The sequence below is a fragment of the Zophobas morio genome, unplaced genomic scaffold (assembly GCF_036711695.1).
Source record: "Zophobas morio isolate AGI-343-1 ecotype UQ-CSIRO unplaced genomic scaffold, CSIRO_AGI_Zmor_V1 ptg000012l, whole genome shotgun sequence".
Lineage (NCBI taxonomy): Eukaryota > Metazoa > Arthropoda > Insecta > Coleoptera > Tenebrionidae > Zophobas > Zophobas morio.
Window position 1 is genome coordinate 4,307,088 of NW_026972117.1, and position 144,179 is coordinate 4,451,266.

Consider the following 144,179-nt stretch of genomic DNA (forward strand, 5'->3'; position numbering starts at 1 on the left):
AAATCTTGCAGATGTTTTAAGGTCATAAAGAGCATAATAAATGTTTAGTCAAAATATATTTGCTTATCCCCTCCAAAAACTTGATGACGTCAGCTCGAAAGTTTGCCGAATAAATCATATCTAAAATGTACAAAATATGATGAGCCTGTACTTGTGATTTATCATTCCATTCATATTTTTGGATTTGCATATGCAGGGTGACTCAAAAAAATTAATGAAGGCGTGAATTTATTTTATCGATTTAATCAGGAATTACAAAACCGAATGCTTTGAAATCTTGGGAATATTTTAAAGTTATTATAAGCATGGTAAACTTTTGTTCAAAACGTATTTGTTCATCCCTCCTAAAAAAATTGATGACGTCACCCTTAAATTTTGCTGAGTAAATCCTATCTAAAATGCAAAAAATATGATGAGTTTGTACTTGTGATTTATCTATCATTCCATTCATATTTTTTAGATTTTCTTAAGAGGTGGTTCAAAAGAATTAATGAAGTCAATTTATTTTATTGATTAAATTAAAGGCAACACTTATTATTAGTATTACACCCCAACCAACCCAATTTGGTAGACACAAAATTTGTTAAAGGAAAAACTCGGTTGAAACATAAGGGTAGCACGCTTATTTACATCGACTTTAACATTACAGACCTGCATTTGTTTTATGCGTTCACTTGATTCCGCGAATGTGAAATAGACATGTTTATAATCAACCAATTGTGAATTTCACCGTCAAGAATTAAAATAAAACCCAATGTTTTATATAATAAGCGGAAGTCGAAGCAATAAAACCGACGGTCGTTTTGTTTACAGTTTCTGTGTTTGGCTCTCACGTATGCTGTTACGCCTGTCATCTTAAATTAACAATGTTTATACATATACGATTTTCAGTTGCCTCTGATACGTAGGTATACGTGAGTAAATTGTTTCGTTATTTTATTGATTATTACAAATCAATATTCAAACGACCCAATTCATTTTCCCGAAAATTTGAGAATATAATACAGTAGACGCCGCTTAATATGATCACGGTTAATGTTATCAACCGCTTAGTGTGATCAAAATGGCTTGGAACGGTCCCACGCAATACTAATGCATTACAGTTTTTCCGTTTATTGTGATCAATATTTCGCTTATTGTGATCAGTCTCGCAATTCTTATACAAACGGGAATTGCTTTTTTGGAGAAGTGAGACGACTGAAACTGGTATTATTGTGTTCTAATGAATATTCATTGCTTTAAAAAGTACATTCGCTTATACTGATCACTTTGTACAACCACAATCAGTGACAGTTTTACGTAAATTGGGCGTTTTCGTCTTTTGAACGACCGAATTTTTTTTGTTTTAAATTAGAGTACCTACTTATGTAAAAATGAGCACTTTGAAATGACTAGATCTCAGCTTATTATCGGTGTGATTAAACACTTTGCATATTATCAAAGCAGTTGGAGATCTGAAGACAGTATGATCGCTCCCATCATGGATGAATCAGCGGTAACCTTAAAAATTTCTCAGCCAAAGGAAATCGAGTGTTCCTTTCTCAGAATGGTAACCAAAATTTAAAATAAATTCTAACGTTTATGTACCTTCATCCACAGCATAATAAACACTACTTGTTCACGATTTTATTTTGTTTCGAGGTTTTACTGTCTCTGCTGGAGGTTTTCGCTTATTATTATCAGCCGGTTAGTGTGATCAATTTGTCTGAGTCCCAAAGTGATCACATTAAGCGGCGTCCACTGTAATTTTATTCTTAGTATTACACTACATCTATGCCAACTGATATACGTGTCCTTGCAAAAATGTTGATGACGTCATCGCAATTTTTTTTTAAATTCCCACTACAAAAATGTAATGAGAAAAAAAACACAATAGGCATGCAGTCGTCAAGTTTCCGACAGCGAGGGAAGTACTGTCTAAACTCTTTAGACCAATTTTTTTTGCTTTACTTCTTGAAATCGATTCAATTGGAATTCGTAAAAAGTATACCTTAATTTCCTTAAGAGTGTAAAGTACTAACTAAGGTCATGTTATAATGTTGTGGAATCTTGATTTGAAATTTAAATTCGAAAAATCGAGAACGTGAGAAATCAAAAAAATGAAAGATCGAAAAACTTCAGAATGGAAAAAAATTAACATTCGAGAAATCTAAAAGTAGAAAAATCGTAAAGCCTAAAAACTGAAGAGTGTAAAAATTTAAAAATCGAAAGTTCTAAACATCAAATATCAAAAGTTGAAAAGTATAAAAATTGGAAATTCGAGTAGCGAAAATCAAAAACTGGAGAAATGAAAATATCCAAAAGTAAAAAAGCTGAAAGTTCGAAAAACAGAAGAATGAATTGAAAAATTGAAAATCGAAATGTGAAAAAAAAGAAATATCTAGCAACTGAAGAATGTAAAAATTGAAAAAATTAATTGAGAAGTCGATTAATTAAATGTTCGAAAAAACGAACATCCGAAAAATTGGAAAACCGAAAATCTAAAAATCGAAAAACCGAAAAGTCAAAAATTCGAAAATCAAAATATAAAAAAAACGACTTAGGGAAAGTAAAAATGTATCGAAAATTCTAAAATGGGCAAATCGAGAAATCGAAATTAAATAAACTGAAAATTCCAATATCGAAAAATCGAAACTTGAAAAACCCAAAAGTAAAAAAATTGAAAAATCGAAAAACTGAAGAATGGAAATTGAAAATCGAAAAACTGAAATATGGCTAAATTGAAAATTCGAAAAACTGAAAAGTAAAATAAACTGAAAGTTCTAAAAACATAAGAATGGAAAAATTGAAAAATCCAGAAATCGAAAAGGAAACATTGAAAATTCGAATACCGAAAAATTGGAAAAATGTTCGAATAAACGAAAAACCGAAAAATTGGAAAACAAAATTCGAAAATCTAAAAATCGAAAACCCGAAAAATAAAAAATTCGAAAATCGAGGTTTCGAAAAATCCAAAAATAGAAATACAGAAAAAACAATGTATCAAAAGTCGAAAAATCGAGAAATCGACGAATCGAAAATTGTAAAATTGACAAATTAAAAAATTGGTAAAGCGGAAAGTAAAAAATTTAAAACTCACATTTTGAAAAATGAACAAATCGAAAATCCGAAAATCAAAAAAATTGAAAATTCTAAAAATCGAAAAAAAACGAGGAATCGAGTGATCTAAAATTTAAAAAGTTGAAATATCGAAAACCGAAAATCGAAAATTCGGAAACAAAAAAATTCGAAATAACGGGAAAACAGAAAATGCGAAAATCGAAAAACCGAAAAATAAAAATTCCAAAATTCGAAATGCAGAAAAAACCAAGAATTGAAATGCAGAAAAAACGAAACATCGAAAGCCGAAAAATCGAAATTAAAAAAATGGACAATTCAAAATTTATTTCAAAAACTCAAAAATTGGATGAATCGTAACATTCGAGAAATTGGAAAGTCGAAAAAGTGAAAAATCGAAAAAAAGGGAAAAACGAAAAGTAAAGAATTGAAAATTCGAATTTCGAAAAACGAACAAATAAAAAAACCGAAATTCAAAAAAACGAAAATTCCAAAAATCGAAATATAAACTCCAAGAATCGAAAATCGAGTGGTCTAAAATTCGAAAAGTTGAAATATCGAAATTCGAAAATTGGATTAATTAAATGTTGGAAAAAACAAAAATCGAGATTTCGAAAAATTCAAGAACTGAAATGCAGAAAAAACGAAACAACGAAAGCCGAAAAATCGGGAAATCGAGATTAAAAAAATTGAAAATTCGAAGTATCAAAAAATCGAAAGTCGAAAAATCGAAAATTAAAGCGAAAATCAGAAAAATTTGGAAAGCCGAAAAAGTGAAAAATTCAGAAATTGGAAAAGCGAAAAATAAAGAATTGATAATCCGAATTTCGAAAAATCAGTAGATCGAAAAACCGAAAATAAAAAAAATAAAATTCCAAAGATCGAAAAAAACGTCGACGAATCGAAAATCCAGTGGTCTAAAATTCGAAAAGTTGAAATATCGAAAACCGAAAATCGAAAATTCGATTAATAAAATGTTCGAAAAAACGAAAATCCGAAAAATAACAAAATCGAAAATCGAGATTTCGAAAAATCCAAGAAACGAAATACAGAAAAAACGAAATATCGATGGTAGAAAAATTGAGAAATCGAAATTAAAAAAATAAAAATTTCGAAATATGTAGGTATCGGAAAATCGAAAGTCGAAAAATCAAAAATTGAAAAAAGTCGGAAAAGTGAAAAATCGAGAAACTGGAAAAGCGAAAAGTAAAAAATTGAAAATTCACATTTCTAAAAATGAACAAATCGAAAAACTGAAAATCAAAAAAAACTTGAATCCAAAATCGAGTGAATTAAAATTCGAAAAGTTGAAATATCGAAAACCTAAAATTGAAAATTGGATTAATTAAATGTTCGAAAAAACGAAAATTCGAAAAATCGGTAAACGGAAAATTCGAAAATCTAAAAACCGAAAATCGAAAACCGGAAAAATAAAAATTCGAAAATTGAGATTTCGAAAAACCCAAGGTTCGAAATACAGAAAAAACGAAATATCGAAATTCGAAAAATCGAGAAATCGAAATAAAAAAATCGAAAATTCGATGAATTGAAAATTGAAAAAGCGGAAATTTGAAAGTCGAAAAACTGAAAAATGAAAAAAATTGAAAAGCGAAAAGTAAATAATTGAAAATCCGAATTCACAAGAATGAACAAATCGAAAAAACGAAAATCAAAATCGACGAAAATTCCAAAAATCGAAAAAAAATTCTAGGAATCGAAAATCTAGTGGTCTAAAATTCGAAAAGTTGAAATATCGAAAATCGAAATTTCGATTAATTAAATTTTCGAAAAAACGAAAATCCGTAAAATCAGGAAACAGAAAATTCGAAAATCGAAAAGCCGAAAAATAAAAAATTCGAAATCAAATTTTAGAATTGAAATATAGAAAAAACGAAATACTGAAAGTCGAAAAATAGCGAAATCGAAATTAAAAAAATTGAAAATTTTATATATGTATTGAAAAATTGAAAGTTCGATGATTCGAAAATTGAAAAAGGGAAAATTCGAAAAATCGGAAAGTCGAAAAATGTAACAATCGGAAAAGTGAAAAGTACAAAATTGAAAATTCAAATTTCAAAAAATGAACAAATCGATAAACCGAAAATCAAAAAAATCCAAAATTCCAAAAATCGAGGAATCGAAAATCGGGTGATCTAAAATTCGAAAAGTTGAATATCGAAAACCGAAAATCAAAAATTCGATTAAGTAAATGTTCGAAAAAACGAAATTACGAAAAATCGGAAAACAGAAAATTCGAAAATCTAAAAAGCAAAAAACCGAAAAATAAAAAATTCTAAAATTGGGATTTCCAAAAATCCAAGAATTGAAATAAAGAAAAAACGATATATCGAAGGTCGAAAAATCGAGAAATCGAAATTAAAAAATTAAAAATTCGAAATATGTATCAGAAAATGGAAAATTCGATGAAACAAAAATTGAAAAAACGAAAATTCAAAAAATCGGAAAGTCGAAAAATTTAAAAATTGGAAAAGTGAAAAGTACAAACTTGAAAATTCAAATTTCTAAAAATAAACAAATCGAAAAACCGAAAATGAAAAAATCCAAAATTCCTAAAATTGGAGAAAAAACCTCGAGGAATCGCAAATTGAGTGGTCTAAAATTCGAAAAGTTGAAATATTGAAAACCGAAAATCAAAAATTGGGTTAATTAATGTTCAAAAAAACGAAAATCCGGAAAAGCGGAAAACAGAAAATTCGAAAATCAAAAAATCGGGATTTCGAAAAATCCAAAAATCGAAATACAGAAAACACGAAAAATCGAAAGTCGAAAAATCGGAAAGTTAAAAAATTGAAAAACTGAGAAATTGGAAAAGCGAAAAGTAAAAATTGAAAACTCAAATTTCGAAAAAAGAACAAATCGAAAATTCGAAAAATCGAAAAAAAACACAGAAATCGAAGAATCGAGTGATCTAAAATTCGAAAAGTTGAAATATGGAAAACCGAAAATCGAAAATTCGATAAATTAAATGTTCGAAAAATCGAAAATTGAAAAATTCTTCCTATAACTCTAATATAAAGCGTTGATAATTTCAGAGTACTAGATTTAGCAACTTCAAAGTTAAATTGTAAAATGTTATACAATTTTGATTTTTTACCAAAAATCTGGACGTCTAGGGTAAAAACTCAAAATAGATTCATGAATTACACATGAAGGAGCACGTAATTCTGTAAAATTTAGGGAACATTTACTAGTTATTAATAGGCAAAATTGTAAAATAATAAAATTCAAGTATGCTCGGATATGTTTAAATGGTTGCCTATTCACCACGAAATTCCAATGACACCTATACAGCCAACCTAAGCACTCAAAACCGACTGCGTTTCGCCTCGTCAGGTTGGCACCGATGACAGGTCGGTGACGTTGGCCTACGTGTCTTGACGTTCGCCCCCCTCGCGTCAAAACCATCCGACAAGAGAAAATAGTTCACGTGTCGCAACAGACACGAACAGTTCGACACATATACAACCAAGATGGTAAGTTTCTGACTGAAATCCAGATCGAAAATGACGTTTATCAACCCTTCAGCCAGCTCCAGCCAGTTCGACCACCGTGGGGTCCGTGGGCAGGTCCCCTTCGAAAGCCGTAGCGCCGCGGTCCAACGCCGGCAGCACCGTTAGACAGAGGAAGGCGACGACGACGACGGTGGCCCCCAGGAACAGGAACACGGGAGCGGGATCTGGGGGAATGTGGAGGTTCTACACTGATGATTCCCCAGGAATTAAAGTGTAAGTGGGTTTTTAGGGGTTTTTGGGTTTTTTATAATGTGAGTTTTGCAGAGGGCCTGTGCCTGTGCTCGTAATGTCTCTGTTGTTCATCGCGTCCGTCTTCATGTTACACATATGGGGAAAGTACACTAGGTCATAGGTTGTCACCATTCCTTCTTCCGTTATTAATTTAATGCATTTTCACGTATTCTATTTTTTATTGTTACATTCGGGATTGTAGGAATAAATGTTTTATAAGGAAGCTTTCTCTTTTTGTTCATTTTTGTTAGATTAATGTTAATGTTTCTTTATACTTTATATAATTGTTTTAAGTAACACAAAACTTTTTTGTGAATTTATAAATCTTTTTTTGTTGTTTGATTATAAAAATATGAAACGTATTTATTGTCTTAAGGTATTTAAATGATAATGGTTTATCAAATCGTTATCTTCTCAATTTTATTAAAAAAAAAAATGAGTGTTTCAAAAGATAATTTGAATCGTCAAAATGAATGACAAATTTTGGGATTTTTAAAAGTTCGGTTTTGAAATCGTCACCCACACTTTTAATAAATTTATAAAAAAGCATTTTTATTGAAAGTACATCCTACTTAGACTGATGATAAGAAAATTGCGATGTATAGTTATTTCATGTCCAACTGACATGGTCTCAAGAAAACCAAAAAAAAAAAAATAGATTTAACTTCATTTCTTTTATAACAAATGATTCTAATATAAATAATTGGATGGAGTATCCTATCTAAAAAAAAAAAAATCCACTCTTGGGAGTAGAAAGTTTCCAGGAATCGAGTGCTTCAAACCGCAATTTGGAATCTCGTATCATTTTGAAGTTTGGTCACGGTAAGTTCAAAAAAAGACTTTTTTTAGTCAAGGATAACATGATCCTATATTTTGATTCTTTCGAAAATGCTGCACCGTCATTATCAACAGTCTATATTTTTGGAATCAGCATGTCGAGATCTACGTCCCCGAATTTTTTCATAATTTTTAGACAACTTTTTAAAAAGTCAAAATTTTTCCAATGGTCCCCCCTTCTTCAAATTTCGGTGAAATTTTGACATTTTCGAAACTTAACTAAACACATTTTCTTGTAGATTTCGAGCTCTAGAACTCACTTCCGGCTTCGTTTCTTTGATAACTGCAACCGTTTTTCCGGAATCGACCGTTGAAATATCGAGATTTTTAGAAATCTTCAAAAATTCGCATTTCGTACCGATTCTTTCGAAACTGCTGCTCCGTCACCATCAACAGTCTATATTTTTGGAATCAGCATTTCGAGATCTACGTCCCTGAATTTTTTCATAATTTTTAGGATAACTTTTTAAAAAGTCGAAATTTTTCCAATGGTCCCCCCTTCTTCAAATTTCGGTGAAATTTTGACATTTTCGAAACTTAACTAAACACATTTTCTTGTAGATTTCGAGCTCTAGAACTCACTTCCGGCCTCGTTTCTTTGATAACTACGTTTTTCCGGAATCGACCGTTGAAATATCGAGATTTTTAGAAATCTTCAAAAATTCGCATTTCGTACCGATTCTTTCGAAACTGCTGCTCCGTCACCATCAACAGTCTATATTTTTGGAATCAGCATGTCGGGATCTACGCCCCTGATTTTTTCCATAATTTTTAGACAACTTTTTAAAAAGTCAAAATTTTTCCAATGGTCCCCCCTTCTTCAAATTTCGGTGAAATTTTGACATTTTCGAAACTTAACTAAACACATTTTCTTGTTGATTTCGAGCTCTAGAACTCACTTCCGGCCTCGTTTCTTTGATAACTGCAACCGTTTTTCCGGAATCGACCGTTGAAATATCGAGATTATTAGAAATTTTCAAAAATTGGCATTTCGTACCGATTCTTTTGAAAATTCTGCTCCGTCACCATCAACAGTCTACATTTTTGGAATCAGCATGACGAGATCTACGCCCCTGATTTTTGCCATAATTTTTAGACAACTTTTTAAAAAGTCAAAATTTTTCCAATGGTCCCCCCTTCTTCAAATTTCGGTGAAATTTTGACATTTTTGAAACTTAACTAAACACATTTTCTTGTAGATTTCGAGCTCTAGAACTCACTTCCGGCCTCGTTTCTTTGATAACTCGAACCGTTTTTCCGGAATCGACCGTTGAAATATCGAGATTTTTAGAAATCTTCAAAAATTCGCATTTCGTATCGATTCTTTCGAAACTGCTGCTCCGTCACCATCAACAGTCTATATTTTTGGAAACAGCATGTCGAGATCTACGTCCCCGAATTTTTTCATAATTTTTAGACAACTTTTTAAAAAGTCAAAATTTTTCCAATGGTCCCCCTTTCTTCAAATTTCGATGAAATTTTGACACTTTCGTAACTTAACTAAATACATTTTCTTGTAGATTTCGAGCTCTAGAACTCACTTCCGGCTTCGTTTCTTTGATAACTGCAACCGTTTTTCCGGAATCGACCGTTGAAATATTGAGATTTTTAGAAATCTTCAAAAATTCGCATGTCGTATCGATTCTTTCGAAAATACTACTCCGTCACCATCAACAGTCTATATTTTTGGAATCAGAATCTCGAGATCTACGTCCCTGATTTTTTCCATAATTTTTAGATAACTTTTTAATAAGTCAAAATTTTTCCAATGGTCCCCCCTTCTTCAAATTTCGGTGAAATTTTGACATTTTCGAAGCTTAACCAAGCACATTTTCTTGTAGATTTCGAGCTCTAGAACTCACTTCCGGCCTCGTTTCTTTGATAACTTGAACCGTTTTTCCGGAATCGATCGTTGAAATATCGAGATTTTTAGAAATCTTCAAAAATTCGCATTTCGTGCCGATTCTTTCGAAAATGCTGCACCATTACTATCAACAGTCTATATTTTTGGAATCAGCATGTCGAGATCTACGTCCCTGAATTTTTTCATAATTTTTAGACAACTTTTTAAAAAGTTATAATTTTTCCCTTCTTCAAATTTCGGTGAAATTTTGACATTTTCGAAACTTAACCAAACACATTTTCTTGTAGATTTCGAGCTCTAGAACTCACTTCCGGCCTCGTTTCTTTGATAACTTGAACCGTTTTTCCGAAATCGACCGTTGAAATATCGAGATTTTTAGAAATCTTCAAAAAGACTGATGACTACGTATTTTAAGAAAAAAGAGTCAAAATATAAGCCCCACCCACCCGCCCGGTCTCAATTGTGATGATTTTTTTTATTGGTCGTGAGCCAAGAGGGCGGAGCTTGATTGCAAAACCCTTATTTCGCTACAAGAAATTACCATGTAAAACATCACCAGGTCTTTCTAATTCTAAGAAATAATTTTATTAATATTTGGATTTGATAAGATAATACTTTTGGCATTTTTAACACTTTGGACCATTTTTCAACTACATATATCTGAAAATTAGTTGAAGACATTTTCGCTTTCGTTTCTTCGGAAATTTCTACCGTTTTTCGAAAATCATTAATTGAAATACAGCAATTTTTAGAGTTTCGCCAAAATAGCTCTCTATAAAAATTTTGTGGATTAAAAAAATTATTATTTTTAATTTTATTTCATTATTCTATTATTCGTTTCCACTCCCATTTGAGAGAAGAACAAAATTAGCCCCGCCCACCCACCCTGTCTACTTTTCAGTGATGAATGACTGCACAGAAACAAAATTAGTTGTTAGAATGAGAGGAGGGTGGGTGAGCCGGGCTAATACTTGCTAAGATAAGACTGATTTTGGCAAATCACTTACCTTCCAAGACAATAGAGGGTGGGTGGGCGGGGCTAGTACTCGCTAAGATAATAAAGATTTTGGCAAATGACATATTTTCCAACAAAATTGAGGGCGGGGGGGCGGGGCTAGTACTTACCAAGATAAGACTGATTTTAACAAAAAAAGTTACGATTAGAGCTTTTTTTTACTTTTTCACATCCTAGATTCTATAATTAGGTTACATTCCCACTCAACAGAAGAACCTAATTCGCCCCGCCCACCCACTCGTCTCCTTTTCAGTAATATGTACAGTAATTTTTAGAGTTTCGTCAAAATAGTTCTCTATAAAAATTTTTGGACTGAAAATAGAAATTATTATTAATTTTTGTTCCATTATTATATTATTAGTTTCCACTCCCACTCGACAGAAGAACATAATTAGCCCCGCCCACCCACCCTGTCTCCTTTTCAGTGATTGAATGAAATGAATGATCTTATACTAAACAGAAACAAAATTGGTATTTAGAATGAGAAGAAGGTGGGTGGGCGGTGCTAGTACCTGCTAAGAAAGACTGATTTTGGCAGATGACATACCTTCCAAGAAAATAGAGGGTGGGTGGGCGGGCTAAGTATTTGCTAAGATAATAATGATTTCGGCAGATGACATATTTTCCAAGAAAACGCAGGATGGGTGGGCGGGGCTAGTATTTGATAAGATAAGACTGATTTTAAGAAAAAAGTTACAATTAGCGCTTTTTTACATTTCCACTTACAAGAACATAATTCGCCCCATCCACCTAGCCTGTCTCCTTTTCAGTAAAATGTACAGTAATATTTAGAGTTTTCGTCAAAATATCTGTCTATAAAAATTTTGTGAATGAAAAAAGAAATTATTATCAATTTCTGTTCCATTATTACATTATTGTTTTCCACTCCCACTAGACAGAAGAACATAATTTTTCCATAATTTTTAGACAACTTTTTCAAAAAGTGAAATTTTTCCAATGGTCCCCCCTTCTTCAAATTTCGGTGAAATTTTGACATTTTCGAAACTTAACTAAACACATTTTTTTGTAGATTTCGAGCTCTAGAACTCACTTCCGGCCTCGTTTCTTTGATAACTCAAACCGTTTTTCCGGAATCGATCGTTGAAATATCGAGATTTTTAGAAATCTTCAAAAATTCGCATTTCGTACCGATTCTTTCGAAAATGCTGCACCGTCACAATCGACAGTCTACATTTTTTGAATCAGCATCCCGAGATCCACGTCCCTGAATTTTTTCATAATTTTTAAACAACTTTTTAAAAAGTGAATTTTTTCCAATGGTTCCCCCTTCTTTAAATTTCGGTGAAATTTTGACATTTTCGAAACTTAGCTAAACACATTTTCTTGTAGATTACGACCTCTACAACTCACTTCCGGTCTCAGTTTTATACCGTTTCGAAATTAGATGTCGTTAAGGGGGAACGCTAAATGAGAGACAAGTTTGAATTGGGCGCCATTTGTTGCCTTAAACGCAACCAGCAATTCTTTAAATCTACCTGACGCGCTGGGATAGACACTACCGGGCGTGGGCCATAACAGCGTCCTAAGCCGATAATGCAGAATAATGATAATTTATGACAGGCGGCCCACAACATACCTTCAGCGCAGAAAATCATTTCTCGTAATCTTTTGACATATTAATTTTAATATTCGAGATAATTATTATATTATTCAAACACAATTTAGACACTGTAGAGCAAACAAGTCTTACCAAGCCCGTCTATTAGTTTATTCGCCTAAATGTATTATTAATACCGTTTTCAAATTACACCAAAATTGAAAAATCGAAAACTTAATAATTGAAAAATTGAAACATTTTAAATGAAAAAAATCGGTAAACCGAAAAATTAAAAAATCTATAAATCGAGAAATTGAACAATCTATAAATTAAACAATTTAAAAATCGAAGAATTGGAAAACCAAAAAATCTAAACCGAGAACTTGAAAAATCGAATAATCGAGAAATCAAAACATCAAGGAAAACAATAAAATTAACGGAAAATCTAGAACTTAAAAATTGAAAAATTAAAATACCTATCGAAAAATAGAAAAACCGAGAAATCGAAACATCAAAAATTGGAAAAATTGAATAACCGAAAATTGCAAAATCTCAGAACCGAAATACTGAAAAACTGAAAAAAGGAAGGAAAGTTGAAAAATCGAAAAAGTGAAATAATTCAAAACTGAAATCTTGAAAAACTGAAAAATGGAAAGAAAATTGAAGAATCGGAAAAGTGAAAAAATCCAAAACTGAAACATTGAAAAATCCAGAAATCGAAAAATTAAAAAATCACAATTGAAGAAAGAATTGAAAAATCAAGAAATAGAGAAATGGGAAAATCAAAAAATCAGTTAATCGAAAAATTTAAAAATCGTAAAACTGAAATATCGTAAAGTTAATAAATTGAAAAACTGAAAATTTTTGAAAAAAAAATCGTATCAAAAACTAAAAATTCAAAAAATCGAGAAATTGAACAATCAAAAAATCAAAACATTGAAATCCCAGTAAGTTGATAAATAGGAAAATTTAAAAAACAAAAATTTTAAAAATCCAAGAATTGAACAACAAAAAAAAAATGTAAGCCTGAAAACTCAGAAAATTGAATGGTCGAGAACAAAAAATCTAAAATTTAAAAATTCGATAAATTGAAAAATCATGGAACTGAAAAATCGAAAAGTCGAGATAGTGAGAAATCTAAAAACCTAAAACTTTAAAAACTGAAAAATTAAAATATCGAAAAATTTAAAAACCGAGAAAACACAATAAAAAAAAATTTGAAAAATTGAAGAGACGAAATATTGCAAAAATTCCAAAGCTGAAATATTGAAAAACCTAAAAATGGAAGGAAAATTAAAGAATCGAAACAGTGAAAAAATCCCAAACTGAAACATTGAAAAATTGAGAAATGGGAAAATCAAAAAAATTGGTCTAAAGAGTTTAGACAGTGCTTTTTTTTTCACATTAATTTTCAAAGCATTCGGTTTTGTAGTTCCTGATTAAATAAATAAAATAAATTTACGCATTCATTAATTTTTGGGGTCATCCTGTATATGCAAATCCAAAAAACATGAATGGAATGATAAATCACAAGAAGAGACTCATCATATTTTATACAATTTAGATAGGATTTATTCAGCAAAATTTTGAGGTGACGTCATCAATTTTTTAGAGGGGATAAGTAAATATATTGTGATTAAAACGGTCTTGGTTTAATAACAAAAAAATATTGTTGGCCTCTAAAACAAGCTCGTCTTAGACAAAGTATTCGTAAAAAAATATGTCGTAAAAAAATTTACGTATGCTGGTTCCGACTGCGATTATGGTTTAAATATTTTTTTGAAAATCCTGTCATGGATGTAGAAACATTTTTGACAGCCAAAGAGGTTTTTTTGAGAAAATTATCTTTGAATTTAGACCAAATTGAAATAGACAGTAGGCAACAGGCACATTTGGGCAAAAGAAAGAGAAATTAGAGTTACGGCTTCAAATTTTGGACGAATTTACAAACTTAAACCGACTACAGCAATAGCTAAAACTGTGGAGTCTCTGTTGTACAGTACATTTAGAGGTAATAGTCATACATACTATGGACAGCAAAGTGCGGAAAAAGCTGTCAAGTGTTTTGAAATAAATAAAAATATAAAAACTGAACGGTGTGGCTTGTTTATTTCAAAACAATTTCCTTACTTGGCTGCTAGTCCAGACAGGGTTCTAGAGGATAGGAGTGCATTAGTCGAAATTAAATGTCCTCCAAAATCGCAAGATTTGTCTCCCGAAGAAGCGGTTAGAAAAAAAAAATCTAATTTTGTACATTTACAGACAGAGAATTGAAACTAAAAAAAGAATCATGATTACTACTTTCAAGTCCAGGGACAAATGCTTGTTACGGGTATTTCACAAGTTTATTTTGTTGTATGGACACCCAAAGGAATAAATATAGAAAAAAATTATAAAGACGAAGAAATATATGTAAAAAGATGGCAGATAAACTTGGCAGATTTTACTTTGGCGCATTATTGCCCGAAATAATTGATTCAAGAAGAAAGAGGAACCTGCCTTTGCGAGAAATTTTTTTAAAATAAATAAAATTTGTTTCTATTTTTTTATGTACTTTAATAATTTATTAGGAGTACATTTTTCATCACCAAGACTTGCATACATATTTTTATTATAAATATATTTTGAAAATGATCTCTCGGCAAATGAAAACATTTACGAGCACTTTTTTCGAGTAAATAATGAAGGGAGAAGTTACTGGGCGTAGGGCTTTTTTAAAACACCTCCTTTCTGGGATAAATAGTAGATACACTTAGCTACTTATACGTGTTAAACAAAAGCTGTATTTTATATATTTTTTAATATTATTATAAATATGTTTATTAGTTTTATTAATTAAGAAAGCAAAATATATATTAACAATAATATTACAATGATTTTTTAGTAATCATGTGTATTGAATTCAGGATCCTGAGTGGAGTAAAAATATTATAGTTCCCCAGTTTTAATTCGGTTTTATGATAGTACCTCATTGCGTAAAAGTTATTTTCCTTAACAATAGATTACTACGGCCGGTCCTGGCGGCTTGTTATAAAACTGAGTTCCTTGCCATAAATTAGAAAAATCAGCCGAGAACTCTAACAATCAGCTTATGGTAAAGCGGGCGATAAGGGTTTTACCTGGAAAGTCGTTTCCGTAAATTTTAGTGGCGCTCCTATCGGCAAAGTACTGAATTAACTGCTCAAATTCTGTCGAATTGATACCCATTTTTTTCAATAATTGTTAGTTTTTGTTAAAAACTCTGCTAACCAATAGATCATTAATTTTCCTCTGATATTCCTGTTAAAATTATTCGACGTATTTTGCATTAATTTGTGGTATATTTTGATTTTAATAAACACATTATTATTTCAACAAATTGTACCACTACCAAACATTTAATGACTCTGCGCCCTGTAAAAAGTGATGTTTCATCAATGTGCGAATTTTCAAGCGATTCTATGATGGTTATGACTCAAAAAACTTGAAAAGAAAACATACAATGGTGCTTTTTTTACGATATTTCTGAGCCATATTTTTTTAGTTGATTGAACTGGTCTCTGCGCTCTAGAATATGAAAAAAGTTGCAGTTTGATGTAGATACATCTATATTAATATCATTTTTTCATACAAAAAATCAAAAAAATTTTATACCTCGTCTAGCGAGTCTCCTTAAGTTTGAGAGAGACACTAGCACTCTATGAATGGGGTGGAAAGGGCTAAAGATGACGTCCTGGAATTAGATGCTGGTACGTACTACCAATTAGGACCTCAGTGCCAGACTGTTTTTCAATTTAATTTCCCGAAATGATTTATATATGTACTTAATTTTGAACAATTTATTTTAGATTTAGTTTAAGCATAGGCAATCAGTAATACACACATGTCTCAAACTCCTTTCCAACTTTTTTTGGATATTTTTGTATTATGAAACGACACACCATCGTTGGAAGAATTTGAATCGGTAGAATTATATCGGACCTATTTATTGTGGACCAAAAAAGAAAGACTAAGAGTTTAGAAATTAAAGAATAAATGACGCCGATCTCCACAATTTTAATTTACGATTGATTTGTATTAATGAAAGTGGTACATCCGCATTTCGAAAACCTGAATTTCTAAAAACTATTAGAGCCTAGAAATGTCGAAATTTGAAAATTCCATACAAAGGTGTCAAAAATAATGGATTCTAAGAAAACGTGGTTCAGTAAAAATTAAACATAATTTTCATTTGTGTTGTATAATCTTACAGTTTTGTGTTTTACGAGATATCAGTTCAAGCGTCACGGGTTGACTCACACCCGTGAATGATTCTCAGAATAGTCATTTTCCAGAACGTACTCGACATTTCTCGTTCAATTTTCGCGCCACAAGTCTCCAGGTGTGGCAACCCCTCGGCACACGCCTGCCACTCCGTGCGCACGCGCAGTACTCAAGGACTTTTAATATGATTCCCGTTTTCGCCGTTTAATTAATTTCCTTTTTGTGTTTTATTTATTTTCGAAACTGCTTGAAACGAAAAATGTGCTTGTGAGAGCTCCCCGGCCGCCCGACCGCGACAACCCGTGCCTACGTCCCGCCTCTCGCCCGCCAGGAACTTATCAACGAACCAAAAAACTCCCTCGGATGACATTCATTTGATACCTCTCAAGCTGTAAGGTTAGTTTTAATTGTGTCAATTTTTTCCGCCGTGCCATAAATTCGTCAGTGAATCCGCTCTCGAAATCTATTTTTGCGCGCAATGGGAGCCCGATCGTGCGTATTTTTGGCGCTGGTCCGATAAGCGCACCCAGCTCGACCCGTCACAATGGTACGATGGTTTTCACTTTCGTCACGCAGATTTTAGTTAGCATGTGTCATGACGAATTTATTTTTAAAATTGAGGTTGTAAATAATTAATGATTGCGTACGAATGACGCCGGCTTGGCGCGCTCGGACGCTTTGTCAGAAACGTCTTCGAAGTGATTGCTTGTTGTGATTGCAGTGCTCGAAGATGGCAGTGAAGCAGAAAGTGGTCGAATGCGTCGCCCAGAGCGCGGAAGCCAGGCTCCAGCTCATCCTGCGGACCCTTCAGGACCTCACAGCGCAAGGACTCCAGGATAAAATGTGCGCGAATATCGTGATCAGTTTGGGGACGATCCACGTACCTACGGACCCCAGCAACTACAAGCAGTTCATTTCTAGTATAAAGAGCGTCCAGGAGATCCTCACGAAGGAATGTATGAAGTATGACATGATTTACGTGACGCTGAGGTCGCTCTATCACGAGATCTCCACCTCAGAGAAGCCTTTGTCTCCCGCCATGTCGATAGTTCTGCAGCTGATCGAGGTCAAGTACATTCCCACGGCCGTGGATTGGATCCTCCAAGCCGGCTACCCCGTCGAGAATTTAAAGCGTGCCCTCCAGACCCTCTGCAACTGGTTGACGAAATGGACGTGGACCGAGAACCTCGGCCCTCTCGTCCTCACCTTCATGCAAGGCCTGGAAGCCCAGCAGAACTACGACATCCTCTCCGACGTGACCGTCGCCACGATCGAGCCCTTCTTCAAGCTCCTCATCTTGGCCGAGCACCGCAAGAGCGTGGGCCCCATCGTCCTCTACATGCTCTCCTCGATGCTGACACCAACCCAGAACAACCCCGAGGCCTTCCACAAAATAATCCCCCACATCTCTAGTGTAGTAACCCACTTGTATAAAGAAAAATCCGAATCTAGTCTAACGTACTTACGGGATATAGTAAACGTGAGTGTTTTCCTCATGGAACATTTCTCCGAGTGTTCAAACCTCTACGTCTCGGTAAAAAAGGACCTCGAGCCGTACCTGCCCACCTCTAACTACAAGCAAGCTTTAAGTGAGCGAGCGTGGCTCGAGGGGAGCCAGGCCCTCACCACGATCTACGCCTCTTCAGGGAAAGTCGGTTTGAATAATCTAGGCAACACGTGTTACATGAATAGTGTTCTACAAGCGCTGTTCATGACGAAGCCGTTTAGGAACGAGATTCTCCTGCACAATAAGGACATGACGCCGCTGTTGTTGAAGTTGCAGACGTTGTTTGCGTTGTTGCAGCATTCGAAAAGGTCTTCCATGTCTCCGACGGATATTTCGAATCTGGCGAGACCGCCGGGTTTTCTGCCGGGGCATCAGCATGACAGTTCGGAGTTTTTGGGTTATTTGTTGGACGTTTTGCACGAACAGGAAAAGACTGCTAGTTGTGGTGACGAAGCTAAATCAGGTAAGGGCGGGATTTTCCGCATTTTGGGGCGGGCACGGGTCCAAAAATTCCTCGTCACTGTTTAATATTGCATTGTTTGCGCGAATTTAATTGCCAACTTTGCGGCAAGACGAAATGGAAATACCAGGAAGTGTCTTATCTTTATATTGATTTATGTGTTTACGTTATTTGGGTTACTAATTTTTTTTTGACTAATAAACACCTGCTCTGTATTTTCAAATTATGTTTCCGCTTTAAAAATTTAATATTCGCGCAATAAAGGAGATAATGACCTTTAAAATTGAAAGATTTTTAGGCGGGCATGAATTTTAAATGAAAGGACCTATCACTGTCAGGAACACAATACATTTTATCTAGTGGAAGGCCGCATTATTAACTCCGACCATTGGTCGGGTTTTGGACGAAAAGTGGGTTAAAGATGTTGTGGTTTTTGACTTTTCCAACCCTCATTTGTGAACAAAGAGCGTCTTAAACTAATACCGCTAGAGATAAGCCGGTCCTGTTTAGACGAAGCGTGCCAACTAAATACAAAAAGGAGCCGCTATTTAAGTTGGGTGGTGTCATAAATTCGTACCTAATAAGCTTCATTGTTCGTTGACAAGGGTAGTGAAGGTGTCAAAGTCGTAAAACTACTATTAACATCTTGTGACTATACAATATGAATAAACAAGATCTCTGATTTGTTAAGAAAAGTATGAAAAACTCCTCTAGTAGGCCGTGAAATTTATTTTTAAAATGATGATGTTGGCAGCATCCACGCGTTCCTTGGTCAGTTTGACAGTTACGGTCAAATAACTGTCAAATATTCATTATTTTAAAAATCACTTACTAGGTTTCCTCCCCTAAATCTAAAATTTTTCGAATTTTTAAATTTAAAATGTTTGACTTTTTGTTGTTTCGATTTCTCAATCTTTCAATATCAAATTTTCAATGTCTAAGTTTTGGGATTTTTCAATAAATGTATTTCGATTTTTAAATCTTTTTCCTTAATTTTTTGATTTTTCAACTTTTGACGTTTCTAAATTATTCGATTTTTCGATTCCTCAATTAATCGATTTTTTAATTTTTCGACTTTTCGATTTTTCATTAATCGGATTTCTCGATTTCTCAATTTTTCGATTAATCAAATTTTCAATGTCAAAGTTTTGGAATTTTTCAGTATGTATTTCGATTTTTAGATTTTTCGACTTTTATTATTCGATTTTTCAAAATATCGCGACTTTTTAAATCTTACATTTTTCAGTTTTTTTATTTCTTGTTGTTGCGATTTCCCAATTTCTCAATTTTTTGCTTTGTTGTTTTTCGATTTTTCAATTTTCGCTTTATCTGATTTTTTAAGTTTAAATTTTTTAATTTTGAATTTTCCCATTTTTCGATCTTTAGCTATTTCGTTTCGATCTTTAGCTATTTCGATATCTCAATTTTTCGATTTCCATTTGTCGATTTCTCACTTTTTCGGTTATTCGTCTTTTCGATTATTCGAATTTCCAATTTTCTAGTTGTTTTTTTTTCAAATTCGATTTCCTTAATTTTTTGATTTGGATTTTTTTTTGTTCCTTCAAATTTATAGAACTGTTCGAGTTTTAATTGTTAATTTTTGCAATTTTTCGATTTGGAAATTTTTCTTTTTTATTTTTTTTTTCTTTCTTCCACTGTTAAATTTTGCAATTTTTCAATTTAAAATTTTAAAATTGAAAGAACAAAATTTTATAAAATCTGAAAAATTGTAAGAATAAAGAAAATGAAAAACCGAAACGAAAAATTGCAGATCGAAAATCACAGACGAAAAATTAAACAATCGACGAATTGAAAAATCAAAGAATGAAAGTTTGAAGAATTGAACAAAAGAAAAATGAAAAATTGCGATATAGAATCGACAAAATGAAAATTAAAAAATGGGGCCAATAAAAAATAAAAACCAAGACCTTGAAATTTTGAAAAACCTAAAAATTAAAAACTGAGAAAAATAAAAAATTGTAGTACCGAAAAATTTCAAATGCAGGAATGAAAAGTGAAAAAATTAGTTGCACAAACAAAAAATTATGAAATCGAAATTAAAAAATGGAAACATTGAAAAAATTAAACGTAATGAAAAAACGAAATATTGTGATATCAAATTTTTCAATTTTGAATTTTCCCATTTTTCGATTTTTAGCCACTTTCATTTCTCAATTTTTCGATTTTTCGACTTTTCGATCTTTTGAAGTTTCGATTTGGCGATTTTTCAATTTTCAACTTTTGGCGTATCTAAATTTTTGGATTTTTGGATTTCTCAATTAATCGATTTTTTATTTTTTCGACATTTAGATTTTTCATGTTTCGGATTTCTCGATTTCTCAATTTTTCAAATATTCGATTTTTTAGTATTTAGAATTTATATTTTCCTTTTTTCAATTTTTCGATTTGGAAATTTTTCTTTTAATTTTTTTTTGTTTCTTCCACTGTTAAATTTTGCAATTTTTCAATTTAAAATTTTTCGAATTTTCAATTTTTAATTTTAAAATTGAAAAAATCGATATTGAAAAAACAAAACTTACTAAAATCTGAAAAATTGTAAGAATAAAGGAAATGAAAAACCGAAACGAAAAATTGCAGATCGAAAATCACAGACGAAAAATGAAAGAATCGACGAATTTAAAAATCAAAGACTGAAAGTTTGAAGAATTGAACAAAAGAAGAACGAAAAACGGGGCAAATGAAAAATAAAAATCGAAGACCTTGAAAATTTGAAAAACCGAAAAATAAAAAATTGTAGTACCGAAAAATTGAAACATTCGGAAGTGGGGGAATTGAAAATTGAAATAATTAAAGTTGCAAAAACAAAAAATTATGAAACCGAAATATTAAAAAATTAAACGTAATGAAAAAACGAATTATTGTGATATCAAAATATTCTTAAAAAAATTTTCAATTTTGAATTTTCACATTTTTCGATTGTTAGCCACTTCCATTTCCCAATTTTTCGATTTTTCGAGTTCTCGATTTTTTGATGTTTCTATTTCACGATTTTTAAATTTTTCGATTTCGATTTCTCAATATTTCAATAATTCATCTTTTCGATTTTTCAATTTTCAACTTTTGACGTTTCCAAATTTTTGGTTTTTTCGATTTCTCAATTAATCGATTTTTTATATTTTTCGATTTTTCAGTTTTTTGATTGCTCGATTATAAAATTTTTAATTTTTCGAATTCTTAAATTTTAGATTTTTCACTTTTTGTTGTTTCAATTTCTCAATCTTTCAATTTTTTGCCTCCTCGTTTTTGGATTTTTCGATTTTTCAATTTTCGATTTAATGGTTTTCTTTCGATTTTGCGCCTTCTCGTTTTTAGATTTTCCGGTTTTTCAATCTTTCGGAATTAATTTTTCAGTTTTTCGACATTTCGGTTTTTCACTTTTTCGTTTTATCGTTTTTTTTTGAGTCCAAATTGTTCAATTTTGAAGTTTCCCATTTTTCGATTTTTAGCCACTTCTATTTCCCAATTTTTCGATTTTTCGAGTTCTCGATTTTTTGATTTCGATTTCTCAATATTTCAATAATTCATCTTTTCGATTTTTCGATTTTCCAATTTTTCGACGTTTCAGTTTTGGGATTTATTTATTTAAATTTTTCGATTTTCCAATTTTCAACTTTTGGCGTTTCTAAATTTTTGGATTTTTCGATTTCTCATTTAATCGATTTTTTATATTTTTCGATTTTTCAGTTTTTTGATTTTTCGATTTGTTGATGTTTTGATTGCTCGATTTTTCAAATAAGTCCAAACTTTTCAATTTTGAATTTTCCCATTTTTCGATTTTTAGCCACTTCCATTTCCCAATTTTTCGATTTTTCGAGTTCTCGATTTTTTGATGTTTCTATTTCACGATTTTTAAATTTTTCGATTTCGATTTCTCAATATTTCAATAATTCATCTTTTCGATTTTTCAATTTTCAACTTTTGACGTTTCCAAATTTTTGGTTTTTTCGATTTCTCAATTAATCGATTTTTTATATTTTTCGATTTTTCAGTTTTTTGATTGCTCGATTATAAAATTTTTAATTTTTCGAATTCTTAAATTTTAGATTTTTCACTTTTTGTTGTTTCAATTTCTCAATCTTTCAATTTTTTGCCTCCTCGTTTTTGGATTTTTCGATTTTTCAATTTTCGATTTAATGGTTTTCTTTCGATTTTGCGCCTTCTCGTTTTTAGATTTTCCGGTTTTTCAATCTTTCGGAATTAATTTTTCAGTTTTTCGACATTTCGGTTTTTCACTTTTTCGTTTTATCGTTTTTTTTTGAGTCCAAATTGTTCAATTTTGAAGTTTCCCATTTTTCGATTTTTAGCCACTTCTATTTCCCAATTTTTCGATTTTTCGAGTTCTCGATTTTTTGATTTCGATTTCTCAATATTTCAATAATTCATCTTTTCGATTTTTCGATTTTCCAATTTTTCGACGTTTCAGTTTTGGGATTTATTTATTTAAATTTTTCGATTTTCCAATTTTCAACTTTTGGCGTTTCTAAATTTTTGGATTTTTCGATTTCTCATTTAATCGATTTTTTATATTTTTCGATTTTTCAGTTTTTTGATTTTTCGATTTGTTGATGTTTTGATTGCTCGATTTTTCAAATAAGTCCAAATTTTTCAATTTTGAATTTTCCCATTTTTCGATTTTTAGCCACTTCCATTTCTCAATTTTTCGATTTGTTTTTCTCGATCTTTTGATGTTTCGATTTAGCGATTTTTCAATTTTTCGATTTCCCGATTTCTCAGTTTTTCGATAATTTGTCTTTCCGATTTTTCGATTTTCCAATTTTTCAACGTCTCAGTTTTGGGATTTATTTATTTAAATTTTTCGATTTTTCAGTTTTTTGATTTTTCGATTTGCTGATGTCATGTTTGCTCGATTTTTTAAATTTTTAATTTTTTGAATTCTCAAATTTACATTTTTCACTTTTTGTTGTTTCGATTTCTCAATCTTTCAATTTTTTACCTTCTCGTTTTTGGATTTTTCGATTTTTCAATTTTCGATTTAACGGTTTTCTTTCGATTTTAGATTTTTCCGGTTTTTCAATCTGTCGGAATTAATTTTTCAGTTTTTCGATATTTCGATTTTTCACTTTTTCGTTTAATTGCGTTTTTTTAAATCCAAATTATTCTATTTTGAATTTTCCCATTTTCGACTTTTAGCCACTTCCATTCATCAATTTTTCGATTTGTTGACTTCTCCATCTTTTGATGGTTCGATTTAGCGATTTTTCAATTTTTCGATTTCCTGATTTCTCAGTTTTTCGATAAGTCATCTTTCCGATTTTTCGATTTTCCAATTTTTCAACATCTCACTTTTGGGATTTTTTATTTATTTAAATTTTTCGATTTTTCAGTTTTCAACTTTTGGCGTTTCTAAATTTTTGGAGATTTTTCGATTTCTCAATTAATCGATTTTTTAATTTTTCGACTTTTGATTTTTCATCTTTTCGATTTCTCGATTTCTCAATTTTTCGATTTATCAAATTTTCAATGTCTAAGTTTTGGGATTCTTTAATATGTATTTCGATTTTTAAATTTTTAGATTTTTCAACTTTTTTTTTTTGTAATTCGATTTATCAAAATATTGCCACTTTTTAAATCATACATTTTTCAGTTTTTTGATTTTTCGATTTTTTGCCGTTTTGGAGTGCCCAATTTTTAAAATTTTCAATTTTTCGAAATTTGTTTCGATTTCCGAATCTTTCGATTTTTTGCTTTCTCGTTTTTCGATTTTTCAATTTTCGATTTATCGGATTTTTTGAGTTTAAATTTTTCACTTTTAAATTTTCCCATTTTTCGATCTTTAGCTATTTCGATATCTCAATTTTTCGATTTTTCGACTTCTCGACTTATCGATCGTTTGATGTTTCGATTTCGCGGTTTTTCAATTTTTCGATTTCTCAGTTTTTCGATTATTCGCGTTTCCAATTTTATAGTTTTGTTTTTTCAATTTCGATTTCCTTAATTTTTCGATTTGGATGTTTTTTGTTCCTTCAAATTTATAAAACTCTTGGAGTTTTAATTATTAAATTTTTCGATTTTTCATTTTGCAATTTTTTGTTTCCGTTTATTTTCTTTATTTTTCCAATTTTAATTTTTTGAAGTTTATTTCTCCTATTTTTCGATTTGGAAAATTTTCAGTTTTTAATTTTTTTTGTTTCTTCCACTGTTAAATTTTGCAATTTTTCAATTAAAATTTCTGGAGTTTTCAATTTTTAATTTTAAAATTGAACAAACAAAACTTTATAAAATCCACACATCAAAAACTCGAAAAATTGTAAGAATAAAGAAAATGAAAAACCGAAACGAAAAGTTGCAGATCGAAAATTAGAGACGAAAAATTAAAGAATCGACGAATTGAAAAATCAAAGAACGAAAGTTTGAAGAATTGAACATAAAAAAACGAAAAATTGCGAATAAAATCGAGAAAATGAAAATTAAAAAATGGGACAAATGAAAAATAAAAATTTGAAAAACTGAAAAATTAAAAATTGAGAAAAATAAAAAATTGTAGTACCGAAAAATTGCAAAATTGAAAAACTGCAAATCGAACAACTGAAGAAACGAAAAATTGAAAAATTCGGAAGTGCAGGAATTGAAAATTGAAAAAATTAAAATTGCAAAAACAAAAAATTATGAAACCGAAATATTAAAAAAAGGAAAAATTGAAAAAATTAAACGTAATGAAACAACGAAATATTGTGATATCAAAAAATTCTAAAAAATTTTTTCAATTTTGCCTTTCCCATTTTTCGACTTCTCGCTTTTTTTGATGTTTCGAATTCTTGATTTCTCGGTATTTGAATAATTCATCTTTCGATTTTTCGATTTTCAAATTTTTCAAAGTCTCAGTTTTGGGTTTTATGTATTTAAATTTTTTGATTTTTCAACTTTTGGCGTTTCTAAATTTTTCGATTTTTGGATTTCTCAATTAATCGATTTTTTAATTTTTCGACTTTTCGATTTTTTATCTTTCGAATTTCTCGACTTCAATGTCTAAGTTTTGGGATTTTTCAAAAAATCTATTTCGATGTTCAAATCTTTTTCCTTAATTTTTTGATTTGGATTTTTTTTGTTCCTTCAAATTTATAGAACTCCTCGAGTTTTAATTATTAAATTTTTCAATTTTTCATTTTACAATTTTTCGTTTCCGTTTGTTTTCTTTATTTTTCCAATTTTAATTTTTGAATTTCTCATTTCTCCAATTTTTCAATTTGTAAAATTTTCAATTTTTTTTTTTGTTTCTTTCACTGTTATATTTTGCAATTTCTCAATTTAAAATTTCTCGAGTTTTAAATTTTTAATTTTGAAATTGAACAAACAAAACTTTATAAAATCAGCACATCAAAAACTCGAAAAATTGTAAGACCAAAGAAAATGAAAAACCGAAACGAAAAACTGTAGATCGAAAGTTTGAAGAATTGAACAAAAGAAAAACGAAAAATTGCGATATAAAATTGAGAAAATGAAAATTAAAAAATGGAGCAAATGAAAAATGAAAAATTGAGAAAAATAAAAAAAAAGTTGTATTACCGAAAAATTGCAAAATTGAAAAACTGCAAATCGAACTACTGAAGGAACGAAAATTTGAAAAATTAGGAGTGCAGGAATTGAAAATTGAAAAAACTAAAATTGCAAAAACAAAAAATTATGAAACCGAAATATTAAAAAATGGAAAAATTAAAAAAATGAAACGTAATGAAAAAACGAAATATTGTGACATCAAAAAATTCTAAAAAAAATTTTCAATTTTGAAGTTTCCCATTTTTCGATTTTTCGACTTCTCGATTTTTTGATGTTTCGATTTCTTGATTTCTCAGTATTTGAATAATTCATCTTTTCGATTATTCAATTTTCCACTTTTTCAAAGTCTCAGTTTTGAGTTTTATGTATTTAAATTTTTCGATTTTTCAACTTTTCGATTTATCAAATTTTCAATGTCTAAATAAGTTTTGGGATTTTTCAAAAAATCCATTTCGATTTTCAAATATTTTTCCTTGAACAAAAGAAACACGAAAAATTGCGATATAAAATCGCGAAAATGGAAATTAAAAATGGGGAAAATGAAAAATAAAAGTCGAAGACCTTGAAAATTTGAAAAACCGAAAAATTAAAAATTGAGGAAAATAAAAATAAAAAGTTGCAAATCGAACAACTGGAGAAACGAAAAATTAGGAGTGCGGGAATTGAATATTGAAAAAATTAAAGTTGCAAAAACAAAAAATTATGAAACCGAAATATCAAAGAATGGAAAAATTGAAAAAGTTAAACGTAATGAAAAACGAAATGTTGTGAATTTTTCGATTTAGATTTCTCAGTATTTCAATAATTCATCTTTTCGATTTTCCAGTTTTTCAATTTTTGGCTTTCTAAAGTTTTGGATTTTTGATTTCTCAATTAATCGGTTTTTTAATTTTTCGACTTTTCGATTTTTCATCATTCGGATTTCTCGATTTATCAAATTTTCAATGTCAAAGTTTTGGGATTTTTTAATAAATGTGTTTTGATTTTTAAATTTTTAGATTTTTCGACTTTCTGTTTATTTTTACTTATTCGATTTTTAAAGATTTTGCGACTTTTTAAATCTTATATTTTTCGATTTTTTAGTTTTTTGATTTTTCCATTTGTTGACGTTTTGATTGCTCGATTTTTAAAATTTTCAATTTTTCGAAATTGTAAATTTTAGGTTTTTCACTTTTTTGTTGTTTCGATTTCCCAATCTTTCGATTTTTTGCTTTCTCGTTTTTAGACTTTTCGATTTTTCAATTTTCGGCGTTTTTAAATTTTTGGATTTTTCGTTTTCCCCATTTCTCAATTAATAGATTTCTTAATTTTTCAATTTTTCGATTTCTCTTGTGTAAGTTGTGGGATTTTTCAAGATTTCAATTTTTAAATTTTTGATTTTTTGACTTTGTTTTTTTTTTTTTATTTTTTACTTACTCGATTTTTCAAAATTTTTTGGGAGTTTCTCTCGGCAGGTTTAAGTTTTACTCGTCAATTATTTCGTTTTCGAAAAAAGGCGTTTCCAAAGTAAAAAAAAAAAAATAAAAATCGAAAAACAGATGTCAAGAAATCGAAACAAAAAAAAATCGTCAAAAAATGTATATGTATTTTAAAAAATCGAAACATTGAAAAATAGAAATATCGAATTTATATTAATATATGTTTCGAATTTTTGATTTCTCGCTTTTTCGATTTTTCGGCTTTTCAATTATTAAATTTTTTGATTTTTGAGTTCTTATTTTTCGATTTTTGAGTTCTTTATTTTCGATTTCCCAATATGTGTATTCTAGGGGCTATAGTAAGCACTAGGGGAAAGTGAATGTTCACTATTTGCCATACTGTATCCTACAAAAATGATGTGAAATTATAGATTTTGGTTTTGGTGTGAATATGTTACTAATTCATTAATCAAAATTTATCTCTCCTTGCCACCCAAAAATCCAAATTTTTCGAAATTTGTAGAAAACTTGTTCAGAAGCGTTTGGTTTCTTAATACAAAGATATTAATGAATTAAGATCAGGTCAGGTCAAGCCAGGTCAGGACAGGTCTCCCAATTATTGTCAAATTTTACAATATTTAAACATGTTTTTAATTTCTTCTAGAAAAATAAGGGTTTTGCAATTAAGCTCCGCCCCCTTGGCTCACGACGAATAAAAAATCATCACAATTGAGATAGGGCGGGTGGGCGGGGTTTATATTTTCCTTTGTTTTCTCGTAATATACATAGCCATCTTTTAACAACACAAGAAACTTAGAACATGGTTAAAATTAATTTTGAAATGTTGCTATACAATTTTGATAAAATGAACACCCTGTATATAAATAATGGAACTCCGACGTGCTGATTTGAAAAGTATAGGGTGACCAACATTTTTGAAATTTTGGTATGAACGTCAAATTAAAAAAAAAAGTTAAATTTCCCACATTTCAATCGGCGATTTTGGAAAAGTGCCTTTGGCCGATGTTTGAAGGTGGTCGAAAAATGAGACGACGTCATCAAATTTTTGGCGGGATAAATCAGTGGTTTCAGAGTAATAAAGCGCCGAGAACAGATGGACGAAACGCGAGAACTACTTTTTCATGTTCTAGGATTTACGAAACGTCGAGAAAACATCATGTCGTTCGTGCAAAGAAAAATGACGGTTAATTATCTCACAGGTTGTATGAATTCTTGCAAATTTTGGTATTACAGAAACTGATGGCGTCATCTCTTGAAATTACGAAAGGACAGTTCAGTTATGAAATTTTGTTTGCAGTACTAATTTGAACATGGTCATCTTCATTAAATAGAAAAAATAGTAAACACTTGCAGAATTTAAAATTAATTCCAAACTTCACTACAAGCTAAAAACGTTTCCGAGTAAAATCCGAGTTCAATGACTAATTGTTGCCACCTTGGCGACATTGTAAGCCGTGCCAGGTGTATCTTTTGGCTACTGCCGCCTCATTATTTTGAACTTTACCTTTAACTATTAATACTTTGCACGACCCTGACATTTATAAAATACATTTTAAGTGCCACTAGTGGAAGTTTTACGAAGTTTTGAGTAAACAATGCAACCAGTGGAAGATTTCGTTTACCACAAATCTGTCAGATAAAAATATACGGCGCGAATCAACGGTGTTGCACGAGGTCGGATGCATGGATCTGCGTTATTTTCGCCTTGTGATAATGATTTATCGAAGCGATGATGACTGTTGCAGGAAGGAATAGTGGGTGACGTAGGTTTGGTGTGATGATTAGACTTGGCTACCGAATAAACAGTACTTGCCAGCTTTAAAGTTATATTTAAATTATGTTCCGCTTTAAGTCTTTTTCTCTTTATAAAAATAATTAAATGCCGACAATCTTACACACGCAAGTACAGTCATAAGTGAAACGGCAGGTGGAAGTTGTGACAGTTTACGATCCAGAACTCGTGGATGATTTTTTAGTGTGATAATTAACAAGCCAAGGGAGTTATTTTCGGCTTATTATTTTCAACATGGTTTTGAGCAGATTGAACTATTTCTATTTCTTTGTACTGTAGTAGACGGAGTCATTAGATTTAGTATTTATTATTGTCCGGTCGAGTCAGGTCAGCTGATTTGGTTATTTATGGTGATTGTAAATTTTGTTTTTTTCCAAATGTGATCTCAGTTAACCGAATATTAAATAAATAGGATCCCCTTTTCATCCGAGAACACATTCCGAGGTTGCACTCCACAACGCCACACGTGTCCTCTATTCTGATGACGTCACACCCCATGGTTTGTATTATTTGTACGAATTTTTGAGCTGAAGCAGGAAAATTTGAAACTCTTGCAAATATTTATTTTCTTCAATGTACGATGTTGCATATTATCCGTCAAGTTGGCTTTGAAATTTTGAGCATTTGCCGCCTCGTTCTGATAATGATATATAACATAACTAGTGTTGCTAGATGATTAAATGAGCAAAACACAAAAGATGTTAAAAAATTACAAAACAAATTTAAGTAGCGTTTAATAAAATGGTGATAAAAATAAGCAACAGCAAATAATATTTAATTAATTTAATTTCATTTGAAAAAATAATCATCAAGTCGGCGTTGATATTTTGTAAATATTATGAAGTATGTCTGCAATAAACTTAAAATTTATTGGATGACAACCCGGAATGGTACAACCTAACCTCATTTTCTCTTATAATAAAATTAACGCTTTTCTACAATTTTATCAAATGCCATTTATACACAGTAGTATGTTTTTCGCAACGCTTTCTTCTATCAATGTTCACTATTTGGTGGATTCAACTTTAGAATAAAATGTTATAACAATTTTGCCATTTACACTTTGCATAATAAATAAGTTTTTCCTTGATGATGGGAAAATTTCCTCAATTTTGTTGATATTGTAACGGTTGTACAATAAAAAATATATTTGGAGCAGGCTTTGGAATTATTATTTGGCGTTTATTTATGACAGGGTAATTATTGGCGGAGACTAATTAGGCAACCGAATATACTTTCGAGTATGGAGGGTTTCATCATTACTACCTTAAATATAGTCGGGTTGACAGATAATTGACATTTGACTTTTAATATGCGTCAGTTTTTAACGTGACTTTGCACTCAAAAAAATTGGTCAAAGGTTATTTCGATAGAACTTCCCTCGCCTCTGAAGTGAAACCAGTTGCGTAAAAAATACTCGTCTAGAAAATACGGGGAAAAATGCTTTTCGAAAAATCGGATCATCAAAAAATCTAAAGATTAAAATATGGAAAAATGGTCTGGAAATTGAAAAATTCCCAAAATTGAAAAATCGAGAAATTTAAAAATCGAAATGTCGAAAAATTTTTAAAATCGAAAAACTGAGGTGGCACGAAATCGAAACATCAGAAAATCGTCAAATTTAAAAATATCGAAGAACTGAAAAATCGAAAAATCGGAACATTAAAAACTGGAAAAATTGACAAAAAATCGGAAAATTAAATATCGAAAAACTGAAAAATCGAGACATTAAAAATTTCCAAAACTGATATGACGAAAAATTGGGAATCGCAAAATCGAAAAATTCAAAAATCGAAACATCGAAAACTTCAAAGACTGAAACGTCGAAACATCAAAAGATCGAGAAATCGGGAAATCGAAAAGCCGAGAAGTCGAAAAATTGAGAAATCGAAATAGGCCAAAATCGAAAAATTAAAAATTGAAAAAAAAAAAATTTTGAAAAATTGGAAAACCGGGAAATGGAAAAATTGGAAAATCGAAAAACTGAAATAGAGAAGTCGAAAAATCTAAAGATCGAGATATTGGAACATCTAAAAACCGAAAATTTAAAAATTCGAAAAATTGGAAGATAGAATATCGAAGAAGTGAAAAATTAAAATATCATAAAATTAAGTCGAAAAACCGAGAAATCAAGAAATAGAAACATCAAAAAATTCAAAAACTGAAACGTCGAAAATTAAAAAAATGGAAAAATTGAAAATAAGAATATCGAAGAACTGAAAAAGTGAGAAATCGAAAAATCTAAAATTTAAAATTGAAAAATATCAGAAAATTAAAGAAACGAAAAATTGAAAAATCGAGAAGCCGGAAGAGTAAAAAATCGAAAAATTCAATAATCCAAAATTTAAAATTTGAAAAATCGGAAAATTGAATATCGAAAAAGTGAAAAATAGAGAAATCGAAAAATTAGAAAATTGAAAATCCGAGAAATCTAAAAACTGAAAAATTGAATCATTGAAAAATTCAAAAACTGATACTTCGAAACATTAAAAGATCAAGAAATGGGGAAATCGAAAAGTCGAGAAGTCGAAAGATTGAGAAACCGAAATAGGCCAAAATCGAAAATTTAAAAATTGAAAAAAAAGAGAAAATTGAAAAATCGGAAAATGGAAAAATTGGAAAATCGAAAAACTGAAATAGAGAAGTCGAAAAATCTAAAGATCGAGATATTGAAACATCTAAAAACCGAAAAATCGAAAATTTAAAAAAATTTAAAAATGAAAAACTAAAAAATTAAAATATCGAAGAACTGAAAAATCTAAAAATCGAAAAATCGGAAAATTGAATATCGAAAAACTGAAAAATTGAGAAATTGAAAAATTACAAAACTGATATGACGAAAAATTGGGAAATCGAAAAATTAGAAAATTGAAAAGCCGAAAAATCTAAAAACTGGAAAATTGAAACATCGACAAATTCAAAAACTGAAACGTCGAAACATCAGAAGATAGCGAAACCAGGAAATCGAAAAGTCCAGAAGTGGAAAAACTGAGAAATCGAAATAGGCCAAAATCGAAAATTTAAAAATTGAAAAACTGAAATAGAGAAGTCGAAAAATCTAAAGATAGAGATATTGAAACATCTAAAAACCGAAAAATCGAAAATTTAAAAATTCGAAAAACTGGAAGACAATATCCAAGAACTGAAAGATTGAAAAATTAAAACAACAGAAAATTAAGTCGAAAAACCGAGAAATCAAAAAATAGACACATCGAAAAATTCAAAAACTGAAACGTCGAAAATTAAAAAATTTGAAAAATTGAAAATAACAATATCGAAGAACTGAAAAAGTGAGAAATCGGAAAATCCATAAATTTAAAATTGAAAAATATCAGAAAATTAAAGAAATGAAAAATCGGAAAATTAAATATCGAAAAACTGAAAAATAGGGAAATTGAAAAATTTCAAACCTGAAATGACAAAAAATTGGAAAATCGAAATATAGAAAAATTCAAAAACTGAAACATCGAGAAGTCGAAAAATCGAAAGTTGAGAAATCGAAATGACCAAAATCGAAAATTTTGAAACTGTTAAATTGAAAAATTTTAAATCAAAAAATCGAAATCTCGATAAATCGAAAAACCGAAAAATCTAAAAGCGAGAAGTCCAGAAATCTAAAGATCCAGATCATCAAAAAAATGAAAAAGTGCAATTTTAAAACTTCGAAAAATCTAAAATTTAAAAATCGAAGAAATAAAAAAAATCGAGAAATCGAAAAGTCGAAAAATTGAAGAAAAAAATCCCAAAGAATCCCAACACTGAAACTGAAACATCGAAAAATTAAAAAATCAGAAAATTGAAGAATTGAATAACTGAAACTAGAATCATCGAAAAGTCGAAAAATCGAAATAGTAAAAAATCGAAAAATTCAAAAATCAAAAATTTAAAATTTGAAAACTCAGAGAATTGGAAAATCGAAAAGCCGAAAGCTCAAAAACGGAGAAATTGAAATATCGAAGAATTCAACAACTGAAATATCGAGAAATCGAAACATCAAACCATCGAAAAATCTGAGTTTCGAGAAGTCGAAAAATCTAAAAATTAAGAAATAGAAATAGGCCAAAATCGAACATTTAAAAATTGAAAATTTTGAAAAAAAAAACAAAATTGAAAAATCGGAAAATCGGTAAATGGAAAAATTGGAAAATCGAAAAACTGAAATACCGAAAAATCTAAAACCGAGAACTCAAAAAATCTAAAGATCGAGAAATCGAAACATCAAAAAACCGAAAAATCGAAAATTTACATATCCGAAAAATTGAAAGACTATCGAAGAACTAAAAAATTGAAAAATCGAAAAATCGGGAAATCGAAAAGTCGAGAAATTGAAAAATTGAGAAATCGCAAATTTAAAAATTAAAGAAAATAGAAAACTGAAAGGCCGAAAAATCTAACACCAAGAAGTCGTAAATCTAAAGATCGAGAAATCGAAACATCAAAAACTAAAAAATCGAAAATTTAAAAATTTGAAAAATTAAAAAATAGAATATCGAAGAACTGAAAAATTAAGAAATCGGAAAATTGAACGATGAAAAACTGAAAAATTTCAAAGCTGAAGTGAGGAAAAATTGGGAAAAAATCGAAAAGTTGGGTAATCGAAATGGCTAAAATCGAAAAATCGAAAACTTAAAAATTGAAAAATTTAAAACAAAAAAATCTAAAATTTAAAAATCGAAGAAGCAAAAAATCGAAATGTCGAAAAATTGGAAAAAAATCCCAAAATTTGAACATCGAAAATCGAGAATTTGAAAAGTCGAAAACCTGAAAAATCGAAAAATTTAGAAATCGAAAAATTGAACAATTGAATAACTAAAAACTCGAAACATTGAAAAGTCAGGGAATCGGAGCAGTAAAAAATCGAAAAATTCAAAAATCCAAAATTTTAAAATTGAAAAAATTGAACATTGAAAAACTGAAAAATCGATGAAACTGGAAAATTCAAAAACTGGAACATCCACAAATCGGAAAATCGAGAAGTTGAAAAATCGAAATGGCCAAGATAGAAAAATCTAGAATTATAAAATTTTAAAAATTTAAAATAAAAAAAAGGAAAAATCGAAACATCGAAATCTCGATAAATCGTAAAATTGAATAATCGAAAAACTGGAAAACCGAAAAATCGAAAATTTAAAAATTCGAAAAATCTAAAATTCCATTAAAAAAAACACAACTTAAACATCGAAAAATTGAAAAGTGGAGAAATCAAAAAATGGAAAAATCAAAAATCGATTATTTGAGAAGTCGAAAATTTGAAGAATCGAATAATTGAAAAACTTCAACACCGACATCGAAAAATTGAGTAATTGAAAATAGAAACTCGGCAAATTGAAAAATCGAAAAATTGAAGAAAAAACAAACTGAAAAATTCCAAGACTAAAATATCGAAAAATTGAGAAATCGGAAGTTGAAGAATCGAGAAATCGAAAAATTGTTGTCTACAATTTCTGTTTTTTCCAAAAATCTCGATGTATAGGATAAAAATTCAACAAGGCTTCATAAACCACAAGTTCAGGACTGTTACTTAAAATTTAACACGGATTCATAAACCAAAATGGGGGAGTACGTACGTTTACTGCATAATTTGGAGATGACAAAAATTTGATGATAATTTCGGAAATTATCTGTCTTGTAAGAATCCGGACAGACTTGTAGACAGACAGACAAACAGACGGACGGACGGAAGGACGGGCGGACGTACTATAGCGTAAACAGTTGAATTTTCACCGCTTGTTCCAAGTATATTTTTTATTGTACACCTCTTATTTTTTAAACGGATGTTGTAGCCATTTCCAGAAATATTTGAAAATAGGGTTCATCACTTTGTGAGTGTCATCACTCATTAGTCTTTGATAAGCCCCATTGTTCATAAAAGTACCTGAATATCTGCTCTTTCGGGGTTCGCTACCAGGACCGTGCCTACATAGTTTATAAACAATTGTAGAGTGGTCTTAGAAATATTTGAAAATAGAGTTCATTTCTTTTATTGTTCTCACAGTGGGACATGATTTATTCCCATTGTGAGAACAATAAAAGAAATTAACTTTATTTTCAAATATTTGTAGAACCACTGTACTTTGTATTTGTTTTATGTTTATGTCATTTTGTATATCGGTGTTCGAAAAATGATGGATAAGCTCGATGGTTCTTTAATTTTGAAGTTTAATAGTTTCAAGAATTTTTTTTTCCGACTTCTTTTTACTTTTTTAGTGGAGGGTAGAATTTGGACTGCAAAAGCAATAAAAGTTTTCAAATATTTCTAGAAACATTTATTAAATTTGTATAAGTAAACCCGCTTTGTTTTTAGATCAATCCTACAACACCATCGTCCAGACGGCCTTCGGCGGGCGCACCGTGTCCGCCTCCCGGTGCGGCGAGTGCGACACCAAGAGCGAACGCGTGGACAACTTCTGGGAGCTGCAGCTCTCCTTCCCGAACAACTCGGCCAACCAGTCCGTGCAGACCCTCCTCGACTACTACCTCCAGCCCGAGAAGCTCAGCGGCGACAACCAGTACCACTGCGAGGTGTGCGACTGTCTCACCGACGGCGAGCGCGTCACCTGCATCGAGGAGGCGCCGCCTCGGCTCATCCTCACCCTGAAGCACTTCCGGTACGACCAGGCCTCCCAGCAGCGCACGAAGCTGCTCCAGAGCGTCAAACTCGACAATCACGTGCGGCTCGACTCCGGCGAGTACGAGCTGTACGCCGCGGTGGTGCACTGCGGCTCCAGCGTGGACTCGGGCCACTACTACACCTTCGCGAGGGACGGCGACGAGTGGTTCAAGTTCAACGATTGCTCGGTCATGCGGACTATGTCGGAGGAGCTCTGCAGCCTGAAGCCGCCCGAGACGCCCTACATCCTGTTCTACAGCCGGCAGGACTGCTCGGACCCCGAGGCGCTGCCGCGGACGCTGCTGGCGCCGCGCCTCCAGGTGGTCATCAACAACGACCACTCGGAGTTCGAGCTGGAGAAGCGGCGGCGGCCGGCGAAGGCGTACGGGGGCAAGCAGAACAGGGACGACGGGCCGCCGCCGCCGGGCTGCGGCGGGGCGGGCTTCTCGAGCAATTCGACTAATATGTATGTATGCTAAATGTTCAAATATATATTGGATTTGGGTTATCATAGTTAAATTTTTATGTCTATCGTAATGTTACTTGTAAGATAATGATGCACATCGAACTGAATTTATTTATTGACGGCGGAGTAGCGGAGTTTGAGGTTTAGGAGATTGTGATAAATTTGTGTGGAGGGTTTTAGGATATCACGAATTCTTACGTATGGCAGTGGACGGGCACTGGCGTATGTAACGAGCCTTTATCGGTGATCCTCTAATTACATGTGTATTACACGTCTTACGATTATTGTAAATACCCAAGTTGCAAACAGAAAGTAACGCCTGTTTGAAAATATGCATTGGCAGAGTATTGTTGTGTTATTGTTGTTTTTGTTTTATACTAGTGTTCTCTGGAGATAACAAGAACTGTATTTGTTACTTTTTCTACTTTCAAATATTACCGGTGTCTCCTCTTTTTACATTGTATTCATAGTGCATATTTCCAAGCTTTACGAGGCCAGTGAATTTGATAACTCTACTTTTTGTCAATCTTGTAGATACAAAATTCATTTACTGCAGGTATACTATATACCGTCTGTCTGTACACAAATTCTACGCTTGTAAATTTATAATATAAATTTGTTTTTTTTTCTATGTCTTATTTGAAAATATATTCACCCACTCCCTGTCGTGGCCAATTTTTGGTCACATACTTCTAGTTTTTTTTAAGTAGCAGAAGATCAACGTTGTATGGGTTCTTGAGTTAAGAAGCGCCGTAACCACTCGGTCGTTGTCGGTTACAGTCGTATCCGATCTTTATATAGTAAAATAGGCTTTGATATTTTTTTTTGGTTTTTTGTATGAAAAAAATGATATTAATATAGATGTATCATACATCAAACTGCAGCTTTTTTCATAGTCTAGAGCGCAGAGACCAGTTCAATCAACTAAAAAAATATGGCTGAGAAATATCGTAAAAAAGCACCATTGTATGTTTTCTTTTCAAGTTTTTTGAGTCATAACCATCATAGAATCGCTTGAAAATTCGCACATGGATAAAACATCACTTTTTACAGGGCGCAGACTCATTAAATGTTTGTTAGTGGTACAATTTGTTTAAATAATAATGTGTTTATTAAAATCAAAATATACCACAAATTAATGCAAAATACGTCGAATAATTTTAACAGGAATATCAGAGGAAAATTAATGATCTATTGGTTAGCAGAGTTTTTAACAAAAACTAACAATTATTGAAAAAAAATGGGTATCAATTCGACAGAATTTGAGCAGTTAGTTCAGTACTTTGCCGACAGGAGGGCCACTAAAATTTACGGAAACGACTTTCCAGGTAAAACCCTTATCGCCTGCTTTACCATAAGCTGATTGTTAGAGTTCTCGGCTGATTTTTCTAATTTATGGCAAGGAACTCAGTTTTATAACAAGCCGCCAGGACTGGCCGCAGTAATCTATTGTTAAGGAAAATAACTTTTACGCAATGAGGTATTATCATAAAACCGAATTAAAACTGGGAACTATAATATTTTTACTCCACTCAGGATCCTGAATTCAATACACATGATTACTAAAAATTCATTGTAATATTATTGTTAATATATATTTTGCTTTGTTAATTAATAAAACTAATAAACATATTTATAATAATAATAAAAAATATATAAAATACAGCTTTTGTTTAACACGTATAAGTATAGCTAAGTGTATCTACTACTTATCCCAGAAAAGAGGTATTTTAAAAAAGCCCTACGCCCAGTAACTTCTCCCTTCATTGTTTACCTGAAAACAGTGTTCGTATATGTTTTCATTTGCCGAAATATCATTTTCAAAATATATTTATAATAAAAATATGCAAGTCTTGGTGATGAAAAATGTACTCGTAATAAATTATTAAAGTGCATAAAAAAATAGAAACAAATTTTATTTATTTTTAAAAAATCTCGTGCAAAGGCAGGTTCCTCTTTCTTTTTGAATCAATTATTTCGGGCAATAATGCGCCAAAGTAAAATCTGCCAAGTTTATCTGCCATCTTTTTACATATATTTCTTCGTCTTTATACATTTTTTCTATATTTATTCCTTTGGGTGTCCATACAACAAAATAAACTTGTGAAATACCCGTAACAAGCATTTGTCCCTGGACTTGAAAGTAGTAATCATGATTTTTTTTTTAGTTTCAATTCTGTCTGTCAATGTACAAAATTTGATTATTTTTTTTCTAACCGCTTCTTTGGGAGACAAATCTTGCGATTTTGAAGGGCATTTAATTTCGACTAATGCACTCCTATCCTCTAGATTCTAGAACCCTATCTGGACTAGCAGCCAAGTAAGGAAATTGTTTTGAAATAAACAAGCCACACCGTTCAGTTTTTATATTTTTATTTCTTTCAAAACACTTGACAGCTTTTTCCTCACTTTGTTTTCCATAGTATGTATGATTTTACCTCTAAATGTACTGTACAACAGAGACTCCACAGTTTTAGCTATTGCTGTAGTCGGTCTAAGTTTGTAAATACGTCCAAAATTTGAAGCCGTAACCCTAATTTCTCTTTCTTTTGCCCAAATGTGCCTGTTGCCTAGTGTCTATTTCAATTTGGTCTAAATTCAAAGATAATTTTCTCAAAAAAACCTCTTTGGCTGTCACAAATGTTTCTACATCCATGACAGGATTTTCTAAAAAATATTTAAACCATAATCGCAGTCGGGACCAGCATACGTAATTTTTTTTACGACGTTGTTTTATAGACGAACAATATTTTTTTATTATTAAACCAGGACCGTTTTAATCACAATATATTTACTTATCCCCTCTAAAAAATTGATGACGTCACCTCAAAATTTTGCTGAAGTCTCTTCTTGTGATTTATCATTCCATTCATATTTTTTGGATTCGGATATACAGGGTGACTCAAAAAATTTAATGAATGCGCAAATTTATTTTATTGATTTAATCAGGAACTACAAAAGCGAATGCTGTGAAAAAAAAACATAATAGGCATGCAGTCGTCACGTTTCCGATAGCGAGGGAAGTACTCTCTAAACTCTTTAGACCACTTTTTTTGATTTTCCCATTTTTCCATTTCTCAATTTTTCAATGTTTCAGTTTGGGATTTTTTCACTGTTTCGATTCTTTAATTTTCCTTCCATTTTTAGGTTTTTCAATATTTCAGCTTTGGAATTTTGCAATATTTCGTTTCTTCAATTTTTCAAATTTTTGAGATTGTGTTTTCTCGGTTTTTAAATTTTTCGATATTTTAATTTTAAAGTTTTAGGTTTTTAGATTTCTCACTATCTCGACTTTTCGATTTTTCAGTTCCATGATTTTTCAATTTGTCGAATATTTAAATTTTAGGTTTTTTGATCTCGATCATTCAATTTTCTGAGTTTTCAGGCTTGGATTTTTTTTATTGTTCAATTCTTGGATTTTTAAAATTTTTGTTTTTAAATTTTCCTATTTATCAACTTACTGGGCTTTCAATGGTTTGATTTTTTGATTGTTCAATTTCTCGATTTTTTGAATTTTTAGTTTTTGATACTTTTTTTTTTCAAAAATTTTCAGTTTTTCAATTTATTAACTTTACGATATTTCAATTTTACGATTTTTAATTTTTTTTATTTTTCAGTTTTCAATTTTTGAGGTTTCTAAATTTTTCGATTTTGCAATTTTTCGATTAACTGATTTTTTGATTTTCCCATTTCTCTATTTCTTGATTTTTCAATTCTTTCTTCAATTGTGATTTTTCAATTTTTCGATTTCTGGATTTTTTAATGTTTCAGTTTTGGATTTTTTCACTTTTTCGATTTTTCAATTTTCCTTCCATTTATCAGTTTTTCAGTATTTCAGTTCTGAGATTTTGCAATGTTTCGGTTCTTCAATTTTTCCATTTTTTGAAGTTTCGATTTCTCGGTTTTTCAATTTTTCGATAGGTATTTCAATTTTTAAGTTCTAAATTTTCCGTTAATTTTTTTGTTTTCCTTGATGTTTTGATTTCTCGATTATTTGATTTTTCAAGTTCTCGGTTTAGATTTTTTGGGTTTCCAATTCTTCGATTTTTAAATTGTTTCATTTTTAGATCGTTCAATTTCTCGATTTATAGATTTTTCAATTTTTCGGTTTACCGATTTTTTTCATTTAAAATGTTTCAATTTTTCAATTATTAAGTTTTCGATTTGTATTAATAATACATTTAGGCGAAGAAACTAATAGAACGGGCTTGATAAGCCTTGTTTGCTCTACAGTGTCTACATTGTGTTTGAATAATATAATAATTATCTCGAATATTAAAAGTAATATGTCAAAAGAATACGAGAAATGATTATTCTGTGCTGAAGGTATGTTGTGGGCCGCCTGTCATAAATTATCATTATTCTGCATTATCGGCTTACGATGCTTTTATGACTCACGTCCGGTAGTCCTCTATCCCAGCGCGTCAGGTAGATTTAAAGAAGAATGGCTGGTTGCGTTTAAGGCGCCCAATTCAAACTTGTCTCTCGTCTAGCGTTCCCCCTTAAGTTGGATAAACTGATTTGATGATTTAGTTTTTTGTCTGTCAGTAGTTTGATTGACATTTGCTTTGAGCTGGATTGCAACTTTTCTACTTCATTTATTAGATCAGAATTATTAAACGCAATTTTTTAATCAAGCAAACAAATGTTTTAATTTTGTCAGCATAGATAATTTGTCATTTTGATGGAAATAGGCTGTTCACAAAGGTCGAAATTTCCATTTCTAAGAAGAGTGGGCGAGCACAACGAACTGATGATTGAGAATTAAAGATGAGATGCTAAATGTGGCATGCGACAATCGTCGTATGTGGAACCCCCATTCATATGGAAACAATGTTTAAGTGAAACATATGAAATAAACACTTACAAAAAGCCGAATAACTGTTTTAAATAGCGTAAAGTTTTATGCTTCTGGCATATTTTTTAACCTTTAATTTAATAAAACATAACCTAACGAAAAAAGTCCAGGGAATTATTATTCTTCTGCATCGAATACCAACAAACGCACTAGATTTTCATGGCCAAACCCTACTATATAAAGATCGTGAACGGATAATAGCAGTCAGTGTTGGGGACAGAACTTTTAAAATTATCTAGATACAGATTTTTTTCATTTTTTCGAAATGTATCTAGATAATCGATACAAAAAAACAACTTTTCTTGTATCGAACAAGTTTTATTAATAATATTTCAAATGTGTTGTCCCCTAAATAATTTTTCGTGGTGTAAGAAGTTCGCTTCCGCTGCTAAACACCCACTCTACAGGTACACAAGAAGGAACTATTTTGCTAAATTAAAAAAAAAACGCATTTTACAGCAGTATTCATTAAAAAAAAATTAATCATTATGTAACACGCAATTATTTTTTTTATAAATAAATATACCTTTAAAGAATTTTTTACAATAAAAAGTTACTCTTATTTAATAACACAAATAAATGAAAAATCACTCAGAGTAGATAACCAAATATTTACTACATACTTTATTTAGATACAAATATTTAGATAATGCCAAACAATGCAACTGAATTAAAAAAAAATAATGGTCCTTTTGTACTAAAATGTTTTAAAATTATAAAAGATATAAAGACATTGTAGTTTCGCAACAATTACTTCCTCTGTCCCAAAATAGAGTACTTAAAAAATTATTCAAAAGAGTGTCGAAACTAATATATCAATATATATTCCTGTCTGTCTTTCTGACTGCCGCTCGGTTATGAAACAGCAATAACAGTTGCTGTCTTTATCTAATTTCACTAAATAGTTCCAAATAAGTCAAAATAAATTTGTAGGTACAAAAACAATGAACTGAATTATCAAAATTATACAGACATAAAGCTCACTTGTACACTTTTACTGCTTCGATAATACGAACTGCTTTTTCAAGTTTCTACTCAAATTTTTTGTTTCACTTTTTCTAAATATGTATGCCCTAATTCTACTATTTTGCCCTTTTTCTTAACAGGTAGTCGTCATTTTTTGTTTAAACTTTGTTTTTTTATAGAGTTTTGTTTCAATAACAATATTACAGTTAACATGTTTTCAGTTTCTTGTTGGGAAAAAAAGATTTCGTATTTTAAGAAAAAACGGACAAAATATAGGCCCCACCCACCCATCCCTTCTCAATTGTGATGAATTTCTTATGCATCGTGAACTCATTCCTAGAAATTACGAGATGAAATATGTTTTTAAAAGGGTAGAATTTTCTAGAAAAATTTTGATGTTGCAATTAAACTCTGCCCCTCGGTCTGATTAGGAATGAAAAAATCACCAGAATAGAGATAGGGTGGGTGAGTGGTTTAATCTTTGTTTTTTTTAATGTAGAGGTTTATTTCAATAATAGGATGATAGTTAACATGTTTTCCGTTTCTTTTTGAAAAAAAAAGACTTCGTATATTAAGAAAAAATGGGCAAAATATAAGCCCCACCCACCCACCCCTTCTCAATTGTGATGAATTTTTTATTCATCGTGGACTTATTTCTAGAAATTACGATATGAAATATGTTTTAAAAGGATACAATTTTCTAGAAAAATTTTGATTTTACAATTAAACTTCGCCCCTCGGTCTGATTAGGAATGAAAAAATCATCACAATTGAGATAGGGCGGGTGGGCGGGCCTTATATTTTGCCCTTTTTCTTAGTATAGGTAGTCGTTTTTTCTTGTTTAAACTTTATTTTTTTTAATATAGAGTTTTATTTCAATAACAGGATGATAGTTAACATGTTTTCAGTTTCTTGTTGAAAAAAAAAAGACTTCGTGTATTATGAAAAAATGGGTAAAATATAAGCCCCACCCACCCACCCCTTCTCAATTGTGATGAATTTCTTATTCATCGTGGACTCATTTCTAGAAATTACTATATGAAATATGTTTTTAAAAGGGTGCAATTTTCTAGAAAAATTTTAATTTTACAATTAAACTTCGCCCCTCGGTCTGATTAGGAATGAAAAAATCATCACAATTGAGATAGGGCGGGTGGGCGGGCCTTATATTTTGCCCTTTTTCTTAGTATAGGTAGTCGTTTTTTCTTGTTTAAACTTTATTTTTTTTAATATAGAGTTTTATTTCAATAACAGGATGATAGTTAACATGTTTTCAGTTTCTTGTTGAAAAAAAAAAGACTTCGTGTATTATGAAAAAACGGACAAAATATAGGCCCCACCCACCCACCCCTTCTCAATTGTGATGAATTTCTTATTCATCGTGGACTCATTTCTAGAAATTACTATATGAAATATGTTTTTAAAAGGGTGCAATTTTCTAGAAAAATTTTAATTTTACAATTAAACTTCGCCCCTCGGTCTGATTAGGAATGAAAAAATCATCACAATTGAGATAGGGCGGGTGGGCGGGCCTTATATTTTGCCCTTTTTCTTAGTATAGGTAGTCGTTTTTTTTTTTGTTTAAACTTAATTTTTTTTAATATAGAGTTTTATTTCAATAACAGGATGATAGTTAACATGTTTTCATTTTCTTCTTGAAAAAAAAGACTTCGTGTATTAAGAAAAAATGGGCAAAATATAAGCCCCACCCACCCACCCCTTCTCAATTGTGATGAATTTCTTATTCATCGTGGGCGCATTTCTAGAAATTACGATATGAAATATGTTTTTAAAAGGATACAATTTTCTAGAAAAATTTTGATTTTACAATTAAACTTCGCTCCTCGGTCTGATTAGGAATGAAAAAATCATCACAATTGAGATAGGGCGGGTGGGCGGGCCTTATATTTTGCCCCTTGTCTTACGTAATACTTTGTTTGTACTTTGTCGTTTTTTTCGAAAAACTGAAAAATGAAAAAATTGAAAACTCGAGCAACTCAATTCGAAAAATTGTGTCAATTTTCCTGTTATAATCAACGCAAAAAGATAACAAAAATGTTACAAAAAAATGCGACACAAAAAAAGCCACAAAGAAATTCCTTCTTATTTTGGCGTCTTTTTTATACATAGATAATATTTGTTGTTTTTGGAATTTTTTTGGTCTCCTCTTTGTTTTTTTTTTTTTGTCTATTATCAAATATCTAACAAGTCTGGCACTATCATTACAATTACCAACCTTGTATAAGCAAAACATTGATTATATTGTGTTTTACACTATTATTATAACATGACGAAGGAAAATAAAGTTTGCTTGCATTAGGATAATTTAATACACAATATTTGCAAAGTTTTAGAAAGTCAAAATTTTGGGTAAATGTTTACATAAATTTAGAAAGTTTTCTTTCTATTAACCTAGTAAGTTTTATAAAAGGTATAATTAACATGCCGGTTAATAGAAATTTCAAACATCTAGCACATTTTAATTTTCTTTTAAGTTTTTCAAAATATATCCTGCTGAATTATATAAACAATTCTATTGTACATTGTTTAATTCGGGGAACATCTTGTTCCAGCCAATAGGCAGTTGATCCATATTTTTTGGATTGGATTTTCCAAAGGTTTGCAACCGTTTTGATCTGAACAACTAGTTTCCGACATTTTAGTATCCAAAAACTGAAAAACACATATATTTTTTAAATTCTTTTGAAAGTTATACCAGTTTTAATAAAAATAGTTAAAACTTAAAGACTCGACACGGATTCATGAACCACAAATGCAGAAATAATGCTATTGTAAATTTTGGAGATGACGTCATCCCAGTGGTGGTGGGGACGATGAGCCAAATTTTAGTTAGCGTTTTAATATTTACATGATATTCCTAATGTACGTACAAAGTTTGACAACAATCGGTCTAGACAGACAGACAGACAGACGGAAACGGGCCACCTATTGCTTCGTACTCTGGCGTCAGGAAAGGTCGAAAAAACGTAAAAGAAATCGGACACTTGTTATTTTGGAATAAAACTGATTTCCAAATCAGACACTTAATTTGGGACAGAGGGAGCTTATGAAATCAGTTTCATCCTGGACAAAAAAAGTAACTAATTTTGACTTGCTTCAGACATAAACTATGTTCCAATTTTGTCACTTAATGGTAGCCAAAGACACAAATCCAATACATACCTAGACATTGAACAAGCAAATTTTGCTTCAGGATATTTATTTTTCATTTTTCAGATTCGGCCCAAACAAATCCCTTTAAAAATACTAAACAATAAATAGTTCTAAACTTACCACAATAAACATTGTTATGGAGCAATTTTTAATAAATAATCTCCTTAAACTTAGATTTAGTAAAATGTAAACGGACTTTAAATTTTGTTGTTATAATAAAAATTGCATTTTTTGTTTCTATTATTATTTTATATATTTTCAGACGGCTGAGTTTTTTGTAAATAACTATTGTCACTTTTGTAACATTTTTTGAATTTTTCTAAAATATTACTTAATACGGTCCTCCTTCGTCACGTGGACACACGATTCCTCAACGGTCCATGCATGATCTCCCGCGAAAACAATTAATCGCGGCGGCTGTGTCTTGTGTTACCTCGGGGCAACATGGCGTCGGTTTTTGGTTTTTTGTTAAAATTGCAAATTTGGGTGGATTTTTGTGTCAATTATTAAAAATTTTTAACGCTCGGTATAATCTAATTGCTATAGTGTTGTTTGTTTGTGTTGTAGCAGAGATTTTCGGAGAAATCAAGTGGATGATTGAAGATGCATCAGAAAGGGTAAGTAAGACGAAGCGTCCTTTTCTTCTCGTTGATTTTAACGCTAATTTTGCGTAAATGTACCAACATGGGTTGGAATAATGTTCCTGGGTGTTGTTAGTAAATCGGGAACGAGAAAATTTTGGAGAAAAGTCGAGATTTGTTCGAAATTTGGGTTTGCAGAATTGTGTGACGTCACTGGTGCTCAAACCAGAGTGTTTCCGTAGCCGCCTTGAACGGTGAATTGTAGTCAGTGTACAAAAACGGGAAAAATTGGCGATAATAAATTTCCTATTTGTGAGTTAGGGCCACTTTTGTGTGTTTTTGTGATAGTATTGGCGGTATTTCTCGCCATAGTTGCAAGGTTGTTGTAATGGTGGAACCATGATGGCGCCTCCACCAATTTTTAACATTTTCGTTCAAAATAAAAAGTTAAAGTTCTCTAAGCCAAACTTCGTCAATGTTTTATAGTGTTTTAGTGTAAAATTGATTATTAAGTGCCTTAAAATAGTAAATATTGTTGGTATTTTTAATTTTCGAAGATAGGCAACCCACATTAAACGGAAACGAACCTGTGTATTTTACCACAGTTTCTCGTTTTTTTTTTGTTATAAACGGAGTTACAGTTTATTACAAAGACTAAAAAACACGCTTTCGTAACAATGTGGACTAAAAAATGATATTTAAATTAAATAAAAAAATCATTATGTAAAAAAGCGTGGGGTGCATATCAGTTGTGGAGAACACCCCACGCTTTTTATATTAAAGTTATTTTTTTTAAGTTTAGTCGATATTGCTACAAAAGTGTGTTTTTTTAGTTTTTTAAACTTATAATTGAATGAAATTGTGTTGTGTATTATTGGTTGCATACTTTCAGTACATTGATGTGTGTTTTTATTTAAACTAGTAAGAATGCATGATCAAAACAATGAAATTATTGAAATAAAACTATGTTATATATTTGCGATAATTTCCAGATTACAAAAATTATATCGACTCTCGCTGGGCAGTAATTTTACCAATTTTTTTACCAATAAAGCACATGGTCGTACAGTACATATTTTATGGTCTTTCATGTTTTTGAAATTAAAAATATATGAAACATAAATAAAAATTGTTAAATATGTATTTTATATCTAGTAGATAGGCAACCAACATTGCATGCATACAAAAAGGAGTACATGTATTTCCTTTTGGGAAATTTTTGGATTTCTGTTTCTAAAAAATGTCAAAGCCGTGAAATAATATTGAGTTCGTATTATTTAAAGTTTGTGCCTTAAAATTTTATTTTTATTGTGCATAAAATGTTTTTTAATAGGAAATTCTTGATGAACCTTTTTCCTCTTTACAACTGACACAAAATTTATTTAGTGTAACCTGTTTTACAGATTGTAAATAAATGCAGAATTAAATTAAAAAAAAATAACAATAAAAGTGTGTGTGTAATTCAAAAATCAATCTGGCCCTTGTAAAACTTAAGGGTTCCCAGTCGTCGCCCACAAAATCGGTTTCAGTGAGAAGAATTATTTTTTGTAACGATCCACGGCTGGTAGCGACCCAAGAGAGGAGAGATTATGGTCACTGTAGGGAGTCCGTCATAAAATGCAAATCGGTAAACAACACCAGATAAGCTTATTTATTTTCAAATGAAGGGTACAGGGAAATAACCATCGAAATCCATTTGTATGTATTTTGAAAGAAATTGAGTTGAAAGTTTAAAATGCTGCGGAAAATAGATTGAGAAACCCACAAGGTTCAGTCTAACACAACTTTTTATTTTCTTTATAATGTTTTAAAAATATATAAAATAAACTGTTTGTGTTCAAATATAACAGCAAAAAATTGGTGGAAAGTTTTTTCGACAGAACTTCCCTCGCACCTAAAATACAATGAAACATATCCAACATTTACGTGTTAAATTTTTACTTTAGGTACACAATTTTGTGATGAAATCATCAACATTTTGCAAGGACACGTAAATCAATGTGGATTAGACTCAAAATAACAGTATTCCAAAAATTTCTGGGAAAATGCAGTGAGTCGAGACTGATTTAATCAATAGAATAAATTGACTCATTCATTAATTTTTTTGAACCACCTAGGTAAATAAGCAAACCAAAAAAAATATAAAAAAAAATATGAATGCAATGATAAATTACAAGTAAAAACTCATCATATTTTGCACATTTTTAGTAGAATTAATTCAGCAAAATTTTGAGATGACGTTATCAATTTTTACTTCCCGAGCGTAAGCAAAGGAAGTATTGTAATCGAGTCCGTCGGCCGACTCTCTACTTTTACGTTTTCTCGATCTTTCATGACCCCTAGAAGACGAAGAAATATGTCTCCCATTTCCGTCTGTCTGTCCGTCTGTCCGTCTGCCGTCCCGGATTTTTATTAGACAGATAATCTCCGAAAGTGCTCGACCGATTGTTGTGAAATTTTGTACTTATATTAAGAATTTCATGTAGATGGTAAAACGCTAACCAAATTTTGTCTAATCATCCCCACCACTAATGCGATGACGTCACTTCAAAATTGTACATAGTAAATGGGTTTTCAATTGTATTAAATAGCATAGTCCTACATATGTAGTTTACAACTCTGAATCGACTTTTCACCCGAAACGTCCAGATTTTTGGAAAAAAAATCAAAATTATAAAACAACATTTTGAAATTTAATTTTTAATCTGCTAACCAGAATGCTTTGAAATGTTGCAGATATTTTAAGGCTATAAAGAGCATCATAAATTTTTAGTCAAAAAATATTTGCTTATCCCCTCCAAAAACTTGATGACGTCAGCTCAAAAGTTTGTGGAATAAATCATATCTAAAATGTACAAAATATGATGAGTCTGTACTTGTGATCTATCACTCCATTAATATTTTTTGGATTTGCATATACAGGGTGACTCAAAAAAATTAATGAATGCGTAAATTTATTTTACTGATTTACTCAGAAACTACAAAACCGAATGCTTTGAAATCTTGCAGATGTTTTAAGGTCATAAAGAGCATAATAAATGTTTAGTCAAAATATATTTGCTTGTCCCCTCCAAAAAATTGATGACGTCAGCTCGAAAGTTTGCCGAATAAATCATATCTAAAATGTACAAAATATGATGAGTCTGTACTTGTCATTTATCACTCCATTCATATTTTTTGGATTTGCATATAAAGAGTGACTCAAAAAAATTAATGAATGCGTAAATATATTTTATTGATTTAATCAGGAACTACAAAACGGAATGCTCTGACATCTTGCAGATGTTTTAAGGTTATAAAGAGCATAATAAATGTTTAGTCAAAATATATTTGCTTATCCCCTCCAAAAACTTGATGACGTCAGCTCGAAAATTTGCCGAATAAATCATATCTAAAATGTACAAAATATGATCAGTCTGTACTTGTGATCTATCACTCCATTCATATTTTTTGGATTTGCATATACAGGGTGATTCAAGAAAATAAGTGAAAGCGTAAATTTATTTTACTGATTTACTCAGGAACTACAAAACCGAATGCTTCGAAATCTTGAAGATATTTTAAAATTATCATAAGCATGGTAAATGTTTGATCAAAATGTATTTGGTCGTCCCCCCTAAAAAATTTAAGACGTCACCACAAAATTTTGCTGAATAAATTCTATCTAAAATGTACAAAATATGGTGAGTCTCTTCTTGTGATTTATCATTCCATTCAAATTTTTTCGATTTGCATATACAGGTGACTCAAAAAAATTAATGAATGCGTAAATTTATTTTATTGATTTAATCAGGAACTACAAAACCGAATGCTTTGAAATCTTGCAGATGTTTTAAGGTTATAAAGAGCATAATAAATTTTTAGTCAAAATATATTTGGTTATCTTCTACAAAAAACTGATGACGTCAGCTCAAAAGTTTGCCGAAAAAATCGTATCTAAAATGTACAAAATATGATGGGTCTGTACTTGTGATTTATCATTCCATTCATATTTTTGGATTTGCATATGCAGGGTGACTCAAAAAAATTAATGAAGGCGTGAATTTATTTTATCGATTTAATCAGGAATTACAAAACCGAATGCTTTGAAATCTTGGGAATATTTTAAAGTTATTATAAGCATGGTAAACTTTTGTCCAAAATGTATTTGTTCATCCCTCCTAAAAAAATTGATGACGTCACCCTTAAATGTTGCTGAATAAATACTATCTAAAATGCAAAAAATATGATGAGTTTGTACTTGTGATTTATCATTCCATTCATATTTTTTAGATTTTCTTAAGAGGTGCTTCAAAAAAATTAATGAAGTCAATTTATTTTATTGATTAAATTAAAGGCAACACTTATTATTATTAGTATTACACCCCAACTAACCCAATTTGGTAGACACAAAATTTGTTAAAGGAAAAACTCGGTTGAAACATAAGGGTAGCACGCTTATTTACATCGACTTTAATATTACAGACCTGCATTTGTTTTATGCGCTCACTTGGTTCCGCGAATGTGAAATAGACATGTTTATAATCAACCAATTGTGAATTTCACCGTCAAGAATTAAAATAAGACCCAATGTTTTATATAATAAGCGGAAGTCGAAGCAATAAAACCGATGGTCGTTTTGTTTACAGTTTCACTGTTTGACTCTCACGTATGCTGTTACGCTTGTCATCTTAAATTAAGAATGTTTATACATAAACGATTTTCAGTTGCCTTTCATATTACTAGACAGCGGATTTTTGTCGGGCTACGTCACGATTATAGGTGGGGACGCGCTGGATCGCCGGGACTCAGTAGCGGGTGATAGATAATCACTGAATTTAATCAGTACTAATTCCGTAAATATAATTAACGATTTATTAATCAAACGGCTAAGTAAATGAGAACGGGAATTAACAGCAGAGTGCAACGAAACAGCGTTATTCTAATCTCAAATAAACGAAGTGCAGTCCGCAACCGCAATGAATTCGCATCCCGTACGAGCCGTACCGAGTTTGGCCTTGCCTAGCCCGACAGAAATCCGCTCTCTACATATTACACACCGGCGCCGTATACGTGAGTAAATTGTTTCGTTATTTTATTGATTATAAGAAATCAATATTCAAAACGACCCAATTCATTTTCCCGAAAATTTGGGAATACAATAATTTTATTCTTAGTATTACACCACATCTCTCCCAACTGATATACGTGTCCTTGCAAAAATGTTGATGACGTCATCACAATTTTTTTTTAAATTCCCACTACAAAAATGTAATGAGAAAAAAAAACACAATAGGCATGCAGTCGTCAAGTTTCCGACAGCGAGAGAAGTACTGTCTAAACTCTTTAGACCAATTTTTTAGTAGAATAATCCTGAACTTGTAACTTTTCAGTATTTTAATTTTTGACATTTTCAATTTTTCTTCTTCAAATTTTCGATTTCTCAATTTTTTTTATTTTTCGATTTTTCAATTGTCCGATGTTTCACTGATACGATTTCGCAATTTTTCAACTTTTCGATATTTTAATTTTTCAATTTTTAAAATTCTAGATTTTTCGATTTCTCGAGTTTTCAGTTCTTCTATGCATATTTCAGTTTTTCAATTTTCGGAATTCATTAAATTTCTGATTTTCCATTTTTTTTTTATTTTTCGATTTTCCAGTTTTTCGATGTTTCGATTTTTCAATTATACGATTCAATTTCTCGATTTCTAAATTTTAGATTTTCCAATTTTAATTTTTTTAAATTTTTTCATGTTTGGACTATTTATTATTGCTAAAAATAAAAGTAAAAAATAACTACCAAAATTGTGACTAAAAATATGTAAAAATTAATAGAAAATAGAACACATTGCTGCTAAAACATAAAAATAACTGTACTTTCCCAAAAAAATCTATTGCATGATTACTGTTCCACTAGTATTGCTAATTTAGGACGTTAGTATCAAACGCAGTGAAAGTTTTAATTCTTAGTTAAACAAAAAAATAGTTGAGTGTCAAAATCGAGTAAAACATGTGAGACGTGTGTAAACAAAAGCATCTAAATAATAACTATTTCCCGCAGAATTTCTGGAGGCTTCTAGAGTCGACATTGGCCTGAACGCGCTCCGGTCTGTGGATCATACAAGTTCCCGGGCTACGATGCAGTTGAAATACCTGATATGTCACAGCGCAGAAAGTATCTCTCAAAAAACTTTTAAACGTTGATGTCTTTTTAATCGAACACAATTGGCGAATGCAATAATCCAGAATGGTGCGCAGAAAAATCCTTTAGACTAACAGAACGTTATTTTGGCAAAATTTGCAAAATGAGAGAACAAGTAACACGGCTAATCCTACTCTACTGTGAAAAACATTTTACATCCCTAAAAATCTAGTTCAGCATGTACTCTCCCAAAATCTTTGCATAGAAAATGAAGCCAGGGCAACTGAAGCATTTTGTAGTAACACCAAACTGACAATAAGACAATGCGGTTTGTACATTTTTAGCGGCATCGCCAGACGGCTTAATAAACAAAAACGCTATCGTAGAAATATATAAAATGTCCAATTTAAATAATGCTTAATTCAATGAAATGATAAATTTTGGGAAAATAATATGATAGAGCCCTAGAAAAATTGTAATTATATGCCTTACTTCCGGAGAGAGTAGATTCTCGTTATTATACAAGTCAACTCATTAGACAAATTGTAAAAAAAAAATTGTACAATTAAAAATTTTTATTTGCATTTGCGTCATGTGTAGTTCATATAAATCTTTTGCCCTTCTAGTATAAACACACACAGGAATAAATAGTAATATTGGAATAGGTTTACTGGAGATATCACGTAAAAACGTGCCTATAATACTCTACCTCATAGGTGGTGCGGAAAAGAGTATCAAAAAATTAAATTTAAATAAATATGATTGTTCAAGTAAATAAGTGGTTAGTGAAGTGATGAGAATCTAAATCTTGTCAGTTTTGTGTATTGATTAATATATAATATGACAGATTAATAAAAAATATTTGAATAATTTTTTCAAAGAAAATATTTTAGTAGAATATATAAAATTATAAAAATTTGCATACTTTTAAATCAAATTATGTCAGCAATGAAAGAAGTCGACTTGTAAAAGAGTTTCAACAATGTTGGTCAGCTAAGAGTATTTATGAGTTTTATGACTTAAAGTACCTGGACTGATTACCTGAAAGGGTCGGTCGGCAAGGCCCCCTGCTGTGTAAAACTCAGCCATTTATTGAAACGGAAAACTTTGTAAATAGGGTTGCCTGGTTTCACTTTATTTTAGTCAGTATTTTTTTAAAAAGCAAATATTTTGATAAATATAAATTTTAAACAAAAATGACCGGGTCTTCCCCATAGAGCTCAATGTTGTCTTTGCACTGATATAAAAGTTGAAGCGAAAAATGCTCTCTCCTCGTCTAAAAATGCAATTTCCTTCGAAGAATAAACGATTAATTAAACACTAAACAATCACTTATTTTGAAAAATATTGTGTCTTCCCCAGAGATTTAGACGTAATCTATCAATTGAAATGTCGATCTTTTTTTCAAAGTTGAAATTACGCTGGTAAAATGAAAATCTATTTAGCTCATTTTTCGGTCTGCTACTGGGCACCCTTAAGTCTGTAAAGGTGGAATCATCGCTACCACGAATTTTAAACTTTGGTTTAAAAAAAAGTAAACTTTTCTGAGGTGAATTCCGTAAAATCTTTTATGTTTTACTGTAAAATTGCCAAAGTGCCGTACAATGTACAAATATTGTTAAATATTTTAGTTTAGTAGATAGACAACCAACATTACACGCACATACAATTAAAACAATTGTAAAATAAAAAGTTTAAATATTAGTATGTTTCCTTTAATTAAATAAATTAATATAATGGGCCATATGAATAAAAAATTAAGTAAAAGCTTTTACTACAGAAGTAAAAGGAAATGCTTCATATCAGAGCTTTTATTTTCTATGAAAGCGTTTGATATGAATAAACCCGACCATTTACTTCATAATGGGAGTATTTACTTCAAAAATCATGCATCTGGTTGGGATAAGCTTCGACGTGAAAGTAAAAACTTGTCAGTCAAATCAAAATGGCAGAAGTAATTGTCGTTCGTCAAGAAAAATGTTATACACCACGCAATTCTCCATATACACGTGATTTTAAAAGTTTGTATCGTTTTGTTATCACAAAAGAAATTAATTAACCAAAGCTGGCTTTTAATTTAGACCAATTTTTATTATTTGCTGGCAATATAAATCTATTTCTTTCTAATTTAGTTGCAAAATTTCAACAAAATTTTGCTGTTTTTATCACTAGTAAAAAAAGTTTCCGCATCCTTCAGTTAATATGCATCTGATTGTGATATTTTCCTCGTAACCTCAAATAGCACATCCTTTCTGAAATTAGTTTAAATTCTCTAAAAGCACCTTTGAATTCATCGTTAATAACACTAGTTTACAAATTTAAACTTTTTTTCATATCCAAAAATAAAAAAAATGTTTTCTAATTCTAAATTACTGATAACAAATCCAAAAACGGATAATCCCTATCACGTCAGGTTTTTTCATAAATCCAAAATAATGAACTTTGCTTTTACCTTCATGTTAGTTTTAAACTGATTCATGTTAATGCACCATTGTCGCATAAAAAATGTCTTCGAGATCGTGCAAAGTAAGTGCAAATCAGTTTTGTTACGTTTGTGGTAAAATTATAGTACCTAAAGCGGGAAAACCTGTTCAAATATGCTTAAAAAGAAAGTATCAAGGTTTTTGGGACGAAAATGTGTTACTGTTGGTCTATTATAAGGGAAACTGACAGTACTGCCAATAAAAGAAACGCTAGTGTTAATCATTTTTAATTTTCAGTCATAATGTTTATAATATATACTGGGTGTTGCTTTTATTTGATACAACCCCTGTAACTTCCTTATTCTTAAAGATAAACCTGTATTTCTTTGAGCATATTAGTATCATTTTAAAAGATCTTTGTGAGGCCAACCTCACATTTTTATTATCACTTCCCGTAGAGAAATCAAAAGCAACCAATTATTCTAAAATCAATACTTGAAAATTTTTAAATAAAACATTGATGACAATCTAGTAGCTTGAAAAATTGACTCATGTTATTTATTTACGTAAATGATTTTTTAAAATGATACAAATTTGCTCAAAGAATTATATATGTTCATGTATATTTAAAAATTAAAAAATTACAAGAGTTGTATAAAAGAAAAGAAATACGGGGTATGTTTATACAAATATCTCAAAAACCTGACGTGATGGATTTTTTCTGCTTTCAGATTTGAATTTCCCGAACCCAAATCCTTTAGATTCAACTATTTTTCTCTTTGGATATAAAACCTTGTAAACTAGTGTAATTTATGTTCTCTTGACGTTCAAAAATTTGATGAAAATCTTCTTTAGTAAACCCCATTTAAATTTGTTAAAAAATTGGTCGACCGTTATTATGACAGAAATTCCCTCATTCTTGAAGTAGCATAAAACGTATCAAGCTTTTTCGAAAAATTAGAAAATTTGAATTTCGGAATTTAATTTTTTTGAGAACCCCTATAACTTTACATAAAGATAATATATGTAATGTTAAACTAAATGTAAAAACGCGTGCTACACGTATGTTTCCAATGAGTTTTTCTTTATAAAATTTTGTGATGACGTCATCAACATTTTTTCAAAAACACGTATATCAATTTGAATATGTGCAGTATAATACTAATAAGTAGTAACAATGTTGCATTCCAAAATTTTCTGAAAAATACCGGATGTCTGGAAAATGACGGATTAACTCCTCGCTACGCTCTTAACAATGAACTGGGAAGTCTGGGAAAAATATTAAAACAATTTCTTGTCATATTTTGATGGAGTTACAATGATTTCAAAATTGGTTCTTTTGCTACGTTTAACAACTATAGAACACATTCATTATCATATTAATTAGTAATCAAATTTTTAGTTAATATTTCTCTCGCCCATGACCATTAACATTTCAGTTAGAATGTACAAAGACTAGCCCCCCGGCCGCCCTCTATTTTCTTAGACAATATGTCATTTGCCAAAATCAGTCTTGTCTTAGCAGGTACTAGCCCCGCCCACCCACCCTCTCTTTTCTTACAAGATATCTCATTTGCCAAAATCAGTTTTTTCTTAGTAGACACTGGTGTTTGCGATTTACTTAGAATTTCTGAGTATTTCGTTTGAATCTTTATTATCATCACCATTATTAGTTGATTCTTCCTCACCTGACATTTTAACCACAATAATTGACAATAAAGACTAATCGAAGTAAGTGCTTTTATTTCGACCTTTTACTCATAAGCATTATTCATACGGCCCATTGGTTACATTATCATTTTTATCGCATATAAAAAGTTTTTTAGTTGGAAACTATTACTTAATCATTTTCTCCTCTGCTACTGTCACAAAATTTATTTATTGTAACGTGTTTTACAATTTGTAAGTAAATAAGGAATAAAATTTTAAAAAACTAAAAAAAAAGTTCAGCTGCAGTTTTGTAAAAATGTATAAAAAAAACCTTATGATGTTATTTAATTGGTATGTTTTTCTTTGTTTTGGTGGAGATCTGGGACAAACCTAAGTGGATAATCGATGATTATGTCAGTGAGGGTAAGTAAGATAAAATCCCCCTTTCCCTCTCGTTTGTTGGGTAAATTTGCATAAATATACAAATATAAACCAGACCTACTTATCCATGATCTCAAGTCAAATGGATGACTGAAGCTTTAGTGGTAGCGTGCTTACCGCAATTTTTAAATATATAATTATACTGAGTATAAAAAAGCTGGGGAAAATGCTTATAAGCAATTTGTAAGAGATCACGTAGAGCAAATATTGCAGATATGTTTTCCATTTTCCGTCACTGATGCTGTTGACAACGCAGCGTTATAAAAGTGGAAGTTTTTAAATTCTGGTTTAAACAAGACAATTGTGACAAAGTTCTAGAACCAACGAAAATGTCGTATTATGCCTTATTTTTAAAATAGTTTTGTTATTAAATATTAGATAGGCAACCAATTTTACAAGTTGTTACGAAGGCTTTGAAGAATTCGAAAAAAATGGTTAAAAAATTCCCTGTATCAAAATTTGGAAATGAAAAGATGAAGAATTAAATTCGTAATTTTGATTTGTTTTAATGAACTGCTTGTCTAATAGACAGTTACATGATTAGTTATTACTAATAATAATTTAAAAATAATCTAAAATACGATCCACAACGTCATCTTTTATTGTGAGAGATGCCATATTTTGACAATTTTTATCGGAATTTTAGACTGTCAATTAAATTACGAAGTTAATTCTTCGACTTTGAAGTTTAATATTTTGAAAAATTTGGTTAAGGTATGTTTATAAACATATTTTTCGAGTTCTTCATAGCCTTATGAACAACGTGCCATCAAACTTTTTCGTCATTTTTGGATAAAGTAAAAAATCCCAACTTTTGTATTTCTTTATATTTTCTACAACTTGAAGATTAGAAAAATTAGTAGCAGTCTTGATCTAATAAACTAAATCTAATAAACTTAAATTATAAGTATTTTTTCATTAAATCGTTCAAAAAAAAAAACATTATTTTGCTTTTGTTAGCCATTTTTAACCCGTTATTTACTTTTTTCCACATGTGCAGGTGTAATTCCAATCTGATTTTGTGAATTTATTCTAGGGATGGGATGGAACACACAAGCCGATTAACGTAATAATAAATTTTATAATTGTTGAGTACAAAACAAAAAACAAATAAACATGTTATGTACAATAAATTAATTATAACAAAAATTTTACGAGTATTGTCACTTACACCTTGGATCTTGTCCGTGAATAAATTAATGTAAAGTCCAAAATGTACCTGATGAGAGGTCTCGTAAAACTTTCATTTTCCGTCGTAGAAACACATCTAAAACGCATTTACAGTGTGTTTTTAAAATTGGGCTCTAAAGTAAAACTATTTTAATATTAAGTCACGCCACCTAAGTACTTTCGAACTATACATTTTAGAAATAACAACACATAACACAACGAAATTCGAACACACAACGTGGACACCGGAAAAGTACTTACGTGGACACTTTTCTATTAAAATCGCTTTTGGTATTTAAAAACACCCTGTGAACATGTGTGATTTATAACAACAACAAATGGATGCAAGTCTTGAGATGATTGTTTTACTTACTAGACTAGATAAAAATTTTAGAAATCGTTATATAGAAAATTTTCTGTAGGAAGAGACACTTTACACTTAACACAAAATATCGTTATTTTTTGCTATTTATATAGATACATATTTACAAATTCGACTGGAGGATGGTGTCAGTATTAGTTTCTATCAAAGGCGCTGTATCAGCACCCCTCGATACCAGCATAGGCGATTTAACGTCGATAGTCCAGGGCTCCAGGAGCTGGGGCCCGTTGTGGTTAGGAGTGGAATGATCTGGAAACTTTACAGATTTCCTTGGTCCTCTGTTGAAGATGTTGGGTGAATTTTCTTCCGTTCCGAGGGACGTATGGGGCGCTGTTCCTGTGGGACTCTGCGTTGGCGTTGGTCTCGTCTCGTGGTAGGTTACTGGTCTTCTTGTACTTAGGTAACTAGTGGCTGTGGGTTGGGAGCTGTAGTGGATGTTCGGGACCTGAAAAAAGGGAAGTGGTAAAGTGGGGAAGCACGAAGGGTGATACTGAACAACACATTTGTAATTATCAAATTTGTTTTGAAAATTGTGTTAACTACGTTTTCTGGTACATTTACCCACTTTTTGGTTAAAATTGGCATGCACTTAATAACAGAGGGGTATCTATGGTACCCTGCTTTACCCTACTGTGTAGAAGTCCTGTAGTGGGTAATTCGTCTCCTTCACGAAGGTTTTCCTATAGACAGATAGAAGATAGAGAGTATAAGGTTTGTCCAAGAAAGTTTGCGTGTGGTTGTCTGACCAAATTGTGTGGAAAGTGTCATAGAAGTGAGTGATTAAAAGGAAGCATACAAATTTTTGTGGTTTTCAAGTTTTTGATTACGTTTTTTGTTACATTTTGTAATTTGTGGTATGTTTAAGGATAGAGGTGGTACTTACCTGATCTTTCAGTTAGATTTTTAGAATCAGAGAAACCAAAAATAAACGTGTTTTTTTAATTTGAAAATTAGTTATTCATTCATCATAAATTCTCTTGTTACCTTTGTGAAAAACTTGAATTCAAATATTCCTATTTTTGAAACTGCTATATGTGCTTTATACTCCGTAATCTTTGGATAAATTGAATTTAAATTGCTCGACAATACTTTTTGTACTGTTTCTCTTTGCCTTTTTGAATCCAGAATTAGTTTTTCGAACGAACGGAAATCCTTTCACGATTCTCTCGACTTCTAAAGACGTCTTTGCTTTGATCGCGCTTTGAATGCCGTTTTTCGCGTTTCAATGAAACATCACATTGAAATTTCCTCGAGTTAATCATTTTAGTTAAGTACATAACTATCACCGCAAGCTCTTATGTATAACCTGTCATATTCAGTTCCCCTCTCAAATTACCTAGTTCGTAATTGTGACTTCTCAACCCATCATAGCACCCACATTCCCTCGTTTCCATGTGGGTGAAACATTAAGTATCGTGACCGAGGGTTCGATTATTGTATTACAGGATGTAATTTTATTAACGTTTTGTGACAAGGGGAAATGGTCTTACCCTGTTGTTTTGATCGTCTTGGGCCCTACCTCGACCCGCTTTTAATTCTTGATATTGAGATATCACACATAGTAAGGCATACACCTGAAATACGTACTAGTTATAACTTAAATTTTTGAAAATTCGTTACTTACATTTAAAGATGTAATAAAAAAGTCTATCGTTATCAAAATGGCTATGCTCGGATTGAACTTTAGCTGTAAAATAAACATTGATGCCGTGTTCAAACGTTGATTCGACACTCACCGCATGTTCGATAAATTGATGACAAATGTAGGCTAGATCCTGAAGAATAAATAAAATTAGATTTATGATCCACGGTATTAACAAAAGTTTGCAGTCCTGCGAACAAGAGTTATTATTTTCTTAATGCGATTAACCATAATTCTCACCTTATAAAGTCCGTAAAGCAGTAGGCAGGAAGTGGGTATCCCACAGGACGATACCGACAAAGTAAGCAGGGTAAATGTGACAGAAGCTGAAAAAATCCAATTTCTCTGTGTCATTAGGAAGATAATTGGAAATGAGGAAATTTGGATGGGCCTCTGTAGTAAAATTATTAATAACAAGTTTTCGTGTTTACATTACCGCCAGAACCCGAACCCACCGGAGGGGTTTGTTCACTTTTGAAAGGTTTCGTTAAATTTTACAGAGTTCCATGTTGGGTAAAGTGGTTGTTAAAAAAATACGTACACGGCGATGTTGTGTCGGGATCGAGGTTTGTCGCGTGCTTCATGTCTGTACAATTACTACTATTCGTTTTCAAGGAACAATTTTTGAGGTATTCCAGTTCTTCGTGGAGAACCATGGAAGAGTGGGCTGCCGTGATGGTGTAGTAGAACTGGAAAAAAATAATTTCATGTATATGTGCAGACGAGGTGAGGTTAGTATGAATTTAGAATCAAGTGTAATGAAATCATTAAGCATCCAATTCATGGGTTTGAAAATCATGAATTGCGGCTTAATCCATGTTAGCCCCTTTCTAAGTTCCGTAAATTTAAATTACAAGGTAGTAATATTTAATTTTTTGCTTTCTCCTGTCGTAGTTTGTCATGAAAAATGTATGTTAATATTTAGAATAAATAAATTCCGGTGTTGGATCTTGATGTAACCATTGTGTATATTTTTAGTGCTTCCATGTAAGTATTTATTGATTATTTAAATTATTTTCTTGTCATCGTCGGGGCATTAAGTCACGGCCTTCAGGTGTTAATTTTTTCTTCAAGAACATGACTTGAACTTTAACATAATTTGAAGGGCGTCTATTGTAACGTTTCTGAACAACGTTTTACTACTTTTTTAAGCTCGTAGGTCTTGGTTCTATAGGTAGGTTTCGCAGTGTCTAACAAGGGAAAAAATCGATGTTCCCTCTGTCATATTTGCTTGTTTAGGTAGAAATCACCCCCAAAACTTTTTCTATATTTCGCTTGATTTATATTCTTTGTGTTTTGCTTGCAACTCGGCATGAATTTTAATTTGAAAATATTTTCTTACGCAAAAAGAAACAAAAGTCTTGTTGGTCTTGTTTATCGCATAATTTACATCAACATGTATTTCTCAACTTGGTAGAATCTAAGCGGTCGATAGCTGTCTGCTTGTTTTGGTATTGTACCGCTTGAAACTTTTGTTTTATTAACACCCTATCCCGCATCCAGAGTGGTGTGTGAGAACCGAATTATGTAGAGTGGATTTTGAACAAACTCATCAAATTTTTAAACTTTCAATTAACGCACTAAAGACCGGTTCGGAACAAGAAAAAAAGAGATAATCGTGGCGGCTCCTAGTTAAACTGATGCCATAACAACTTTAGTCGTTCTAATAAGTTTTAATAGCGTTAATAAAATGGAAATCCTGTTAAATATTTATGCTCTCAACTCTCTTTTGTGTACTTTCAAACATTAAGTAATTAATTAAGGTACTTTTTCGATCTTTAAAATTGCATATTCATAGGGGTTGCGATGGAAACTTTTCCATTAGAAGTTTCATTTAGTTTTGTTAGTTTTATCACAAAAGCAGTGTTTGGATGAGGGTTTTTTTTGTTTTATTGATTATTTGACGGTATGTTGTACCGACAAACTGGCATCCATTACCGACAAAATTGTGTTTACTTATGAAGGGGCATTTATTTACTTGAAAAACTCCAGTAGCGGAAGAAAAACAACTTCAGTTCGATTAAAAACACACAATATGGGACATGTTTTTTGTAATTATCTAATTGATTCATAAATACACGATGACCACACAATATAGAACTTGTTTGACGTTAATTCACAGGTTAAATGCTGCTTTTTTAAACGTATATTATAAAAAAGAAAAACTAAGAAGAGAAATTAGGGCTATTATTAGGAAAATATTTAATGTGACCATTTAAAATTTCTAAAGCGTCAAACCCTGTTGCTGAGTTCTTGATGGAATTTATTTCGCATTTTGAGGAAGCGCTGTATAAAGATTTAAAGATAAAAAAGACGGCAATTGCAACTGATATAAATTTAGAGTACTTAAATTGATTCAATAAATCCAACTAGTGTTCAGATAGATTTTATACGCTCAAACTATCATCGATTCTCTCCCATTTTATCGGGTGCCACAGTCTAGCACTTAATCCTTCAGCACAAAGGAAATTTCTCTAAAAACGTCCGATAATACACTAAGATGTCCACGGTCTTGTGATCATGTAGGTCAGTATTGCATGGCCGAAATAATTTATTACGTTCTCTAACAAAGAGATGAACGCTGCAGGGTTTAGCTTTCGTTGTTTTGTTGAAATTTCATCTCGAGCTTGATTAGATCCTTAAAATTTATCAAAGGCCGGTTTGCTGCAGGAAATCGTTGCATGGATAAGAGGGAAGATCGTTGAAAGTCTTATTTGCGAAGTAATTGTTGGGAGATTAGTATTTGTTTTCTTGAAAAGGCGAACTGTTACGAAACATCTCAATCAAGATAGCTGCAGTGTAGATGAAGTTCTATTTAATTACTGTACTAGGACTTGGACACAAGTGTTTTCATAGTTGCAACAAAATTCCGTTTTAATTATGACATGATTGTGTGTCTGTCAGTTCGTTGCAACTTTTCGCCGGGGAAAATCTAACCAACAAATCACTTTCGTTTTTTCCGCAAATAAATTATCCTCGAGCTTAGCGCATTGATACTGTCCAAACACTCATCACACCAAATTAAACATTCCGAATCGTTCCAAACACACACGGAAAGAAAAAAAAATATTTTGAAATATCCGTTTCGGTAATCCTCGGTCTCGTGATGGATGGATCAGCAGGAGTTAAACATGCTTCCTGTTTCTATGACAACCCGAGGCGGATTACAAGATCCACCGGACATGAATATACCATACCCAGGCTCGCGCCAGTTTAAAATTAACCCTTGTGCCTTAATGCGTTTGTTCCAGACTTTAATCACGATATGACTTTGGGCCTCAGGTGTTCTGATGAATCTATTCATATGACGACAATAATCCAGTTTTAATAAATGGCCTTGTTAACTGAAATGCTTTGCATTTAGGTAGTTTACATAATTCTAAGAGAGATGAATAAATTGCTGAGCAAAAGCTGCCGCAATAATTATGGGAAGCTTGTCGAATCGATATTTGGCGACCGTCGTTCGTGTAAGTAATATTAAGGTAATATGTAATGAGTAGGTTATGTATTGGTTATTGATTAGCGAGATTATTGTATTAAACTATTTAACCTATTTGTGTATCGACTTATACGCATAGGGGTTTAAATTGAAAAAGGGAAAAATCAGTTTTTCATAAACGTCGAATCCTGGAATCTTGCCATTGAAAGGGCAAAGGTGAGATCAGTTACAATAGCTACATTTGTCGGCATTTGTGCAAAAATTTCAAATCAACGTCGTAACAAGTTGTTGTATATGAAAATCCAGGCTGTTATAGATTCAGTTTTTGGGGTAAGACGACGAAAACGACAGATGTTGAACTGTACATCACTAATACCACGTTTATTAAAACAGTCTTCACATGCAAGCCGAGCGTTTTCAAGCGATTAAAAAGTGAATTCGCCATTTTCTCGGAAAGAAGAAACTCAGCACAAATCATCCTACTCCAGAATCTTATCAAGTAGTAGAAAGGGTGTTTGAATTAAATAGGGTAAAGGTCAAATCGTACGGTTACATTTGTTCGGGATAAGATTCGATCTCGTCTTGAATTAAACGAAGCGGTTTAGCAGATTAGCTCAGCCGCTTTTCTAACAATAATTATCGTCAAATGGAATTATCGCTGGGTTGAGACGTGTTTTCTCGACTGAGGTTTTGATATTTGAAGAAATCAATTCTTGCGTTTGTACGTACCCACTTCGACGACTTCAAAGGGAAAGCAAATCCGCCGTAAACCGTAAAACAGCAAGAAGAGTTGAAACCTGTCACGTCAAATTCTATCAGAAACTTTATAGAAACACGATGATTTTCTGTTTGCATAATTTTATAAAAGAATACTCGATTTGTATAAGTAGGCCCGGACAGGTACATTTTTATGCAAAAAAAGTGAAAAAGTAATTTAAAGTTTAATTAAGCTGAACCTCATGCATATTTGAATTTTAAAATAAAATTAATTGTAAGAGAGATAATGTTCGTAAATTATGGAATACCAGATATAGAGGCACTTTTTTAATTTAATAGAAAATAACAGTCGCGAACGCATTAGGAGAATCCGAGAAGCGAAATATGCAAACAATATTAAAATTAATGCCTGTTTACATTTCCATTATTAACATGTTCTCGTGTTATGGACATAATTAAAACCAGTAAAATTTATCGTTTTATAGCGGCTTTTAGAAGTCTTTGTCAGTTGAAATGACATATTTTCCAGTCCCTTCGGTTCAAGGACCCATTCGTAGTCAACAATTCTCCAACTATCATTTATAACTGTCGTCTTCCCTTTGAAGTCGAGTTAAAAACTTTTTATCACCATTAATTGTCCTTGAGCGTCTTCCAAGAACTTGAAATTTGTCGTCTACTTATCGATAATCATTTAACGAGTTTCATTTTTATTCTTCGCAGCTACACACATTCTTTATAGTTGGTATCTTGATGGTAATTTATTTAGCTCGGCTTTCCAGAACTCCTTTTTCGTAATTACTTCGCCTTCGTAGTTTATTTAGAGCATAAGGGAGAGCAAATGAGGAACTTTACGGTTAGCTAATGGTATTTGGTGGTAATTTTGTGATGAACTATTTCGACCCCAAAAGTGCTTTTCTTTTAATTAGAACGTTATTCTTCGAGGTTTTTATTTGGCGCTTGATTTTAACCCGGCGCATCCACCATTACGATAGTCGGATGTGCGCTTAATTTTTATGTCCCGTCCTTTTAATTCTTTTTAATCCTCGTCTCAAATAATAGGTCTACTATTCCACTGATCTAAATCTTATTCTGTTTAATTTAAAATTATGTTTTATATTTTAGTCTTCTACATTTCTATATTATAGAATGATTATTATCTCAGGTGGCTTTATATACATTGTAAACATTTGTCGGAAGCGAGTTCTCGCAAACTTTAATGTTGTATCAGATTTACTCCAAAATTTCCTCTTCGTGTTTTCTTTTTTTTTTCATCCTCTTTGTGGCAAGAAATTCCTCGTGAAATAAAACTCTGTTCCTAATTTTGTATATTTATTTCTGTGATTTTGAACGCGTATTAATATTTGAGACAGACGATGGCTCTACTAATAATAAATGACTTCCGTCGAAAAATGTTTTTCTCGTAAGCAGAAGTTTGCAAGTCGTACCAATATTTTATCAATCAAAGTCGTCGTAAAATTAAAGAAAGCTTTGTTTATGAGATACCCACTTAATAAAATTGTTTCGTCTGAGAGTTGTAAAAAAATGAGTAGCGATTACATGGGATTCTTTCTTCGGCGAACAAATATTTATGCAGCACTCGCTCGAAATTGCCATCAAAACAAACAAATCGATATGTTACAAACATAGAGTACGCAATTATTGCCGGAAAAATTTAATTTACGAATTAATTGTCTATATTATCTGTTTCATGTCCCGTTAGACTTTTATGCCAACTATAAAATAGACGAATAAAATACATTTTATTGCCCGAAGGACCTTATTTGCTGGAGTATAATCGTATTGTGTGTTAAGTGGACGGTTTCAGATAACCACCGTCATATATTTTTTCTTATTCCCAAAAGGTTTTATGTCGTGTCTCCTGACTCCTATAAAAATCCTAAATATGTTTTTCAGGCAATAAACTCGATATAATTTGGTGATGTAGATGTCATGTATGGGGGAGGTAGATATTAAATTTTCCTAAGTGGGGATCGGAGAATTTTTGATGGAAAACGTAATGGGGAAAACAATTAACAACACATTTCCGAACTCAGCATGTGGAGCATTAAAGTCGGTTTTCGGTCGTCAGTTAGTTGTGAGTGAAGGAGGCAAAGTTAACGAATTTTTTATGCAAGAGCTAAATTAAGTTTGGAAGTGACATGGAAGAAATTTAAAGTTGAGGCAATTATTTTTTGTTAAGCTGTGTTCATCGAATAAAAACAGAGGAATTTTAAGCGAGAATTTGCATAGCAACACGTTTGTAAGGGGGGTTAATTAGAAGTAAGAATAATAATGTATACAATTGTCTACACAAATGGAGGTTTTTTTTAAGGTAACTCTAGTGTCTAGAAAGTGTCTTTTTTTTATAATTTCATTGTTTATAAATAACTTTTGAACCCCATGCATGACGCTAATTCCCTAGTGTTCGAAAAGTTTTGAATTAATTTTGAATTTGCGTGCTTTCATAACGATGGGTATTTTTTATCACGGAAAACTTCCTCATTGCCGAAAGTTTGTTCAATAAATAAAAATAAATTCCACACCAATAAACCCCAAGCGCATAAATTCCCCAAAAAGAAAAACTAAAGCGAATCGACGCGTTTCTAGCTTTCCTATAATCTATTAGAAAAAGCTTTTAGGAAATTATATAAGGCTTGAATCCAACTTTTGCTCGCATGAAAGAAGTTATTGCACCTTTCGTTCAGCGAACGAGATTTCGACTGTTTGTGAACTATCAGTCTGAGAAAAACGATTTTATTACTTTTGTCGCAAATTGCCGATGAACTTTACATTTATATCCTGATAACTGGTAAAGACACGAATCGCTTTCAAGATTTTATTCGCTTTGCATTTTTGCTAGTTGGAAAGTTATAAATTTAATTAAGTGTTCCGAGTTAGTAGGCAGTAAAATAAAATTAAGGATATAGTGTATAGAAGAAAAGAGCTAAGGGAGATACGATGAAGTCAACATTTATCTAGCTTTGCATCAAACTCTAACTTCCTTGAAATACATTACGCTACATTATCTCCGATACGAAACTCCCTAAAGACGTATACTATCCTGTCACGTCTTAGGGGTACACTAAAATGCTCGGCAAAATTAATTCCTGCACATCATAATGTTTGAAAGCACCCGAATCTAAATGAGTCTAATTTGAGCGGTTAAGCATCTCCGAAAAAGGATTATGAATGTACTCGAGCAGAAAACGAAATAAATTATTGTTCTGTGACGCCGAGAGTGAGTTAAATGAAAAAATTCTCACACTTTTGTTTGGATTCGCGCGCCCGAAAAAGTAACAAGGGGTGAATTTCGAGATGGAAATGGGCAATTAAGTCGACTATGCTGAAATAGAAGCGCCTAATTACTTCGAACGAAATTTAAACCTCTCCTACTATAAATTTAACCAACTAGTCGAACTTTCAGGGATCAATTGTACTTGTTCTGATGGTGGAGTGTGAGTCAGTAATGGACCACACATACAAATACTAACCCGAAACAGAAATTTGTCCTTTGTCGCTGGTACAAATTACGTATTCGATTGTTGTACGGGGGATACATAATTCGAATTTCAATGATGCCCGAACCTAACTAGATTTAGGGTTAGACTATTGCAACAGTATCGGTTTGATGTTTAACAGTAAGTTTAGTATGTGTTGGGAGTGTTTAAATTATTGATTATTATAGTATATTTTGCGTTGTACGTGCCATTGTTATTTTTAATTTTAAAATTCGATTTTATCAACTATCAAGCAATAAGATGGCAATAGCAGAGAAAAGTCGATTAGATTTTGTCACATTCGTTGCAATGTTGTTATAATTACATGGTTAACGTCAAAATATGAAATGATTAATTACTATGAGACACATAATCGATAAATATTTAAAATTTAAATTTCATTTTTTTGTGCTTTCTAAAGAAGGTAAGTGAAGTTGACAGATTTTTTTCTATGTTTAGAGGTTGAAGTAATTGTCACATGTATGTTTGTTAATACTGTATATAAGACCACTTTTGAGTTACGTTTTAAACCCAATAAAAACCTCATTGCACTAAAGCGTAAATAAAAGTAGCGTTTAATACTGCAAGGATTGCCTCGAAAAGGAGTTTATTAAGTGTTTTATGTCGATTTCATTTATTCGCCGCGAGTACGCGTCCCACTGTGTTTGTATGGCACTTTCAAAAATAAAAGTCTCACGACGACGCCCGAGCATTTAGGTCTTTCATAAAAATAAGTCACTTCGTTTGTCGCCGAGTGCAATATTGCGTATACAAAGTACCGCTTTTGAGTGGTTTCGAAAGACGATATTTTACAAACAATACTGCCAGTGCAATATCTGATCACAAACACATTGCGAGTTCACATCTCGTTTAGTCGTTTCGTGTTGTGTTGGATTCTTTTTAAAATTAAATTATATCAGAAGCAACCCTTTTCGTGGAAATAAACTTTATGAAAGGTAATATTTTTAAGGGGGATTTTACATATCCCACTTCCTTTGAGACTTAAAGGGAATTAGAGCCGGTATAAAATTCATAAGTTTTATATTCGTTTTAACCCTTTGCATTTTTTCCAGCCATAATTTTATTTAATTTTCCTGGGAATCCCTTTCATGTGTTAATTTCGGGTTGGTCTGATCGGGCCTTAAAAACGGAGGCCGATAATGAATCATCTCGGTGTGTTCCCAACGGTGCGATAAAATAAAAATATGCCTCTGCGGATGATATATTTTCGGCAGGATGGATTGGAATTTTTATATAAATATCGTGACAGTTAGGAAATTGTCTCCTGGAAAGTAGCCGTTTTGAAAATTTATAGCGTTCAAGTTCCATCTTGGTGACAAGGAGAACTACTTCCATATATACTCAATTAAGTTAAGCGACGCTTTCTACAATTTATAGGATCCAGCTCGATGGTAATTGAAATAGTGGAAGGAATATAGGTTCTGACGAGCTTGTAAATGTTGAGACCGTTACCAGATTGAAGCCAGATTCTTTTCGTAATAGAATCGTGCAACCGTGTTTTAATGTATGCGTCGTAGTTCGAGTCCATGTTGCAAAACAAATGTTGACATATGTATCAGCAAAATGAATAATAGAGCTCGAATGTGGTTTAATTTAGGGAAAGGTTTATGGTTACCGACACCGTCAATATTTGTAGTAGAATAGTTTATTTTGTAGATTTCCAGCCACTGGTTATTTTGTATGAGGGGTAATTTAATTTTCTCCAGAATGTTGTTCTGCGCACCACACGTGTAAACACAGTTCAGACTTCTGTAATCAATTATGTAGTTTACAATTCACGAAAAAAATGTATGTGGGGTTTGTTTTAGATAATACATAACGGTCTTCTCCAAATAGGACACGTCAAAGAAGATTTAACAACAACGTTGATTACAATAATGGGTATTGTCATATTTTGTGTGCACATTATCAGTTATTCAGGTGAAAGTCGCACTCTATCAATGTTTATTTGTCGTCTAAATCACATTTATCTTACTAAATATACTCTGGAATTATTTTATTGTTGTTATTGTTCACTTTATTTTTACGAGTTGTTATTCTTTGTTTTTGTGACAAGCATGTGACCAAAAAAAATCAATAAAATCATAACAACAAATTCAGCGTAATCTATTTTGAGTAATATTTTGCATTTTTGGAGAGATGTTATTTCATTGCTGCAACAGCTTCATCCAGCACCTTATCAAAATATCTGTCAAATTTTGTTACTGATATATCTAAAGATAAATCTTTATGGATGAAGCCGTAATTTTAAATCAGACGTTTTTATTGCACTTTAAGACTTCTCTTTCACGTGGTTCTATTGATCTTCGAAAACGTAAATATGCAAAAAATAATTTTGATCTACTAATTTATTGTTTTGTCTCTTTTTGGCGAGATAATTCCATTATTAAATGAGTGCAATGCACTTTTAATTAAGTAAGCTTATTTGTGATAAACCGACGCACATAAATGTTTATTACGTACTCGTGGAAAATGTGTTGTCTTGAATATTGAGCGAATCCCCCGCTATTATTTATATTAAATCCACCTCCACACATGAAAATTATAGGTAAGTTTATGATGCAAACCGCCGTAACAAACACGCTGATAACAAAATAACGACGCATAAAATACGTTATTATTCGATTATATCGCATTCGATTGTCCTGATTTCCAGTCAAGATACATAGTATAAAGTTTATATGCAATCACATTCGACGATAATTGTTCGGAACCGATTTAGATTATCATCCACTGGGCACAATTCCAATTTTACTCCGCTTTAATACATTTTGTAACATGTCGGTTATTTATGGTTTCAGTAAAAAACTACTCCAAACTCTGTCGGCTTTGATAAATGAAATATGTCAATTTAGATGCTCAGAGTAAAAAATCTGGAGCTTTATCTTGTACGGGTCGCCCACAGTGTCCAGATTTATTGTCACCGTCGCGGTTAAGAACAATAAATAATTTTTAAATAATATTGTCGCGGTAATTTATGGGTTGCGTGATGGTAATTTATGAGGGAAAAAAGTTTGGACAGTGAAATTTCCTTAATTAAACACGGATTATCCGCAGAAATGATAAATGTGTATTAATCTATCTCTGTTCCGACGCGATTATTTATCAGCAGCCACGAAATCATTTATTTAGCAAGTTAATAATGTGATGGTATAAATCTGTTCCTTGCGGTACCATTACTGTAATATTGACGTTCATCTGTTTAATTGGTGCAACGCTAAGACTAATGGACAGTCTGAAGATGCTGCTGGATAAATAGTTAATATAGCAAATCTCCAACGTTTAAAGTGTGCCACTTCGTGATCTTACGTTGTCCCGCTTTGCATAGAAAGTACCTAAATAAATTATTTAATTAAACAATAATCAAATTAATGTTCGCTATAAGCAAGTGCTCCACGAGGTGGCAAAATTCATTTGACAAAGTGCAAGAGAATTAGCATTTTAGTGGCTTCCAGTACTAAACACCAAAATAAAGTGTCTTTTATAGACCATTTTCCTTAAAAGCGTGCGTTTTAGCTGTAAAATGTCTTTAGCTCCCTTCGGCACTTTAATCAAAGTTTAAATATTAGTTGCTTATTTCAGTTTGTTGACTCTGTTGCTCCTTCGTGAATATAAATGAATTTTTAATGCGAGAGTGTATGGAGAAACTGCAAATAGATCAATAACCGGTATACCGTAAAAAATGGATTTGCTTTTTTGATAGTACGTACGGGAATTTTATCCCTCGAAGCAAAAACTGAGCACTTGTACACGATTACGGTTATAACAACGACACAGAGCTGAAGCAGATGTTAAAATTTTATTCTTTTGCAGTGGAAAGAGAACACCGTGCTGTACGTTACGTGTTTTCACGTCGTATCAAAAATATTGTTTTATCAGGGTGCTGTCTGAATAACAAGGGTTGTTGTTTTACGTTTTTGTGACTGTATTATGAGTGCGTACACATTCAAAGCGAAAGACGTTACGATCATGAGCATATTATTATGTTGTGTTAATAAACAAGAAAAAATGGTTGCTTGTTTTTATATGACTGTCGGCTTCGGTAGATGTTTGTGTTTAAACTTTACAATAACAAAAAACATGTAAGCGTTTACAGTTTTAAAGCTTCAGTTTTTCACCTTAGCAGATAATCGTTTAGGATAACGTTAAAAAGAATGATTATTTTTTCAGTATTTTTAGAAGTTGTGGTATGCATAATTTAAAACACATACTTTAAGGTTATAAAAGATAGTCCAGGGACGTAAATTACGTTTCTCAGACATATTTCATAATTTTTCTCTTATGTATTGTTATATCCATCATTCCTTTTATCATGTGTAAAGATCATTACTCGTTCATCCGAAATCATCAGAATATAGATCCATCTGATCCATTTACAAACATCAACATTTTGTTTTCCGTGAGAACTGTAAACATTTTTCATCATTAACAAAAGCCAGCCACCATATTAAAGATATCCCATCCCACCGCTGTCACCAGATGTTGTGGGCCCGAACGGGATAAAACTGTTGTCTTTTAAATTACTAGCTTTAATTCTTCTTGACGAAAATACAAGATTTGGAGCAGATTGTTAAAATAGATAATAATTTACCGTGACCACTATAAATAGTAAATAATAAAACATGTGTTTGAAGGAACAGCTCCGAATTCAGCATTCTGTATTTTCGGGTATTAGAGAACTGAACGCAGTGATAAACTGCAAGGACAGCATTTCCGTAATCCTCATACAAATGCTTCAAAAGCAGACCGTACACAGCTTTTAATCTTGTATAAAAGCACATTATTCAAAATATTGACAGATCCGCCTGCTCTCTTGTATTTTTTGATCTTGGCGTGCTCTACATAGCGTTTCTTTTAAAAGCAGACGTCGACAACCCAAAACCTGAATTCGATACAGAAATGTAGACTACATTAATAACAAATGGAGCAACGACACATTTGAAAACGGACGCGATATTTCACCTCACCAAACAAAGGCAGAAGCCATTTATCTTGTGGTGATGTATTTCACTATATTCTTAGAAAACTAGCTCAAATTTCATTTGCATTTAGTGCCAGATTTGACGATCATTACGCAGGATGGAAACAACCCAAATGACCCTATAAAAAGGCATCGCCCATAAAGCAGACTTGATTCGATTAAAAGTGATTGACAGGTAGGAAAACAATTTGTGAGTTATTTCAGACCTTCAGCAAATTAGATAGAGCACATTTTAAATACTTCGAGTAGTGTTACGGGCAAAATAAACATTCAACTAAACGAGAGAAAAACTAATTGGTGTTGTTATTGGCCGGCGGTCAACATTCAAGTGATATTGAGAACGTGTGCTAGACTTCAATAGAATAATGGTGCACGTGTGGACTCTGAAATAACGTTCCTTCTGATCGATCAAAGCGCGAAGAACATGTCCGGAGTTACAAATGTAATAACAAGAGCGTAGATTTTTGTGGGGAAGACTGACCACACTTTTTCATTAAAGAATAAAGCCGCCGGAATCACGGAAAAGTGGATTTGTTCGGTGTAATTTCGTCTGGTTAGTCTGGCACGACGTATCCTATTAGTCCGAGATTATGAATTTATGCCTTTGCGACGCTAACGAGTTAAATATTTGTAAGAAAATAACACGAGATGTTTTACCAAAGAGAATACCGTGGATTCGTGCGACTCATATAACTTTGATGGTCGACATTATGACATTGCCAGACTTCCCAAATCCCGCAGAAAAGCGTAACCAAGAACGTGCAAAAATAGATAAATATTTTATCAGATTCATAAATCTTTTAGTTGGAATCCTCGCGATTTGTTGAAGTCGTTTGCTAAGTTACTAGAACCTTTTTTACTATTTCTCCCGCAGCATTTTATGACAAATTAAGGCCCATAAATTTTTGATGTTAGCGCAAAAATTCGTAAACGAATACTATAAATGATATATGAGAGAATTTGAGTAAGTCAGATTAATCGGGCGAACAGAGCGTAACCAATAAGTCGAATAATATCGAACACTATTTACTTGCCTCTGCGATGTTGAAAAATGATATCCATGTTTTTGTTTATTTTTCGACGTGGAGTAATTTTTTACAAAGAAAGCAGATCTCTGAGAATAACGAAAACATTTTTCTTATAAATAGCAATTCTATAGGACAAAGTCGAGTCAACATAATCCAAATATTTGTGTGTTCTTTTGTAGTGATGTGTTTTGGAACTGTTAAATTAGGTAAGGTTTATTTGGTCTTTATCCAATGCAGTTGTGGTTTTCTGAACATCTGTTTCGAAACTGATTGCTCTGATTACCGCTTTGGCACTCAACTAAACATGTTTTTTTTGTTCATATATACGTTTTCGTTTCAAAAATAAATTATCGATTATTGTATTTTTATTTCGCTCAATTAATGTTTCTTTTGTTCCGTCGTACTTAAGAATAAATTCTGTAGATTATGTTCGAAGTTATTTTACAATGAATTGAATATTGATGAGCCTGTTCTTAAAATATTTATTTCCCTGTCTTTCGGAAACATAACTTATTCGTTCGCACGAAGTATCAACGACTTTGTGCATCAGTAATTATAAAGAAAAAGGGCTAAACTCATTGTTCATACAGTGTATTATTTATAATTTTTATTCCAGTGAAAATTCTAATTAACGTCTAGAATTACAGACTCGCAGGACGTAGTATAATGTTAAATAAAAAATGAACCAGCAAATAACAATAAGCCTAATTTGGAAGAACTCATCAACCTGAATATTGTTTCGCTTAATTATCTGCAAGTCCCGGAATTATTCAGTTTATTATTTGAGTTTTTGACGGAATAACTTAAACTCCTCTTTTTCTGTTAACAATCTATAAGCAACTGAATAGCATCAACTAGGGTATGTAAAAAAAATAAAGGTTGTTATGTATCCTTTGTGAAATTCGAATTTTTCTTTCCATATATATTTATGATTTATACTTCGTTGTTTGAAAAATGTTTCCAGGTGACCTAGATACCTTTCACCAAGACTAATATTCGGATTTTGTTCAATCGGTTCAAAAGTCATATTTACTGCTTTCGAACGTCTTGTCGATCGAAATCTTTCTGTGACATGATATATTACGGCCATAAATTTAAAATTGCTTTTATCGGTCAAGCTTTTTCTATCCTGAGTTAATAATTATAGCATTTCGCAAAGTGATTGCTTGTTTATTTAGTTCATTTTTAGAAATGAAATAAAAAATGAACTTATTTAACTAATGTCAAGTTGAAAACAATGTATTGATTTAGTTACAAGCTAAGCTTGTTGTAGAAAGGGTAAAATTCTTTATTCTAAAAGCTGAACTAACATTTATTTTTAGAACTGGAGGTAAATTTAGAAACATGGTACGTCAGTTTATAAAAGATAACTGTTTTTGATTTAAAATATATTCTGGGGTACTTTCCTACTCTCGCTAATAAGTAACAGCTTACTCACTATTCTATTAATAACTACCCCAATTTTTTAAATATTTTACCTTATGGTTTGGATTACACGTACAGTTTTTTCGTAGTTATTAGTTCAGTGCTTACTTATCTTTAACTTTGCTTTATAAAAAAGATGTTTCTAATATGGCTACATTTTGAACATCCGTATGTTGACTTTCAGTTTCGCTTTTCTTTAATGGGTTTGTAAATGATTATTATTTTAATCTTAAATGCATGTTGCCATCTGTAGATTTTTTTTAGAAACTGAAAATACATATGCTACGGGAAAATAAAATATAAATAGTGCCCAAAATGTACACCTGATGTAGATGAAACTCAAATGAAACACAATAAATGTGTTATTGTAGTATTGGGCATAATATATTTTCTTTGTCTCGCTTAAATATTTATCAAAAATAAATCGCACAATAAATGTTTTTATTGACTGCTGAAAAAGTTCTCCCAACCACCCTATAAAACTTCAAGTTTGGGTAAATCTGCCCCTTGAGTATAATAAAATAAAGTAAAGCCCACTTATTTATGCAGTTTGTCATCGCTAAACTTTTTCAAAAAATACTTTCTCCATGGAGGAGTATATTTTAATAACAGTCTCCTTGTTTTTGCGGTGCCGTTTCTGCTAATCATTTCAAGTAAATATCACGCAAACCTATTTCCAGTTTGGTGAATTTACTGCAACAGACACGATAAATTATGATCACGCATCTTGGCAATGTAATTCCTGGTAAAGCCACGATAAAACCCCCAGTGTTAATGTCGTTGCTTCATTCAACCACATATTGTTGCTGAATTTTCGAACGGTAATAATTATCCGTTGGCTAAAACATAATTATAGAAATGAATTGATTGCCTGTTATTTGTGAAAATAACTCGCCAGCACGGATCCTTGAAATCGAAACTTTTAATTGCATGTTTGATCATAAATACTGCCGTAATTAATTAATAAAGCTTCAGAGTCGTCGACGCAAAAAAGTTGTAATCATTAAACTGCCTTTTACCTCAAATTTGGCCACATTTTTTTGCATCACTCGGACCCGTTACTTAATCGGATCCCTCGATCTAGATTACAAAAACTCTAATGTCTTGTGTGGAAACAAAAAATAAAGTTTTGCGCTCGAACAAAAAGAAACGCTGGTTCAAGGATAGTTGTTCACTGGAGCTTTGATGAAAAGCTCCTATTATGACGGCGTTTTATAATGTTGAGGAAATGTCTACATTAATAACCAAAGCAAGCTTTCAGTAAAGGCACTGCGTATAATTTTAGGTTTTGATGTGCTTAATGCACTCTACATAATTGCGTTTTCGTTTCGATTCGTAAATATTTAGACTTTTTCTTCAAATCGTTCTATTTCAAGTGAGACGTTACAAAGGAAGTTGTTAAGATGCTTTTAACCTAAAAACCAGTGCATAAATAACAAGGAGTGATGGATGCCACAAAAGTATGTTTTTTGTGTATACGAACAGTGTGCATTTTATGGCAAAAAATATCGCTGGTGTGATGTTTTCCAGTTGTTAATTAAATTTTATGGCGACTGAGTTGATTTAATGAGGAGCTGATACGAAATTCACCGAAACACAAGTATTTTGTTCGCTCCTATTATGTTGGAAATCTGAATAGAGTGAAATTTAATAAACTAACCCTTGCACGTCTCAATATGCCATCAAGTGGATGCGAAATTGAACAATTAAGATAGTTCAGTAATTGATTGGTTGGGAAACTGTCGCCGCATGCTTCACACGAAATATTTACCTAAGCTTCATAGTTGAGGTTAACAAATATGTAGTTTGTGTGTCAAGTACGCGTAACCTTGTTGAGGATACCAATTTACCGCCACTTGTGTTAATTTGTAGTCAAAAGATTAATTTTTCATGAAATTCAATTCGCTGTTTACTTAGTTCTTGAATAAAATAAGCTGCTGCGTTTTGTTAGATATTTAATTAAAACAAAACATTACGCAAACGCTTTGAAGCGTTTGAAAAACAAAATCCGTCTTTCTAAAGCTTGGATTTACGTCGAATTTGTACTGAGAGATACTAAAATGGCAGTCTTTTCTTTTATGGTTTTTTAAGATCAAAATCCTGTACGATTTTTTGTCAAGAGTGAAGTTGAACGGTTTTCGTATTGCATTTATTAAATTAGCTGCATTTATTATAGTTTAAAGCGCAATCAAGTCTGGATTTATATCAACGTAACCAGCGGGGGAATCGATTAGAGTTTATCCGAATTTTATACATTTTTATGAGACCAAATCTCTATAAACATACACATTTAGTTACGTCGAACTGAGTTTTTCCAACCGGACTGTTTACTGTGAAAATTGTAAAATTTATTTTAAAAATTATTTTTCAAAACGTATATTTTGTAATAGCGTAATGTTTTGTCGTTCGATTAGCTATTGTCGCTATACCTAGTTTAAACAATAAATAATAAATCAAATTTCACAGTCGAAGTATTTTGTTTAATGTCAACATTGTGTTCCATTGTTATAAGCGGCGGTTTTCCAATTTGTGCCACATTCATTCTTACTTACAAATAATTCAAACTGGCATAGTGATGTAAAATTTTAAATGTAATTTAAGTTGTTATTATTATGATATATGATTGTTTTTGTCCAAAATACGTGAAATAAATTTAGTAAACCGCAATATAATTTTGAAAATAATTAGATAAACCCTTTTGTTGGTATGGAAATTCTGAGCTCTATTCAAACCTACTGGTTCCCAAAATTGGCAAATTAATGTTATTATTATTTTTTTTAATATTTTTTATTAAATTAGAAACGCCATTCCAATTTTTTTTGTTCGCTCCCGCGTTGATTGATCTCTAAACCCTTTGTTGGAAACTTCAACTTTGTCAGGAATGTATTTGAGCTGCTTTATTTATAACGAAAAGATACAAAGCGAATGGTTTCTATTCAAACGCATTGTTAGAATAAGTGGAACTTATAAGAATTTTAACAAAAGTTAACTATAAGGGTATTTTAGAAACACGCTTTCAACCAAATCAAGGAAACGAGTTTAATAACACCATTATGTAGTGACAAACTAAAGAAATATTTCTTTGCGGTACATTATATCGTAACAAAGACAGAATAATTATGCTTGGGGCTTGTTTGGCACGAAGGGTCTATTTACAAACTTGGTTTGTGTACTAATCATTATTTCCGTATCGATTAAGGTTTCGTAGCAATTTTGGAGGTGAACCAAAAGATACTCCACACCTTAAAGCTGTCGCAGCGGTAGAACAAGGCTTTGTATCTCTAACTTTTCCACATTTTGGTTTAATGGGCGAAAACGGAAATAGTCGTGAAGCAACTTCCACAATAACAACCCCCTTACGAGAATTGGTGCGAAAAGAAAGACAAGATTTCTAAATATTATGACGCTTTGCCTCTTTCATAAAACCAATTTAACAACGTTTTGTCGCCTTTCGCCCCAATCTTTTTATTCCATTTGTGACTTTTCGCCGGAATGTATAATTAGTTGCAGCAGTTTGACACTGTGGGAATATTATAGCAGAACGTTATTTTCAGAAGTGACATTTAAGTTAATGTTAATTTCCACCCACCAGACTCGGTGTTGAGACAAACACTTATACTCCCACAACGTCGTGGATTTTAGATGCTAGCAGCTGTCTCAAGAATCCAATAACGAGCCACTCTCTTCAGAAAAAAAGTCCGTTAAAATACATGCGAAACCACTAAAATATGAAAAAAATGTGGAAACGCTGATTACGAAATGATAAATATCCGATTGGAGTTAATTAAACCAATTTTCTTTTCTCTCATAATGACGAAAGTGCTGTAATTTTAACTCCTCAAAAACAGAGTTTGCAGTATTAATAAAAGCCTGTTATTCCTCGTTTCTGCTCGACTGCAAAATTGGCAATTCAGCTTTCTTTGCAATTATACCAGCACGATATGAAAGGAAAAGGGAGAAAATAAAAACCTTTTCTTCTTGTATCGTCTGCAATTTTCTGTCGTTGCATATCGTAAGATTCTCATAGAGAATTATATTCGTTCACTGATGATCTCACTTCAGATGTCTTATTTTTCCTTGCTCGGAGCGAAGATGTTGTGATAGATTATTCCGTTGGTTGACATTAAAATAAAACTGTTGAAAAGCAGGAGAGAATTTTAACGCTAACAGCATTTAGGGGAGGAGCGTTGTCGTGTCGAGACTGAAATCTGCTTGTCAGATGCGATCATTTCAACTGGAATACAAATTCTTTCCGGCCTTTTTTAATTACGACTTGCAGATACATGTGCTAAAGTTCTTCACTCGTGTCACTTCGGATAACGCAATCTATTTTCGTTCGTATGACAGAACAGTAACAGATAGATAAAATACAATATTTAATAATACCTGTCTGACGCACGCAAATATTAGATCTTCAAATAAAATGTATCCGTAATAAATCTTTCGGAGTTAGTCAACCATATGATGTCATAAATTGGCAAAACTCGGTTTTGCTTTGTCACATCGATGGAGAAGAGTGAATATTTGTTTAATTAGAGGGCTGGACTTTGATCAGTGTCGCATAAATCTAAATCAGTCAAGGTTATCGCGTATCAGATAAGCATACTTCTTTTGGTGAGCGATGATAATAATTTTTTTATTTCTGTTTGATAGATATCAATCTGTAATTGATTTTACACATTGCACACAAATGTTTTTTTACAAATGTTCGAAATATACAACGTTCCAAATATTTTCCATGCTTAGGAAGGTCTTAAAAGTGATAATTACTAAGTGAAAAATAAATTAAGTTAAATGTGTTCCCTTTATTAATGAAACGAAATTTCAAAGCAATCGAATTGATTCATTCTGAATTAGTTTCTTCTCTTGACAAAAATGAAACTCGAATTAAGCACGTACAAGAAAAAAAATTACTTTTAATAGATTTCTTTAAATCTTTCAGTTAACACTGACAGCTGGTTTCGCTTTCTCTCTTCGAGAAATGTAAATATATTTTACTTATAAATTTTCTGAGAAGCGATGACATTTAAATATTACTTTTTAATATGAGCTGTAAAAGCTTGAAATACTTTAATATCTTTCGTCTTTTAATTAAATTCTATTCAGCTGGAAAATATTCCTAACTAAAATATCACTCCGTATTAAAATAACTCACAGAATTCACTAGGGTGAAGGCTAAATTAATAATTTCACGTTTTATAAATGGTATTGCTGTTCTTCTATTAATACCCTCGAGGGAAATCTTTAAGGTAAATGGTTTTATCTGGAGATCCAAAAATAACACTTTTGGAAATTTATTTAAAAATTTGTGGTTTACATACATAATGGATCACGGACTCTCGTTTTATTTAAATAAAATAAAATCATGTATTAATTTTTCATCAAAACCTTCATGAAAAATAAAGCTCTGGGTAAAGTTAGATCGAGGAAAAATGTTCACGAATTTATCTCAACCGCTGTAAGGTAGTTCGGTGTAATTATTGAGGGTGACCTGGAAAAGGTCGGGGCACACGTTAAGTTTCAGCCCTTAATTCAGTGGTATTAGTCTGAGATCAGTTAAAGGAAAGCACGTTGAAATGTAATTGTCCACTCAGACGTGTAGTAAAAACCGTCTTGTATAAAAACACACAAAAATAAAATTTTAGTGGTGGTTTACGGGTACAGTACATGCGTAAAACATACCGAATTTGTGTACGTCGAGTCATAACACTAAACTATCGAGTGAATTTTTAAAATTTCAGCTCTAGTTACCCTTGGGGTTTACATCAACAGTGAAATTGACGTAAGTGTTATGGGTAACTAGAGCATAAATTTAAACAATCACCCGATATAATAACGATAATAGTAAAATAAACATTGTCTGGTGAAATAGTTAGTGGTATAGTGTTAAATCGACGATATATTTTTTAAACAAGCAAACTTTCCCACTAGTCCTATTTTTGCTAGTCAGCTGGTATATAGTTGCTTGTGTTGGTTGCACATTTCAAGGAAAACTCTTCACTATCAACAAAATTGTTATTCCATTTCAACGCTGCACCGGCGATAAACTCCTCGTTGAATACGACATTAGGAGCTTTTAGCGTATTTATCTCATTACCGTAATCAAGTTTCCGAACAGCGTCCCAACAAGACGAACACAAGTCCTGACATTTAAAACAAACCCAATTCTCCGTCCACATCGCCAGAAAGATTTGTACAATTTGCCATTTCAGCAATTTTCACACACGCCAACTTAGTAAATCGTCAATTTAAGGTCGGTCTCGGATCTTCCTTAATGATACAACAGAAATGACGTTCTGCTCTACCGCAGAAATAAATTTTTATATTATAGGATAAGTTCGATATAGGAATTTTATCGGTGGAGGAACATAACGTTGCGGAGTCGAAAGTATTTTCTGAAAGCGTTAAACGCCGTAGCGACATCACATTTAATGCGCGCCCATAAATTTTGGACACGTAAATGGTAGTATTTGTCAGGGTTTTTCGACGATTTTTTCAAGGAGGCTTGGTGGAATTTGTTCTTTAGTTCTAATAGTTTTTTGAGTTGGTATTGACGAAACACAAACGTGTCGGAGCAGGCAGGGAGGTAAATAATTAAACTTTTGAATACTAAGTTCTGTTTTCCGTTTAGTGGATTTAAAGCATTACATTTGTCACAAAGACGCAATGCAGTGTGCAATTCCGCAGGCGTTTACGTCGTGCGGATTTATTTTGTTTATTGCGAAGGATTTATAATCACCCAATGCAACAGTGTGTTATATAAGGGTATTGTGGTGTGATACAAAGGGTATTGTGCATATTCATGAATTAGCTAACACGGTAAAGGATTATGCAATCTAAACAAAAACGGATTGAATTAAATTCCCTCAAATAAATAACTAAATACAAGATCCTGGGCGATATTTTCATAACAAGGGATGATGGGGCTTTGTAAATAAATTAGAACTAATCAATAATTTCACGTAATGCTTATTAGAAGCTCGTGAAACCGTATTTGGTTACAACTTAGAAGCTTTTAAACACTATAAAAACATCACTGTATTAGTTCTAATCAGCTAAGGTTTAACTCGGATTCCCTGATGTCTTAGTTACTTAAGAAGTAAATTGGAACCGGTTTGTTAAATTTAACTATTTATCGTCGTCCTGTTATCTTATTTGGATTATGGAGACAGGAAAATCGCAGGATAATTTTGATTTCTGATGACTCTGTGCACATGGTTTATATTTTGTTGATGAAATACCCTTTTATGTTTCATGTCGTTAATTATTTTTAAAAATAATAAAGAGGATTTAAATTTTATTTATATCAAGCCCTGTTTGCATCGTTACGTAAGTTAAGTAATCCCAGCTTTAGGATTCTTTGTGGAATAGACGGCAAAAAGACCCTTGTGTGACAACACATTAAGGAAGAACCATTGCTTTGAAGTTTTCAGAATTTCTAAGATTAAGCCAAATAGGAGTATTTTTATACACTTTGAAGATCACACACAGCGTGGTCGGTCATTCTATGAAGAACAAAAACTAATAATGTTGTTGAATCTAAACGTCGACGGCTAATGATACAGTGATATATCTCTATTAATATCTAACTAATCAACGATTGGAATTAGTGCTTCGAACCTGGATATTGTCTAGCACGTAGGTTATGTCCTTCTCTTTCTACACGAAATAGAGCAATTTATGGTTTCTTCTAACAGTTTTACAATACTTTCTAAAGAATTAAGAAATTCGCTTACGTTTTTCAGTAATTTTACTTAATAAAATCACGTGTGACAAATCAACTTATTTTTAGGAAATTCAGAAATAGATAATCACGTTTACGCCAAAATAGAAAGAACAAAATTAGAATCACGTGTACGAGAGCTACCATCGATTTGTCCGATTATGTAAATTGAAGAATCGAATGGAGCCACATGTGTGTACCTAACCACAAATGCACGTTTTATTCAAATTGCGAAAATTGTATCTCATCCATCTTGATGGGATTATTACTACATACTTCAACACAACCCTTACCGTTGTTATTTATTTAGTCGAAACTTCATCGCTCTCCAAATCGAGAGAGGCAACCAAATTAGAACAACACACAGAAAGTTGTTCCCATACAATACAATATTTATCCATTACGTCAATGTCCATCCCAACGAAGGGAACCTTCCCGAAGGCAAATAATAATAGTCCAAATACTAATCCAAACAAAAATTGTACGCTTGCAAAAAATAGAATGCCTTCATTATTCCGAAGGAAAACGTCAGCCGAACGTAACATGTCCAATTTTTATCCTTGTTATAAGGGGATGGGTACATAAACAGAATGTCATCACGTGTTCCTATTACGCTAACAAAGAGATATTTCCTTTTTTCACAAATGTCGACCATAATTAAAATCTGTTGGCGTTTTTTAATAAGACGTGAGAAATGTTAGCCTCCCGGTGCAATAAAATAACTCCGCAGGTATCTTTGAAACGTAAAATGCAAATAACGCCTTAAATTTAATTGGATTTTTAACTCTGTGAAATTTAATTACCGTTGAAAATTAAATATTGATTTTAGGGTAATTAAGAAAAACTAAATAAAATCTATTCTGAGGTAGGGTCGGCACGCAATTATCAGCACCTGCCTGTGAGGGTTAACGTGTTCATTTGACAGAATGGCGGAGGCGCCGGGCCATTTGATATTCGCTTTAAAAACTTAAATTGGCAGATGCATCCGATCAGCATTTATAATTATGTTCGTGCTTGTTCACAAACGAGTAAACATTTGCCGCCAATCACCTACGTTGCCGCGGTAAATTGTCATCTCTCGATTTTCTAATTACTCCCAGAAACAACAATCGGATGAAAATTGCGCATCGACTAATTTAAAGTTTGATGGAAGGTTGTTTAGTGCGGTAAACAGCAAACACTATGTATGGTAATAAGCTTCTGGTTTGTACTGATATCACTTGATTTATTCAACGCTTCTTGTCATTTTCATTAATGTATTCTATGTAATGAATTTCGATTGCGATATAAAAATTACACAGTTACTGACAGTTGATAGAACGAGTGCTTTTCGAGATAACAAATTATGTTGCTTTTTTCAATCTGTGCGAGTAATTAACTTGTTTTATGGAACGTAAGTGGAGTGGTCCTGATTTTAACAATAGAAAATGAATTTGTCGGCTTTTTGGTAATTAATGGGTGGACTGATTAATGGAAACTTGTCAAGTGGTGCAAAGATTAGATTAAAGAAATATGGAGGAGTGAAATGGGTTGGAAAGTGCCGATGTGGGCATTATTTTTGAAAAGTCGAGTTAAAATTTTAACACGCCCGATTAAACCTTGTTAAAATTAATCGATATTACAAAAATAAATTGTTATTAGATTCGGTGTATCTGCGTTTCGTCGGTTTACACTAATTTTTATTTATTGCTTTTGTATTGATTTTAAGTTGTTTCTAATAATGGAAGTGCGCGTTTCTGTCACTAGGGAGGTCCTCATACTTTTAGTTTTATTTGAGATGAGAATATACGTATTCCCATAACACGACCATGTATAATTTATTGGCGATACATTTGAAAAATGTTCGCATACTTTGAACCTGAGATGTTTAGTTTGTTATGATTATATTCATAAACTTGGGATGATTTATTTCAGTATAAATATATTTCAAAATGTTTTGATTTTGTTGACGTCAGATATTAAATCAAAATGGGCGGCATTAAACTTTTAGAGTATAAATCATGCATCAAATACGTCATTTCAGTGGAAATTTTAACTGAAACTTTATTTCCGGGTTGATTTTATGTATAAAAGGCTTTTGTTCCAACTTTCAGATGCAGGGCGCTGAAGTCATTTAAAATTAAACGTAAAACAGGTAATTTAGGCGATTTTGCAGAGTTGCAGAATTCTAGTCTTTTTCTACAAATTACCGTTGAGGATTTTCGTTTAAGTTAAAAAAAAATCAAATTGATGCTGATAAATAATAATTGCTGTGTATAATATAGCAGTGCCAAAGTAATTGTGATTGATGTTCGGGAACTACGTTAATTGTTAGGGGACTTGATTGCATTTTGACATCGTGTACCTCTTACGTTTAATTCCAGATTCGATTATAGACCTTCCAATTGTTAGCAACTCCGTCATTGGCGATAATTATGAACCATCCTTCTGCTCGCTGCTTACGAAACCATGCAAAATCATTAAATTACAATGCTAGAACGAGACTTCAAAGTCTCTTCGTGCCTTATTGAACCATCCGTACCGTTCCGTCGAAAATTTAAATAAGTTCTTGATTGATATTGGTTAAAGAGCTTGCCAGAAACTATCACACCCGAAATCAGTTTCAAACAACTCATTATAGCTATCGCCGAACATATTCTCACATGATAGATTCACTTTGCCGCAAACAAAGCGTTTACATCAATTTGTCTTGTCATTAGATATCAGACGACGTGCGTTACACTCGACTGCATGTAACAGGATCCATTTTTTTCAAATTTTTTCCTAGATTTTTTTTTCATATTTTTGTTTACGCTCGCGCTCGAAGAACATCAAGGGATGAATGTTGGACATTAATACTGTCTGTCAGAATCGGGAGATACATTATTTTTTGCAGATGTATAGTTGATACGCCATACATTGTGTTCTATTGTTGGGCGTCGCTTGTCGACAGAACTACTAAACAAGAAATTATACTCGAGATAAATATCAAGAAATAAGAGCCGAGACTCGTGTTGCACACTTTGTTCTTGGCAGGTTATTGTATTTCACAATGGGTGAGTTTAAATGCCAGGGTTTGGATTTTGCAGTAGGTGAAAAATGTGCCAACCTACTTAAACTGTAATTGCAATTTAGTTAATTGAGTGCTTTTTGGGGAAAGTTTAATCTGGTTGCATTATTTTAGCGCACGCAAAATATTCATCATTGCTGGGGTTGGGTACGTGGGCGGGGGTTGACGCGTAAAATATTGCTATCCTCTTTTTGTATTGTATGAATAATTGCTAACATGAAGAAAGTAATTTGGCATATTTTTTAACGCCAGTTTAAACGATTAATTAAATTTACGATTGGGGAGAGTTTTGAAAACGTAAGGTTTGTCGCGAATTAGTCCACATATTCCAAAACCACTGTCTTTTGTTTCTACTTATTATTATGTTGCATATTTTATGGTAATGAATATGATGGTGCATGCTCGTTCACGTTTCTCTAAAATGAACAAATTATAAAATTAATGAAATATAAAACAGTGGCGATATAAATTCAGAATTCGACCTCATAATTCATGTAATTTCCATATCCAAATCTAAATGAATTCAAAAGAGTCAGTGAACAGACATATCTGAAATGGAACAGCATTTAATGTAGGTTGATTTCTTGATATTTAAATTGACTTTTTTGCTTATTTTGTCGACATGATTATTACTCAGAACAGAATTCACAGCGCTCTTAACCATTCCGAATATCGAAGTACTGAATATTTTCATCTGAACTACGTATTCCATTTCCTAGCAATTTCGTCATGTTTCCCTTTTAGATGGTAAACGATATCATAAGATCATTTTAAATATATCATCGTTGTATTTGCAGTAAACAATCAAATCTAGTAGACACTACAAGAAAAATTCAAAAACTTATTTCCAACAGTAATAAATGGCGTGACGGTTTGTCAAGGAATCATAATTCAATCAACATAATTTTATTTGTTCAAATTTTCCTTGATTACCAAGGGCTGCGTTAATTACGGATAGAATAAGTCTTGCAAATTAAGGCCAACAAGAAAGTAATTTGTTCAACGTCCAACTTCAAACAAAAAAAATTGAAAGGATGTTGGGCTGATCAAATGGAAAATATTCTTTTGTTATTAAGGATGAACTAACTTTTTAACATTGTTTGAAATTACTGAATGCAATTAAGGGTGATAAATTCATTTACTTCTCCTGGTTTTCGATTCTCGCTTTAATTTTTCTCGCACCGAGTCTAGAAATCATCTGAATAATGCAAGTTTACCATCACCGTGATGAATTCAGTAAAACTTTTTCCATTTTTCAGCGAAATTGTGTTTCTCTGTAATATCGAGCAAAGCATCAAAACGGTAGTATCGAACCATGCGATTCCGAACAGCAGGTCGTCTGTCCCTCGGGAATCAAACATTTTCCCAATTTGACTCCACATTATGTTGTTTAGTGTGTCTGTGGAAGTAAACGCAGCAAGAAGCAAAAAGTGAAAAATAAAATAATTAGAAAAAAACTTTTCTGTAGTTGAAATTGTGTGTCGGTTTATCACCCACGCGAAATCGTAATAGGGTAATAAATTAGATAAAACAGAAATAAAACTCGGTTACTTGGTTAGGGCGATAATTGTAATTCTATTAAGATAAATCTACTCGGGTTATTTGGTCGCGTTTATTTCCAGATTCCTACGGGTCGAATTTCTCGAGAAATGAAATCGACGAGAGGTTTTACTGGCGTTTGAGTATTTGAGGTGTCCTTTTACGAGATTTTGGTACGATTCTCGGTTGTTTCAGAACTATTTAAAAAGTGGGTGGTGGATGTTAGAGACAAAGGAATAAAGGAAACGATAATTTCCAATGAAATAACCATTCCTCCAAAAGGCAAACGCTCATTTTTTCCTCCCTTTCATTAAAACTGGCAAATAATTTGCAGCAGAATTACGTTCGAATGCGTCCGAAATTGCTCAAAGTTTCCTCAAATATTTACCGGTGATTCCTGTAGCCATCAACTTTTCACCAACGGGACGATGTAATTACTCAGAAACTTTTCGACAAACTTAAACATTTCATCAAGCTTATTGTAAATAAATAATTGGGAGGATCAAAGTTGAGAAAAGTTTAAAAATAAGTTCTCTTTTTAATTACAAGTTACTTACGGCAGTATAGAAGCCACAGGCGAAGCTCCCTTTTCGTACTGACCTCCAACAACACCACGAGTGTAAAATGGCCATATTTTGATGTCTTCACTTCATTGTTCGATGATTTTAATAGACTTTGAAAGGGAGTTCTCGGTTGATTGGTGTCGGCTGAAAATAACAGAATGCAACTTCAGACAGGAAGTTCGGAAACAAAGAAGGAAAACTGACTTTAAAAGGTTCATTAATGTTTGCAAGAATTATTGCTGACGTTAATCACCCGACTTTGAGCGGCCTTAATGTAAATGTTTGTTGCCGACGATGGCTGGACTATTTTAGGAATCTGCGCTACAAAATGCTGCATCCTCATGTATTTTTAATACTGTTAAAGTTTTAAAAAATTTGTCGTACCTACTGGAGATTTTTTTTCCTGTCGTTGTTTATTTAACCTTGCCAACATGTTCTTCGTGCATGCGATGAAGATGAAAGCGTGTTTATACCTGCCTGCTTCGGTGTTAAATCATCTGGAGCTCATAAATTTAAATATTTAGCAGCTGCTGGAACTTTTTAGGGTAATTTATCCTAGAACTATAATTACTTTACAGGCGCGTTAAGGCGTGGAGATTATTTTTGAATTAGCTACTTATAAGTTTTGGATTATTTTTAACATTTCAACTTGGTACATTTTGTATGAAATGTGTTCACTTTTTTATGGGGTGAGTTTGATCCATTTATGAGAAGTTGGCGTTAATTAAAACTTTCCTTTTAAATTATTTATAAAATTTTAACGCAGTGTAATGTAGTATGGTAACTTCGAGAGTTTCTTTATTACTTACATTGGGTTAAAGTATAAACGTAAAATGACTTATTCAGAGCGTTATTTATTATTAAAACGTCCACACCGAGGAGTAAAACCAAAAAAAGTTGGCAAAATAATTTGATTTATGCGATGTAATGAATGTTTTTTTAATGAAATGTCAAAAGAAAATTTATTGTCAATTTTTGTTGAAAAAGTTAATCGTATTGCTACATAATGTATAATTTCAGATTTGTTGTCGATAAAATTCACTCCATAAATTAGTATATGTCCACATTTGATGTTTGTGAATAAAAGCACGGACTTTCAGACACCGTGTTCGCATTGATTTTATGAAAACCTATTTTGTTTGGACTACTGTTTTTTTTCAGTTATAGCTAGCAGCTAGAACATTATTTGAAACCTCAAAAGCACTCGTCTATTTTAATAATTCAGTTGCTTTAATGGATGTTTACCATTGAAAATTCAACAAAGCTTTAAATTTTCATATTTCAATGATTCAGTTTAGTGCTTTGTGGCATATTTATTCTAATTTGTAAGTTACTTGTTCAAATACCAATTAGAAAAAAAAAACAAAGGCAATAAACCTTAATGTTATACATACAATATTTATACATAGCGCGAAAAACAATTTCAATAAATATTCGAGAAGGCAGCTACACACGTCAGAGCAAGTATAATGTCCCTTTTAAACGGCATACAACTCAGGAAACTGGAAAATTATTTACTAACTGTGTTAAAGTTATGAATTTTTCCAACTAAAGAGAATAAAAACTTGGAGTAAAATGCTGCGGAGCTAATTAAGATGCTAGGAGAGAAGAAAAATGTAGAAAATATATAGCTCCCAAGAGGTTTATGTATTCATTTGTTTTGTAATAAATACGGATTTTTTTTACACAAATTCAGGTCTAAATAGTAAATAATAGTAATAATAATACTTTATTGCGTTACCATACTTGGTTTCAGCTCGTCAAAGCCAAACTAAAAAACATATGCCTATGTATAATCTAAAACCAATGTGAATATGACGGAACGAAACCCACAAGACGGTAATCTAATTTTAATTTCCGTTTATCACCACAATATCACTACTAGCCACAGTATCCCAAAAATTTTAACAATTATGATAGTCACACAAATCAATAGGTACCACTTGCGGTGGAAGATTCAGGAGACATAACGAGTTTAAAGTTCTCCTATTCTTATTAATGATTCAGACGTATTTGTTTGTTTGTATTTTAAAAACGAAGGAAAACATATTCGATTGAATTTCGATTAATGATTTTCCATTTTTAAAAATATTTTTCCTATTGTTCGTTCCACTTTGTTTTGCCAGCGTACAAAACCCCTAGGCAATGCATTTTATATGGGAGAATTGGAGCGGTGTTGTCAGTTTATAAGTATATGAATCTTACAAAAATTATAAAGTTTTGGTCATTCCGTTTCTATGCGTGTTAAATTTTTAAAAAAATAAAGGTAACCAATAAGAGGTTTGAAATCAAATCAAGCGTCAAAGAATGCGTCAATGCGACATATCTCAGTTAATGCCGCATCCAGAAAAAATTTAAAGACACTACTGTTAAAAAAAAGACAAAATTTTGAATAGTTTTTAGATATGTCGTGATAAAAACCAAAATTATGAAAATTGACGAAATAGTTAATTCCATTTATTATGAATTTTATTGGTGTGATTAAATGTTGCTAAAGATTTTCAAGTATAAGAAAATTTCTAATATTTCCGCTATAAAAAAAAATCAATACGGTGTTCATAAGAAACAATAAAATCAATGCTTGTTACCCCGAATTTTAGCCGGTAAAGATGTAATTAACAACTCCCCGAATGCTTCGTGTAATCTGATATCTTGGCATGAAGTACAAAATTAATTATTTATTCGCAAAATAATTTGAATTTGTAAAAATTAAGAGTTTCTTAGTTTTCCAAAATTGTTTCCCATTAACAAAATCGATCTTCTCTCTGTTCGAAATTTTGTGAAAGTAGTAACTTGTTTAGAATTTATTATTGGAATACTCAGTATTAAGACACATTTACTCCAGCAGGAATTTAATAACACGTTTTTGATTTGATTTTTATAAAAAAAATATTATTAAATACACATTTAATGAAAGTATTCGTTGACGTACATGCGATATTAGTCAGGTGCGAGGCGGAAATGATTTGCATAAATATTGTTACATATTTTTATTATTTTGTTGTTTAAGGTCGTGTTGGGCAGCGCGCTGAAATCTGGAAGCGGCGACAATTTGTTTTACAAGCAGCAGATGGTCGGTAAGTGACCCATTCAATTTTTGCCCAAAAATCGATTCCACAATTATTTTAGGAATAGTATGTATTAAAAAAATAAAAATATACCATTCCGTGATTACCCAAAATCAAAACCCAAATCTTGCGTTTAGAAACCCCACATCGTTAAATTCTACGGTTTTTTTTAATTCTTTACGGAAATGGTTACAGTTTAAATTAAAATAATACAATTTTTAAAATCTCGACCGTCTAATTTTCTGCTATGTAATAACATTTTTTTTCTACAAAGTTAAAATTTAAAAGTTTTTTTACACAGCATTATGATAATGTGATGTTAAATTTTTGCCTTTGGTTATTTTTTTCCTATTTTTTTGTTTTCAGGGTATTTTCATAAAAATTCATTTTGTGTTAATGTCTGCTCTGGAGAAAGAATGTATTTTACGACTTTTGAACTCCAGTTACAAAACAGTTATCACGTTTCTTATTACAAAAACTTTCCAGTGAAATGCCACACGATAGGTAGCCACATTGCAAATAATAGAAGTGGTAGGGGCAACTAGAACTAGGTAACCCTAGAAACGTGGTTGCTACGTTTGCACTGAAATAATACCTGTACAATTACAATGACCTGAAGGACATTATTTGTATGAAACTCTTGTCATACCAAACGAAGGTATTAATTGGTTGAATTTTAATAAAATAAATGTTTACATGTTTAACAAAATTATTAAACACTTGCATTAATTCGTTTTATTAAATTTTATCAACCGATTTTTTTTAAATAGTAATAAAAAAAAATTGTAACATTTATTAAAATTACCGTAACGTCGAGACAGTGCCACCGTCTACATGGTCTAACTCCTTCAGTCCTCTTCAGCCCATTCCAGCGGAACGTCTCGACCGGTCCGTTTCTCTCATCAACTTTGAAACACACGTGTTTTTCAGCAAGAGCAGAGTTTCAGTCGGCGGCACGGGAAATCTGACGGGCCACTGAAACCGCCGTCACAGCAGCAAACTGCTATATCCACGATCCAGTCCTGAAACAAATTTAACAAGCGCATGCTTACGCCGCAGGTGGTTGAAACCGAACGAGTAGCGCTAGTTCAACTATTTCCTCGAAAACGTTATCTGGAGTAATCCAAGATGACCGTGATTTTCACTAGGGACTTTGCGGTACATTCCCTTAATTTTATTACCAGAATGGTTTAATATAATCGGAGGATTTAATCTTACCCTGGCGGTCCTCAAAGGCTGTAATGGTTACGACGAGAGATAAGTTCGACCTGAGTTATGGACGGGTGGTTCTACTAGGTTGGGTTGCCATTGTTATATTGTTAGTAATTGTTAAATTCCAGATAATTCGAACTCGTTATTTCGTTGCGAATGCAGCGTTCGTGTTAGTGTTTCGCGAAATTTTCACAGTTGTTGGAATTACAATTCCTCGGTGATTAAAAAGTGATTATTGAGTCTACTGCGTTAATTTAGCTTTTGGTGGAATTTTGTCGGTGTCGGAAACTGTATACCTAGAGATAATTACGCCCTCATTCCGAATTCGATTTGTTAAAGAAGGTATTCGACAACTCAATTTTCACCAGCGTTTAGTCGTTTCTGTTTACTTAAGTGTAGCTTCATCGATAATATTACAGTTTGTTTAGAGAAGCTGAGTACAGCGATTAACAGTTTGACAGTAAATACGAATATTGTGGATTTTGTATCACAAGAAAGTAAAATGATTAGTTCAAATATTTTGCTTTCGGGTTTCATCAAATCTAACTCATTTGTTTACTTTAAGGTTATCAAAGCTGTCTAGAAATTTTTCTGTAAACGGTGGAAGTTAATAAGTAAAGTTTCAATTTGATTCAAAAACTAATTTCCATCCTGGTTGTGCAGATACGTTTCTTACTGACACTAATCCTGCCTTGCCAGCGAAAGCTCAAAGAAATGACATACTGAGTTTTAACAATCCTCGTATACATGTGGGTTGAATCCCATTTCATATTATGTAGACTTAAATGGCTTAAAACGGAAGTTTAAATAGGGCTTTGTCAAGAGAAATTTTGTGAAATTTTAATTGTCAAATCCGGTTATCATTTCAATTTTGAAAATTTAACCTGTCAGTGAATTTAATGCTTTTGTCGACCAAAGTTTGATTTGAATTAGCTACATATTTCGTTGTAAGTAAAAAACATCTTACGACTTACCCCTTGAAAAGCTGTAGTTCAAAGGTGAATCTTTGGAAACCTATTGTTTCATGTTCAATGTAACAACGGTAGTTTATGTATTTTGCTTTATAGCATTGTTTATAAAATTTAACTTTAACTAGGCAATATGTGGTGGAGCATTGTCATGACGAAGAATCACATTTTGAAACTTCCATCTTTTTGTTTTTTGGTTTTTTTTTGCTAACCACACCGTCACCGTATGCGTTGTGAAACAAGCGTGCGAAGTGGTTGTTCCTTACAACGCTACTGACATATACAGGGCTCTTCCATTTCATCATCGAAAAAACCCATTTATTTATCACTCAGTTTTCTTGCTTCAGGGGGCAAAATTTCTGATTAAATTTGAACGACCCTCGTAGTACAAGAAACCTGTAAATTACAGCGAACAAAGAAATATTCAAAGCGAAAAAACGGAGTAAGCGTAACGTTCGGAAAACAACAAAGCAGAATTTTAAAATGACATTCGAATTAGCTTTGTTTCAACTTTTTTCTAAGTGAAAACTCGTGAAGGGCTGGATTTTTGCTGCATCCTGAAATTATTAACTCTACCACTAACTTTTCCTGGGGCTATTTATTTGGATAGGGGCTGTCAATAGTTCGCGCGGATAACATCTTTTAGCCAACTTCCAACATCCCAGAGGAGTCAGTTCGGAAATCCTCGGAACTCATCATCCTCTTCTCCGGTAGTGACAGTACTGATATTTTCTTTCTATGAACGATTATTTTATTACCCATTAATTTAGTCAAAGGAATCAGTACATGAGTTTCGATCGATTCACATATCCTTGAATTCCTTGTTATGTTCTGACTCAATCTAAGTATTATTTATAAATTCAAATGTAAGATCTTCACGTAATTAATTCTAAGTAATAACGGAGTAATTATCTGTTTTAATATTAAATCGCTATAAATACAAATTAGTTGGAAAAAAAACAAGTGGACAAAAAGTGTAAATTACGCTTTGTGTGACAGACGAAAATAAAGAGCCTGCGGTTATATATTTATCATATTAATATTTTTAATTAATATAACCGTATCCTTTCAAGGTAGGAAGCTTTGAATTACTGTTACCTGAAAACGTATTTAGATGTCAAAGCGACAAATCCTTTGTGCTTCCATTGCAGATTCATATTTATTCTAATACGGAATCATCTAATTAAGAATTTAGCTCCCTATCTTTACATTTACCTTTTGAGGTGAGGTTTATTTAACGACAAACATGTTATTGTAACCAAAATACGAATAGACGCATATTTTGCTCATACTTTCCGTATCTAATAACTCATCTGAAAATACCAAATATTCAGAGCTTCACATTTATCCGACTTTTGTGCCTAATAATTACATTATCTTTATCAAAGGCGCATTTGTTGTTTCTTTGTTTTCCGAAATAAACTAGTAATCTGTGCCTAATACGGATTTGGGTACGGTAAAATTTTTTCACTTCTTTGTTCAAACAATGATGGCAAATGTAACATCAAACGTGAAAGTTTAATTAACGTTTACTGCTGCCTCGGTTCTGATTTCTGATTTCCCAGATGACATCATAAACAAATAAATTGGGCGGCAGATAGTTTGTGAATAATTTTCAAAATAAACATCCCTTGTATACATTTTCTTAATTAAATTTTAGCTTCGACGGGCACATTTTCGCGCACACTCACTTAAATAAATAATTTTTGAAGCTTTTCTAAATATTTAACCCGAATCATCCGTCATAAATGTTTCATATAGTTTGTTTTCGCAAATGGCGAGTGGAGGCGGTGTATACAGTTTTTCTAGTTAATACAAATAAAATGTCTTCTATCTCGATGTTTTCGGTGCATTTACACCGCACAGTAATTGTGGGATGGAGCATGTCGCTCAAATCATCTGGATCAAAATCACAACAGAGGTAACGGTGCATGGTTACGGGTAAATAAACCCATATGGTTCATGTAGACGAAAACAAATATCCTTCGATGATATGTCATTACGCGTGTGGGTGTATGCAGTGTTATAAAATAGATAACGACTATATTTAGCCCGGCACCTCCACCAAATTTCCATTAAGCTCCTCAAATCACGGCATTTGTTCGAGTCCTTCGCGATCCTTCCTTGGCCACCACAGAAATCTTTTTTATTTAATTTAGTACCCTTTCATGTCATTTACACCGTTTTAAGCTCTATTTAATTACGGACACGAGACGCGTTTGTTTGTGAATGTGCCACTAAGTAAGGCTTTGCCTTGTTTGCGTCATAGGTCAGAGCCACGGAACTTTAACCCTTTAATCCAAAAATAAGCACGAATGTGTTAAAATAAATGACTCTAGGAAGTGCGTTTGCATAAAAAATTTACTTCACGTAAATGCACTTTAACGGTGATGACAACGTCATCCCGTTAAAGTTAAAAAACGTGTTGCAGGAAATGGACATGCAGGACGAAAATAGCAAACCTACTTCATCGAACAATGTGCCACTAATGGAACGAACTGGAAGTTTTATCAAAATAAATTATCATTGTTGGACTCAAACTTTAGTATAAGAGATTGAGTTGTGTTCTGAACATGACATTTTTTCGCTGATTGATAGAGACTGATGTGTTGTGGCGAGTATTCGTTTAATAATAAAAGAACAACGACGGCGGAATAGAAAAAGTAAATAAATTTTCTAGCATTTCCGATTATCTTTTATCTCAATATTTATTATTAATTATTATAGGAGATTAACAAGTTGTTATTGTTAATGTCACGATATGGTTATTATTGACGTTATTCCGTTTAATTAATCGGTTCTTAGGAACATTATCAGCGCTAATCAGATCAAATAAAGCAAGTTGAATGAACCGCTGATTAAACGGAAAATTTAAGCCGGAAACGTCGTTCTCAAGTCAAAACTAAATCACAATTAAACTTAATTATGTTGTAAGTTTGGCAAGTTATTGAACCGGAAAATCGGCCTTATTATTTTCGTATTTTATTAAAGTTTCGTTCGGGCCATTTAAGTTGGTAGAAGTTAGATAATCTATACCTGCAAAAAAGCTTATTGCATCGATTCCGTTGACGTGGTGTGGATCTTTCACTAAACGTGGCAGTAGCGCTGTAAAAGTTTTTAATTTTGCGCGTTATATCAAAGGGCAATTCACGTTTTAGTGCCATTTACATTCGCCGCTTTGGCTTGCAACGTCGAACATGACTAGATTTGCGATTAAATTTTTTGCTTGCAATTAAACACAGTTTAAAGAGCTCGCGTAACAATGTAGGGATCGTTACGAACAGCGCGTGGTATTTTAGTTTTCACTTTGTGCTATAATGTATGTGTTTGTATGTATGTTCGGCAATACAACACATAAGTTGTTTACTCAAAGTAAATAAAAGTTAACAAGTTCCAAACTGTGTTGTCTCATTTCACCACAAGTGTTCATCGCATCCAACTGGAGTTTTTGTCCAAATAAATGTCGTTGCTAGACTTAAACTTCGGACAAAATAAACTAAATGATCTCTTTTTACATTATTTTCTTTTTAGATCTTTCAAAACGCAACTATTATCGCTTTATTCGTTTATATACGGGAAGTTGTTCGTTTTGGCTGACAAAATAACAAACAACGAAATAACAAATTGGGCGATAAGGCTGATCTCATGTGATGAAAAATTTGCATTACACGTATTGTGATTGAGATAATGAAAAATTGTTTAATAATTATCACGACCGCTGTTTTCCTCTTTAATTATTTTTTCATTTTTGTTGCCTTTTAATCGCAATATGTCAGGGCATTATCTCGTATTAACCTAAATAAAATCATCACAGTTCAATAAAAAGGATCTTGATGAGTTACCAAATGCCGTTATACTTCCCCCTAAGTGCATCTTTGGTTTGCTTCATTTTATCTTCCATTCGTCGAACTTGGTCCTCCCTGCTGTACTGAACTTACAAACCCTTTTTGGTTTTTTACAAACTGAATTTAATCCTTTATTCCAATATCGCGTGAGTAAAATAATAACTACTTCACTGGATTTAGTACAAACATACATGACTGTCTTAATCTCCTAATTGTACACTTTATTTTATGAAGCCCTTGTGGCATTATTACAAAAATTATTTCACTATTTAAAAAAGACCAGCTTTTATTTTTAACGCGGTAAGTGATATCGATGCCAAAGTTTTTCTCTTCTTTTTACTTTACGGTACCATCTAAGAGTTTCAGAATGAATATCGCCTTTCAGCATACTTCGTTAGATTTTTTCCTTTAATGCAGCGTCAAACAGAGGAGTAGCGTTTCACTTCGACAAAGTAAGACCAAGGTTCGCTAATTATGGCATTGAATTTTCACAGCAGCAACGACAGTTTCCACAAGTTTCCATATTCCTGAAACAATGTGTATTTAAGCTCTAGTGCAACACTGTGAGATGTACTTTTATCGATTGGTTTGAGTTCGATGTCGACGTGGATGTCCATGTCTTGACAGTTTTGGTAGCAGTTAAACAAACATCTATTGTTGGAAGCAGCCATTGTTATTAAACAATTTAAAAAATATTTCCTTTGTGAGCTTCCTACGAGCGCTTTTCCCGAGTTGTTTTTTTAGGCGCTTTCTCCTATAATTGAAGTGGATCTTATTCCATTAGCCACTATCCCCGTATTTTACTACTTCCTTCCGTTCTACTCTTCCACAGACCGAACGCACTCTTATAGCAATCAAAGAATGAACACATCTATTAATCATTTAATGGCCGTCGTCAACCCGCCCTCGAACACATAAAAAAAGACGTTCCCTCGTTTATTAAAATTTTATTTCTATTAGACTTTCACAAAGGAACTTTTTCTTCAGTTATTGACATCTTTAACAAAAATGCAAGCGCCGGCCTTAGGCGACGTGGCGAACAGCACCGAAGTAATGTCCTGCGGCTGATGTTTGACGTAAAACTTGTCTTTCAACATCTTCATGTAATTGTCGACGTTCTCTTGGGGCACCAACGCCACCATACAACCACCCCAACCGGCGCCGGTTAACCGAGCTCCGAAGGTCAAGTCCCGAGACAGTTCCACTAACTCGTCGAGTTGGGGATGACTGCACTCGTAGAAGTCTCGAAGACTCTCGTGACTTTCAGTCATCAGACGGCCGAGAGTCGGCAAAGAGTTTTTGTCTGCTGGTTTGCTACAAATGGCGTGGAACATCTCGACGCGGTGAGCCTCTGGTAGAGAAAAAAAAAAATTAGTACGTGGATGCAACATATAAAGTACACTGTCCGACAAAAAAACGGATACTTGAATTTTCTTCTGTTGGGGTTATAAAACTTAGGCAGCGTTGTGGCGACTGCATTGAACAATGAAAGTCGAATATCTTAATTAAAAAAATGGGGAAATCAAATTCGTAAAAATAATTCTGAAGCAATATGGAACAATTTTCGTTACTTGCGAAAAAATACTCAATAATGAATGTCTAGTTATTTACCATTTAGTCAATGGTGCAGAGTTTTCCTTGAACGTTCATATGAGAACGAAGTAGAAACTGAAGTACAATTCACAACCTATATAGCAGCACGTTTTACTGAGTAATATAGGTATTCTCCAAGGCCCTACTGGGGTGAATTGAATATCTTATTTACAGTCAATATACAGGCTGTTTCATAGCAACCCAAAGATTAAATTATTTCTAGCTATCAACATATAATCGTTAGATAAAGCTAAGCCATGTAAATCTAGTAATTTGAAAAATGAAATTTATCATATTGAATTAAGTTGCTTTTAGTGTAGAGTTAGAAAATTTGACAAAAACTAACACTATTGCCAATAAATTCACGCTTTGAATTTTCCTTTACACGCCTATTTTATTGTTGAATTAAAATTTTTCATACAAAACATTTTCTTTTAACATTAGCCACTCAAGAAGACCTGTATCGATAATGGGTAAATCTTCAAAAAATCAAGTCTGTCATAAAGTTGCTTTCAGACTGTTTTAAAACCGCGTACACACAAATACAAACGAATAATAAGCGAACTTTTCTTGTCAACACTGTTAGAGAACTTAAGGTGCTCAAACTGCTTCCTGCAGTGACAGAACTTTCCAGAATAGTAGTTTGAAAGTTACATTTTAGAATTAGTTTTAAAATATAATCTCAAGTTTAATGAATGGGATTTTTAATAAAGGCAAAAAGATTGCATGTACAGAAATAAAACTTTGTAATTTTCTAACTAGTTTCGATCGTTCCTTTTCTCCCTTTCTCTCTCTCTCTCTCTCTCTCTCTCTCTCTCTCTCTCTCTTTCCTTACAAAAAATAATCAGGCATCCGCCCAACACGTTAAAATTTTCCAAGGCATATCTGCCCACATATTCAGCAGCAGATTGCATTACATTCCTCTCTGCACCGGAATGTCGAGGGGTTTTGATTATAATTTACCTCAGGTACCCTAGTATCGACCTGCTTCTAGAACATACGTAAAAATTTCCATTCTTACGACACGTTTAGTAATATGGAAACTTGTAAAAATTTCCCTCTTTCTGCCAGCGGGAAATATTGAACATGCTACTAACGTCTAAATTTGTTTTTTATTGTGCAATATTCTCAAATATCGCTCAAAGTCTAACTCCCTAAATTTGTCTTCCTTTCGCCCACTGTGTGTTTCTATTTGTCATAAGATGCACAATGTCTCGAGTCTCTCAGGGTGAAAGGTGACTGCACCGTATATCGTATCGAAAAATAATCAAATAGAGGAAACTGTCGTGATTGTCAAAGACTTGACACTTCACGTATCGGTTCGTGGGTATGCGCTATGTGTCTGCTTGCCTGGTATGAATACAATATGCAGTCGAACTTGTTTCCGGAATTTCCACGCCCGCGTTTTATTGGAAAATTAGAGAAATTTCATTTACGGCGAAAAATAAGAATGGAATAAAGCGTTCCAGAATTACAATTGCACGAGTATCGATTAACGAAACCGTTTGCTAATTCATGAATTGACAGAGTTCGGCTGAAAATAGATCGCGGAAGTCTCTTTGTCTTTCCTTGGACAATTTGCGAATTTAGCTATGAAACAACTTTTTCCTCCTCATTTATTACCGTTATGAGTGTCCTTTGTTCTGAACGCCTCTAAAATTATCTCGAAGGAAAAGCGACCAGACGTGCCCTTTTCGTTCTAAGCAGGCTTACGCAAGAGCAAAAAGTCCACTACTTACCGCGGAATACATGCAGAGCTCTTTGTTTCAGCTTGAAGGTCTGGATGTGTCTGGTGTTCTGCGTTAGAGATATATCGTTCAGATGGTCGGATGTAGTTTCAAGTTCCCGTACGACTTCCTCTTTAGTATAAGGTTCTTCGTGCAGGGTTTCCTCAACAATAGTTATCATTTTGGAAAGGTCGACGGCAAGGGCTTGTTGCAAATCACCAAGTTTCTTTATGTCGCTCCATTTCAAACCTTGTTTTTTCGCTATTATCTAAAAGTTTGAATTTAAAGGGTTGTTTACGAGTCGGTGGATATTTTGTGAGGCTATTTTTAAATTGGGGTGGGAGTTACCAAAGCGGAGCGTAAATAAATATAGACGAGGATGTGATGATAGGGTTGAAATTGGCGATTGTGTGCACTCTACTACATGCTAGTTAATTTAGGAATGTTGTGTTGGTAGCACCACTTTGTAACGAGCCTCAAAAATCTGGTGCGATTAAAATGACGCATGGGTGTATTAAAACTTCCATCATTTCCGCATTATTGCAGAGCCTGGACGTAAGTTTACACCTGCTGCCTTACCTTAATGATTATAACGAGAAGGAATTTTGATAAGGTAACCGTCAAAGTGAAGATTTTAATTAACTAATATTTTTTGGTCGAAATTTGCTTTTGGTAGTGTGTAAACATATTAAAAAAATGGTTAGTACATGTTTCGCTAAACATTAGTGTATTATATTAAAATATAATTTAACAAAATTGTTGAATTCGTATGAATGAGGAAAAGCTTCCTTTGTGTTATTTTCAAATTCAGGTATTTCACTGAACAGATATGTTTCAAAGAGAACAAAAAAAAAAGGATAAACACACACATTATTAATCATTTATTTGTGTTTATAATAAAATTATTTTATGAAACGGGTAATTTTATATTCGACATATTTACACAGTTCACCGCATACAAAAGCTTCGAATAAATTTAATAAAAAAATGAGTTCACAAACACTGAACATTTTTTTTTCTACGTGCTAAACCCTATCAAAAGACCTATCAAACAAATGATTTAAAGAAAATGTAAATTAAACACTCAAAAACTCATCACGGCTCTATTTTGCCAACAAATTTTAGAAATTATTGGTTTTCTTTTAAGAAGGTTGTAATAATTTTCGTTTGATTTAAAAGGAGCAATGTACCTCACGTAACACTCAGCGTGCATTTATTTCATGATTCGATTGAGACACTGAAGTTCCCTTAATGCCACTCTTTCGATTCCGGAGAACCCTAATTTGATATAAAGTGCTGTTCTGTGGAACACATTCGTCTTGTAAGCATGTAAAGTGGACTTTACCACACTAATGCAATAATAATATTGCTGTGTTGAAATAACTCGCTAAAACTAGTTACATGATTTACATGTTAATTTATTCGTTGTACATTACACAATTTGAAGTCAGGGTCGTGTCATAACCTACAATTTTTATAACAAAATTGATAAAAAAAAATATTTTGTTACTAATTTTACTTTTCATTGTCAAAAAATTACAAATTATCTAGAGAAAATATACAGAACGTACTAAACAAATAGAAAACACCCTGTATATTACAACAATGCGTTTACTACAACGCAAAACTATCTATATACTTATAATTGTTAACAGCCTTAACTAACTTTAAAAAACTTTCGTCGATCTTTTGTCGCAGTCTTTCCTGAAAACCTGTTACGCTTACGCAAGACTTAACCCTTCGTACCTGCCGAATTTGAAATAAGCCGCAGGTATTTTAAATCGCGTATTATTTTTTGATTACAACACATATTTGGAATTAATTTCGCAGATCCTCGACTTTTAATTTTTTAACTGAATGGGCAATTTTTCCAGCATCATGAAAAAAGCTGTAGGCAATTCATTGTTTCCTTTCATGGGTATTTTTTTTTTAAATCTGCTTAAACACGATTTGCAAAAAAAGCTTGAATATTTTCCAAAGGTATTTATTTTATCCCTAAATTTTGTGGTCATTACATTTCTCAAAAAAAGCTGTTTTAATAATAACATTTTTACATATGATAGGTTTTAAAAAAATATAGTTTCTGTTCATAATAAATGAAATGGATAAGTTAGTACGCACTTTTTAGCCTTTTTATACCCATACAAGCTATAAATAAAACAGTGGACACCAATTTGTCCCCTTTTGAATTTTTTAAATTCAACACTTACATTTTACAGACATTAAGAAAAGAAAAATTAAAACAGGAAAATTTAAAGTCGTAAAGCTGAATGAATCATCTTCGCGAAGGCTTAATTAAACTCTCAAGTTGGCACGGCTACTTCTTGTACTCACCAACACTTGCTACAGCGATAAATGAAGCAATTAACACCTAAACTGGCACCGAAGTTCTTAGATGCAATATCAAAACTATGTGTATAGTTCTGCAACGAGCATTTCATTTGAACGAAATGAAATATTTTTACGAGAGGAAAAAAGCACTTCTGGTATACTCACAGAAATAGGTGACCTTATTTCACATGTGTCGTTGTACAGAGGAGAAAATGCAACCACGACTGGAGCACTTAATTATTACCTCATTAATATGAGCTTTCTTCCTTAAAAGCTCATCAGCACGACTTGAATAATGGGGAATCGATTGGGTGTTGAAAGCTTTATGCATCGAAAAATCTTACAAGCTTTTATACCCCGTAATGTCCTGCTTATGCTCCTAACGTCTTATATTACACAGGAAATAACTTATGCAAGCGTTGATAGCACAAAGTCCATTATCATGACGCAAAAGTTGGCGAGTTGGTGCATAGTTGGGGGCAAAGTGCGATTTGACCTAAATGCGTTCCAGAAACAATATTCGTGCCAAATTTTGAGAAAAACAAAATGCAATTTTCTGAACCAATTATCAATAAATGTGTCCTGTACAAACAGCCGATAATAGAATCGTGTTCACGATTTAAGCTACAATCTCTTAAAATTTATTTCCAGCACAAAGCACTTTTAGAATAAAGTTCGCACGTTCAGTAAGACGACCCTCTACACAAATCTCTTTTTTTGTTACCTATATCCCATCGGTCAAACAGATTTAAATCACGTTTCTGATCCTGACACGCAATTTCACCTAGCTTTCTAATTCTCAGAGGAATTCCTACAGGAGCTAAAATGAAAATCGTTTGTAAATAGTTGCTGAATACTGCACAACACGTCGAGTGAAAGCGCAAAGCGAACTGAAGTATGTGGCGACATTTTCGAGAAAGACTACTTCGCAATGATGATCGTTCTATTTATCTTCTCAGAGAGACGAGTACAAATAACAGTCGCGAAACGATTGTTTGTGCATAAATATTAGATGAGCTTGAAATCGATTTGGAAGGAAAGGAAGGAAACTTACCTGGCCGGCAAGTCGACATTCGACGACTCTGCAATTGAAATCTGCCGTTGCAGCCTTGTTGAGTTTTGCTAAACTGTGGGCAATGACAAACACAGCTCCCGAAGGCAGTGTGATATTGGTCGATCTCAAAGGGTTGAACTCGATAAGTTTGGCACAACCTAGGGAAAGGAATAAGATAATTATTAGCACAGCGAAGGGGTTCCATGGATCTGCAAGAAAAATACCTCGTGGCGGTTTGTTTCAATGGATTTTGAAGTTAATGCAAATAAACGAGGGAATTTTCATTAATATTAGGGCTAGTGGTGATGGGAAGCCTATATGTGGTTTGAGTGGAAAATTGTAGGCTATGCATATTTGCCCCGGAAGTAGACGCTGGATATATGTTTGTAGGTAACTAAATAAAGGATGTAAACATGTTATGGAAGAAATGAATTCCTCTGTCCACACTTTATTGCCTATAAAATTTAACGTTTAAAAGTTATGTGACAATAACTTCGGTTTCTAATAAAATTTTACTATTAAAAACTAATGTAAGTGTTATATTATCTTTAAGAGGCGTATGACAGGAATAGCATTTTACAATGTTTGGATGTAGTTCGTAGATTTGAAGATAGTCGATTAATGTTACCCCATAGAGGTCTTCGCCCATTCCCACCCAAAGCCTTTATTTTGTTGATTTCGACTTCCTGACTTTTTAGGGCTTCCTTTCTTTGGATTTTTCTATAATTTTTTCAGTCACTAAAGTGAGATATGACAAAATTTAAAGTATTTTAAAAATTTCCCTTTGAAAAGGAATACTTTGAAAACCAGTCGTCGTGTCGACTAGACAATATTTTCTGTCAGAGATCCATCGTTCCGACGCAAACTCGATTTCTTTCATTATTTTTAATTTCCCATTTTCGTTGTTTATCTGCAATCTTGGTCTAGAACAATGAATACGCAAACGTGTTTTGATTTAGCTCGAGGAAATCTGTCTCCCTGAAGTTTTTGAGAATTTTTGGACAACTTTGCTAAGAGTTCAAATTCTCGGTTTAAAAATATCGGATCTTTTTTCGAAAGCCTTCGAGAAATTACCTTGTAGATTTAGACTTCCAGAAGTTATTTTCGGCCTGACGTCTTTCAAAACTCCTGCCACTTTTCCAAAATCGTCAAAATGAAATATGACAATTTTTGAGATAATTTAAAAGTTGATTTTTAAAACGAATACTTTGAAAACCGATTGCCTTATCGCCTTCTGTCAAAGACCCATCGTTTCTACGTAAAATCGATTTTTTTCATAATTTTTCACTACCCAACTTTTCCGGACTCGCATAAATATGTCTTTAACATACATGTCACTCCCGTAGCAATCATGACATATTTATGCGAGTCCGGAAAAACTGGGTAGTCAAAAATTATGAAAAAAATCGATTTTACGTAGGAACGATGTGTCTCTGACAGAAAATAATCCCAAGTCGACAGGACGACTAGTTTTTGAAATATTCGTTTTCAAAATACAATTTTTGAAATCCTCGAAATTTTGTACATTTCATTTTAGTGATTCTGGAAAAATGGCAGGAGTTTTCAAAGAAATGAGGCGGAAAATAACTTCTGGAGATCTTAAATATACAAAAAAATCTCTTTAGGTAATTATCGATGGTAAACGAAAAAAGATCGAAATGTTAAAACTGAAAATCTGAGCTCTTAGCAGCTCTAAAAATTCTCAAAAAATTCAGGGACATAGATTTCGACGAACTAAATCGAAACACATTTGCGTGTTCATAGTTCTGGACCAAGATTGCAGATAAACAACGAAAATGAGTATTAAAAAATTATGAAAAAAATCGAGTTTACGTAGGAACCATGGACCTTTGACAAAAAATAAACCTAAGTCGACACGACGATTGGTTTTCGAAATATTCGCTTTCAAAATAAACTTTTTGAGATTCTTGAAATATTATACATTTCATTTTATCGATTCTGGAAAAATGGCAGGAGTTTTCGAAGAAATGAGGTGAAAACAGATGGAAATTTTCATACTGAAAAACTGAATTCCTAGCAACATTGTCTAAAAATTTTCAACAAATTGAGGGAAAACGAAATATGTCAATTTTTGAGATACTTATTTTAAAAATTTGATTTATAAAACGCATATTTCGAAAACCAATTACCGTATAGACTTGTCCGAGACCCATTAAAGTCGATTTTTTTCATAATTTTTGAATACCTAGTTTTCCAGGACTCGCATAAATATGTCCTTAACATAAATGTCACGAGTATTTCGGGATTTTCGATGTTTATCAGGCATCTTGGCCAAAACTATGAATACGCAAATGTGTTTCGATTTAATTCGTCTATCTTCATGATTTTTAGAGAATTTTTAGATAAGGTAGTTAAGAGCTCAGTTTTTCAGTGTGAAAATTCAAGCTTTTTTCGCCCACCATCGATAATTACCAAAAGACATTTTTGTATATTTAGATCCCCAGAAGTTATTTTTCGCCTCATTTCTTCGAAAACCCCTGCCATTTTAAATTTCGAGAATTTCAAAAATTTTATTTTGAAAAGGAATATTTCGAAAACCAGTCGTCGTGTCGGCTTTGGATTATTTTTTGTCAGAGATCCATCGCTCCTACGCAAACTCAATTTTATTCATAATTTTTAATCACCCATTTTCGTTGTTTATCTGCAATCTTGGTCCAAAACTATGAACACGCAAACGTGTTTTGATTTTTTAGGGAATCTACCTCCCTGATTTTTTTGAGAATCTTTAGACAACTTTGCTAAGGGTTTAGTTTTTCAGTATAAACACTTCGATCTTTTTTCGACCACCTTCGAGAATTTCCTTGTAGATTTAGACGTCCAGAAGTTATTTTCGGTCTCACGTCTTCGAAAACTCCTGCCATTTTTCCAAAATCCCCAAAGTGAAATTTGGCAATTTTTGAGATACGTATTTTATAAATTTGATTTTTAAAACGAATATTTCGAAATCCAATTACCGTATGGACTTCTATCAGAGACGTATCGTGCCTACCTAAGATCTATTTTTTCATAATTTTTGACTACCTAGTTTTTCCGGACTCATAAATATGTCCTTAACATAAATGTCACGATTGCTCCGGGATTTTCGATGTTTACCTGGAATCTTGGTCCAGAACTATGAACACGCAAATGTGTTTCGAACTTTCGATTTAGTTCGTCGAAATCTATCTCCCTGAATTTTTAAAAAATTTTTGGAAAACGTCACTTTTTTCGCCCACCATCGATAATTAGCTAAAGAGATTTTCTTGGAAATTATTTCCCGCGTCGTTTCTTCGAAAATTCCTGCCATTTTTCCAGAATCGCCAAAATGAAATATGGCAATTTTTGAGATATTTTAAAAATTTCATTTTGAAAACGAATATTTCCGAAAACAATTGCCGTGTTGACTTAGAGTTATTTTTGGTGGGAAACATGGCATTCCTACGCAAATGCGATTTTTGTCATAATTTTTGGCCACCTAGTTTTTTCGAAATCGCGATGAATATCTCCTTAACAAAAATGCCACGATTGTTGCTCGCAATCTTAAATCTATATTTTTCAATTTTTTAACGGTTTTTAGGTAACTTCACCAAAAACTCAATTTTTCAATACCATTGAAAATTTTTGGTTTATTTCCAAGCACAGTCGAAATTTGTCCAAAAAGATTATTTTGTTAATTTTGACCTCAAGAAGTTTTTTTACAGCTTCCTTTCTCCAAAAATTCCTATCATTTGTTTTTCTCCACAGTTGCAAAAATAATACTCCTATATAGCAATTTTAAAATATTTTTAAAACGGACTTAGAAAACGAATTTTTCCTTAACAAAGAGAGCTAAGTAACTCATATATTGCAAGAAGATGGTATTTTCAAGAGAAACTCTGCTGGAACGCACTAATTTTAATACATATGTATTTAGAACCACAAATTAAAGCGGTGATAAGAACTGTTGTCTCCGAGGGGTCGACCCGGATAACTGCTTTTTCCGCACCGTGGAAATTTTGGTTCTGGAATCAATGTCATAGGCGACCAGCCGGGAACGACTTTCGAGGAAAGTGAGAAGTCGTAGAATCACCAATTTACAAAAACCCAAGAACAAAACAATGAAGGACTGAATTTCTGAGGAACAGACGAGTAGAAGACATAAAAGAGGACAACGAAGAATTAAAACAAGTAGCAATTATTGTAGAGTATTCAGAAGTCAGATTAGTGATGCGTTAACAGCATGTCGGTCTGAAAACCAGACTGGGGAGAAATAGCTTTAAAATGTATGAATTCTGGTCGTTGAAAAAAATTTTACAAAGCGATCGTCTCAACTACTTGACTGAACCATTTCTCTAACTATACTGACATCGATCACATTTTGCCTCGGAAATCAGATATTGTTGACAAATTTCTAAGCACCAGTGAACTTCTTTTTCCTGTGTGGGAAATAAACTTCTAGACTCATCTTCCGGTGTTTAGTAGGTTTGGAAATATCGCCGTAATTTATTATCACTAATGTCTTCTATTATTCCTTAAAGGTGTTCTTTTACACGACGGTCGTTCCACTTCATCCTGTGAATTGAAAACGTTGTGCGAAAACTACCAAATACTTAATGGTCGCAGACACAAAAAAATCACGAGTCCGTAAAAATTTAATCATATTTTCAGGATTTATAAGCACCGCTCTGCATACAATAAATCTCCCGGAAGGTTTCATAAATCTGAATGTGTGTAGAAAATATTTTTTGTGTATTTATAACACTCTCAACTTAGAAACACACTTTCAAAATTTATTATTTCTACCACCGAATTGACAACCGTGGACAAACGAAGAAGAGTGATTACTCGCCTGAAACGGCAGCGAAGTAAACCAAAACCTCTTCATGTTTTAGTGATTCTCAAGGGAATAGCTGCATTGTGACCAACGTTCTCTAACAAATGACCATAATAACTCCCCGCGAGTTGGAAAAGTTTCTAATGTTTCAAACTCAACACCACCATCTTTTACACAGCTCTTAACAGGAAGATAGTAAAAAATGAAAACTGTTCGAATTAAACTCAAAACAAAATAATTGGGCTTGGTATCAAAATAAACGAGCCCATCAAAAGTGTGTACACGGCAAGAGAGCTTTGTATCATTGCTTCGGTATATTCGACGAGGCTTTTGAAGTCGTTCAACAAATTGCCGATTTCTGTGATATACGCAGACCTTCCAAAGCTTTAAGCTACAGACCGTGAAATGGTCAATGGATGATAGTCGGACAGGTTACCGTGTTCACTAAGCCCTTTTGCTTTCCCCCGAACCTGTCCCTTTATGCAGGAACAATGAATGGTGACGTATTTCGTCGATTTAAGGGAGTGTACGATAGCTAAACTTTTTAAACGAGTGCGAGTTGCGTCAGCCGCAATCGTGATAATTAATTGCGATTATAGGATGAAAAATGTGACGTGTAAATAAACAGCTGCGGAAAATTACTTAAAACGCCATAATAAGGCTTGCAGTAATCTTAGGATTACTCCATCCGTTGCGCAAAAAAAGTTAATAACGAAGCTGGGGTCTCCGAGGGAAATTCTTTCGCCAATTTTATGCATTTTGACAGGCGGATATCCAATTTTCTTTTAACGAAGTTAGTTTTAATGAGATACGTGACCACGTAGGTTATTTTTGGTGTTTTATATAGACTGGTTTTAATATAGATGTACCTGTGCTCTGAAAGACTTGTTCAACTAAGTAAAATTTCCGTCCCTATCACTAAAAAAAAACTACTAAGCGATTGTTATCAGTACACGTTTAAAAAGTGTGCGGTAACACGAGTTTGTGATTACTACATTATATTTTGAGTGTGCTACTTGAAGAATATCTTTAAGTGAAGGCAAAAAATTATTTTGATATTATTGTACATATTGACATCTGTAACCTCGCTCGATTGGCTCGATTTCAAAACTTTAAATTACGAGACTCTTTCTGGGTAAACAAAGCGAAATAAAAAGGCGAAAAACATTTTATAACTTAATATCAGTTTCAGGATAGTCGATTTTCCGACGAAACGACAAACGGAACTGCATCCCGTCCCATGTTTTAAAACGAATATTCCCAAAAAATTTAACATTGTTACGTGAACTGTATATAACGCGTACGGGCTGCCAACCTGTTTTATAACTTCAGGAAATACGCCCGAATTTCATATGTCCTGAAAACTCGTCGCGCCGTGAAAAGCAGCAAGTTTTTGCTAAAACTGTGAAGTTTCATAACGGCGTGACACCGATAAAAATGAAACATATTGGAGAAAGTAATTTCCCGAATGTAATGCGTAAGGATCAAAATGAATATTAATTTGTCTTGAGTCGAGCAGAGTTGGAGCATTTAATTTTTGGAGTTTGACAGTTCTAGGTTAATAAAGTTGGAGCTCGTATTAATCATTGTAAGATTGATGAGAGGGGATATGTCTTAAAGGCAAACACTCGGTTCAGTGACACGCGACTAAATGAATAGAAATATTGGAACTAATTTTGGGTTTGGACTAGAACAGAAAATAGATTTCCGGACGTAGTCAGCCTCATAAATAATTCATAACTTAACACTATCACAAACATATAGCGGATGACTTACCCTCGGTTGCTAAAAACGCGATAGCTTGGTCCATTCCGCCTCCCTGAGTACCGATATAACGCTCACATTCAGCACACAAATTCGCGATCTTCTCTTTGGACATCGGGAACTAAAATATTATGAGAACATCGTAAATATTCAAATAAAGATAGTAATTTTTAGATAAGCTGGAAGGCATTCGATCTTTTTGTATTCTTACAAGGAACGTAAATCCTAGACAATATCGATATTGAAGTGTGGCTTTTTTCGTTTCTGTCGATATCAATTTCGCTCAAGATACTCTGCAATTTCTGACGAAATTTATTATTTTCGAATTCACTCTCTCGAATTATTCTGCCAACATTCATTTTCCCGTTTTCGGGCCATTGATCTATTGTATGATTTGCATAATTGACGTCATCTAGTGATAGGGGGAAGTTGGAACGGATTCATGAAGGCGATTTGTTCTGGGGCGTGAGCTTAATTAAAGAAAGCTTAATTAACAGACATTTTCGGAATTACTTCTTCATTGAAGCGAATAAGTTGTCTGATTTTATTTTATCCCGAATAGTCTTTGATTTATCCGAGTTGGCTAGCTTAACATCTAAGGTGTTTTGATTTTAAATATTAAGGGCCAAATTTTAAGATTTGTTAGAATACTCAACAATATGTCGGAAGAGTCGGTGTAGGTTCTCGTCAAGTTGCCACGTGCTTGTTACGTTCTTTTCAAGTTCAAGTCGTATTTGAAGATTACAGTATTTCAAGTGTAGTCTACCGTTTACTTACATTGTTGATATGAGCAGTTGCCAGGGCCGCAGCACTAACAAGGGCACTGCTGCTCGAAAGGCCGGCACTTTGTGGAACCTTCCCACTAACCACAACGTTCATACCTTTGAAATCCAGATCCTTAGGCAAAATATCAAAAATGCCTTTAATTCCGCACAGGAAATATTGATGCCACTTGGGTGCTCCATCTCCGATAGAGATCCTTGAAGGGAAACCAAACGTAAATTATTGCTAGCGAATCGATAGAGTTTAAATATGATGTTGCTGTGTGCAAAATAGAAGGCATTTTTCTCAATTTGGATGTAAATGAGCTTCGTTAATTACGTAAGGTTAATTACTAGAAGAATTTTAACATTAAAGTGGAAGCTAACACAAAATGCACGTTACACTCTATTAGCAGTCAATCACTTTTCTTTACATGTTTTCTAGGGAAGAAATAGAATGTGTTGAAAAATACAATCCAAAAGTGTTTATGCACATGTCATATGCATTCCCGCTTCAAACATAATCATTTCAGCTGACGGCAGTCATATTTATTTGCGTTGTATGTACGCGAATAAATTGGAAGAAGATAGATATTAAAAGCGATTTAGTCGTATCCTTGAACATTTCGAAATCTTATTTTCCTGGAAAATCCTATCCAATTTACCGACTGCTCCCTATTACCCTAGGTTTTTTAATTTGATGTTTCAAGGGGTCTTGTTTTTATATTATTTGTATTCCATAAATCATTAGCAAGAATGCCAGAGTCCTTGTTTTTAGATGGAATGAAGTTTGAAACTCTGTATAAATGAAATTCTCGAGGAAGAAGACGAGGTTAAAATAACAATCACAGTCGATAGCAGCGAAATTTCCATTTAATGAAAAGTTGTTGAACGCGGAATTGAAAAAACGAAAAGGGAGATTTTATTTTAAAGTTGTGTTAATGCGGTTTTCACTTTTGCTTGTTAATGAAAGGAGGTTCTTGTTAGTTTCGTGTTACCGTCGTTATTAGTTTAATTAAATTTAATCTCGTTCACAAGGCTATAATTTTTGGACTGGAAAAGATCCACGTTTCATTTTAGTATTTTATATACTTTATAATCAACTGATTTTAACAAATCTAATTAAGCAAATAAAACTAAACATATATCCTCAAACAGAAATGAATTCAATAATGTGAATAAATATCTAATAATGCTGTGATGTTTGCTTAAAAAACACTTCATTGTAGAGTTTTTCGTTATTATTTTATCATATAACAAATTTTTGTCTTATCAGATTAATCGAAAATAAGTAGATACAGATAAAACAGAAAGTTGTTGCAAAATATTAAAAAGTCAAAACATCTCGTATACCGATAATTCTGTTTGTTTAAGATTCGTTTGTTATAAGTTGTTTGCAACACAATATCATAGGTATACGGTTTATTTGATACCAATAACCGATGAAAGTATATATTATTCATCAATCATTATTAATAAAGATAAAATATAAAAAAGTTGTCAACATACGAAAAATTTCTAAGGTCGCACTCATAGTCTGCATAATTTCTTTTAACATTATGCAATCGCAGTGTATTTTCATTTCCCACCCCCACAGCCAGCCGGATATCCTGTTCCAAAGCCATCGGACAAACTCCGTATCCGCAGTAATCGACATGTTCGCCTATTAAATTAACCCTGTACAAATAAACAAACGCAAATTAAATAAACGCATTGTTAGCAAATGAGTAACTCACCTTCCTGGTACGCGGACATAGAAGTCGGGATTTTTCTTATAATGAGCGGCAAATTCGTCCGCCAATTGTTGAAAACGATCGTCGGGCGGAAATTCACGAATGGGGACGTTAGCCGCATCTTTGTTGGACATTTTATAGGGGATAATCAAAGTTTACGTCTGTTTCGAAGTTTGAGGATTTGCACAATGATTAAAGTTTGGTAATTACAGGTCGTCGAGTGGATTTTATCATTTTACACGTCGACAAAAACATAACCTTAAATGCAATTCGTACATATTTGGGATGAGCGAAATTTAATAATTGTGAAGCTGAGGCCATCTGTTAGGAACAGATGAAATTAACTACGTTTGGGTAGAGGATACTACATTTATACTAGCAAAGACAACAACCTCACTAGATACCTGTTTTGAAGTAATGTGAATACTAGCCACTAGAGGTCGCTCTACATGATACAAGCAAAAAAATATTTTTTTGTTTAAATGGCTAAAGGTGGCACTTCTCATACTAAACTGTCTACTTAAAAATAATATTACTGTTGCAGTTATAAACAGCAGTATGTACTCGTAACGTCTAATGTGTTAGGCTGTTACGTAAGTTTGGAAGTCCTATTTTTCCGTTCACAATCAAGTGGGCACTTTCTATTTCTATTTTTTTACCAAAAATTTTTAGAAAATAATATGAATTTAATTTTATTGTAAACTGAATTCAACTGTTATTGTCTTGGAAATTTCAAATAAACCTTAAAATCTACAAATTCGAACATAAATATGCCAGCACGCCTTAAAAAGTTGTCTGTACTTTCTTTGGGTAAAATAACAAAAAATGTATTTGTTTATGTCTCTCCTTGTTTTTTTAACGGATTGACAGTCCTTCGTCAGATCGTATTATAGGGTTCTTATTTGATGAAATAATCCCTTATAAGAAGAGAGAAAGAGTGTCAAGAGTCAAGACACTATATTATTATTATCTTGTTATAATATCCTTAATGGGAGCTTCACAGTTATTCAGTTAAGCGCATAGACTAAGCGAGTAGGTTAAGCGAACAAGTTAAATGAGTAACGTAAGCGAGTTACTTAGGTTAGTGAGTTCAACGAGTACGTTAAACGAGTCAAGTAACCGTAGTAAGTTAAGTTAGTTAGTTAAACGAATAGGTTAATTTAGTAGGCAAGTTAAGCGGTTAGGTTAAGCGGTAAGTTAAGTTAGTAAGCTAATTAAGTAAATTCAGTTAGTTGATGAAGCGAATAGGTTAAACCAGTGCGTAAATTAAACGGGGAAGTTAAGCGAGTAGGTTAAGTGAGTAACTTAAGCGAGTAGGTTTTAAGGGAGCAAGTTAAGCGAGTTATTAAGTGGGTGAGTTAAGCGAGTACGTTACGTCAGTAAAGTCATCGTATAAGTTAAGTTAGTGATTGAATTTAGTTAGTTAAGTTAGTTTAGCGAGTAAGATAAGTGCATGGGTTAAGCAAATAAGCTAAAGATTATATTAAGCATGTAGGCTAAGTGAGTAACTTAAGCGTGTAAGTTAATTTAGTAAGTTAAGTTAGTTAGATAAGCGGTCAAGTTAAGCGAGTCACTTCGGTGAGTTGGTTAAGCGATTACGTTAAGTGAGTATGGTAAGCGAGTAAGTTAAGTAAGTTAATTATTCGGGTAGGCTAAGCAATTAAGTTACGCACATAGGTTAAGCAAATAAGTTAAACGAAGCGCTTAGTTAAGTGAAGCGCTTAGTTAAAGTAGGTAACTTAAACGAATAAGTTAAATTAGTAAGTAAAATTAGTAAGCAAAGCTAGTAAGTAAAAGTAGTAAGCTAATTTAGTAAATTAAGTTCGTCAATGTAGCAAGTAGGCTAAGCAAATAGGTAAATTAAGCGAATCAGTTAAACGACTACGTTAAGTGCGTAGGTTAAGTAAGAAGTGAGTTAAGGAAGTAAGTTAAGCAAGTAAATTAGGCGTCCAAGTTAGTAATTTAATTTAGCACGGTAAATTAGTTAGTTAAACTATGTTGAACGAGTACGTTACCAACATAAGTTAAACAAATGAGTTAAAGGATTAAGTTAAGCGCTTAGGTTAAGTGAGTAGTTTAAGTCAGTAACTTAAATGTGTATGTTGAACGAATAGATTAAGAAAGTAAGTTAAGCGCGTAAGTCAATTTAGTAAGTTAAGTTAATTATTTAAGCGAGTAGGTTAAGCGAATTAAGCGAATAATTTAAGCAGTTGGTGTATAAAATGCTAATATTTTGTGATTTCATAGCAATAATCATAAAACTTAAAATGGCATATTATAGTATTTATTATTTTTATTAATTACTACTTTCGTGTATGAATCCCAAAATTAAAAAACGAGTTGTTAGACGAATTTTCTAAGGGATGAGTGCTCTAAAATGTCTTATGAAACAATAATTATTACTAACAATGAACACAGCAAATTGTCTGAAATAGCAGTCTATATGTTTGGGTCCGGCTATATCTAAATCTAGAACTTGTTTGATATATTTGTTATTTGACAAGGACAGTTGTAATGACTACAGTCTTGAAAATACAAATTCGCCAATTATATTAAAGCACAACAAGTCGGTTGTGAATCCTAAGTATAAAAATTAGGTAGTTATTACCAAAAGCCTTCTATTTTGATGCAAGGACCAGAAAATAATACCTAAATTAGTAAAGAAAATCTACAACTATATAACTCTTAATTATATTGTCACGAAATATTGGACGTTTTCTAAAAATTGACCCAGTTTCAACGATCAGATTATTAGTATTAGGCAACTTTACTAGATTACGATAGATACTGCATAATTACAACTTGATAGATAACATAGATTGCAATTGTATATTAATTGCATGACCTCTTGTTAATTGCGTTATCATCGATTTTACCATACATCACCGCGACTTCGTGAAACTATTGTAAACGTAGAAACCGCGAATGAAACTAATTTTGTAATTAATTCTTTATCCTTGCATCTACTAAATAATTACAAGTCGCTGGAACCCATTAAACATTTAAAAGTACAAAAGGTGGAGATTGGAAAAGAGTTTTGTAGGTTTATCGGTGATCTAACGCGTAATGAAGTGGAGACATTGATTAAGAGCCTATTTTAAACTCAATCTTTAATTCAATCGCATTAAACAAGGCGATCGCAGACAGGATTGCATTGAGGACAACTTTTTTAATCAGTTGATTCCGGAGATTACTTCCTTTGATAAGAATTGATGTTAATGGAATTACTATCGATGTTTTAATTTCGCAGACTCCAACGTTGAAATATAGGGCTTAGGTCTTAATTAAAAAGTTTCATCTTCTCCGGAACTTACATTGTATTTTAACCCGGACTTTTTATCCGACAGCTTATTGTAACCTAAAGGGAACATTATGGATTTTGTTTCAATAGACGTGTGGTCTACCAAGAAATTGTGATAAAAGGTATTTCTAAATCGTTTCTGTTGGCAATTTCACTCCAAATGAGATGAATTTTTTTTAGTCTGTGAATGCAACTTTACATGGTCAAGTTTTCCATGTTTTAGGGGTTCTAAGTGCTCTTTCTTCACATCAAAGAGTTTGGTCACCCTCGCAATAGGGTTTTCGTGGTACAGCAATATTTCTACGTTATAGCCGACTTCCAGGACGTATGTCTAGTAAATCTGTACGGCATTAGCAATTAATAATGCCAGAAATCGTTCGGACAAACAATTTCCTAGCGATTAGAATGATGTGTGGTCTTGTGTTGTGTGTATTACTCTAGTTAATAGCAAAGAAAGCATCCCCTAACTCGATTGTAATCCATTGGGGTGGGAAAGTAAATAGGCTAGTGCCGAAAATCATCGCTGCGCGTAATCACGTGATATATGAGAAAATCTCGCGGTTAATTCGTGGGGTCTGTCCGAACTGCTCCCTTTGGCTTGACGCCAAGCGACCACTTTTCATTACGGAAGCGGCAGAGTTATGGCCACAAAAAGTGGAAAACACGCCCTAAACCACTCTCGAATAACATTAAAAATTACATAATTCAAAATCACGGTTCCGGTTTATGACACTTGTCTGCGTTCGCAGCAAATGGCTACTTCCGATTTAAAATGTGTTCGAACCGAGAGGAAATGCTTTCGGGGGTGATTCACAATGCTTTTGTAGCGGAAACTGAATAATGGCACTAGGATGAAAACAATAGGCGCTTTTCTTATTTACCACCAAGACGCTGATGGCCGATGGTTTCCGGTCAAGCGACGACAATATAGTTTGCGAAAAATTACGAGCTCGACTCCACCAACCGCGACCAGTCGGAGGGCGAAAATTATGGAATATTTTAGACAATAATGGTTACGTTTGCTAAAAATGACGTGAAATTGACAAAAACGACATCAGGTGTGCAAACGATCGTATGATTTTTAATGTACATTTAACGCAAACTAGTTATAATTTCTGTTAGACATGTGTGAGAATATGATATTTATCGGTGATACTCTAGGCCTAGGGTTTGTCGATGAAAATATCAGTTGGTTTAACAATTTCTTGTAGATTATGACCTCTGACCATAATTTTCTTCAAACATTATTAAACACAAATCTTTATCTTTCGTATTTGGTGTTAAATACAAGTTTTCCGGTGTTGAGGCACACGTATTTATTACATTCTTAAATGAAAATTTGTAATGAATAGGCTTAAGTTATTATTTTAGCCGGGCATGAGCTATACCTACAGTATAAGTTATAAAAAAAATCAGCTGATTTTCAAAATTTTTTCATCTTCGTTGTTTAGATCAGTTTGATAAACTAGATTTTTGCTGAACTGGTTTTTGCTTGTATGGTTGTATACCATTTGCGTGCCCTCAAAGCAGTGGTTTTAATACCCTGCATATACTAGTTACCGAAAAGAGATATGCAGTAAGAAAGTCTATTATGTTTACTTCTTTTTGTATTTTAAAACTTTACTTGTCGTTAAATTTCAACGAGTTCTAGTTATCACTAAAATAAATTTAAAAAACTGACTGCCTTTTCCATATTAAATTTTATATGTCACGACAACCTTCTGAAAACATATTTTCTGGATCATTATTTGATAAATTAAAAAAAATGCATAAATAGAAACAAAATATTTTCAGGCACCTATGGTTAATCAAAAATGGGTTAAACATGTTTTTTAATTCTAAGTCATTTTTTCAAACAAGAAACTTTTGTCTATATGGATAAGTATCATTTTCAAGAAAGAAATAAAAATAACAAAATGTATATCCTCCTGAAATAAATCAAATACCGATTTATCAGCTAGTACGATGTTTAGGGCCTGAATTCCTTATCAGGAAAATTCGATAGAGCGTTCGTGTAAAGTTTTGAGAAATTCGAATAAGGCTAAAATCGAAATGTAGTTGTAGTTTACGTACACTGATGTAATTCGCTGTATAAAATAGAGAATTAATCCAAATGATCTGATTCAAGTGCTTTACTGCTAAAAGTCATGGCCCAGAGAAAAAGATAATGAAAATTATTGACGTTAACATGTAGAAAAATACTTGAAAATTACTAACATGAAAACGTGTTTGTTATTAATCCGTTTCGCTATGTTGTGACAAAAAAAATTGCTCCATGGAACGGAAGTTAAATGTAACTACTTTAAAAAACATACCGTACATGTACAATCAATAAAATTATCATAATACATAAATAAATAATAATTATACGAAATAAAACAAATACAATTACGTGATTCCGTTGTGATATAACAATTCTTTTCTCAGTGTATCTTCCATCTCGTCAGGTAGTTGAGAACGTTCTCGGTTATCGCGTTTTACTAATTAACAACCACTCAAAAAGAAGCCTCTAATTTTAAACCTTGAACTAAATACAGCGCCAATAATTTAAGCATTTAAAATTTGTCGTTCTGGTTTTACTATTCGTAGAACAGCCGAAATAAACATGCGAATAATTGTGGCAATTTCCTGCGGTCATGAAGATAACGGCACGGAAACAATCGACATGAATAAATGCTGGCATTATAATAAGAATAAAGAGAAGCAAGAATCAAAATGTGGCGTAACGAAGTTATAGTCATAATAAAAATCCTGTTTCTGCAAATACAGCAGTTCTAACCCCCTTACACTGATAAAACGCGAACGGGGGATTTAGCAAAGCTCCCTGAAATCGGTTACATACAATATGGATACAAGCACCCGACCCGCTATATTTTCCGCGTCGCTACACGTTAATTTGCTTGCACTGTCGTGCTAGTTTTGACCTTTCTTCCATCATCGTTCACGTGGAAGATGTCGGGATTTACTCTGCACGCAGTTTAAAATTGGATTCTACACGGAGATGGAGCCGGAGGTATGATTTTAGGGGCGGGTTTGATATTTTAAAGGGTGCGTTCATCATTTTTTTAAAGAGCTGGGACCAAAAGATGGGGCTAATAATTTGTCAATTTTTGGTATTAGTGTGAGAGATGCTTATTATCAATAGGCGAATTGAGAAAAATTTCTCTAATCTGCACATAACATAGGTACATTAATTGTATCGAATTTTGTCGTTACACGTAACACCTAGTTGGCGACCCAACCAAATCTTGACTCCGAGTAGCGTTGTTTGACTCGCATGAGCACTACGCTCGTCCGCATCGCACCCCTACATATATTTTTTTAATTCTTCATTGTTTTTCTAACATTCTTCGTACTTGTTTAACAAGTGCCGAATATCTTCGATTAACCGTTCAGGTTCACCTTTTCTGGATAGTCAACTCTATTCTTTCAAACCAGGACCTAAATTTGTCCTCAAAAATAGGTAGGAAGAGAGCTTAGAGGCATTCTCGAGTATAAATATCCCTATTAATTGAATTTTCAGCAAAAAAAGCCCAATTTTTTAAGTCATACTGGTGACTGCCTGCCAAATAAGAACTTTGCAAAAAAAAAAATTAATATCATTTTTTCCCACTACACTAAAAAATTGTAACCCAACAAGCGTAAAAAGTCGTACCTACTGGAACTAGGATTCATCGTCCATTATATTTTCTTTTTCGATATGCAGTTTGTATAATATTCGAAATACCTTGATGGAAGTATTTTGTTGTACTATTGGTTGACGATTTTTTTCAACATTATCTTGTTTCTTTTTTAATCCTGACAATCCTTGTTTTAATGGATATTAGTTTTTTTGATAAATTTTTTATCGAAATAAATGGATGTGCTTTAATATTTTCCTCTCCAATCTTTTTTCGGATGTTCTATTGATTGTTGTATCCGTTAATGTTCCATTTTCATACACCTATTAATTGTGCTTTCATTGTCCAGCCTGTTTTGGTTTTAAACTTAAGGACTTTTGAAGATTCTAAGACCAAATTTGGAAAATTCTTGCACCCGCTTCTAGCTTATTTGAAGACATTTTGACAACTAATTAATTAAAATAAAAAAATTTCAAATTTTGAAACAAGCCTTATTAACAAATTGATAACAAGGTTATCAATTTGTAAAACCTACCAGCTATATTTTTCGTTATTTTTTCGACAAAACTGACAGTTATATTATTCATTTCTGTTAGGTGGAGCTTTCTCTACCGATTTATCTAATTTATTAAATCATTTATTTGTATATTTTGTCGATTTTTCCCTATTCATATGCGTAGAAAAAAGTATGTGTATAACACATGTTCAAAATTGTTAAGAACTATCTACATCCGCAATCGGACACTTACTTTGAATAACTATTTGATGATTAGTAACCACAGACTTAGACCGTATTTATTTTTATACGCTGTGATACAGTAGACTCTACGGTTCTGATCTAGTCTAAATTAAGCTGTAAACATTCTTCATCAAAGTAACATCGTTCTTACGAAAATGCAATAATTTTTTTTAGAGTTGCAAACACGAGCATCTCATGTGAAACAAGCTGTAGTTGTTTTAATCTGGATGATCCAGAAAAGACGTTGCAGTCTGAATTCCAAGCAGAGCCTGCGCATGCCCGCTTTGTAAGTGACAGTATTGGCACCAAACCGCATTTTTCCGTTCGGCCTTAGCCCCGAAGAATGCTACTTACCTTATTTTGTTACGTAAAAGGTCTGTTATTCCATTACACGGAAAAAAATCTCTTCGATCGCACAAAAACTTGCAAATACCGTTTTAAAGAAGGCTGGCTACGTGCTATTTCGAACCGTACAACAAATTAAAGAATTGTTTGTTTTTAATGGAATTACTTACGCGGTTTTTCGTTCCACACGATCCGATTTATAGTATACGGGTGGTCCAGTCAATACCGGCGACTCTGTCACATTGACATGCTTCTTCAAACCTTACTTGGCTGTTTCAATATTTATTAGATGTCCGCTCATTTATTTTCAGACTTGAGCTTAACTGCTTATCGCACATCGGAAAAAAGAAAAGGCAAAGCCGATACAAAGGATAGCCGATCGAGGTAGTTTGTTACCTTACAAAACTACTAATAACATGCGGTGCTGCAAATTCGATAAGGTAAATGCTTGTCCGCAGGGAAGGAATAGGAGGTTTTTTGGTGGCGCATTGAAGTGATACGATTCTCGAAAAAGTCATTTGTGCTTTCGTCGAAAGAACGACTTCGGGTGTTTGTTGAATCGTTGAAAATAATTTCTACACAACTCGTGCGTAAATCGTCTTTATTCCACTTGATCAAAAAATGAGCGCTTTACGCGTTGTAGTGTTATCGCTTTTTCGTGTTGACTTATTTTGTTGACAAGTCGTGAGCTTTTTGTGGTATAATCGAACTTATTCCGCCTCTGCGTCCGCCAGCCTCATAGGCGTGCAAGGCAGCTAGAATATTTGGGTGCATACAAAAACAGCATATTTACAGTGTTGCCCTATTGTAATTTACATTGTGGTGTCGCTGATACATTATCAATCCGGCATAAATCAGCAGAGTGAATGCGAACGGTATGTGTGCTGGTATCAGTTCAGATCTGCTTCTTAGTAGGAGTATGTTACATCTTACTCGCCGCAGATTCCCGTCCCAGCAGAATGCTTATGCGTGAAAAATATGCAAACAAATGTTATCAGATGATATTTAGAACCTGCATCGCATGAGAAATGCAGCTTTTCTCTGTTCGAACGTCGTAAATAGGTAAAAGTTGTTTTAGTTTCACCTGTAATATTATGCTCGACATCAAGATTTTCCGATAGCTTACCGTTACCGTCAGCGGCTCGTATTTATCAAAAATCTATCGGCCACATGCTCCTCGAAACGGTGTTAGTTCCAAACATTCCTGTACTCTAATTGAACGCCTTTTAAGCGTCCGATAAACATCTCCACGCCGAACGTGTTTCTAAATGCATTAAAATATCCGAAATAAATCCATAATCGATGAAGCTAGCTGTTGGCGTTCTCGATTATTTGTTTATTTTTAGATCGGTTGATGATAATTTAAAACAATTTGAGGGATGGTAATATGATGTGTATGGGTTTTAAGCAGTCATTACCTGCATAGCTAACGACACCAATTTGATATAATGAAATATGTCACGCACTTGCTTCCGGGGCGGAGCGCCGCCATGTTCCGGTATAAATGATAAGGTATCTGTACCGCCTTAACACCATAACTCTATACGCTAAAACAAGTATATTAGGTTTTATGGTTTTGAATTACGTGAGAAGTTTTACATAAAATAAGGCTTTTTGGGGGTATTTAGTGATTATTCATGTATATATCAAGTATTAAACGATTTTATATGTAGTGCGGAAAATAGCAACATAAATCACAGAAATTTCCATTTTTTTACCTTTTGGTTCTTTCAGAATATCAGTTCTTGGGATCTCCATTTTTTGTGTTACAACTGTAATGGTCACCATATAGGTACATTTTTTTAAAGTAACTATGATTTTTTAAATTAAAAAAAAGACTATATTCCTGTTCAAAACAAGTTATTAATAAGAATTCTTTCTTCGGAAGTACATATATATTTTTTCAGCCCTGACTAGAGAGCGGATTATATGCAAGTTCCATAACCCGTATTTTTGATATGACAAATAAATGCTTTAGTATATGTATATCTGAATAATCACTTTTTAAATTGATTAACCTAGATTAATTTTTGCATCCATTGCATATTTTATCGGTTTAAACATATATATGCATATTTGTGTAGGTTTTACTTTGTCAGTTAGAAAAATCCTAAAATACTCGTAAAATGCGAAGTTAGGTTTGTTATTGTCGTAGTCAGCACTTCTTTCTTATTGGTCGAATGGTTTCTTAGGGGTCATTTCCGTTTGACGAAAGTATAAGAACATCTTAATATCTATTTGCCTTTTTTTGGCTTGATTTATACAGGCGGTTTGCCTTAAGTCACGAAAGTTTAAATACGTATATGTCGACTGAGCATACAGTATTTTACGCCTAATATTGACAAGTACAGATGAGGAGAATAATTTGCCAAAATATTTTTAACCAGACACTGAAGAAGGCCGGTGGTAGTAAATTTTGTGAAAAAATGTGAACTTATTTCAATTTCAACTGACGAAAATGTATATGCATATATATCCGCTCTTTAGTCCGGACTCTACATGTGTAGTTCGGTATTAACTACTCTGATCTAATCTGATGTATTACATACAAATATTCATGACTCGTTCGGTGGTATTTTTGTTTTCATACTAAATTAAAAATCTTGGAAGTTGGTAAACTTGACTTTCATTTTATATTCCACCTAAAGTAAAGTTATCGGTTCCATAAAACAATGATCTTGTTTTATGAAGGGTAAAAGTAAAAGTAAATTTTGTTACGCATTCGGTGTTAATAGTAAAAAGCAGCGACTCTATCTTTAGATGAAATACTTAAAATCCGTTCGCCCACCGAAGCATATAAAGTTTATGAAAGTTGCAACGACCCCGCCATAAATATTAAGTTATAATCCTTAAAAATTTAATGCAAAAAGTTTGATATAAAAGTTACCTGTACCTACCTAACCTATTAACTTTATTAACTGTGCATGTTTTAAAATTTACATGTAGTTAGAAACTTTTTAATCACACCAAACTTTTATAAAGCTCTATTATATCCACAATGTCGGCATACGCTTTATTTATATAGAGTTTTTCGTTCGCCGAAATTACGAAATTTTTCCATGAGTAAACATAAATCGACTTAAAATCGTTAGTCTTTATTTCGTTCCCCTCTCCTTTTCAAAGACTAATGGCCTCACTTTTAAAACTGGCGTTCCAAAAAAATCACTGAGCACCCGTGAAATTACAAAGTTTTCCTCGTTTTATTAAAGAATAAAACGGCTCTCAACATTAATGGCGACAAATTCCTATATTTTTGCAGCGAAAAAAGTTGTCGGAGGGTTTTATGATTCAATATAAATAAGCGTTTGCCTCTGTAAATAAAAAATGTGTATAAATCAGTGTTACAGTGTGTTCGAAAGGGTTGATACGACTATCTACTGTCAATAAAATATCGCGTTGGTTACGTGTGCGCGAAAAAAGGACCGAAGCTAATAGCATTATTCGATATGGAATATTAAATAGACAAGCAACCGGTTAAATGCATTCGCTTTAATTTTAATTCATTTTGATGTCCCGATTGAACGCGCAGACCGTTATAATGATCTAATGTGTGTTTAACTTTTTATACGAATGTAGAGAGTATAAAATACGAAATCGCAAATTAAATGCGAAATGCATGGTTTTGCTGTCAGTGCAGCACGAGATTAGCGACAGTCTCGTTAATTAATAATATTATTTTGAATTTATTCCGTAGCAATCTCCCAAGAGGAAAACCCGAAATGAAAAAGCACTCAATTTTTAATTGGATTTGGTTAATTCTAGAGAATTTTAATGGATATTTTACATTACCCATCGTCGTTCTGGAACGACGGCCTAACTTTTACAACTCAAACAAATCTTTTATCAGTTTCTTGATGCTGGATATAAAAATTATTAAGAGGATTTGAATTTTTAATACGACTGTCAGCGCTCATTTTGCTGATACTAATTAAAACTGCGTTAATATTCATTCGATCCCTGTTACGGATGTCGAATCAGAGGCCAAAAAATCGAAGGATGCTCGCAGACGCCAGATCTTGATCGTTTCGACCGGTCTTTTGTGATCGGAATTAATCACAGTATCGTAATTCGCCGCTGAACTGACCCTAAAAGGCAAAATTTTCGCATCGTTTTTTTGACAACCTGATCATCGCCGCTCGGAAAGGTAGACATTACGTAATGAGCTGTGAACTAAAAGCAGCATAATTTTATGTAAATTGGACAAGAGGTGAGCGGGAGTGATGCTATTCGATTATCATGCAGGCTACGTCGGACAGCACGTCTGAAAATCTGTAACAAGTGTGAAGTTGCAACTTCTGAAATGTTACAAGCACTTTTTGCTACGTAAAACTGCCACTACAACTTTTAGGAATGCGCATGATCAACTTGGTGGGCAGTGATTGCGTCCTGCAATGCTTGTGACCGGTGAAAGTGTGTATCTACCTATTATTTTCATGTATTGCGATCACACTAATTTATTTTATGCTTTACACACTTATAAATCATTGCATCAACAACAATATATATTGCCCTTTTCTTCGCCCCTGTAGTGCGTCCTTCCTCCCTTAAGCTGCAATATTAATTAAACAATAAATACCATTTCATGCGTCGCCTACTCACCATATTTTGTTTCGATACAATCAAGTCAGGGGTGTGCGACAAGTGCATTAAACGAATGCATTTTAGCCGGGAGCAAAATTCTCACACTTGCACATTACAATGAGGGTGTGAATAACTGCATCTGCAAAACTAAACGTGAAAAGAGTTCGTACCACTTTGGTTGATGTGTCTCCGTACCGAAAGGACCGTGGGATTGCTCTGGATACTAACAGGAAATTTTACTGTCCTCTGGGAATATTCATTTACTTAGATAGCAGTCTCGCTGAATTTTACAGCAAGAAGAAACAAAAAAGACATCGTGACGAATTCGTGTTGAAGTAGGAGGGTTTTATATCAAAACGGGTATAACGATGATCGGATGGATGGACGAGGCGTGTAGGGAAAATGGGCGAAATAATAGTAATAAAAGTTGCGTAAGCACTAATTAAAAAGCTTTTCAGGTGCGAATTTTGGAATTTTATCGCGGACGAAGGGGTGAAGAATATTTTTCCGTTAAGTAGTAATGAAATAGCCGTTATGACTATAACCGTAAATCACTCCATTGCGTGCAAATTCTCTAGAAAGAGGAATTCCATGATCGAAGTTATTTATGTTTACGCAAGCCTTAATAATTCTCGCGAAATGTTGACACATTTTCGAACTGCTCCTTCTTTTGGTAGCCTGGCACGCTAATTTACGAATATTTAATTGGAATGGGACTACCATTCGTTAAAGTTTTATTTTTGTAGTTAAACTTATTATTAGATTTATGCATTTGTTATGGTTCTGACAACAAAAATACACGACAAGTAACATTCCGTTTGTGCTTTAGACAATTTTCGTTTACTATATTAAGAAAAGCCCTATACAGATGGTGTGCATACATACCCTACATCACTGAACAAAATACTAAACAAGAGCGGTCCCAGGTTTGAGTCTTGTCTACAACGAAGTGCTTGCTACACTGAAAAATACTGTCATTTCGTCGTTAAAAACGGCAGCGATTTTTTATAATGCAGTAGTAGACTTCCGCCTGGCGTTCGCCTTCCGCATCTTTCACAAGGAGGAAAATCCCTAACAAGTGCGAAGGATTAAGGATGCAATAAAGTGGCAGATACGGTACAACAAACAATAACAGTGTCGAGCATGCAGCACGTGACGGTAATGAATATAGCCGTAGGCGGCAATGGCAGAGTGACTACACAGAGGGCGGCTCGTTTACTTTCAGCCGCGTGGCGACTCCATTTGTCGCGCCCTCTGAACCGCTGAACCGCGCTAATGCATCCACCACTAAACCTAGACCGAAGGAAGAAAAAAACTCGCTCCGCCACCTCGCTGATTTTGTCATAATGTTATGGTTTATGACGAGGAGGGCGACGGCTCGCAACCGCTTTCGTATTATTAAAGCTTGACTGTGATTAATTCATTTTACAAATTGATTGATGATCGGAAATTTTCGGGGAAAAAGTGCGAATTTACAACGGCGAGGTGTAGCAAGATTTGCGATATATTCTTAGCTACGTTTGAAAAGTTAATTTAAATGGAATATTTCGAAAAGTTACTGGATCAAAAGATACTACATTTTAAGATAAGCCTCAATTTTTCAATACTTCAGTACCTTGTGAAAATTTCGACCTTTTCTCGGCTACCTTCGAAAATTATATAAAGGAGAAATTTGAGAACTTCAAAAATTTCGAGAACCTCAAGAATTTCAAGGATTCCCAGAACTCATGATTATGAAAACTCTGATTATCTCAAAAATATGAAAAACTTTAAGCACTCTAATGACTAAGAACTTTAAAACTTCGAGATTTTTGTAAACTTTGAGAACGTAGAGCACTTTGAGAACTACGAGGATTTCAAAAGCTTCTAGAATTTTCAAAACTTTCATCATTTCAGAAATTTCAAAAACTTTATCTTCAAAAACTTCAAGAACTTTAAAAAATTTTGTTAATTTTGAAAGAATTTTTAGACCCTTGAAAACTTCAAAACTTTACGATTTTAAAAACTTTGAGATTTCTATGAACTTTGGCAACGTCGAGAACTTGGGGAATTTCGAGAATTTTGAAAATTTTGAGACCTTTGACAACTTTAAATATTCAAAAACTTTAAGAACTGTGAGAGCTTTAAGAAATTTGAAAATGATCAAGAATGTTAAAATCTTTAAGAACTTACGAATCTTTCGAGAACTTCGAGAGATATATAATTGGAAACATGAGTGAGCCACATTTCCTAATTTATAAAACAACAGAAAATGTATTTTAGCTTTAGAAATAGGTACATTTGTATTTTTCTTAAACTTTATGTTAACTATAGTTGCACAGGTTGTAATTGGAAAACCATTCTATAATTTATCCCTGCAAAATATCAATTTCTTTTATCAAAATTGTTTCAGTGTTTTCTTCGGCTCAAAGTTTTTTCTATTCCCCGGGTCGCGTCCCTGATCAACCCTTCCTCCGTCATCACGTATGTATACCCTCTGCCGTAACATTACCAAGAGAGCAAATTTCCGGTGGGCGCCCTTAAGAGAATCAGCTCCTCCTGTAGCCGAAGACATTACTGCTATGATCGCGTTTCGCCGCATAATCCCGCACTGTTGAAAGGGTTCGCCACTGAATTCCGGATTAGGTGCGGATCCGGTATTCTTGTCACGGATCCGGTGGTTGGTTGAAAGAGGCGGTGGTCGTCCGGAGCGACGCTAAGGACCGGATAGCACTTCATCCTGAGAACGGAGAGCTGTTACTTACATGCAGATGCTGATGTCCGGGGGGCAGCTTGGGGGGTTCGCTGCTCCTAATGTGCTTTTCATGTCGTCTCGGTAGTCGGCACCTCAACACGTGTCCAACCCCTGCCCCCCGCCGGGGCCGTGTATTATCGATGTATTGCCATGTACTACCACGAGCGAGCTCGTACGACGAAGGGATTTACTTCAGCCAACCGCGACGTATCGCACATGTGAGGAGGTTTTTTTTTTCAGGAACGACGCTTTTTATTTTATGATGTACGGCGGAATCGATCAAGAATGAGAGGGTTTTGATACAAAAGAGTCGTTCCAGGAGGTCTCGGAAAACGTTGCTGCGCGGAGAGATGGGGTTTTGTTGAAATTTTGTACGTACAAAGTGTACATTGAAGTGGATTCTGACCAAAGCAAATCTATCTGTGTGGCATTGGAATAAAGAAGATTTTCGATGGAGACAAAAATTTAACATAAGATGAAATGGTCTTAAGAAATTTAAAAAACAATAATGACATGTTTGCTTTTAACACGATATTTGACCCAGGAGCGGACTGGTCAATTTTTTTCGGGGTGCTAACTTGAGGTAGCGATAATTAAATCACACTTATGTTATGTGATTTTTTTTAACCCACACCAAACAATATAAAATTTGGCAAAATTAGTAAGTTCCTGAGTGAAATCGTCCACATTTATTTTGGCTCGTGTAGCAGTAAAACCAAGTGTAGCAAAGATCTTCTTTCCCTTGATAAGAAAGCCTTGGAACTTGAGGGGCGCACCAACCCTAAGGATCCGAGGTGCTCCAGCACCCCTGTACCCCTGTCTAGTTGGCCTATGTTTGACAATGCTTTTTTGATTTCAGTAACGTAATTACACACTTTCTCATTATAAACTTCCAAGACAAAAACTTTTCCGACTTATAACTCCAGGTAATATTTTGCCTTCGCCGAGTAGAGATAACCTCAACGGGATCGCGGCTTCTGGCGTATTAAATTATACAGCGATACACCAGTAAACCAACAGCAGTAATCTGTTTTTATTTTATTTTGTATTCATCACATCTCCCTCTTGTCAGTTGTGTCAAAAGACCGCCGGCGCGGAAAATTAAAATGCTTCGTTGAAAGATTAAATAAGTCAAGTTGAGGGACATGCTTTTATTTCGAAGAGAGGCGAAACCCTTGTTATATGTTATTACATCATGTATTTTTATTTCGTCCGTTTGACCAGTAGTGGCATCCTGCAAATAAAGTAGCACTCCCGCGGAGCCGTAATACGACAACTTGAAACTTTACTGTAATGCCGATCTTAATGTCAGCGTTTGCATTCGAAAAATTGACAGCACCTGCCCTGTGTGAAATAACAAACAATTATTTAAAACCGGTAGCAAAAATATACTTTTAGCCTAAATTAGCAAATTATTTAAATTAGGCAGCTAATTGGGTCTGCTCCTCTTGGAGTTTTTACGTTCTCCTTAACCTTATCGTAATTTATTGACGTATTAAGTATATTTGTATGATGGTTGGGGCTCATTAAGCCTCATGAATTTTTCTTTCAGAGTCAATCGCTTCACGAGAACTGCTGTGTCGAACTAATTGGGTGGCAGGATGGCTACTAGTTTTTATCAATAGGTACAGTTTCGAATGAAATTAACGTCGCTGATGAGCAAACACTTGCTGGTTAATAATTATTGTGTGATACACATTTTAATAGGGCCGTGGTATGGGTTTTTACGAGATAACACTAGTTGGATGGTTTTTAACCCACGAAATTTACTACATAAATCATTTTGTCCAATTAAATTTAATCTAGCATGAGTTACGGCAACTTGACACGGCACTAGATTTAGTACTGAGTACAAGATGGAAAGATCTAGTAGCCATCTAATCCACCGCTGACATGATCCATTTTAAAAGCATAAAGATATATTTTTTTAACTTAACTTTCCCACATTACGTATTATTTTACATTTTCTTGAATTTGAAGGCAAACAGTGTTTTTGTTACTTTTTGACACCATCGACTGATACCTTGATGACATCACATTTTACATGGGGAACATAAATTGATAACTCATGAATTTAATTGTTAAAATCAGGTTTCAGTGTCAAGATAACTTCCAACTTAGCAGTGCCAGCGGTCAGTTTTTTGAGCTGAGTGGACCCTCGACTGTTCCAAAATTTCAATCTGCGGTCCCTCAGACGGGTGTAATTACATGTTGAAATGTGGTGGACGTGGCCGGGGGCCGATGGCAGCATTGCCGGCGTCATTTCGTCTAATGACTGGGTGTCATTTAGGCAAAATAGTGAGTTAAAACAAGGTTAAGTGGGTAAATGATTCGCAAGGAGCGAGTTGTAGGCACGTGGACCGACCGCCCCGGGCGGTATATTAATGAAGCACTCTTTGACGGAGTTTTCCATCGTTCCACCGTTTGTTCCGTACATAAGATGTTCTCATTGTATTTACATTGTGTAGAAACATCGACGCTGTTCAGTGTTTTTGTGATCCAGTCGGAACACGGCGCACATTTAATTTGGCCCCAGGACCAGTTTGTTTATCAATACTCTGAAAACATGTCGGATCGTTAGTGTTGTTGTCCTCGGGCACTGATCATTTTTTATTCATGTATATTTTGCAATTTAAAATTTTATAATACATTTTATATAATGGTGTATTGAAATATTTTAATTAAAATTTTTGCGGAATTTTCGAATACATCATCATGCGCTATTGTACGCACTGGGCAATGCCGTTTTATTATTGAAATTTATCATGGAAATGTAAATGCTCTGTTTTAATAATGGGGTAGTGTTTTTGTTGCAAGTACGCCGACCACTATGATCCGGTTGAATGCGCTTTTTTCGACGAGCTTTATTCATTAAAAAATAATTTCCGCCAAATCGGGTTTCTATTTATTAAATTTGTTCAACAGGATTGATGAATTTATTTCGGTGTTTCGGTTCGGTGTCTCAGTTTCGACTAATTGCTGCCTCGAGTTGCTCGCTAATGGTACACCGGAAGTAAACGTCTAGGGTTAAGAACATCCATTTACCTTTTATAACAATCGTCAATAATGAACTGAAACTAGTAATGATACAGCAACAGGTACACGAGTGCATTGTTCGGTTTGCTCGCTCGTCATTTACGAAATGTTTTACTTCCACTGAAATTATTCTTGAGAACGCAAGTCATTAGACGATGTTGCAGGAAAGGAAGACAATAATTAGAGCAATTTTGCGATTTGTTAAAATCAAGATTTCAGCTGGTGGCTTGTAATTGACTGAGGCAATTATTTTAGCACATGTTGGTAAAGAGAAAAGCATAAAATTACGTATGGAAATTGAGCGATTTTTTACGTGTGGTGATTCTGTCGTGATTATTTTCTACAGTTGTCATGCAGAACGGCAGATCAATGCTCTCAAATCTATTTTAAAACAATCGGTCTCTAGGTTATTCCATCCCAAAGCATTTTAATGGACAGACATTTTTTTTTTTGAAAAATATCGACGTTGTTGGGTTGTTAGTTTACGACATTGATGTTTAGATTTAATATTTTATACTCCTACCTTAAATGCAAGCAAATCTTATCTTTTTTACAAGGAATAATTCGTTTCCTTGAAGCGACTGTGGAAACCTTTCCTGAAGGAATTGGACACCTACGTAGTAATTGTGTCTGGGTATTTCCTGAAGAATCTTTTTTCTTTTTTAATTTCTTAAGTTGTAAAAATAGAAAATGTAAGTGCATTTTTCAAAATGTGCGCTTTGATATTAAATCCAATGAGCCTTGTGTTGTTTTGGAGTCATATACCAAGTGTTGCGCTCCTATAGGTTTTTGTTTTTCCGTGCGGATTTTGGGTTAGGAATAGACAATCTGTTGTTAGATTTTTGTGTCTTTTGTCCATGAGTTTATTAAATAATTTGACGGGACAAATAATACATATAACAAAATGTAGAACTTTTATTTCGGAAGTTTTACTTATAAAAATTATGCAATCTTGTCTTTAAACCTTAATCTTCACATCATTCATAACCAAATTACTTTAAACTAAGCTGTAACAAAAATCTCGTACTTTTCTTCTTAAAATACTTAGGAGATTCTGTGCAGGCTTAACAGGAACAGTTGCTGACGCTTTATTCCACTTTTCTTCAAAATCACCGGTATTTTTTGGTTGGTTTTTTTGATTTTCTCAGTTCTTGTTTTACATGAGACCAGTACTTCTCAATGAATGTCATTTCTGGGCAGTTTGGTGGATTGCTGTCTCGCAGTGTGGCACTCCTTTAAATAAATGTTTTGATTCATCGTTCCTTTTGTCACAAAACTTTGAGATGCTTTTCCGCAATGCATTTGGCTTGCCAAATTAAAATTTTTCCACAAATTTTGACATTTTTTTGCCTGAATTTTTCCAAAACATCAAATTTATTTTTACAAGTAAAAAACTAGGCCCGGAAGCTGTTGAAAATCAGCTTGGACGTATTTCGTCGTTCAAAATGATACAGTCAAACTTTGTTAACAAATTTCTATACAAATTTCCTTGTCCCATCATTTGCTGTTAAGCTTTGTTCTTCGTTGCGATTCGGCGCTTTCTTAAAAGTTTTCGTTTATTTCTCTTTTTGACTTTTTGAACATAAGAAGCAGATGTTCCAACTTTTTTAGCCACGTCTCTGACTGACGCATTGGGATTTCGTTTAAACGCAGTTAGGGCTTTTCATTCCATAATTTGACATTTAGGAACTGCCTTTCTCCCTGAACCTGGTTTTCTTTTTTCTCCTAATGGTTAAACGTTCTTTAAAATTGTTTAGAACGTTTGCCACTGTTGATTTTGCTATTCCCAGACATTTTGTAATAGCTCGATAAGAAATCCGAAGATTTTCATTGCATTTGCACAAAATTTGTTTTCTAAGCTACTCATTTTGTCAAAACAGACACAACGCACAACAAAAATGACGTTTCTAATAGTGACAGTGACAAACTATTTTTAAGCAAAGTCTACTTTTTAAATTACTGTTTATAGAAAAACAACTTTATGTTGTATGTGGCCAATTTTTTTCGTACACAGCCTTTACTATACAAAGATTTCTTCGCCCCAGCTTGTGCGGTTTTAGCAAAAATGGGGATTATACTCAATCCATCCAGTAAACTCCCTATTAATTGTTTAAAATAATACGTCATATAATGCGCCAGTTCAAAGGTTACGGTATGAAAAAATCGTTTTTGCGAATCTTCTGGCTCACCCAAGTTACTAATTAATTTTTCTTTATTAATTTCATAGGAAAAACATTACCAAAACGACTCATTTATAAAGTTTGATCAGATATTTAAGTCCTTGTATATATTTCTGTTTTCTTTAACAATTTTTAAATTCAAATTTTCTGTTTAATTTTTTTTCGTCGGAATGGGGTCCAGACATGGAAACTTTCTAAATCTTTTTATCCTTAAACAAAAAATTCTTCTTAATAAATACAATAGAAAATTCCCGTGTTCTTTTCAACATGTTTGTCTTGTCAACTCTCTTTGAATCCAAAAGTGCGGGTTAAGTCTTTTGTATGAGTGTCTTCAGTAAACCTGCCTATTTTTTTTAATACAATTGATGCGTTTTATATCTTTTAATTAACACTAAAATATCGAAATGTTTTTTTAAATGATTAGTCACATCTCAAATATTAACAGTGGTTTTCATAAAGAGTTTGTTGTAGATGTTCTTGGTTCAAATTAATTATTCTAAGGTAGCAAACTCAACTAAAATTCTTAGACAACCAGCGGATAAAATTGCAAAGATTTTTACACCCAATTTCATTTTCTTCTGAATTTAATTTTATAAATTATACTATGTTGAACATAGTATATAAATTTTACATAATTTCCCCTTTTAGTACAAACCATTTCTTTTTTTAGTATAATTTTTTTCAATTTTTCTTTTTTTTTAAGTTCACCATATTAAAATTGGTGTCAATATTCTGGTAAATACGGAATTTTTAAATGTCAAAACACCGAAATTAATTTATTAAAATGTAGTTATTAAAAAAAATCACAACTTCTGAACTACATGTCTAACACTTTTTAATCCCTATTAAAGTGATTTTTCATATCTACAAAGGTTTTTCTAACCGTAACTGGATAAAACGATATAAGCTATCGGTTTTTCATTTGGAAAATGCATCTAGGTATAGGTGAAAAAATGCCAACATTCCAAATTATTATACCTAATAGTAACGTTAGTAACGTTATCTGAATTTTGATACGTTGTACCGAATCTTGCAGAATAAAATCTCTTTAACAACTACTTTCAACTTAATCCGCACAAAAACCCTTTTTTGAATTACAAAAAAGCAGGTGATTTCTGGTGGATTAAGCCACCGAACAAAAGTATGGGACATTAAATTCCACCTTTTCTTGACCAATGAACGTCAACCCGGTTCCCTCATTAGTATAATCTGTGTACGCGAAGAGAAAATAACCCCTGACAACCGAAATAGTTGTAATACAAAACCAACGGAGTGTAATTCTCACATAAAGCTTTTTTACTTAATAATATGTGGTATTTTCGTCCTGTGACATTTGTAATCTGTACCCTCAGTCTGGTGTATTCGAGCGAGCGCCTCTTACGACCCAGAAAACTATAAACCTGGTTCCGGTTCTGGACGTTTGATTGACATTAAACCCTTCAACAGTATAAAACCAAGCAGCAAACACATAAATATTCATTATTTAAACAGTAGTTTGGGTTTGATCTAATACGAAATGTATGTTCCATATGTCAGAAACAACATATTTCAATTGTATGACAGACGTTACTTATGCTAAAATAATGTTACCATTTTACACCGCAAACAGTCGTATGTTTTCACAGCAATTAACAAAATGTGTTTATGATACGACAATATCTTATCCTATTTCGAACATATGTCACATTTTTATTTATTTCCGATTCTCGCTCGATTAATAATTTCTGTTCGGCCGCAACAACTTTGCTTTATCTTGCTCGCTCCTTTTCGCTGCGACTTTTCTGTTTTGCAAAAATTTCGGCCCAATTACAAAAATGTCATTCGGTCATCGTCGACCGGTCGTTTTTCCATAAATCTGAGTCGGCGAACGTCGCTTAAAGCTCCGTTTAGATCGGAAGATACATACGAAACACATGTCGGCAATTTATGGGGCACATAATAAACCAAACGGCAAGCAAAAAGCTAATGTCGAATATCCGGATATGTGCCTCGTTATATAAATCAAAGTGCAGTTGTTCGGCTAAATATTTATGAACTGTAAGAATGTAGCGAAAAAGCGGTTTTGATTGTATCTGCGCATCTTAGGTGGCTGGGGAACATATAAAATGTACTCTTTTATATATTGGCCGAGGTCGGCCGAATAAAGACCGCCTGGGAACGGCCGTTTTCGAAATATTTTAGGCGGAAAATGGCCTTTGCAAAATATGAGGACGATTATTATCGAGGTGAAATGTAGACGCGTGAAAGTGCTAAAGCGACACACAATAAGAAAAACGTCGCAGTTTCAGAAAAGCTCATTTCCCAGACGAAAATGATTAATATATTTTTTGCACTCATGACCTTTTTTGATAGCTTTCGCGCATTCACCAGAGTGCGGGAGGTCGAACTTCCCGCACACGTGCATTTAACTTCCCGTTGCCATGGTAACCTTAAAATACTCGGGTAGTGTCAACATTGTGACATGTTGACGGCGCTGTCAATGGCGTTGTTTATAAATAACTCACAGTTAATCTCTTCAGTTTAAAGGTTTATTCGTCGCAAAAAATATTGTACACAACACGTTCGTGAGCCTGCTTCCCGCATTCACGCAAATGCGGCACTCCCTTCGGTCGTGCCTCAAACAAGCGTTCATGCGGGAAGCAGGGTATCCCGAACTAGTTGCGTAAATTACTATTTCGGGATCTGTGTCTCAAATGTATTTTAAAAATCAAAATATAATTAAGTGAGTTATTATAAACATATTTCAATGTCTCCTTTACACTTTCCTTCACTGCCATTTATGCTTCTGGTGAAAAGGATATGTTTAGAAGTGGGTACATAAATAATTTTGTTTTTTTTTTTATAAAAACTACATTTCAGAAAAATTAAACTTCTAATTTGTTTCGTAAGTTTCTAGTATTTTTCTGTTTGACTCACATTTACGTCACGTATAAATTAGTTTTAAGGTTTACTGCGTTATCATTATTCTGAATAATTCATACTATGTCGCTGTTAGTGATATGTAACATGTTAAAAAAATGTAAAATAACATTTAAATTATTTAGTAGATACAACAACACAGATCTAAAATTCAAAAACATACGAGCGTAATAGTTTTCCTTGAATGTGTTTTTTCAGTGTCTTTAATGAAAGCGACATCAGATAGATTTACCAAGATTTATGTTTGCAAATGATAGTTTTTACTTTTTTTAACATATACGTTGCTATTATTCATGAAGCAATTGTACAAATGCGTTGTTTATCAAATATCATGTAAATTTAAAGCATTTTGTTTAAAGAATTCCTTCAATTGCATTTTTTTTATTTCTTGCCATAAAAAAATTATAGCGGGGCATAAAAATCCTGCTTTAATAGCCGGTTTTGTGCAAGCTAATTATAACATTTACATTTATGACAATGAGCTTCAAAGATATGATGATAGTGAATATATTTTTATTAATGGAGGTCACTATTATTAGTTTTCTACTAAATGAAAAAAAAATACCATTTTTACGGATCGTTTAGAAACAAATATTATCTAAAAAAAATTTAAATCTACATTTGAATAAGTCATTATTAAGTTTTAACGTTAATAATCCAGTTTGGTAAATCCAAGTGTCGTCGAGGTACATAAATGTTAAATGCTCACAAGAATTTTGAAAATGGAATTTTCCCAAAAAAGTAATTTTTGCTGCAACATGTTTTTGTTCACATAAAATTTTGCAACCGTTTATCTACCTCTGTTTGTAACCCATCGACTTCAGAATTTCGTATAAGGTTTTGCGCCCCCCTTTAATTTTCAAATGTTTTCACAAATCAGCCAAAAGTGTTTTTCGTTGTACCTATTGCTAAATTAGTCGTTGCAGGTCTTTTCTAAATATATACTTTGAAAAAGCATCTATGGGTTTTCGCTTGCCAGAAGATGGAAATTTTCAAATTTTCGTCTTTAGTGACAATTTTCTCTGAAATTGCGCGACTGACCTACACAAAAGTCACAGAAAATTTATGTTCACTATTCTCATCATTAACTTTTCATGCTTGAGTTAGGGACTATCTTTTTACTTTCTGAGTCTAAGCTAAGGAATTATAGTAATCGAGTCCATCGGACGAATGCCCACTTTTATGTTTTCTCGACGTTTCATGACCCCTACAGTATGAAAAAAGTACTCTCCCGTTTCCGTCTGTCTGTCTGTCTGTCTGTTTGCAGATAACACCTTTTTATTGAAATTTTCTGTTGTAACAAAATAATTTTTAGCATTTTAAATTTTAATGACAGAAAGTCAGAAATGTTTCAACTTGATAATATGATTTCTAAATAACAATAAATGTGCAAACCAGCCTCAAGTGAACGTCACTCTCAAGCACTAACAGACAAACCATTTTGTCAATGAATCAGTTTATCCAACTTTTGTTTAAAAAAGTTACTAGGTACTAAAAAAACTGCTTGATTCGCATATAGAAGACCACCGGTTTTTATTAAAAAGTCACCAGTGTTAAGATCCAACAAACTTGTGTTAGTGATAACTGGTAAGCGTTTGTAATAGTGCATGGCAATTTAGTTTTGTATTTACATAGTAGTACATCGTTAACAAGTAGTAACATAAGCGCAAAGTCTATTACCCACCTTACATAAAGATTGATTAAAACACGTGTCGCAACTCACCGCCATAAAGTTCTCCCGGTAATTCAAGCCGAGTTTAACGACTAGCACTAGACGTCACCTAGACGCCATTCAAAGAAATTATTAAATTAATTATCCAAATTGTTGCACTAGTTGCATGCAGTAAATTAGAAGAAACTCGCCTCGCATTAAATATGCAAGTGTTGGCTTGTATGACATGTGTATGTGTCAGAACAGGTGTAAAGAAAACACCTGTCCTCTGCTCTCCTACAAATATCTCATTATAGCGACCGGTTGCTCCAATCGGATTGCGAAATAAATAAACTCGATCATTAAGAGTCGAATAAATCGCGTTTTATGCAAAAATGTGGCAATTATTCCGTACGATATTATACGGGGACGATCGCGTGACACCTCGACTGACACCGTCCTTAAGCTCATTTAAAAGTAATTAGAAATTTTACAACCGATCATTTGCGTCGAAAATATATTAATTTATTTCGGGATAGTGCGTCCGAAGACCGGTCGTTTCGACTGAATTTCCTAGGATCTAGAATACACCCATTAAGATAATCAAGCCGTAATATACATGGGTAGTTTATTCAACTTTAATTAACGCTATTCTCTCATTTAAATTCAGGCTTTTTAAATTTTTCCGAAGAGGAAGAAATGCATAAACCTAACCCTTTTTTCGAAACACGTGAAAAATTAATTAAGATTGATGTCACAATTGGCCATATCAATTTGGAGGTTCGACCGCTCTGTGATGATGAGGTATTCGACCGGAAACATATGTTAGACCCGTATCAGATTTGATCGGACTTCTAATATAATGTATGGACTATAATTATCGATTTATCTTAAGCAGTAAACGATGATTTCACACCCAATTATGTTATTGCCAGTAACATAAATCATAATTAAAAATTTTTAGAATTCAAATTAAACAGAATAATGCCGATCGGCCGGATTTGTGTTATGTAATGTGAAAGAGTTATCTTTATTATTGAACAGCAGTCGACTGTTACCATAAATTTTATTTTTAATTTATAACAGTGGTTGTGTTTTAGTTAACAACTTAATTGCCGGTGATATATACCCATTACAAATTATTTATAATTAATTTTTTGGCGAGGTGTTGTGGAATAACATTAATAAAAAATAAACCCACTCTGTAACCGGCGTTGAAAAATTTGTTGTAACCACTGTTTTCGCGTTAAATTATTTCGTGATTACTAGATTTTACAAATAAATGCTTCGACTATAATTTGTACACGTGTGAAATAAATAAAATTGCGGCCATTTCCGATTTACTGTATTATTATTTTTTTATACGTAGAGAAGTGGACTAGAAACCTACCAATTTTTTGCCGCTTAAAAGGTGTCTCTTAACGACCAATAATCACATGTATATTAATTTTTCTCTCCGTTATTAGTGTATTTTGATGTGACGATAGACATAAAATTAAAAGGTTTTAAGAGACATATTAATAACAAAAATTAATTAATATTTTGTAAGTATGGCCATAAATAGTTATCTTTCCTGCAGGTGGTATGTGGGTACGCCTCTACGTGATGACTTAAGTATCAAGCTATTTATCTATAAAATAAAAAGTCCAGATATTAAATAATTAAGAATTTAATTACGCATTTGGATGTTTTATTTTGCTTTGGTTTTTATAGGTGAAGTGAAAATTTTAAACGCAACACGCCGAACATGTCTACGACTGTATAGTGTTTGTAGTTGTACTTCGTATCGGGCGATTTTTAAAATTTCGGCTCTAGTTGGCCATGACGCTTATGTCAGCCGTGAAACGTGACGTACATGTCATGGCCAACTAGACCAGACATTTAAAAAATCACACGGTACTTCGAATTCAGCAAATGATTCTTCGCCATAAATAGTGTAGTTCTACTTCCTTTCCATTAAAGTGGCCCTTCAGTATTTGTTGCTAAGATGTAATCTTAATCCTTTATCTACTAAAACAATGATCTTCAAAATTTAGCTACATCAGATCATTTTGGGTTGTAGTGTCGACGGTTTAGTTTCATTTTGGGCAGTGGTGGTGCGACCTACAGACATTCGGACTCATCAAGTCCTCTATTCTTACTATAATCTGCCCATATTTATAACTTTTTTTTTCAATTGCAAAATAATACAGCCGTGAGTCAAATTTGTTCCCAGGAAACATTATGTGTATTTGGGATGAATAATGACGATGTTGACAATACTGCTTACAACTATGTCCACTATTTCTTTTTATTTTTTAGTAAATTAACATAAAAGCCACCTTTACTACCTCAGAATAATGTATGGCAGTTTTGGAGCAATTTACGTGTCGACAACAACAATCAGATAAGCTTAAAAATTTTAATTTTTCTAATCTTCGCATTCGCAACCATTGTTCCTTTCCAGTTTACAAAAAATAAATGCTAATCCTCATGAATGTTAAAACTTATTCCAACTTCGAGTGTTACAAGATAGTGGTCAGTGGATCGAATACGTGTTGCGTAATGGCTTCCACTTACTTCCGTCATACAGGGGGGCGGCGCTGTTTACATGTGTCGTACAGCCCAGGCACATTATCAAACCAAACTGAACATTATAATTGCTGGCGTGTTGTGGACTTGGCCCTTTAATAAATGCCACGGTATAAAACGAAACAAACAAACGTTCTGTCAAGGATGTCGCTTTTTCTTGTTTTTAATTGATTAAATTATTTCGAATTAGATAGGAAAGTTGACATACATAAAAAGTTGTGTTTGTTGATTCTTACTTATGAAGCAATTACCTTTAACGATCGATCTGTAATGATCGATTTATGAAGAGTGATATAAATGTGACGGAGACAGCTGTCCCGTTTTTGATTTTTTATGCATAATAGTTGGTTATATGTACAAGAATTAGTAATTAAGGCTAATTGGCTGCGTCTGGATCAGCTCATGGTAGTCTAATAAGGATGGGAAAACAGGCGACATCTTGGAAATTGACGTTTTGTAATTATTTAAAGAATACATTAAACCAGCACAGTTAACCCCAATTCTATGAAATTTGAAAAACAAATTTTTGGATTTTTGGATTTTTTTCCAAAAATTTTATATTCTATTCTACATCTTCAAAAAAGAACACGTGGAAGAACACATTTCTTTTGACCTTCTGCGTCAACTCCGCATTAAATATAAATATGTAGATGTATCCACCATGTAGGTATGTAGGTGGATTTTCTACAACACGATTATGAGTTTCCCGGCAACATGGAAACAACAAAAATATAAAAGAAAATAGGTCAAAGTTTACATAGGACTCCACGCTAAAAAGGAATCTACTGTATTGTGTGTATGCCTTGTCAAATCATCCGCAGAAATCCACATCTTCCCCTGAAACGTAATTCGGCATTGTAAAGTCCATTCTAATCAATGTCCTAACAAGGTTCCAGAGTAACACAGAACAGAAATCGCAAGCACAACATCGACCCACCCCGAGGCACAGTTTGATCAACTTCTCTCTACAGTCATTTGTACGACACGGGTGCCAACAAATCCAGTCGCAGTGGCTTTGTCCTTCAGTTCAGCCCCGAATTTTCCGTTGGAGTTTCACGTTACGCTAATTTTCCATCTCTGCCGTACCCGTAGGTCGTGTTATCCTCGGAAAAGGACGGAACAAACACTAGTTCGAAATATCTGAAGCGGAAAAGCCCGTTCCATCAGATATCACTTGTAAAATGGCTCTCTACGTTGGAGAAATAGGATCTATTGTTACCGCCAGGTGAATAGCGTTAGACACGCTGAAATCTGTAAATGAAACTGTTATCGGAACAAGCGAGGAACTTGAAAAGTTGCGTGAATGCTGGGAAAACTTGCGGAGTGGATTTGGAGTAAGGGAAAGTGGGAGAGCGTGTTGTTGGGTTTCGGGGTTTTGCTGTGTTATCACCATTAAAAAAAATATTTGTGCCTTTTGTTACTTCAAAATGTACACACCAAATTTCGAGCTCAGAAACAACCTTTTTGATTTCGAGATATCTATGCGAACTGTACAAATCTAAAACAGCACTACGTTTCACGATTTTTAGCACCTTCAAATTGTGGACAAAACTTCTGCCTTTGAAAGTGATAAACTGTGAAACTTATTTTATCTAAAGACTTTCAACACTTTGAATTGCCGTAAGTCAAAAATTTCGCAAAACTTAAAATTCTTTACTTGGAATAAGCAACATCCAAAAGATGGCGGAATTGAAATTCGAAATTTAAATTTCAAATTCTTCGTTTATTGGCACCAATGTTTATCAGACAAGTATACAAATGATGTTTTTTTTAAACAATTTCTCTTTCTTCGAACAAAACCTGTCAGGTGTGAAAGTCGTTTAAAAATCAACACATCAAAACTTAACAAATAACATTTCAATTCGTCTCCCTTTCACGGCGCAGAAAAGTCGACAGGTATTAGTTCCGTACATGATTATGAAGAAAGAGGACAAGAACAACCCATGTCTGGTTTTGTCCTGTACGAGGACAATAAGGAGCGGTGTAGTGTTACAATTGCATATGTGGTGGCATGCGAGAGGGCCGGCGGCGGCGAGGCACTTATCCAGAAGATGTCATTCCATCATCAGGACCCGAGTTTATTCGAGTAGAAAAATGTCAAGTTGTGACTCTGATGTAGGGTGGTGGCTGAAAAGAAAGATTTCATCTAAAAAAAGGTGACCCAGATAAAGTGGTTAAAAAGGTTTTATAGGAACTTTAATCCCAGATAAAAAGCTTATTTTACACAAGTGGACGAAGAATGTTTTTGTGCGTGTCTTATAAGTCGAATAAAAAATATTTATTTACAACGAGAACCGGAAATTATATTTATACGAAATTTCGTTTCTACATGCGTGGAGGCGGGCCGTCGGAATTATAATAGGCGAAGGAGGGAGGTGGGGGTTTTATTTCGGGGGTGCTAGGGGGTTTTGGCATAATTTTGTATTTTGATGAGGACTTAAACATGATATTATGGCTCTATTACGGTTTTTTAACAGTAATGTACGTGTAGAAGAAAGGAAAAATACGCCATAAAATTATCAAACGAAATATACGATTTTCTATTCGAATTTTTAATGTCTCGCTTCTAGGGTTTTCGCTTTATTAAATTTTATGACTTTTTGTTACCATGTTATATTAACTGTTATATTCTCCTGTGTAATATTTTTGAACATTCCTGAGATTACGAATATATTTTCAGGAACTCAATTTTAATACATTAAATTGATTAAATTAAAAATTGTAAAGGCAGGTTTCAATTTCACTGCTGACGTATTCGTCCTGGGTAACTAGAGCAGAAATTTAGAAAAATCATCCGAGATTTTTTAAATAGGCGTAAAATGAAGCAAACTTAAGTAGGTGTTTTAATTTTGTTAATAAGTGGTAAAAATATCGAAACCCACACTAAAATTTAGTTAATTAACATAACATTAATTACCATCACATCATTAATAAAAAAATATATTTTGATTATTTGTAATAATAATAATAACACGGTCTTTATGAAGAAAAGCGAAGTCCAAGGCTATTCAACAAAACAGTGTAGAAACTCAAGCAAATTTTGCAACTATAAGGCAAAAAGAACAAAAGAACTTAATCTAACTTAAACATAATTAACTAAGGAAACACTTACAACAAAATAGAAATAAATTGTACTATTTAGAGCACAAAGCACCACAAAACAAAAAGACAGCAATAACTCCGGCACTATTAAGAGATAAGAATTCTAATTAACTAAGTAAACAAACTTTTTTTAGTTTATTTCGAAATTTGTTTACCGAACGCACAGAAAGAAGTAAATTCAGAATAAAATTCATTACAGATTTTAATAACATTGCAAGTAAATGACCTTTGAGAAAGAAATGTGAAAAACCTGGGTATCGATAATTCCTGGAGTCCCTAAGTTGAACATTAGAGTTTAAACCAGATTTTCGTGTGGTACGAATTGTTTTAAAGATATTTTCTTAATCCAAAGATGAATCTGCAATCAATCATTGTTTTGTATTTTTTCCAAGCGATATTTATCAGTGCTATCTAAACAGGGATAATATATTATAAAACAATAAATTTATATAGGATAATACAAGTGTTACAGAGGTTTTTTTCTTAACTTAAAGTTTTTTATCCAGTAGTTTGAGTAACGCGTTTTAAGCGCAACAGAACATTTGTAAATCTTTGTTTATATCAGTGCATGCGTTTTCAACTTGCTGAGGTGGAAAATGGTGAAGTAATTGGTTATCGTCAGCAAAAGCGCTAATTTTTGACACTGTGTTAATTTTTAATAATTCAGATATATATTTTGAATAAAATGGGTCCTAAAACTGACCCCTATGGAACGCCAGATGTTATCAAACCAAGATCAGATGTAGCCGCATCAGTTATGACTTGCTGACAGCGATTAGTAAAATAAGATTTAAGAAATAAAACTGACAAAATTGAAGTTTGATCGAAACCATAGAATTCCAGGTTAGCACAAAGAAGGTATTATGGATGTATTGTGCAACTACTTCTTTTTAAGCTAATAACAATGATGTTTGCATATTTTCAATATTTTAATTGTTTTTGAGACACTGCAGCGGTCAGAGACCTCTGTTGATTAATGAACAGTAAACAA

General features: G+C 33.0%; 4 protein-coding genes and 2 long non-coding RNA genes across 9 annotated transcripts; 4 read left to right on the plus strand and 2 right to left on the minus strand.

Annotated features, from left to right (window-relative positions):
- Positions 1-6,417: 6,417 nt before the first annotated feature.
- On the plus strand, positions 6,418-7,044 carry LOC135128287 (protein transport protein Sec61 subunit beta-like). The gene is made up of 3 exons (XM_064055191.1): positions 6,418-6,551; positions 6,604-6,803; positions 6,855-7,044. Exons 1-3 carry the CDS (start codon positions 6,549-6,551, stop codon positions 6,940-6,942), a joined length of 291 nt encoding a protein of 96 aa, XP_063911261.1. The 5' UTR covers positions 6,418-6,548; the 3' UTR covers positions 6,943-7,044.
- Positions 7,045-16,493: 9,449 nt separating this feature from the next.
- LOC135127662 (ubiquitin carboxyl-terminal hydrolase 35) lies at positions 16,494-45,383 on the plus strand. 3 transcript variants are annotated; one of them, XM_064054191.1, is made up of 5 exons: positions 16,494-16,733; positions 17,059-18,307; positions 29,484-29,570; positions 35,376-36,147; positions 45,209-45,383. In XM_064054191.1, the coding sequence occupies exons 2-5, from the start codon at positions 17,068-17,070 to the stop codon at positions 45,231-45,233; spliced, it is 2,124 nt and encodes a 707-aa protein (XP_063910261.1). In that variant the 5' UTR covers positions 16,494-16,733; positions 17,059-17,067; the 3' UTR covers positions 45,234-45,383. The 3 variants fall into 3 exon arrangements, with proteins under 3 accessions (XP_063910261.1, XP_063910260.1, XP_063910262.1); XM_064054190.1 differs by lacking the exon at positions 16,494-16,733 and adding an exon at positions 16,740-16,884; XM_064054192.1 differs by lacking the exons at positions 16,494-16,733; positions 29,484-29,570 and adding an exon at positions 16,740-16,884.
- Positions 45,384-45,436: 53 nt separating this feature from the next.
- LOC135127664 (uncharacterized) lies at positions 45,437-57,465 on the plus strand. The gene is made up of 3 exons (XR_010280261.1): positions 45,437-45,762; positions 56,301-56,346; positions 57,401-57,465. It is a non-coding gene; the product is annotated as an uncharacterized LOC135127664 (long non-coding RNA).
- LOC135127663 (uncharacterized) lies at positions 57,426-92,270 on the minus strand. Of its 2 annotated transcripts, XM_064054193.1 has the most exons (9): positions 91,414-92,270; positions 87,535-87,684; positions 60,100-60,247; positions 59,799-59,884; positions 59,653-59,748; positions 59,541-59,603; positions 59,407-59,490; positions 58,543-58,596; positions 57,426-58,361 (listed from the first exon to the last, which is right to left on the minus strand). In XM_064054193.1, the coding sequence occupies exons 2-9, from the start codon at positions 87,607-87,609 to the stop codon at positions 58,020-58,022; spliced, it is 948 nt and encodes a 315-aa protein (XP_063910263.1). In that variant the 5' UTR covers positions 87,610-87,684; positions 91,414-92,270; the 3' UTR covers positions 57,426-58,019. The 2 variants fall into 2 exon arrangements, with proteins under 2 accessions (XP_063910263.1, XP_063910264.1); XM_064054194.1 differs by lacking the exon at positions 58,543-58,596.
- LOC135128288 (uncharacterized) lies at positions 67,976-69,215 on the plus strand. Its single transcript, XR_010280361.1, has 3 exons — positions 67,976-68,232; positions 68,285-68,835; positions 68,889-69,215. It is a non-coding gene; the product is annotated as an uncharacterized LOC135128288 (long non-coding RNA).
- Positions 92,271-97,564: 5,294 nt separating the features above from the next.
- Positions 97,565-112,641, minus strand: Galk (Galactokinase). Its single transcript, XM_064054195.1, has 7 exons — positions 112,413-112,641; positions 112,186-112,353; positions 110,693-110,894; positions 109,928-110,036; positions 103,339-103,496; positions 99,966-100,221; positions 97,565-97,984 (listed from the first exon to the last, which is right to left on the minus strand). Exons 1-7 carry the CDS (start codon positions 112,541-112,543, stop codon positions 97,617-97,619), a joined length of 1,392 nt encoding a protein of 463 aa, XP_063910265.1. The 5' UTR covers positions 112,544-112,641; the 3' UTR covers positions 97,565-97,616.
- Between the last annotated feature and the right edge of the window lie 31,538 nt (positions 112,642-144,179).

Coding starts and splice junctions, on each gene's coding strand:
- LOC135128287 (XM_064055191.1), top strand. Junction 6,804..6,854: donor GATTCCCCAGGAATTAAAGT/GTAAGTGGGTTT, acceptor TGAGTTTTGCAG/AGGGCCTGTGCCTGTGCTCG.
- Galk (XM_064054195.1), bottom strand. CDS start 112,543: ATGTCCAACAAAGATGCGGCTAACGTCCCCATTCGTGAATTTCCGCCC. Junction 100,222..103,338: donor AATGTCGACTTGCCGGCCAG/GTAAGTTTCCTT, acceptor TCAAACTTTTAG/ATAATAGCGAAAAAACAAGG. Junction 97,985..99,965: donor AGCTCTGCATGTATTCCGCG/GTAAGTAGTGGA, acceptor TTTCTCTACCAG/AGGCTCACCGCGTCGAGATG.
- LOC135127663 (XM_064054193.1), bottom strand. CDS start 87,609: ATGGCCATTTTACACTCGTGGTGTTGTTGGAGGTCAGTACGAAAAGGG. Junction 59,885..60,099: donor TCCCGACACAACATCGCCGT/GTACGTATTTTT, acceptor GGATTTTTTCAG/CTTCTGTCACATTTACCCTG. Junction 58,597..59,406: donor AAGACGATCAAAACAACAGG/GTAAGACCATTT, acceptor ATCTGTCTATAG/GAAAACCTTCGTGAAGGAGA.
- LOC135127662 (XM_064054190.1), top strand. Junction 18,308..29,483: donor TGGTGACGAAGCTAAATCAG/GTAAGGGCGGGA, acceptor TTAAATAAATAG/GATCCCCTTTTCATCCGAGA. Junction 36,148..45,208: donor TCGAGCAATTCGACTAATAT/GTATGTATGCTA, acceptor TTCATTTTTCAG/ATTCGGCCCAAACAAATCCC.